Here is a 144,179-nt window from a genome sequence, read left to right as displayed (position 1 = left end):
TGGTTTTTGGCTTTGCCCCAGTAAAATCATCAAGGCTGATTATGTAAGTAGTAAATGAGCACGTCAAAACACACTAATGAAAAATTCCCCCAACAACGCTGCCAAAGTCACCAAAACACTGCAGAAATCTAAACCCTCAGGGTGCAAAAAAAGCACTGTGCAAACAAAGATCGTTAAACCGTCTCGGCCAATAAGCAAACCCCCTACCTTGCGAAAAGTGGTGTGTTCCTCCAGTGAAATGGAGTGGTGTGAGAATTAAGGCCAGCTCACTTTAATGTTCCCCTGGAGGGAGGTGGTGTGGGTAGGACTGGTGAACCAGGACCTTTTACCCTCATTTCACTGGAGTAAATATAGAAGATAATTACCATAATGACTCTAATACAGACCTGATGACTCAACTTGGCCGTTGCACTAAATGAACGAGAGTTTGGCTTTGTTCGAGTGAACAGGACGTTCGAGGGACTGGCTAGGAACAGTTGTGTTTACTTTAGATAATTTTTGAGCTAGTTCATATGTCTTAGCACGTCATGACTTGGCAGAAAAGATAGTTGCACGTGAGTTTCCTTGCAATTTAACCGCCTTTAGCAAACAAACGGTGACAATAATAGTAGCAAAACGTGATCGATAATTTCATGCCCCAAGCCAAAACACAATGGAGTGCTCGATCAATGCTTTCTAATGCCCAGTAAGTTACACACAAACAACTAGAAGCTAGAACATGCATCAAGCAGATTGGTGATCTTTTCAAAAAGTTTTACGTAACACATTGTCAATTACAGACATTTTTTTTTATTTGTCACATGGCATTTAGCTGATATCACGAAAATAACAAAATAAATAAAATATCCTAATTTATATCCCAAACTATTTATTTATTTGTAAAATTGTACAATAATATAATTTCAACTCCAAATTTTCTTTTTCATGCAGGTATTTTTAATTTTTATTATTAAAGTATTCATAATAATATTTTATTACAAAAAAGGTTTGTGATGTATAAAAATGTGATTATATTAGTGAGGTGATGAAGGGAAATGTGCTTAAATGTTATGAAAACAATACAAAACAGACTTAATTTTCATTAAGCAAAACAATTTCTAATTTATTTCTATTGAATTTGGGGTGAATATGACCTGGACATGTTCTTGACTAGTTTTGTGAGATTAAACTGCCAATTAACAACATATTTAACAATTCTGGAACAAAAATACAGAAACGTCAATGAGACAAACAGCAGCTCATGACAATGCAATGACAAAAACAAATGCAACAGATTTATTTGTAGATGCAAAATGATCTCAAGCAAGTGCATGAGATTAAAATCAACTTTAAATCTGGTGGTTTGAACGCTGACACTCTGGAAACTCCCACCTGGGGGGCTGATTTTATAGTGACACATATATTGACTGTGTTACAGTGGTCATGCCGTGTTTCACTTTGCATTTGACCAATCAATAAAAGCCTGGAACGAGACAGAAAAAGAGTGTTGTCTCATTTTAGTGGTGGTATGATGTTAGCATTAGTTATCCCTCCCTTTTCCTCAGCACTGTGAACCAGTAATCGCCCACATTTAGGTCGACAACACCAGCAAAAAAAAACCCCGCCCACCAACCACCTAACAAACACAGCCCAGCCAACATGGCAACCTCAAAGACTCTAATCATACATCGCAGGCTTTTCCTTTAACACCTTTAAACCACACTAGCATTTCTGAGCATTTGCACAAATCTGCGCTTAGTTTTGTTGTGTTCAAATGCTGTAGGCATAGACAGAATAAGACTTGTGGCCAAAAACTGGCAAACTTTCAACATCATTACCGAAAACAGGACTCAGATTGTTGTAGGTGGGGCATAATGACACAATGACGTATATAATCAGTGCAATAAAATGCTAATTTTACATCTTAACTGCTTATTAAATAAACCACAGGCAGTCTTATTTGGCTTTTTTTGTTATATCATTGCAAGCCTTGTTGTAACTTGTAACTAGAAAGTTTTGTACCTTCAGCTTGAAGCTTGTCTTCAGCTTTGCATTTCAAAACAAAACAAAATTTAAACAAATTAATGAATATATGAGAAATATAGTGGCTCTTGTATTGACCATGTCCATATAAAATGCCTTGTTGATATCAGAATTATATCAGTATTTTATGTTTTTTTTCTCAGATTTTTCCAAAACAAAAAAAATCTCATTTCCATTTAGACTTAGTGTACAAAAATAATTTATTAAAAAGTAGACATTAAATAATTTATGAATAATTAAAAGAACTATAGTATCTTTAAAATGATCAAAAAAACACATCAATATTTCTAAAACTGTAAATTAAAAAAATAAAAGCAAAAAATGTGTAAAAATAAAAAACAATTTAACAAACTCTTAATAAAAACTATTCCAGTATAACAGTGACACTAAAATTTCACTGGATGAAATGTTACTTAATCATTAGCTGCTGGCAGTAAAAATTGCACAATGCTGCATTTGTAAGTAGTGGTTGCTTATTGTGCAAGAACAGAATATATTTTACACCAGCAGGCCTCCAAATACTGAAGGAGGCAGTGTAATTGAACAGAGAGGTAATCGAGTTCATATATCCTGTGGGAGATAGTTTAAGACATAATTCCCCCCAAACCAGCTAGCAACTCGGATGTGTGATGGATTTATGATGTCACAGCAGGGCGTCTCTTCAAGAGCGGGAAATGTCATCTCAATTTCACACTTCTTGTGAAAGTCTGTAGCGGTCCGGCGCAGATAAGCTGTGCATGAGCTTGCTGTAAATTACTTTCAAAGGATTTTGGGTCAATAGGGCAAGCCTGTTTCGCTCTGACATGTCTAAACGAAGCAGAAAAACATATGTCTTCAGAAACCGCTGTGTGTCACAAGACTAACAGCACCTGTTATTTATTCAGTGAAGCTAAAAAAGCTAAAAAATGGACATTTTAAAAATGTTTTAAATTTAGTTTGATGTCTGTCTGTGTGTGTGTGTGTGTGTGTGTGTATATATATTTGTCTCGATTAGGACAAAAGAGGACAAAATATCTTAGGAAAAATATAAATACGCATTATATTTTTCAGCTATTTTTAAATACAAATAAATAAATAATAAAATAAATAAAAATACATTTATAAAAATATTTTATAGTGAAAAAGTGATTGAAAATTAACAACGAATGACAAATCCATTCAAAAATTTCCAGAAGAATAAGGTCAGTCTTTTAATAGTGATTACTACGAGTGAAGAGAAGTCACAAAGTTCAAGGGAAACAGTCCCACACAATCACGTCAACCTCATTTTGCTTCCCTCATTTGCAGCTGTCAAAGTTCCTCTTATCTGACAGTTCACCATCCCACCTTTGACTGTAGATAATCGCTCTAAATCACCACAAAAGGCACTGATCTGAATATTGGGGATGTGTGCTCTATAACATCTACTGTTCTTAAAGGTTCGCAGTTGCTTATTTGAAGCATCTTTGCAACCCCCAACCACGTCTGTATATGCAGGAGGGATCTCAGCTCCTTCAGAATCGTCTCTTTTCTTTGTCCGTGTCTTTCAAACAGGGCAGAGCTGTGCTGTGGAGCGCTGGTTGAGACCTGCTCTCTGAATAGCCCTTGTTCTTACCCTGGGGAATGTGGAATGCCTGCTGAGAAGTGTTCTTTATGCACAATACCACCCCGATGTGGCCTACACACACACACACACATGAATATATAGACACACACACATTGACTCACACAAAAGTCTTCATGCTCCAGTGTTCCCCAACAGATGGAAACGAGAAGTGATTTTAAATTGAAAGACCTTTAGTGAGTTCCCCCATTTAATAACTTCCTACAGATAAATGTTATTGCTCAGCTATCAATCTCAGCCTCGGCTGAAATTCTTCTAGAGAATCAACGCAAACAAGATTGTGGTGATAGTAAAAATACAGAGCTATACAGTTAATATGGATTGCATGGTTTAGATAATTAGGTTATCTATATAATTGTGTCTTCTGTGAAATTAGGACAAATCTGATGAGAAATGTTTTCTATCGAGTTCATATCGAGCACCTTTGACTATTTTAGAAAATGTTTCTGAAACAGATTGGAATCAACAAAACAAAACAATAAATAAATACATAAAATAATAATATTAATACTAAATAATAAATAAATTACAAGTTTAAATCTCACATTTCTGATTGCTTTCTTGCAATTTAGAGAAAACAATTATTGTAAGATATAAACATATTGCATGACAAAAAGTTACAATTATGAGATGTTTACTCGCAAAACAATTTGAGAGATAAACAGTATCATAAAACAAAAATATATAGATGTCATTTTAAGTCATAAGCCTTTGACCAATAAAAAGTTTAAACTACATTTTTTAATTCTTTATTTTGTTTTCCATGTTGAAAATAAGCTACCATACGTGATTACTAGGGTCATTTTAAATTCTGAGAGTCAGGAGACTTCAGCAAAATTTCAGTGCATGGGGCAACCCCCTATTTTTCCCCTCAGACCCATCGAGGACAATGTACATTTCCAAACAAAACCCTCGACTTGGATTACAGCCTAGAGAGAAAAGAGAAAAAAATAAAAAAAATCCCAGAACGTTTACTTCACCTAATCAGTTCTTTGTGCCTGTCAGGCTATTTGTGCCACAGTTACATAAGAGTGAAAAGAAAGCAGGAAAGCAGGGTGCAGACGCTTGAGTGTGGCTGGGTGTTCAGAAGGAGGGGTCGGCTCTCATTTCGATGCTCTCCTGAAGGGAAAATCTGTGGCGTAACAGTCTCAAACTGTTCCCAGATCCCAGTGTCTGTTAAAAACAGGCTACATGAGCTCTGAAATCCAATAAGAGGCCATACAGGTCTGCTTGTTTGAGGATTATTTGTGTCTTATGTATCTTCTCACACCTGCTCACCTGCTGGAAAACATAAGTGACGTCGACAGGCCTGGGTTCTGACTGACCTTTGTGATGCGTGACGTCAAGATGTGGAGCATGTGACTGAAAGATGAGGTCTGTTTAGTGTCTTCATTGCTCCAAAGGTAGAAGACTGGCTCTGGTGCGAACGTAATGTTTAACTAACGACAGTACTTCACCTCATGGACTGTGTGAGGGGTGTCTTTGATGCTCCAATGGAACCAGTTGAGAAAACTTTGGTTTTTAAGAGCGCTTCTGGTAGTAAACAGGTTAAACTGAGGAAGTACGGGCTTAGTTATTCCGTCAGCTGTCCACTCTTTTGGCTTTGGCAGATTAGTTATGAGACCGTGAACCGAGAACAGCCTGTGTGTCACTCAGGGTGATGTACATCAGTTGTTCTGCGTCAGAAACAACAACAGCGTGACCAGTTCGCCCCTGCAGCCCTGACCCTCTAATACCCTGCGGTAAAAGTCCCCCATAAAGTAAACCGGTCTCTGAGGCAAAGATGTTTTAGAAGTTTCAGAAATGCCAGCAAAACAAAGGATCTCTCTGTGTCAACAGGAGATAAAAGGAAATTGGATCTGTTTTGATGTAACTTCCTCTGAAGTTATGGGGTGAGCCTCACAAAAACTGCCAAGAAAAAAATAGGTCATATTTCACTCCAAAATCAAAGGGAATAAATGCATAATGTTTTTCTATAATGACTTTATATTAGCATAAAAAAAATATTAACTATTTTTATTTATATATTTTAAGAAATGCCAAATATTTTAAAATAATTATTAATAATAAAATAATAATAGAATAATTTCTTTAAAAAGAAATATTAGGCATTTATATATATATATATATATATATATATATATATATATATATATTTTTTTTTTTTTTTTTTTACAAATATTTTATAATTTTTTTCTTATTTAAACAATGCTGTCAAGATGTATTATTATAACTAATAAAACCATTTTTTATATAGATATGTCAATGAGAATCATTTCTGTAATAAGAAATATTAGGCATTTATTTTACGTTTTCTTTTTTATTTCAAATAAATATTTTTTTTCAATAAAGTATCCACGAAAAAAATCAGCATATGATTGAAGCATTTATGATCATGCGACTCTGAAGGCAGAAGTAATGCCGTCTGACATTTTTAAATGTCTTAAAGTGTTAACTATTTATTTGAATTCATTTCGATTTCATATTATTACATTATTTTTTGCAAATAAATCAAAGCTTTGTTTAGCATATTTGAAAGAGATCGCAATGGAGGCTCGTTGCCATACTGTAGAGGAATCCAAACAGTCTGATATGTGCTAACAGCCCGTGTCTTGCCAAGTACTCCACATTCCCCAGATAGTGTGAAGCAGACAAAAGCATTCCATTCAGGAAGAGCCGCTCGATCCTCCTACCAAAGTAGGAAGCAAATCTTCCCAAAGGGCTGAAAGCCTCAAAGACTATGCAAATGGGGAGGGAATTGCACACAAGAGCCAAGTTTCTCCTGAATGAAAAGCTGCCCCCACGCTGTGTGCACTTGGATTGGAAGAACAGATCTGGCCAAAGTTTAGGCATACTTTTGAGTGCCCCAAAAACAGCTGGGAAAACTTTTTAAAGGATGACAGCTAAAGTCACTGTCTGTTTTACCCCAAACGTAGGCTAATTTTGCCTAAAAAGTCCACTGCGTTGTATATAATGAATGCGAACGGGGTCTGAGGCAATCAAGCTATAAAATTATTAAGTAAGCGCCATAAAAGTATCATTTATGGGTGATAAGACTCATGCACTATATTCCAAAGTCATATTTTCAATCTGTCACACAAAGAACTATCAAATCAAAACAAAACTTAAATTTCTAGGTGAATGATTCCTCTAATACTGGATGTTAATAACAATCAAGTAAGTAAAAGCATAAAGATATAGCGTTCATTAATGATTCTATTCATCATTTTCGAATGATGTCTGTAAAACCACCCTCAGAAAACAGTTCCAGCAGTGTGAAGGGCAATCTACGCACAAATCAAACATGGACATGCACATAAAATCCTGGGGTGGTTTTATTTTCTGTCTCCACCAGGAACACTCTGTATAACAGCAACCCTGTTACTCTGAACAAAATGCACGCTGTTTGCTTTAAAACATCACATTACACAATCGCAGTGAGGCTCAAATTGGAAAAGGGGCTGGGACCTGGGCTAATGAATGGCCCCATATATCCTCAAGTGGCTCAGAGTAACTCGAGTTGAAAATGCAGAGTGTAAATCACATCGTTTATTACAAGTCTCGCTACAATAGAGCTCAAAGAGTGCTTTTGTGCCATGGTTGTAATAAATGATGTGATTTGCACTTTGCTATTGGATCATACCAGCCACCAGATAAATGAATGGTTGGTTAGGCACACAAATTACTGCTGTTCAGAGCTGGAGCCAGCTGGTTGTCAAGTTAAGGAGTATTTAACCAGTAAAATAGCATTGGTTTTAAAAGGGTAGGATGTCCAAGCACATACTTCATTGAATTTACATAATGCCCCTGTATAATAAACATTCACACGATAATGGCCACAAAAATAAAGGTGGTATAATGCACAGTGTGCAGTTTATACCTCTTTGCATATTCTGTCTATCTATATATCCATCTATATCTGTCTATACATGTCTGTCTGTCACAGTTGAAGAACAGTTGCGCAAAAAAAGTCATAGAAATCCATTCTAAGTTCGATAAGCATTTAAACTCTATACATTTTCATTTAATAAACTGATAGGTAGTTTACGGAAATAGCGCGCTTGAGAGTCACTTACTTTGTACTTCATCTTCACGCGTCCTCCGCTCTTCAGTAGCTCCAGTGAGAAACAAAATCCGCGTTAAAGGTCAGAAGAAGCTCTCCTTTTAGCGTTCAAACGAGGCTAGACGCGCATTTTGCCCATTGTGACTCTGTGTATCGCAGGAACGGAAGGATAACGGTAAACGCACCGCGCGCTCGAGGGGCTGTAGCGAATCTGAGCGCGAGCGGGAGGAGCGAGCGCTACTCCGCGAACCTGCGCGAGCTCTTTTGCATACCGCGCGCCTATTGGCCAGCGACTGCGCGCACTGTCCGCTCGCGGATCGTGACGTCACCGCAGCCAGCGGACCAGACGCTGCGGAATTCAAAGAGTGAGAACTTTTTATAAGCCATAAAAGGCGGCGTCGACATTTCCTAGGAAATAACACAACGCAGTTAATCACAGACTGTAGTATGAGCTCACCGTCCTAGATATTAGGGGATAAATGGGTATATATGCTGAATGGCGATTGGACACGCCTACCTTGGCAAAACATTCTCTTCTGACTTCTCTTTAACAATATGCTTCCAGGAAACATAAACGTAAACCATAGGAAAACCTCGATTCTAGGGGTCTGGACAAACACGAATCTTGCCCTTTGCTTTTTTTTTTTTTAGTTTGTAAACAACTTATCTGGTTATCAACTTATTTTGGATGAAGATTAAAAAAAAAGATCCAACATAACTTTTTTTTTTTTTTTTAGATATTCTTACCAAGAAGCGGTATATTTAAAATTCCCATTATTATTTTTTATAATGTTTTAAAGTAAATTAATAAGATTAAAATTGATGTTTGTTCTTGTTGATATATAAATTTATATATCTTTATATAAACGTTTCATTTCCTATTTTTTTTTCGGTTTTCCATGACTGTAGGAATTCCGAATAATTTGATGTGGATAATACATGGCATTCGTTAAAAATAGCTTGATCAAAAAGAAAATGGATACACGTTTATTGGCTGAGGTTACCTTAATGTGGGATTTTGATCAAGATCTTTTATCCAGATGTCAAACAGCTTTAATTAGTTTATTTGTCAAACCTTTAGTCATGCATCACTGTAGGCAGGCATTACATGAGTGGTGACTGTACCACCGTGACCACAGGCACTAGAATAATGAAACAAGTCTTACATAAGCTCCAAGATGATGATTTAAATGTGGCCGTGGCTGGGATTGATGACGGATTTTGGTTTATTTTTTTCCAGTCATTCTTGAATTTATTCACAATCCCAAATACCAATATGGTTCCAGATAACTTTATTTTTAAATTTATTGTTTAAATTCTCACTTATAAAAATTTTTTTTGCTGCTTTTTAATTTGTCGTGTCATTGTCATGCCACAAAAAAATAAAAATAAGAGTACGAACTACATTCATATTGTGGTTTCCTGTTATGAAATGAGCATTGAGGTTGATCATAAGACATAAACAGTGTAGCTTGTTTGCTTGCTCATTTGTCAGAAGATATGCCACCAATATATATTTAAATATATACTGTACTGTACAGGTTTCATATCAATCCCAAACAGAAAACAAAGTTTGCTGCAAACAGTTAGTTGTTGAAAATGATAACAATGCATGTTTTATTTATATTAATATCTAATGATAATATGTCTGATTATACAACTTGGATGTCTAAACAACCCTTGTATGCTGAATTTTTTTAAAGTGTTGCTAACAAACCTCTTTAAATAAAACAACTAGGAGATGTCTGAAAGTTCAGATTCCTTTTTAACTCAAGTGAAATGTGCTGGTTTTGGTAAAAGCACTGTATTTCTGCACTGCCCTGCACAAGTTTCTGTTGGGACAACTGACACAATTGACAAAAAAAATAATTCAATTGAGCCGAAATTTAGATGCAAGGTGTCTAAAATATTTACAGCGAGGTCATCTGAAATCAAATGCACGAAGATGCTCTGTTTCCAGAAATTGCCACTACGGCCCTCACACAACCCTATGCACAAAACAGGTAATGTACAAATAAAAGCGGTAATGTACTCACCAGTAGGCTGAGTGTCAGTGTGTTTGAAAGAGCTCTTGACAGTAAAGAAAAGATGACAGAAAAGAGGTGAGAGGAAACGCCCTGGATGGCCTGATCTAGAAGTAGGCCGGGGTGTGATTGCCTGTTTATGTGAGTTTGAGCTTGCATGAAGGGGCTTTGATGCAATTCAGTTATGATTGCTGGCTTTTAAAAAAAACGTGCAAAAGCGAAGGCCTGCCGGTTTATACTTAACGAAGATCGGATACTCCACCAAAGCTTTACTACAAATGCAAAACCAATCTCTTTTGTTGTATTTACTTTCAATTTCAGTTAAAAGGTTGTGAAGATTTCCGTTACTATGTCATCTGGCTTCATGTTACATGTTTAATTGGGCAAACTGCATCCAGTAAGGAAATAAAAAAAAAAGTTGTTTTGCTTGGAAAACAGGCCATTTTTGTGGATCGTCCAAACAAAAGTTGAAGTTGAAAATGAGATATTAAAATAGCTGCTAGTATTATTTTCAGTTTAAGTTGCATTGCATTTTAAATGTACCAAAGATATTTGGCAATATCTACACATCCTCTTTTTTTCCTGGACTTGTCTCCTTGGCCAGGATTTCTTAGTTGCCTAAAATGTCTGGAATTTGGCTTAATTTTCCTATTGTTTTCTTACTTCCTGAAGTAAGACTGAAAAGTGGTTTGACCAAAAGCGTCCAGCCATTGTGCAAAATTGATCGATGGTGCCCTGAGAGAAAGTGAGATTTTATGAATGTCAATAGGAAAACAAAACCAAAACTTTTTAGGCAGTTTAGAAAGCCCGATCACATGTTCATAGAAACAGGACGTGTGTAGTCATCATGCGTCAAACGTGATAGTCATTAATACGTCATCCGCTGTCTTTTGGTTAGTTAGCATAACTTTGTTAACCCCTGCTGGTAGATTATTACATTATGGAAATATAGTGTTTATTATTGCACATTTTGAGAAATGTAGCTGATTATCTGGGTATTCCATGCACGCCGAACATTTGGATATGCATACTACGCTCTGCCAAAATAGCAGTTTAGTAGCATGCTATTAGCAGCAAGCACATGCCTCATGTTTGCCTGCCCCAGTTCTACAGGTCTCATGAGTAGTTCCTGCAGACTCAGAGCGCCGCTCTTTGTTCCAGGACCACAATCATATCTGTAATCATACATCTCAAAACAGGCATTTGTCATACATTAATGGCAGCTGGGTTAGAAGGAGCTTTCTGCAACACACAGTGTTTTTGTGCACCTGTTTCCTTCACAAACATCCTTTAAATGACTTCCTCATTTTACTCACTATAACAAGGCTCAGCTAGAACACCACAGATATATATATTTTTTAAATTCTTTAATTACTTTAGAAATTATTTGGTCAATTAGTGTTATATATAAGCACTTTAACTTCATTATACAGATGTATTGTGAGAACTATGACTAGTTTTATATTCCATGTTTTGATGGGAACCTTAACTTTGTTGTTTTATAACTTGTACCTTGACTGTTAGAAATGTATACAACACTAGATTAACAGACTGCTTATAGCCAGAGAGCCCTTTCTCTAGGGTTGTATAACAAAAGATGTGAAATAACAGGAAAAGAAAGTTTTTGCTAATTCTGAGCGGCACAATGTTCTTAGCAGCTGTTGCCTTAAGGTTGGTATCCAAGGCTGAGAGATTTGTGGTTGTTCTGTGCTGAAGGTTTTAGGTGGCTGCATTGGTGGTGGGTGATGCTTGGAACTATTTTTGTGTTTAACAGCTGGGCTCAACAATAAAAACTCACAATACACATGGTTTAGCATAATGGGATCATTCTTTTTGAGTCTAGAGGCACCACCATGTGTGTAACAAACGTATACTAGGAGGAGTGAACTGCACTTGGTCTTGTGAGTTGTCTAAAATATTTACAGCGTGTGCATCTGAAATATCTCATTAATTTCTATTTGATCAAATCTATTGTATCATATTTAATACAGAAGTTTCTAATGCCTCTAAATTATCAACATGATCAAAATTTGACTCAGAATCCTGTGCTTTGGTATTTCCCCCTCCCAAGCGTCTCTTATCTGTACTTTTATAAAATAAACATGGCAGAAAATTTATAATATTTCAACTTTTCTTAGAATGAAGTAAATTAGGCTTTTAAGCTTGATCTTGAACTTTAGGTTCACATATGATTGATCAAGCTTTTGAGGAATATGAGCCACAAAAGCTTGATGCTATGATACATCTATGAACTTATTTTATTTAATTTTGTTTAAAGGCTATAAAAAGTCCATTAAGTGTGCAGCATAAGAGCAGCCTCTGAGCAATGAAACTTTAATTTGGGGGCATTTCTTAGGGGTAAATTTAGGCTCCCTGCTTTGTTCAAGGTCACAATGATAATTTAACTTGGTTCTCAGTCACTTTTCTACTTGAGATTGAACCTGAAGGCATTGTGTTAGTATTCCAGGTCCTTCAGGATACCGCCCATCTAATCCATCACCACCAGTAATCAGCAGAGCTTCCTGTGGCATCAGCAAAGTCTTGACAGCCCCTCTCATTCTCTCTCTGTATGTCTCTCCAGGTCCTTTATAATCACACTGACCTTTGGTGACCCTGTAACTGTGGAGCATTGTGTCAGAATCCAGGGCATGTGAAGGCCAAGGAAACGAAATAAAGAGCTATGAAACTTTTGCTGTTCAGAGATGGGGGGGACTTTTCTTAAGAGTTATCACCTCAGCAAAAAAAACAAAAACACACAGCGTAAGACTCCACCAAAAAAATCAGCATGTTGTCTTTGAAGATCGTACTTTTATTAGGACTTCAGTTGTTTTCTTAAATTTTACAGATGGATCGGTCATTTGCTTCTCTCATGCGATTTGATTTCTGATCAGACTCTTCAGGTAATATTTATTATACACAGATTTTAGGTTTGTTTAGGTTTATATGAATGCATAAAGAAAAGGAAATATTTGTAGTTACCATTTCACCCATTTTGATCTCCTTTAAGCTTTTTGTTCCTTGATAAATGCACCAATACAATAGAATAGAATAGCTTTTATTGTCATTGTACAGCACACATACATACAGGGATGTACACTTAATGAATTAATCAGTGAATCACAGAAGAAAACAATGCTAATGTAAACAGGTGTATATCTGGTGCAAATGTAAACAGGTGTACAGTAGTCAGTGCAAGAGTATCAGGTATGTATACCAATGTGCAAAAAATGTGCACTAGCGATTTTCTGCAAGTTAGTGAATCTCTGCAAGGCTTTTTTTCTCAGCCATAGTGCATAGTGCATAGTGCATAATGCCTTGGGAAAGTATGATTCCTATTGAGCAATGGTTAAAGGACACAAGCAGCTGCTGAGACAGGTTGGTTTCTTTAGCATCCTCAGAAAGTACAACTGTTGTTGTGCCTTCTTGACCAGGGACATTGTGTTAACAGTCCAAGTGAGGTCCTGGGTGTGTAGAGGGGTTGGTTCCTCTTTCTGTTTCTGGAAATTGATGATGAGCTCCTTTGTTTTGGAGGTACTGAGTGCCAGGTTGTTACTGATGCACCATTCTGACCTATTCGGCCTATTTAAGTTCAGCCACCTCCTTCCTGTGTTGAAATGAACTCCATCACCGTGGTGTCGTCTACACATTTAATGATTGTGTTTGTGCTGTGGGTCAGTGTGCAGTCAGTGTTAATGGTTGTTTCTTTTTCCCCTGAGGTCGATGTGTCTGTCTGCTTATTCGTTAAAATTTTAACACTGAATTTTTAATATTTAATAAAAAAATGCAGACTTGCCTAAAAGTCATATTAAAAACCTTAACATGAATCTCCTTCTCTCTGTTGAATCGTGGTTTTTGCCATGTAAAGGTTTGCATGTTTCTAATAGATAGTGGTAAAGTTGAAAAAATTGAGAAAATGGTCATTGATGGGCTTTGACCTCTTTCTGTGTGTTTCTGTGTTTATGACTGCTGGGTTGGTTTGACCCCGATTTCTAAACCTCGTAATTCATAAGAGTTTCTACCCCTGTCTTCTTTTGAGAGCTACAACCGAATCAAATGCTGTACCAGATAGAACCTTTGAAGTCTACATGAAATGAAATCGACCTTGTTTATTTTCTTTTACCAATGAAGCAACTTGAATTTTCATCTTATGTTACCAGTCCCTCCTTCAGCCATTCTGCACCTGCCCAGTTTTTATGATCTAATCAATCCCCAATGGCTAAAATCAAAAACTGAACAATAAATGTTTAGAGAGCTGGTTAGACACAGCACCACACATGCCCCTCTCTGTCCCTATTTTTTTCTCTAGAAGTTTAATTGCATTGCAATGAAGACAAAAGTGTGTGTGTGTGTGTGTGTGTGTGTGATGTGAGTGATGATGCGTGGTGGGGTGTTGACAGTTCCATTTCCAGTGTGAGACACCCTACATGTCTGGGATACAGGTTGCACACACACAGCTCTTCCTTTTCTTTCGCGCTCTGTTCTTCAGGCTTTCTTTCATCACTATACATCTTCTACGATGAGCCCTGAGCTGATTTGATCTCTCTCTGTTTGGTTCTTTTTTTAAAAGCCTTGCTCGTACTTGTCTTCCCATAGTGAAATCAGTGGAAAAACACCAGTGTGTGTTTAGTGTCCTGAAAACAGATACACCAACTACTCATATGGATATTGTACCTGTTTTGTTGAGAAAAATTCAAACATGGGAAAGCACATACTGCATTTGTGATCGCACACCTACAGAAATGATCCATTTTTTATAATGTTCTATTTTGCCTATTTGCTAATAACTTTTTAACAGATTTTGCAATTTCTTATGATTTCAAAATGTTAAGTGCCTTCTAAATAATGCAAAATTCAACAGATTTCCGTTTAGTGCAGAAAACATTGAAGAGTCTTCAGATTCCACTTGGATACGTATATAGATGTCAGTCCGGTATTTACTTCAAAATGTCTTTTGTCTGTGTTTTTGTTTTTTGTTTTTGATAACATTTTATTTTCTAAACACATATAGCTTATTTTTAGCATGCAAATATTACCCATTTATTAGTGCTAATTAAACACAAATTAATGCCTTATTCTACATGATCTTATTCTACATCCCTAATCTTACCCAATACCTAAACTTAACAACTACCCTAATAATATTAAGGAATTAAGAAATATTTTAAATAGAATAAAAAAGTCATATATTGATTAAGTATTCCTTATTATAAAGTTTTAACCATTTTGTTTCTTCATGCAGTGAATCTATTTTATTTTATTTTATTTTGTCCTACTAAAAATAATAATTTAGTTTCTCATTAATATTCTCCACCATCTCTTGGACATTTAGAAGTGAACCAGGGATGCAATGCTTGGAGAGAACTTGGAGACAATGTATTTCCAATGTTATGATCCTTCAGAAGGCTATTCAGAGTGGCAGGCTTCACTCACTCAAGGTTTGTCAAAATTTTAAATTAAAATTAAATTTAAGCATAATTGTCAGTTTTTTTTTTTATGAATAATATAGTTCTGTCCTAGTTCTTCCTTAATTCACTGTGAGTAGGCAGGTTGTGTTCCTTAACATCAATTGGTGTCATTGTTAAATGAACAATCAGTTGTTTTTATCAGAAGATTGCGGAAGTTTATAATGAGTCATGTTTGCAGCTTGTTTTACATAGATTCCAAGCGGAAAGTATACAAAGTACAGCTCTTTTATCTCAAAACATCAGGGAAGATGAGTTTCCTCAGTATTTGACCCCTTTAATAGAAGCAGATTTTGCTCTGCGTCTAGTCTGCTTTTCACATTTGTGAGCAGAACTTGTGGACGGAGCTGAAGATTCCTGAGGGAAATGTCTAGTACAGAGATGTTAGGCCTGAGATGGAGAAGTGCGGTTTTGGTCTGGTTATTCATGGAGAGGATCCATTGAGCTTTTGGGCCATCTGGTTGTGGTGTACTTTGGGGTATTTTAAAGAAAGACAGTGAATATTTCAGTGTGTGTTAGGGTAAACGACATGGACTTTGTATACATTGAATATACAGGACACTCAAACACATCGAAACTCCTAAACCTAGTACTCCATGTAATTGAATACTTCCCACGATACTGAATTTGTGCCGTATACACCATAACAAAACAGTTCCTTACCGCTGGAAAGGTCTTTTCTTTCATTAGGCCCCCTTATTATGTGAAGACAAACACAATGCTGTGGTGGGTTGTGCTGTGGCTTGTTCATTGACCTACTTTTAGCTCTTTGGCACCAGCTGTGTACATGGTTGAAGTTATTACCCCTTTTTAGGGTACTGGATATTCAATATGGCCTCAACACAAAGTAAAATCCCATCGAAAGCAGCAGCACAATGTGTCCTGTGAAACAATCTACGGGCCCAGATGTGCATAAAAGAAGATTTAAAATGAAAAAAAGAGCTCATGTCAGCTTTGAAAATCAGTTTTGTATGGCAAGCATGCAAGTTGTAACGGGACAGTTTACACAAAAAATGAAAAGCTGCTGTCAGTTTACTCACCCTCGGGCTGTCCAAGATGAAGTTTACTTTTCAGTAAAGCAGCAAAGAAGATTATTAGCTAAAAATCACGGTCTTTAGTGAGTCATGAAATGCAAGTCAGTGGCTTTGAGAGGGAAGGAAATACAAAATGAAAATCTTGGGCTCCTAACAATATACTGAAGTCTTATGAAGTGAAACGATCAGCCAGTGCAACAAACTGAACATTATTTACAACATTATTGGCCGTGATCCATAGCCTCAGGCAAACAGTGTCCAGTTTGCAACGAATTGTTTTGAACAGGTTCTTTTTAGCAAATTTAACGATCCCGTTCACTGAAGCAGAAACGGTTCGAGCGGGAAAGACTGACCCATGCTTATTGATTTAAGGCTTAGACCCTTTTTAGCTGCGTATCAAAGACGTGGACATCATTGAACATGGTCAGATAAGCTGAAGGCCTCTCGTCTGTATCAGAGTTCAGAATATTTCAGCCGTTGGGTGTGACACTGTAATGACAATCCTGTTGCCTGGAAACACACACACAATGCTGTATCAACACTCTGGAAACAAACAGGTGACCTCAACATTTCCAGTCACTAGTGACCTCCCAGGGAAGACACACACACACACACGCACACAGATAGATCAGGGCTACACTGCAATCTACATCTTTTTCTTTAAAGTTGCTCTCAGCCTGAACTCTGGCTTGAGAAACAGACACAGTACATGCTATCTGTCTTTCTGTTTTGTAAATCTGAAGGCCATAAAATGATAACACTAAATCTATTTTGTCTCCTTTTCAAAGCACATCTTGTTACGGAAAAACTATTTCCCAAAACAAAATCAGGCTACTCTTTTGTTAGAATAACTTCCCTACAAATGTATAGAATTAGGTGTATGGAGTTAGGTCTTTACCGATATAAAAAACCTGGAATATTGCACTTGAGTCACATAAGAGCTAGGTTATTCATTATTTTAGATGTCAAATTTAACTCATCAAATTAATTTCACGAAAGTAAAACTTATTTTTTTTAAGTTGAACTTAAAATTGAAACCAGTTTAATGTAATTTAATATAATTATAAATTAAGAAGCAACTGATTAAAAAACATTTCTAACAATGTTGTTTAATTGTTTAAATGTACGTTTTAATTAGGTTTTATTTTAATGCCCTGATAGTTCTTCAATTAAGCGTCCCGCTTTTATAGATTTTGAACAAAATAACACCAAATTATTACAAATTAGTTTGTTTATAGGTGAAATAATCTTTTACAGAATTGATAAGTGCTTGAGTTTTTAAAGTGTATTTAAATCTGACCACCTGCCATCTCAAACCATCTGAGCAAACAAATCAATCCTGACCTGCACTCCAATCTTGTGAAAACCTCACAAACCCTCTCGTTCGACCCCTCATCTATTATTTCTCGCTCACTGCCTCAACAACCATTCATTCATAGAGGTCCACATTTAAAAATAAGTACAAAAACAAATCCTCAGACAATTCGGTCTGAAACATAACTCAGCTGTCTTAGCGTTTCCAAAAGGAGAGGAGAACTATACAAAACCTTTCCGCGGATGAAAAAATCATCATCTCTGGAATTCAGATCTGTCTTTTTTCATCCAAATCCTGTGTTTTATTGAATGTATGTGGACAGTAGGGAAACATATTCATAGTATGTGTGCGTGATTTTGGTTTGGCAGTGGAATAATTCCCCATCTGTTCCCTTTTCATTAATTCTTGTGCCATTATCACCACATTCTACAACACTGTGCCAAAGCCAGATAATTTGATTTTCAAGTCTGTTTTAACGATATGGCTGCAGTAAGAATAGATAGTATGTACTGTGCTCCTGCTATCTACATATACACCATATCCAGTCCGTATCAAGTGACTTTTTGACTATTGTTTGGTTTCTATTTTTGCATGCACAGTTCCACCCTCGTTCACCCGCTGCTCAAGAAACATTTCTTATTATTTACCATGTTGAAAGCAGTTTTTGCTGTATATTTTTATGGAGAGCATAATACAGTGTTTTTACACTCTTTTTTTATTCAGCAAGTATTAAAATAATCAAAAGTGTTGGTGCATAATGTTATTTAAATTAAATGCTGCATTGTAACATGATTCCCACTAAACATTGTCCAACATTGGAAACAATTGAAACCATTATTACCAGTAGTACCAGTGATAAATGATGATAATTAAGAACATATTAAAATGGTTTCTGAATGATTATGTGACCCGGAAGACTGTAGTAATGATGCCTTTAAATTCAGCTTCAATGCCAGAGGAAAAAATCTAACATATATTCAAAAAGAAAACAGTTTTTTAAAATGCATTACAACATTTCACTATTTTACTGTTTTTACTGTATTTCTAGTCAAATAATTTTTCTAAAAACATTTTTTTATTGAAATGTTTCAAACTGTTGACTGGTGTAGGCTTAGTGCATATTAAACTGATAGTTGATACCTTAATGAAATATGAATGACAACTTCAGTAGCACTTCAGTAGATATATAGATTGTAGAAATTATTTTTGGTTACAGTATGCTACAGTGTTGCACCAGTTGCACACTGTATTGTGATGCTGAGTTGCTTAAGGATTCACAGCTCACTATCTCTATCTCACTAGTATGGTGACATACATTCACATGCAATGCATGTTTAAGAGTCTAGTTTAGGGAGCATAAAAACAGGACAAAGGCGTCTGTCGTTGAATTTCATTATTTCTTATACAGCTATAGTTCAAAAGCGCCGATTTCCAGGTTAGTGGCAGCAAATCTTTGACTTTGAAGTATACTCAATTTTGTTGAAAACATTTAGTACCTGGTATCTCTTTTATTGTGCTATATTCTGTCATAAATAAGCAAAAGCAGTTGATTCTTGTTTGTACATGTTGGCCAGACAGCCTCTTACGTAGGTGTTTCTTGACGGTTTTAGTTAAGCCGTTAAAAGTCTGGCTAAACGAGACAATAGTCAGTGAGGACAGGCATATTAAATGACATTGGAAAGCTATTGCAGTTTACCTGCTAAGACATGGAGTTGCTACTGGATTGATCCCTTGACGTCAGTGATAAAATGTACTACTTTTCTGTTGTTTTCATTACCTTACATTGCCAACTGACATGCGCAGATGGCATATTTTTTCAACCTAAACTTTAAAATATAACTTTTGAAATATTTCAATCAATTCAATTAAAGAAAAATGTCAAATTAAGAAAATGAAACACATTTTTTCTTCTACAGAGTGACTTCACAGCCGCTATTTCTTAGTTTACAGAGGAGTTTTCCATCAGACAAAAGCGGAACAGACGCTTGCAAATCTTCAGTGGGATCTGAGCCACATTTCCCCCTCTACCCAAATACAAACTCCCAGAATGCTCTCTGCTTGCGGCTCGTTTGAGCTTCTGTGCTCCAGTGCCCCCTTCACCTGCCTGCAAGGACACCCAGTTTCCCGGTCAGTATGTAGATATATTATGCCATTTGTGTATTCCACTATAACCCTCAAACCGAAATAGCACGTATCACATCAATAGAAGCTTGTCTGTATGTTGCGCGCCTGCAGCAGATGGAAATTCTCAGAGGAACGCTGTGGATTTATAAAACCGCATTTCATTGTTCATTCATGTCTGCCGAGGGGGAGATACAGACGCTCATCCATATTTGGTCTCCAGGGTAAAGTTGGACTAAGTGTAGTGCTCTGGCTCATCGTGAATTCCAGCCCTGCTTGTTTATAGTATTTGCTGCTGTGTTGTCTGTTGCAGTCTGGACATCGTTTGCAGGGAATAACAGAACAATAGAGCTGTCTGGGAATGAAATATTCTCATTATGTAATGCTGGAGAGAGTCCAGAGAGAATAAGAGGTCATCTAAATAGGTCAGGGGTGTCAAATAAGTCTTCGCTGTCCCCGCTCTCACCTCAGCCTCGGACTTTGGGGAAACAGTAGTTACAGTCGTGACAAAAGATTTACAGCCACAATGAACATAATTTTACCATAACCTAGTATTGCTTTACATATACTGCAATTTGTCAAATAAAATATGTACAATATTGATATCAATACATTTTGTACATATCGTTTATTTTAAATACTATTTTTTTTTGTATAGATTTTTTAAACGTTTTGATAAATGTTTTAGAAACACAGATGATAGAGAGATAGGTATATAGATAAATAGAACAAATTATAATTTGTAATTGTACTACTTACATATCATAAATAAATGTACTGTATATTAATATAGAATATAGAATTTCCACACATATAATGTAATATAATGTATAATATAACATTTATGAATTAATTAATATAATATATATATATATATATATATATATATATATATATATATATATATATACACACACACACATACATGTCTTATCTTAATATAAATATTTAGTTGTAATAACTAAATCATAAATCACATATTTAATAATAAAAATATAATAATTATACAGTGTATATATATATATATATATATATATATATATACACACACACACACACACATATGATTGTTATTTGTTAGCGTTTTGTGCATTTATGTAAATTGTAACTACAAAATTATGTAATATATAAAACCCGCTTAGATGTCCATGTATTATATAAGAGACCTGAGCACTCGAAAAAGACAGTAATCATAAATGTACATTAGCATAAAAACATGAAAAAGATTCACTGTATGACGTATTGTGTTGTTGTTTGTGTCGTAGTGACTGTATGCGCTTTTATGATTGCTGTCTCTCAGGAGTGCTCAGAATTAGGTCACTCACAGATGGATATATCAGCACCTGGAGTTTTCGAACAAAGCTAGTCTGCCTTTTGAAATGTATCATGGGAGAAAATGTCTGAATCGCGCCGAATTTCCCATGTAACACACTCACAGCGAAGATTTAGAGAGACAGAGCAGAACTAATTCCTTTGTTATACAGGACATGCTGATTATAACACACACAACCCCAGCAATGCATCCATTAATTCACAGACATGACTAGATTCTCACCATCAGTGAAAGTAGTTATTCTCTTTCCTCTCCTAAATCTGCTAACTTTATTCCAATATAGCAGATATATACAAAATGAACACTCCTTGTATTACTTTGTGCACCGTCCTGTAGCATAAGTGTGGCCCGCCACTATGAAACTGCTCTCAGAACTGATTCGGGACCAGTGAGGACGGCGGCGAATCATTATGTAGGTGTTTATGCATCAGATGAGGCCAGTCCAAAAACAGACAGATCTACAATACACCATAGATGCTCTCCAGAATGTCCAGATATATTTGATTGATTAACCAGAGCAGCCAGGAAAATAAAGTTAATTTTGACAATCCGATTTTTCAAAATGGCTGTAGAGTGAACTTCCCTTGACCGTCTCAGTTCCATCCTGTAATGGGTTTTGCATTAGTTAGCGTTATGACTAATAAAACTGTCTAAAGGATCAGGCTATTAAACAGACGGGTCAGGTTTAACTCTCTATATTTTATGTATATGCTATGAATGAATTGTATTGATTTTCTATACCTTAACAAACCCTAAAAAAACATGTTTTAAGGTTTGAGCGAATCTAGAATGATATGACGCTGAAGACTTGAGTAACGATGCTGAAAATTCGGATTTGCAACACAGAAATAAATTACATTTTAAAATGCATTAACGCAGATATTGGAGTAATATTTCACAGTTTTTACTGTATTTTTGATCAAACAAATGCAGCCTTGATGAACATAAGAGACTTATTACAAAAACATTAGAAGTATACGTTCCAGCAAATTTCATATTTGAGAGTAATTCGAATTTTGGTAAGCAATATTTCAAGCCGTATTCGTTAATTAATATAATGTTTTCAGATTAGTGAGTGCACAGAGGCTGTTTAGTTCTCAATGTCATGTTATGAATATAAATTGACAGGCACGTCCTATAGCGAGGAAGCAACAGGAACAAAAGACGTTTCTTTACTTCCTCTATCACATAGGAAGCAGCATGCAGAGATCATTTCAGACTGTTTTCTGTGTGTGTGTGTCTGTGTTTAAGCGAACTGACTGCTTTTAAGATACTCCTCCAGGCCTATAGAGGTTTAAGCATAGACAAAACATATGTGTAAAGCTGCCTTAATGTCTGGATCTGCTCCCCTCATCGAACAGATCAAAAAAAGCAAGAACCCGAGGAACTGTCTGTGAGGGACATGAAATCTGGGTCAGACTGGCCATGTTGACTTTGCCCCTCGCTGCGAGTTCGATCGGATCCGCGGTCTCCCCGGTGACGGACGCTCTCCGGTCTTTCAGCCCGTTCCGTTTGGCAGACAAACTCTCTTTGAATTGAATCCCCTCACTCTAAGAAAACAGCCAAGATCTGCTCAAGGCCAATCGCCACCTATCAGACGTCACACATGATTTCCTATTTTAAGAACGCTGTGTTTCCACAGTTTGACATCCCGCTTAGTTTTAGTTCGACTGGACGCGTCCCACGCCAAACCTCGGGACCTTGAATTGGGAATATTTTACTCTCCCCAAACCATGCGAATAATCCATATATAGTTGATGGCTGTTTGTCAGACATACTTTGTGTTGTGGGGAAAATACAGAACTCCTCAGGAATTTCACAAGGACTTTTAACTTCCAGAGCAAACGTGTGTTGCGTGCCTGGATCACTGACAAAATATCAAAAGTACCACACAACGCCATCTGCTTTATTCTTAATAAAAGCTAGGCATGTTTATTTTAAAAATGGCAGATGTTAAAGTGCATCAGTTTGCATGTTAAATCTGTGGTCTTGGCATTGCTGTATTTACCCGGGTGAGATGAGTGTTGATAAAACAGGGTGAAGATAAATGTTATATTTTATCTAATGTTCTGTCTGCCTTATCGTTAGTTGTTTTGGCAGCACTTTTAAGCCGCTTGGTAAAAACATGCATCGTATAATCATGTGGAATGAAAAAATAGCTAGAAAGTGGTTGTAAGCTGACCCTGAAAATCAATAGTGCAGAGATGCAAAAGGATTGATTTTTATCATGTTAGGTTAGATTTAGGATAAAAAAGAGATCATTTATTCAACGAGGATGCATTAATTGAACAAAACTGACCTTTTCATTTAAAATAAATGCTGTTCTTTAGACCTTTTTGTTTATCAATGAATCTTGAAACATAAAATATTTAGCAGCACAACTGTTTTCAACACTGGTAATATACAAAAAATGTTTCTTGAGCAGCAAATAAGCATATTAAAATGATTTCGAAAAAATCATGTGACACCAAAAAGTGGAGCAAGGATGCTGATTAAAAAAATTATGAAAACATCACACTTTTTGCATGTTGTTTTGGGTGGCTGCAAGGACTTGCTAGGTTGTTTCTAGGTTGCTAGGTGAAAACTGGCAAAATGGGTAAACTAATCTTTCAGTTAAAGACTAATGAATGGAAAACTGAAAACCACTGAATTTAATCTTGGAAATGACTTAAACGCAACATGATACCACAGGTATTTTCTTCACCTTAACTGAGACGTATTTCCTGACTCCTGCCTTTTGTTAATCACAAACACCGAAGAATAAAATGACTTTCCAGATATCATTTATTGCATAACATCTCAAAACAGATATTGTTTTTGTTTTCAGCATTGGGTTTATTTTTGAAAAGAAAAGAAAAAGGTCGGATGTCAAGTACTTTTTTTTACTTGTTTTGAATTTAAGGTGAATGTAATATCATAGCGTACAGTGGCATGCGAATCCTCTCATTCCTGCTCACTCTTTCCCTTGCGTTTCTTGTACAACACCGAGACGTTACTTGCAGAAACTTTGGCTAAAGTTTGACAGACAGCTGGAATTTCGCATCCGTGTGGTGGAGTGACACTGAGTACGCCGCTCTGTTTAACTCCAAACCAAAAATATGCCTCTCTCCTGGAAACTGACAGCCGCTGACGTCCTGCCAGCACAAAAACTCCTCTTTTTGTTGTTTTTAAAGCCCTTTAAATATGTGACCCGTTTCTACGCTCTCGCACAGGTGGTGAATCACTGAATACTCTCGACAGCCATGTTCAGCTTTGTTTGGATAGAAAAAAGGAGGAGGAGGAAAAGGAGGGAGAAGAGTTGAAAAAGAAACAAAACACCCTATTGTGCTTTACTTCAAGACTTCCTGCTGATAATCAAGCTTACAATGCGGCCTGTGCCAGGTGCTGTTTGTCAGTCCTTCATACGCCGGGAGAACTCATGCCATCTGATACAATGAAGTTTTGTCTACAAACATATAACACTGATTAGTTTAAGAAATCCCCCAGTTACTGGCATAGAAAGTTACTTCAAATCTATCTAAAAAGGCACTTTTTAAACATCTCAATCTCTGATAACACATTGAATTAAATGTGTGTCAGCGACAAGACACATTTTTATATTTTATATTTATGTTTCAGACGAGTCACATCTTCTATCTAGATTATTTTTTTCTTATGAGACATCGCTTGCTCACAAAGGGATCCTCTGCAGTGAATGGGTGCCGTCAGAACGAGACTCCAAACAGCTGATAAAAACATCGCAATAATCCAGGCCATCCCATGAAGCAAAAAGCTATGCGTTCATAATTCATAAAAATGCTTTCTCCAGTGAGAAAAGTCCATCCCCGGTTGTCCTCTCACATCAAAATCCACCGCCATATTTGTTTAGAAATGTTTAGAAATCTTGCCTGTAATGAAATGACTTTTCACTGGAGAAAGCAATAATGCAGATAAAGGATTAATATTTTAATCAGAAGCGAGTTAATGATGGATTCGTTTCTTAGAAATGTGCAGCTTTTTAGTTAACAAAACATTAGTTAATGGACAGGAGTGGTGTCCATTTGCTGTCTCATTCTGACGGCACCCATTCACTACAGAGGATCAATTGGTGAGCAAGTGAAGTAATGCTAAATGTCTCAAAATGTTTTTATTGTCAGGTATTACTTTTCAGTAATGCTTTTAATTCTCTATTATTGTTCACCACTAACAAAAGTTTTTATAGTTAGGTCAACATACGATATTAATTTCTACCGTGAAGCAAAGATTGCTTACAGTAGTGAATATAGCATGTGTGGCTTCTGCAGCATGTGCAGTTTCCTTGGAGCAGCTTTTGGATCCTCATAAATAATGCTGACATGCGCTATGAGAGGTGTGTGTTGTGTGTCTGACAGCACATGGTCTGCAGTTAGAGTGCGTTTTGGTCATCATGTGTAATGATGTCTATACAGGGCCAGGATGTCTGCTCGTGCCATTAGTCCAAGTGAAAACTTGATCACATACTCACACTTGAATGCACACAAAACACACACACACACACAAAGACATACAGCATATAACATTGTCAGAGATCAGCTGAGATGACAGAAACACCTGGTGTAGTTGGTCGTGAGTCCCAAAAGAATTTTATATTGGATTTTTTTTTTTTGTATATGTAGGCCAGGAAATATAGCCTACCTTCATGTTCCAGATGAGGGAAACATTTTAAGATCTTTAAATAACACCACAAAAATCTGATAAAATAAAACCAATTATATCTAACAACTTAAGCTAAAAAACATGACCAGACTTTAACCGCAATCCATCTGCATTACACAAATCAGTCTTGTAAAATCAGATCTGTTTCATTTTCCTCATCAAATTCCCGTTCCACGTGATTTTTGAGTGACTTCACGGGCAGCGGTAATTTTAGCTCTTTCACTTTCTGTCACTGATGTAATGAAGTATTTCCCCCATCAGCTGTGTGGTAGCACTCGTGACCTCTTTTGGTGTGGCTTCCTGTGAAATCGTGATTTACAGAAAATATAATGTATGTGCTTACACTGTTACTGACAATAGAGTCCTGACCTATGGGCACTTATGGATGGAAACTTTTTTTCCCTTGGTCAGTGGCCTAATCTTCGCTATCCAATGCATAATATAACCACTGATAAATTCTGAATGATATACAATTGCACTATTTTTCCACTCCATGTTCAATAAAAAAAGATCTCAACTTCACCTAGTGCAATGTGTAAAATGGAAGAATTTCTCTGACCCCTGAATAAGAAGATAATTGTCAAATGATAAAAATATCAATGTATTGCATTTATTATATTGTTTTAAGTAAGGTACTAAAGAAAAAAATATACAGTGGCTATTAAATATTAATTGTTGCTTTAAATTTAGCAGATGTTTTATCCAAAGTGGTTCAGGAATTTGTATTATTATTATGTTTCTTTAATTATTTTTAATAATGTTTAATTCGATTGAACATAATTGAATTTTTTTCTATATATATATATATATATATATATATATATATATATATATATATATATATATATATATATATATATATATATATATATATATATATATATATATATTATATTTTTAGCAACAATAAATAACAATCCTAAAAAAAAATAGTTTAAAATAATAAATGATGCAATTATTTAATTACATTAAAGTTTAATTCATATATATATATATATATATATATATATATATATATATATATATATATATATATATATATATATATATATATAGTAAATATAGAATTTAAGTATTAAATTAATATAGCCTATCACATCACATCAAGAAAACTGGGTTCATTTTAACTTCCTGTTGACTGCATGCACCTTGTTCAAATTGAAACTTGGTTAAAGCTGTAACCTTTTACCTACAAAGCCAGATCTTTAACTGCTGAGGGATAGAAAATGTGAAAGCATCACAACTGTGAGTGCTTGTGAGCGCACATTCAGTGTGATAATGCGGTCAGCGTGTGAATGTGTTTGTCACGTATTGTCTGTCTTGACCTCGACCAGTGAGTTGCAGTTCTTAACCAAAATGTTCCACAATGCTGGCTCTATCCTGGATTTGCGCGGGTTCGTAAGGCCTCTGGGACTGTGGAAACAGGTGACACAGGACACCTTTGTTGCTGTAGTGTGCGTGAGGAGCCTCTCTGAGAGCTTTCCAGTTACCTCAGGGGCAGGTTTGGCTTTCGGAAAGTGAGTTTAGACGCCTATGTGATGCCGTTCCGTGAAATTCACACCGCAGTGCAGAATGCGGCCTCCGCCTTGCCCCGTGGTCCTCAACAAACACGTGCACAAGAGCCCTTTTTCTGCCTGGATTTACTTCTAGATCATCCCGAAGGAACGGAGAGATGGGATGAGTGACGGCACGTCTTATTGGAGAAGATCCTGAGACGTTCAGGGAAAGTCCTGCTGGTGTGTGTCTCAATGATTTACTGCACCGTGAAGTTCTGAATGATGATGTCGTCGCAGGTGCTACCAAAAATACGAGCGCCAGATCTTCATTCATCAGAGGAGATGGTGAGGAATGGAAACATAAAGTAACCGCCGCAGATGTCCTGCTATTTTCCATTTTCTTTTAGTTGAAAATCGTGGTTTGTTTCCAATCAGCAGCTGCTGGTGTCATGTGAAATATGACCACCGTTTCTCGTCTGCAGCGAAATAACAGTGATATAACTTTGGATGATTTGCAGGATATGGTATATACTACACGTGCATATGACAGTATATGCATGTGAGCACACGTGTGACTGTTTAACACCCCCAGACAGATAAACCGAAGTAGTGACACTGTGTGATGTGCTTCACGAATGTGAAATCCCTGTTTCTCTTCTTTTGCAGCTTTTGAGCTGCGAGCGAAACCAGCACTGGCTCAGACTCACCGGAGCTGCCGCTGCTGCTGCTTTTGTGAAAGATTTTCCGCAAGTTCTGTTCAGCCGAATGACCTGGAGAAGATGCTGTGGTATTAATGCGGAAGTATAGCTTTACAGATATGTTGTTTTGTTTGTTTTTGGAATGAGTTTAAGCTGAAATTAATGAGAAAAGAATCACCAACCGCTAAAGCTGCTGAACAAATGCTAATTAATCTCACACTAATTACAAAGACCACCTGATCCTGTCTAATCCGCTCATTATTGAATTAGAGTGTGTGTGTGTGTGTGTGTGTGTGTGTGTGTGCGTGTTGTATATGTGCATGTACTTTGTGTCTAGTTCTCAAATGTCTTTGATTATTTCTTTCAGTTATTTTTTTATTAAGATCTAATAAAAAAAAAAAAATATATATATTATCCCTTAACACAATTATAATATTGTTATGAATAAAAAATTGCATGTTTATCAAAATATTTCTACTTATTATTGAATATTTAAGTATTTTTATCAAGTTTGTGTCCATTGTTCATATATTAGGATTGTTCTTAGAATGTTTCAATACAGTTTCTTGATTTGACGTGAACATCTGGTGCGGTGGATGTGTGTGTCCGTGTTCGTCTCATTATTGTGTGGAGTAATCAATGCTCTCAATGAGCATCTGTAATTAACAGTCAACCAAAGACTCCTCGTTCTGTTGTTTAAATAATGTTTTTCATTCAAGTCTCTGCCTTTGCCTCCTCTGCAAAACCAATAAAACAACCACCTCATTTGTCTCTGTCAGGTGAGTCTCATCTATCAAGCCGTGAAACAATAGCTCGTCAAATCGCAGACGACTTCTAAACATCTAAAGCAAAATCAGATTGTCGTCTAGCATGGGTTTTGAATTCGGTTCCGATGTGTTTGCTTTCTCCAGTCGTTTAAAAGGAGCACATTCGGTCCTCTGGCAGAGGTGTGGAGCGACCAGAGAAGCCCACTTGAAAGGGTTTGGTTAGACCCAAACAGTCCAAGTCCAGATGATTCTGCTTTGAGAAGGGCTCATTGCCCCTCCTCTTCCTCACCGCACGGATTGTTCCGGAACAGCTAAATCCAAAGATGGCTTGTAAAAGGCCACAAATAGTACTCTGAGCTCCTCTCCCAAGGATTGGTGAAATTTGTCTTGAAATGTTTGTCTGAATGTGATGAATGACCTCACGATGTTGCTTTCTTCGGCCGAGCCAAATTGACACGGCAAAAACTAATCACATTCACTGCTGTTCGACGTTTTTTTTTTTTTTTTTTTTTACAGGATGACTAAATACATGCTGAACCCCCCAAAATTGAGACATAGTTGAGTGTAAGTGATCCTCTGTGGCGGGCTGCTAAAAGCCTTCATATTTCACTGGCTGAGTCATTGGGCTGCTCGACTCGTTTTAGGTGCCAGCGAGAAACGGCCCACACCGTCCAGCACACATGCCCGAGAGTTTAAGAGTTTAGTGTGTGTTTGATTTCTGACAGCTTTGTTACTTACTTGGAAGTCAACGCTGAAGCATCTTGAACGTATGAAAATGTGTTTTTCCAAAATTCTTCTTATGCACACTTGCATGCAAGTGCCATGTTTGGCGTCCGTGAAGGCACGTTTTATTTTATGTTCATGCAATTTATTCCCAAGATGCAAAGCTGAATTTTCATAAGCATTAGTCTTTAGTGTCACACGATCTTTCAAAGATCACTATAATATGCTGATTTGCAAGAAACATTTCTTATCATTAGTAATGTTAAAAGCTTATTGTATTAAATTTTTTTGGAAACTGCAAACTTTATTAATGTTTTTACTGCCGCTTCTGAAAATGCATGCATTCTTTGTAAATTAATAATTAATAATCTTACTGTACTCAATGTGTTCTTCTTTTGAAAACTGATATATTCTGTGGCAAAGAGCAGCTTGGACTTTGTGCAAAATATGTGATGGTGAGTACATGGTGACAGTGACGGAAGTTTATTTTTGGTGAGCTATTGCTTTAAATCTTTAAATCTTTCTTTTTAAGATCTTTCTTTATATGAGGAGCAGCAGTTTGGAGCTCAGAGCTGAGGACTCCTGTAAAATCAATCAAGCCAGAATGAGAGCTACTGTTCCAAAGCACACACCATGACGTTTTCCAACACACACACACACACACACACACAGACACACACACCCAGACACAGACAGAGTGCTGTTCTGTTTCAGTATTCCAGCGCTGCACATTTCAGGCTTTGCTGATGAATCCTCTTTTACACCTGGTATGAACATCCGTTTTAGATATTCTGATCGCAAGTGCAGTGTTTCTCAGTGCAAAAACGTTGGGATTTGGAAAGGTGCTTTTGCTTTCCAAAACTTTAAAAACATTTGTACACAAATATAAATGCATGCATATCAACTATTATTCAAATGTTCAAATATTATTCAAATTCTATCTGCATTTATCTGATTAGAAATAAAACCGTAATATTGTCAAACATTATTAAAATAGTTGTTTTGCTATTGTGGAAATTTTTTGATACATAGAAAGAACGGTATTTATTAGAAATGTAATATTTACTGTGACTTTTGATCAGTTGCATCCTTGCTGAATAGACATATTCATTTCTTTTAAAAACAATTGCTTACACTTCACTTTTGAATTTCTAACCAAATTACTTAAAAACATTTTGTGGCACTTGTGGTTGTAAAATTTTTGCATGATGATGTGTGCATCCACATGCTTGAAACTTTATGGAATATGCCTGAAATCACTTGACACATATTCACGTTAAATATAAGCGTCTGCTGAATGAAGAAATGTTGACTATTTGTTTTTGATCATGCAAAGTATCAGTTCACCCAGTAATCTCTGCACCTCTGCACTGTGCTTTTTATCGATATTCTCTAGGATGCAATCGAAGCAGCACAAGGACAAACAGAGGCAAAGAGAGAAAGGCAGAGAACATTCGACAGAACCGTGACTCCAGACCCCTGGGATGCCCTCCCGCTGAAGATGTGAGACTGCAAGGTTATTTTAAGCAGCACATCGGACCTCGTTCTGAATGCAAAGAGAGCCCAGGGGTAAAGAGATGAGGTGAGAGGACAAAGACAGCAGGTGAGGAGAATAACATTTCAGAAGGGAGTTTAAAAGCTGAGTTTTTCTAGCTCTGTTTGCCACCGAGGGCCCACTGACCAGAATAATTCCCATCCTTTTTGACATTCAGAATTAAACAGCCTGTTTTTGCTACTATGGAAGCCAACAGTTTCCACCAGGAAATAAAAAAGGTATAGCGGCGATGTTTAATCTCAACTGTTCTTTTGCCTTTTTCATTATTGGAAATTTGCAATTCAGGCTTTTTTCCGAAGCTGAATTTTTGTGAATCTGAAGTAGTAAGATACAAAGTTGCAATTAGCTTTTTAATTTTGTTCCATGACAGTTCTTAAGACAAAAGGTCAAAATTGTGTAAAAAAAACAAACCCCTCACAAATCTAAAAGAAAAAAGGCAATTGCCTTTTAATTTTTTTTCTTACAGAAACAGAAAAACCAAATTGCAAGATGCAAACAAGATGCAAAATTCCGAGATAAATGTCAAAACGTGTTAAAAAAATGACCTTTTTAATAAGAGTCCATATGCTACCGTGCCTTTAAGACTTCCACGTAACCGTTTGAAAGAATACATTGTGAAAAGCGCTGCGCACAGTAGATAAACAGAAAACCATTCCCGGGTTTTCAAATAAAATGAAACGGCAGCACGGTCTACATTAGGACACGTCTCATTAGAGAAAATCATTCATATTTTAAAGACTACTTCAAAGGGACCTGACATCAGATACGGATTGTTTGAGCTGCCTGCTGTGACATATATCTAGACTCCAGCATAACTGTCGTGCACTAGCGTAGCATGCTTCTGTGCACCTCTATGTTGGACGCCTAGCAAAAGGTTTCATTCCTGGCTCGCACTTCTGGAGCACAAAAGGAAAAGAGGAATCTTGCCCTCATCCGTCATGCCAAGCGCTGCCACAAAAGAGCTTCGTTTAGGAGGCTTCGGGCCCTGCCAGCTTGAGCTCTGGTTGCTGCGGCCTGTAATTTGCAGCCATGCAGATACTGGAGCGCTTTTTCTGGCCCGTGACGTCAGCGCGAGCGCCCAGACTGAGCCTTGTTTTTCTCAGGCGTGGAATAATTGTGTTTACTGGAACATTTAGCATGTGGCACAGATGGATTGTTACATTAGCCGTAGACAAGACGTTGAATAATCAAATGACCTTTGTTTTGCAGAAGCAAACAGAGAGAAACTGGAACAAACACATGCACACGTTAACACACGGGAATGAGATTTTTAGTTAGGTTATAAAATTGAGAACTATATGTATAAAATTGTAGCCATAAGGGTCAAATGGTTGGAATGTTTACAATCTTTGTGTTGTGATCTTTAAAATTACAGAAAAATATTAATATCTTAAAACATTCTTAAAGTTAAAATAGCTCATTTCTGTTTGGTGTAGAAATTTATATTTAAAATAGAAATAATTTGTAACATTATAAATTATTTTGCTGCCACTTTTGATAGTTTTAATGCATCATTCTTGAGTAAAATGTATTTATTCTTTTTTTTTTTTTATATATATATTTCTGACACCAAACACTCAGACATAATAAAATAAAAGGCTTTGTTATAATAAATCTATGTGTACATATGTGTACAAATGTATGTGTACTGTGTGTATATATATATATATATATATATATATATATATATATATATATATATATATATATATATATATTATTGTTTGCATATATTATGTAAAAATATATATATATATATATATATATATATATATATATATATATATATATATATATTATATATATTATATATATATTATACATATACATATATTATATTATGTGTATATTATGTATATTATGTAAACAAACTTTGGATGTGATGAATTGCGATTAATCGTTTGACTGCACTAAATATATATGAATATGAATGATCATATCTATATTAATTGTGCATGAATAGAAGCATTGTGCACAGTACCCAGGTGCCAAGGTGCGTTTTTAGTTTCCCGAACTAATAAACAGAAAGATGAAAATGATACAAGCTCAATGCAGATTAAGCTTTATATCCAATAATGACCGTTTCAAAGTCAGCAGGCAGGCTGTGGCTGTATCCCGGCTTATAGCATTTTCATAGATGCAATAAACGAACATGATATTTAGGGCTGTGTTCTTTATAAATGAATAATTCACATAGACTTCTAAGGCAAATTTACTAAACAGCGTAGCAGAACTTCAAAGTCTCCCAATTCAGTTTAAGCAACCTCAAAACGAGCTGGAGCAGTATGAGTAATTCAATTAAACTCTTTTTTTTTTTTTGGCTTTGCCGTAAACATTCCTCTTTTCTATGTAATTTAAGCTTATTATAGAAATATAGAAACCATGAAAGCAGTCCATACAATATTTCAAGTACAAAAGCTTAATGCGAGTAAAAAAGTATTTGTTCCCATCAAAAAACCGCCCATATCAACCATCATAGAGAAATAGCTTAGTTATTTGTAGATAAGACCGGCTAGAGTTAGTTATGTCTTTGAGCAGTCTGAATATGTTCACTGAGCTGAAGTGTTTTTACAGGTGTGTTTGTTTGCTGAGGAAAACCCACACGCGAGCGTGAGCAGACCTGTTTACTCAGCGTGACTTCATACTCTTGAGATTCAAATATACAGTGAGTTCTGCCCCGGGTTTATTCACAAGAAAGGTTCAGGTTTGTCCCGTGTGCTGATAAGCACTGATCTCAGATAGAAGCACTAGACTGGTCTTTGTCTGGTGGAGAGAGTCGCGAGGAAGACATCAAGCTGTGAGCACAGCAGGGGTGAGAGACGCGAGCTGATAAGGAAAGCCAGACAGTATCATCCCGGCTGACCTTGTTTGTGTCCCGGCAGACCTTTTTACACCGTCTGAGAGGATGTGCTTGGCTGAAACGGTGGTTTGAGATGTATTATTCAACGAACAAACATTTTTTAAAATGAAATGAAATTTTATTAATGCTTTTATTGAGCAAGGGGGCAGTCTTTTGATCAAATGTGCAGTCAAGATATTTATAATATTAAATTAAATTTAACAATAAATTATATAATATAATATAATGTAAAAATATATATATAAAATATATATATATATATATATATATATATATATATATATATATATATATATATATATATATATATATATATATATATATTATTAAATTCAGTTAATCATACAATGCTAAAAAAATGTATAATGGTTTTGGCTTCCAAAAATATATATTTGAATATTACAGTATATTATAATGATCATGTGACAATAAAGACTGGAGTAAAGATGCTGTAAATTCAGCGTTGCATTACTGGAATAAAGTACATTTTAATATATAATACATCCATCCATCATTATCTTCCTGACCACAATCTTTTGAACAGTAGTCCAGGTAACTATTCTAATATTATAACTATTTTATTAGAACTTTTTGGAAAGTAGTTCCATTATATTTATTACTTTATACTTTACTTTTTTAAAGAGAAATGTGGGGAACTCAACGTAAAAAAAATAAATTTTAATAAAACACCACTCCGTCTCTTATGGTCAGTGAATGAATGCTTTGCAGTTTAACGTTTCATCAAACTCTTTATCAGCTTTGCCTGTGTGTTCTCGCGATCATCGGCATCGCTGGGTTTGCAGCAATTTCTGATGCAGTGTCTTAATATCCTGTGTGACTGGTGCCCTGAAAGATTGTTGTTTATTTGCTAATAGTTTCTTCGCGGTATCTTGCACAGATTCGGCGTCTTCAATGATTAACCCAGTGTGCTAATTGTTGCAACTAGGTTTCTTGTAAACGTGAACATTTCTTGTGTACTCTGACTCCTGGATGTTGCAAAACACCAAGTGAGCTCTTGCCATTTTTATGCATTTCGGTGTCTGAGATTAAGACCAACCGCTACATTTGTTCTATAATAATTGATTAATTATGGTTTTAGAGTGTTTGTTCTGTTTTCGTAATAATTTCCCTAGAAGTTGAATCAGTGCCATTACCTTAGGCAATGATGCAATACAAAGCAATTGAAAAAGCTGTAAATATAGCATGTGTGAGCATAGCAGGGTTGTGACTCATCATGAGCAGATCATTCTGTCATAAACCTAAATGTGATCTCAGTATGAGAGTCATTTCTTTGTGGTTTATTTATTTCTCCTCACCCATGTGAGGAACACACGCTACACTGGAACTTCTTCTTAAGTTAAGTGCTTTGTTTAAGTTCTAGGATCAAACACACAATATTCATGACATCATCACAACGGCTGAACCACTAAAACTAGCATTGCATTGTGGGTGAAGACACCATGTGATACCTCAAAGACAAAATGATTATGTTGTTTATTATTATCTAACACTGACCTCCTGACCACAAACTTTTGAACTTCTATTTATTGTTCTATTTAATCATTATTTGATTTTTATTTGTTTAGAATTATTTATTTATTTGTTTGCCATGTATTTATTTATTTACTTTTTAATCAGTACTTTTTGAATAGTTTTGTATTTTTGCTATTATTTGTATTTTTCTTTATTTTTACTTTATGTATTTTTATTGCTATTTATTTATTTGATTGCTTTGTAATCTCTGCTGTTTATTTATTTGGTTTTTAAATTGTGTGTTTTTAATTTTATTTAATTTTTTTTTTGCTGTTTATTTATTTGTGCATTCAATAATTAATTAATTAACTTAAGTAAATACTTTAGGCCCTTCTTTATGTTTATTTATTTATTTGCTTTGTATTATTTTATTTTCAGGGGCACCTGAAAAGGAACATGAATGCGATGTTTAATATAAACAAATAAGATGTTTCGTATCTCTTTAATTTCTCAGTGACTGCAATGAGCTGCATTGAGGGCAAATTGAGATGTTTGGTGTCACCTTTAGATGTTTCTTCTGGGAAACAGAGGCCAAAAACCCTGTCTCTTTGGTTTCAGAAGAGGTCTCAACATTGCCTCATATTGTGCTTAAATATTCCAAGATAACGGGAGTCAAAGTTCAGAGACCTCAGTGTAATATGTTGATCATGATGAAGATACCTAAATGAAACAAGACTAAAAAAATCTACTTTTCTACCAGTTTCTACTAACTACTCTTTTTGCCAATTGCTCTTTTGGAAGGTTTCACAGCCTCTTTTGTGGCTCTGATCATCTGTGGTTTGCTAAATTTCAGAAGAACCTTGTTCAGATCTCTAGAAGCCAAAACACTCGAAACCCTTGAAACAAACACGTTAAATGACCTGCCGATGTGTAATTCTGGCAGGACATCTGTCCTTATATTGAGACTAACAGGTTCTGTTATTCTATGTGAAATAAATACACCCCAATTTTACCCTCCAGTCGACAGAATCAGATGAACTCGGTTTGCACGAATGTCTTTGAAACCTGCCTTTGTAATTCTTCACTCTTTATCTGAGCTGAGATGAGAGGAACCTGAGCTGACGGTATTTCAGTCAGCCGTGTCTGTGTTTCTGTATGATCCTCACAGCTGCTGACTGGAGAACCTCCATCTGAAGGACACGGTCTGTGTTTGGTAAATCAAGCATCACTGTTACTGCTCAGACTTACGATCAGCGATTTGAACAAGCCCCTAACACCAAGTATTAAACACTGATGTGTAATCTTGCACACTTCATGCCTCATAAAAGATTATCTGACTTGTTAAGAAGAGATGTGTTCATTTTATCAGCAACTTTGTCTAGCGAGAAAAAATACTCTAACAACCGCACAGTAATATGATATAAATACTCTTATATAATCACCTTATAAAGCGTAAGCACATGCCAAGAACCACACAGAACAACTTAGTCATCTTATAGTGACAGGCTAAAAACCCTTAAAACACCATAGCAGCTTCATAGGAATGTGTTAAAAACCACTCAAAACACCTCAGTATCCACATAGCAAGGTGTAAAAAACCATTCAAATAGCTTAGTAACAACCTAGAAAGCAATGACTTAACCAATCAGAGCACAGTATGGATTGCATAGCACTTAGAAACACTCAGAATATCTAGCAACCACCTACAATGTAATCACAACTCAGTACACCCTAGCAACCACCTAGCAACGAGGAGCACAATACTGGTTGCGTAGCAATGCAATAATGGATGCTTAGAGCATTTGGCATCCACAGACGGTCTAGTATCCACCCAAAGTCATTGTCAAGCATCCACACACAACACCTTCGCAACCACCTAGTAATATCAGCAGCTTACTGAACGCTGAGAATGTCTGGCAACCACAAACTGCTTAGTAACAGCACATAACACCCTATGAACCACCTAGCAATGCCTTAACTAATCTGAGCTCAATACTAATAATATATAGTATTGCAATATAATAATATAATATAATAGTAATATAATACTAATAGCAACATACTGAATTCACTCAGAACATCTAAGAACCATCAACTCAAGCCACAACCCAAAACGCCTTAGCAACCACCTAGCAATGCTTTAACAACCAATCAGAACAGAAAACAAATTGCCTAGCAATGCACAACAGACACCCAGAATGTCTAGCAACCACCAAAAAGCCTAGTAACAACCAAAAACACCCTCGTAACCACGTAGCAATTCCTTAACCAATCTGAGCACAATACTAATTGCATAGCAACATACTAAAATACACCAACAGCCTAGTCACAACCCAAAACACCTTTGAAACCCCCTAGCAATGCTTTAACAACTAAACTGAATGCAATACTAATTACACCACAACATACTTAAACATCTAGCAACCACCTACAACCTAGTAACAACTCAAAAAACATCCTAGCAACCACCTAGCAATGACTTAACCAATCAGGATACAATACTAATTGTATAGCCATACAATAACAAACTCTCAGAATGTTTAGCAACCACCAAGACCAAAACACCCTAGCGACCAGCTAATAATTCCCAAACAATCACACAGAACACCCTAGCAACCACCTTAAAACTAGTAAAAGTTCTAAATGCACGTTTCAGCTGCGATCATAGTAGGCGTCTGAATTTAATCATTAAACGGCGTTGGAAATGCCTCAAAGGCAGAGGTGCTTTAGATAGAGCTTTTGATGTTTGGAACAGGTCTTTGAGATTGACGTCATACGTGCAGATCACGTCTTACACTTCTGCCATTACGGCAACTACGTAATTCTGGATAAGCTGTCAAAACATATAAAGTCAGACATAATTGTGATTTAAATTTAAAAGTGGATGTCTGTGTCATCCCTCGATGATGAAATCTACCGTGTGTGGATCTTAGTCATGTCTGATTGAATGAGGGAAATTCTGAGTTCGAAAATCCACCCCCTCAGGGGCCGTTCATCAAAGCCAGGAGGACTTACACCTTCACGTTGTGACAAGAATATGATAGGCCTTGCTCAAACGCTATGTGTCATTCTAATTAATGCGATATTCTCGGAACCAGGAAGAAATGCCAGAGATACGCCTCCGTTTTTAACTTTTGTAGGTTGCCTGGAGCGAATTCTAGACCGCCGCTTCCCATGGAGGCTCATTTTGATTGACATGAGGGTCTGTTTGATGTCACAGACCCTTTGTCAAACGGACAGATCATTGTCGAAGAAACACAGGCTAACAAAAACACTGTAGTCATTCAGTTGTCTTTATGATATGTGTAATTATGAGATTCCATAACAGTGAACTGTAATTAAGGCAGTTCGGATTCAGTATGTTTTTTTTTCTTTTTTTGTTTTTCTTTCTTAAAAATACAAATGCACACACACACACGTATGTATATATGTTTGTGATATATATATATATATATATATATATATATATATATATATATATATATATATATATATATATATATATACTGTATATGTGTGTGTATATGTGTGTGTATATGTGTGTGTGTATACGTATGTGTGTGTATATATATGTCTGTATATATATATGTATGTATATATATATATATATATATATATATATATATATATATATATATATATATATATATATATGTGTGTGTGTATACATATATACGTGTATATATATGCATGTATGTAAAATACAAATACATTATTTTTAATTGAAGCAATATTTCACAATATTAGTGTTTATACTGTATTCTATCAAAAATCTACCATTCAAAAAACTTTTGATTGCTGTACATGATTTGAATTGTTAGCATCTGTCTGAATGAATAACAGACTGCAAGCGGTAAGCTGTTCTTGCTTATTTTGAAAGCAAAAGCGAATGTACAAGTTCCTTGAAAAATTAGATATAAAGGATGGTTTCTATTAAGTGTGTGATTTGATATGTCTTGCAACGTCAGAAAAGAAATTCCCTTCATTAAGATCAGAGCAGGTTTAAGTGTAAAAGAGTAATCTGTGAAAAATCATGCTTAAAGTCGTAGAGTTTGGTTTCCATAGCCTTAGGGCTGTGTTTTAAGTCTCAGACAGGTATGGGCAGGTCTCCCACAGGTGTCTGTACTACAACCAATTTCATCTGAAATGATCTTACCACTGATAAGCTAACAGGTCAAGCAAGGTCAACGCTTTAAAGTCCCACATCAGTAGTGTTTTCAGTCTGTTATTTGTTAAACAACTTCAGGAAAGATTCATGTGAACGCCACTTATCAGTGAGTAACTGAGCGAGCTGTTTTCTGTTTGAACTTTGCTGAACGAACTTTTGAATCCTTCTGTCTTTGGCAGAGAGAGTGATTTCTTTGAAGTCTCACTTGTGGAAACAGGTGAGTTTTTGAAGAATATGCTGGGTTCAAATATTAAAGGCTGCAATTTAATAGCTAATGCACTGGACATTTTAGAGTTAAATATGCGACTCATTTACTATAATTATTAAATATTATTATTTTGTAAGCTACAACAATTCTATCTTTTGTTATATATTGTTTTCATTTTTAGAATTAGAGATCAAATATACTAGCTGCTGGTTTTAACTATATATATATATACTTGGTAAATGCTAAAATAAGAAAGGCTGTGAAACTTAAGGACATTAAGAATTAAGAATTAAGACAGAGAAGTGTCTATAAAGCACTCTTGCTGTGTGCTTAGGCTCATTGTCCTGTTGGAAGGTGAACCTTCCGTCCAATCTGAGTTTCTGAATGCTCTGGAATGGGTTTCCTTTAAAGCTATCTCTATATTGTGCTGTACTGAGCGTTCCTTCTACTCTGATGAGTCCTTCAGTAACTGCCGCTGAAAAAAGCCCCACAGCATGATGCTGACACCAGCACACTTTACTTTTGAGATGGTACTCTGCAGGTCATGAGCAAAGCTGGTTTCCTTCAAACATGTTGCTTAGAATCGCAGTTAATCAGAACAGAGAATCTTGGGCCTTGGAGCCTCAGGGTCTTTTAGGTGCTTTTTTGCTAATCCTAAGTGTCTTACCAGTCTTACCACACTGCCATAAAGCCCAAATAGTAATAAAATGTTGCAGTGATGTTTGTCCTTCTGATCATGAAGCTCTACTAGAGTGACCAAAAGGTTCTTGGTCACCCCTCCAACCAAAGTCCTTCTCCATTAGTTGCTCAGTTTGAGCGATGAGGCTAGACCGGGGAAGAGTCCAGGTTGTTTCATACTTCTTCTAATAAGGTTTACAAAGACTATGTGTTTCTGTGACCCTTCAGTGAAGCACAGATGTGTGGCTTGGTGCAAACCTGTTTCTAAGTTTTTCAGGCAGTTTCTATTCACCGTAATGTAATGTGTGCTTTAATATGCATTATGAGCTGTTCGACCTTTTATTAAGACATGTGCGCCTTTCCAAATCATACCCATTCAATTGAAAGCTAAATTTCAACTGTCCCAGATAAGGTTATGAATACCCGTGCAATGGAATCATTTCAGTTTTTATTTTTGATATATTTTCAAAGATGTTCATTCTTTTTGCGGTACAGTTATGGTATATGGACTGTAGATTGTTAAAAAACAAACAAAAAAACATAAGTTTAACATAAGGCAGTAACATAAAATGTAAATAAAAAAACCTTAAGGGGTATGAATACTTTCACAAAGCACTGTGTTTATTATGTATATATAAATAAACACACACATATGCATTTTGGCACTTCTGTACCATGCTTCTTTTTTGCAGCTTCCGTTGGCACCTGCAGATGAAACAGCCGATTGTGTTTACTGACAGTGGTTTCTGGAAGTATTTCTGGGCCCATGTCAATGACAAAGACCACAGGCATCCAACGAAGGTCTCCGGCCTTGTCCCTTACGTGCAGAGATTTCTTGAGTTTCTTTGAAACTTGGTGTTGTTATGCACTGTAGATGGTGAGATTTACAAAGCCTTTGCAGTTTGACTTTAAGGAGCATTGTTTTTAAAGTATTCCACTTTTTCAGAACGCTCTCACAGATTGGAGAGCCTGTGCCCCTCTTTAATTCTAGAGACTCTGCCTCTACAAAACATCCCTTTTACAGCTAATCATGTTACAGACCTGATGTCAATTAACTTAATTAGTTGATAGATGTTCTCCCAGATGTCCCTAGATGTTTTTTAAAATGTATTGCCTTTTCAGCCCTTTGTTGCCCCCGTGCCAACTTTTATTTTGAACGTGAATAATCGCAATTAATCATTTGATATATATATATATATATATATATATATATATATATATATATATATAATCAATTCATTTTGATTGTGTATGTTTTTAGCATTCTAAATTAACTAATTATATACATGCATGTTAAAATATAATTTTAATATTATTTAAAAATTAACGTAACTTAAAAACGACAACTTCAACGCGGACGTTTTCTGAAGCCCTTTGATCCAACGTATATGACACTGAACCACCAGAACCAAAAAAAAAAAAAAAAGAAAGAAAGTAAATTCAATGGGGAAATTTAGGTGATGAATAGGCCTGGTGTCGTGTTGCATTTGTTCATTGAGGTGTGTGGTTGTGACTCAGGCTGGGACTTGATTGTTCTAGTGATTCGGTCGCTCTGACAGCTCTAAGATTCAGATTCGCCCGAAGAGATCAAGAAACAGACAATGTGAAGATCCAGAAAAAAAAGTATGAATAGATAGATATTGCACACTTCCAGCCATGTGACTCCCTTAGATTCAGTTACACACACTAACATCATCCCATACACCTGTACGGATTTAAATGCAGTGGCAGCAAGAATCTTTCACATTTACACACACACACACACACACACATTATATATATATATATATATATATATATATATATATATATATATATATATATATATATATATATATATATATATATATATATATATATATGTGTGTGTGTGTGTGTATATGACTATTTGTGTAGTTATTATTTTATTTTTATCGTGTGAGATCTACAAAACATAATAGTAATCAGATAATAAATAGAACAAGAGGACACTGGAAAACTACTAGGTCAATCAGTACATGTAAGTTGACAGCGCCATCTGCCGAATACGGTGAGAAAGAACAACTTATATTGCTACATGGAATTTTCCATAAGCAGTTTTCATTGTATCAGAAAAGACACATGGAATATCACAGCAAAGTACGTTTCTGTTTATTTATTTAGCCTTTCAGCATACCTCATTAAATTCAGAGCTGAAGGAACCACGCGGGAAAAGCGTGTTTGTGATATGCAAATCACTATTGTTTGTTATGATAATGTGCAGCCCTATCCTGACCAAGACCAAATTACGGTCTGTGCCATTAAAGAATTATTACGAATACATTATGCAAGTAATAAAATGCATTACTTTATTATTAAGCACTTTTTGTTCTTCATTTGCACAAAACTGGGTGATTGATACTCGTTACTCGGTGAGGCTGTGCGTGAACGAGTCCTTCTGCCTTTGGAAAAACACACCCTTCGGCCCTTTAGAGGAGCTGGGATTTCTTCACAAAAGGTCCAGTGTCAGGTGTTTGCCTTTGGACTATTTCATCCAGTCCTTTGGTGTGGTGTCCTCACGTGACCTGCTATACTGCATTATTTGATATCGTTCCTACAATGGAGAGTTTACAATGAGAAAGCAGAAGCCGAGAGGTTTGGGTTTGTAAGGCAATACAACATGCGTAGGCTTAAATGTCAGGCTGATAAATAGTGGAAAAATGATCAGGGTGTGTGTTTGAGGAACAGAAGCTGCTCTGCTTATGTCACTGTTCCATTGAAAATCCTATTAGTTCGTGCTCAGATGTTCTAGGAACCTGCTTCATTGTCCTAAAAAAAACCATAGGATGGCTCTTTTGACTTATGTTGAATATTACAGATGAATTAATAGTCATTTTTCATCTTTTCTGATAGTTGGCATATTCTTGCTTGATACATTTCAGTGCTTTGGCTCATGCATTATTATGTATTTGAACATATAAGCTTATAATCTCTTCCACAAAGTGCAGGAGCTTAGGAAAGCTTCTTCAGTTTTTTTTTTTTTAGGAAATGCTCAGACATTAATATTACTTCTTAATGTCTACGCTTCCTAGACGACATTTAAATTTAAACCCTGTCAGATCCCTGTCCTAAAATGGATCTGTTTTATTTCACGGGAATTTTCCAGAACAGCAGCACCTTATCTCGTTCAGCAGGGTAACAGCGAGAAAAGATGAGACTAGCAGAAAATATTCTAGTGCAGTTTCAACAGTGACTGTAAAAAAAAACACCTAATTATGGTGATCAATTATTCTGTGGTTAAGTTATGTGGTGTTATTTCTTAAATAATAATAATAACAATTATCTGCATTATTAATAATGCATGTTTAATTGATATTTAATGATATTCATATTCTATATAGCATATGAATTCATTAAAACCATGCATAATCAAAACATCATAATCTATGAGATTAATAACAATAAAGATTTATTAAAATATTTGTATTATTAAATTATTTAATATTGCATGTATTGCATACATGAACACATTTTAAATTATTATTTAGTATTAAACAGTTCATTGCTGTTTAAATATACAAATGTATAGTTTCTGTATAATCAGGTAAAATTTTAACTGCATAAAACACTACTATCAATAATATTAATATCAGTGCATTATAGTTTTTATACTAGGAAATTATTCAATAAATTACAAAAAATCTTATTATTATTTAAATACACGCATTCATATTTTTTTCGCATAATGTCTGATTTAATATAAACTGTGCATAATCAGAGCATTATTATTAATAGCATTATTAACAATATATTTATTAACGTGATTCATTCAATATAACAAATATTTATTAATACTATTTAATTTATTATCATTATTATTATCATTATTTTTTATTTAATACTAAATCTGTAATTCACATTAAAATATACAAACTGATATTTTTGTAGCATCTGGTTTAGCAACCTATAGCAGCATGCTATTCAATTTAATTTAGAATTCTACTCTCTCTCTCTCTCTCTCTCTCTCTCTCTCTCTCATTCTAAATTCAATTCAGAATAATTTCAATATATGTAATTCATTCATAAACTGCTGTATTCGGTCGTAATGTGAATGTGCTGTTCACCTCCCTTTAAGAGCGCTGCGCCTTTAAGAGCCATGCAGAAGCGCTCGCGAGTGTGTGTGTGTGCGTGCGTGCGTGCGTGCGTGTATGTGTGTGATTGAGAGAGAGCGAGAGAGAGAGAGAGAGAGTGTGTGTGTATGTGTGAGTGTATGTGTGTGTCAGCCGTACCCATCATGGCCCCTGAGCAGCAGCTGATCAGACGGACCGCCGCTCCGCCATCCTCCTCCAGCGAGCAGCGGCACCGGTGAAGAGGCTCCATGTGTCCCCCATCCTCGGTCAGATATCTGAGCAAGAGGGCCGCGCTCCAGCCGCCCAGCGCGAACATGAACAAGGATTATTCCATTAATCTATCGGTGCAGCAAGTGCTCAGCCTGTGGGTCCAGGGCACGGTACCGACCCTACAGCACTTCACAGGTACGTTCGCACGAGGAGAAAGACCCGGTGAAACGGGCTCTTGTGTCTCATCCAGCCGCGCGCACACGCCTCTCCACGCCGGCAGACGCACGAGCATCCCATCTGAACAAGGTCACACTTCACATTACACTAACTGTTTGCTTACATGCCAAATGAATAATACACAACGCTTAGCATCGCGTGCGTTACTTAATACTTATTATATTATATATTAAGTGTGTATTGCCAGTCCCTTGCGTTATATCAATACCATGGCACTTTGTTATATTGCCTACTATCTCTTGTGCTACTAACATCATAGCATTGTAAAAGATGTAGCAGATGCCTATTATTATGGTAAAAATATGATTTTACTTTGGAACATGTTCATAAAACATGGCAACATTACACACATTATACACTTTTGTAAGGGTGGCAATATTTGTAAATAATAATTTGGCACTAAGGTATAGTATTGCATGCCTTACTTAATATCTATTATATTTTAAGTGTGTATTTCCAGCGAACTACATCTCGTATGTGGCACCACGGTACTATGATATATACCTTATTATTTAAATGAACGATTATTGTATTCATCGCTCGAGTATTACCATGGTAAATGTGGAAAAAACAGGATTTTGCCTCGGAACATATTTATAAAAACACGTTAAGACTATGGTACTGCAATAAGGACGTTTTGTATTTGGTTTATCTCAGCAACGATTAATGTGGTATAATTCAGAATCAAGATATGCATAAAGTGTATCTTTTCGAAATACTGTAATAATTATAGTACTCCAAAGGATAAGTATATTCAGCGAATACTATAGTGACATAGCTGAGTCCAAACTAACAATGGTTTCTCGTACACCTGACTCTGAACTGTTGACTTTTGTGCACTTTAAAGTAAAAGCTGTGCACGTCTAGACCGTAGTGCACTAATGCCTGCAGCCAGTCTGATGCGAACCTTTGAAAAGCATCCTGCCACTCATTAATCTTTACTTAATCTTGAGTCATTGCATCGTTTCTGGCGGCTCTCTGCTTGTGTAGTGGAGTAATCGTTAGTAATTACCGTCACCATATTGGTCTCCACATGATACCGTGCTCGTGGGCTTTTTTTGTGCAGCATTATACAGGCTTTTGCCTTGTGGATTGTGTGCTTCCTCTGATTGGTGGCAATACAGTCGTATTTGAATTGGAGCAGACTGTGTTAGTCAACACCAACACTGTGTAAAAACATCTATTCAAAGGCGAGGGTGTAACCTGCTGTGAAAAACTCCCACATATCGCCCAAAGTATAGATCATTTCCTTTTTAAGGGTCTAGATAAGGTAGTCACACCCATAATTGTACAAACATCTACAGCGACCGTATTTTCTTTTCTTTTAATGTGTTACAACCAGCGGTGCATCTATGAAACGGATGTTATTTGGTGTAAAATTGTTCGGATAATTCTCTTTCTCTCTATAATATATAAGTGTATAAGCTCTATCTATATAGCTCTTTCTCTGTGCGACATATAGTATACATACAAATATATAGTAACACACTAACACACACACACATACTGTATGTATATAACGTATTATATACACATACTGTATATAATCTATGTTTTTTCCACATATTGTCTGTTAAAAAAAATCTGTTAAACATAAAACCATATAATTAATTTTTTTGTTATACTATATATATATATATATAGTGCTGTTAAATGATTAATCGCGATTCATCTTATTCAAAATAAAAGTTTTTGTTTATGTACAGTATATCTGTACTGTATATATAAATACACACATATGAATGCATATAGGTTATGTTTATATATTAAATTAGTTATCACGACAGCTCTATATTTATACACCCACACACACACCCACACACGCACAATATATATGGAATATTATGTTTAATGTGACATATTTTATGTAATTTTGATGGTCTTTTGCAGTTCTCGATAGTATTTACAAATATTTTGATATTGCAAAATTTTAAATCTGAGTCAAAACTGTTTTACGATCACTGAAATACTGGCTACACACAGCAGAGAACAATGCGATACAATATACAAACCGGACCATAAGTAAACGGACGTTTGAAGTCAGCACTAAGCATTTCTAGGGAACAAGTGCAGGCCGGTTTTGCTGTGCGTGAGGCACATGACACGCCCGTTCACTTCCGAGATTTGGCCAGATTATAATTTCTGCAATCTAGCGGACATCTGGCATGACGCAACACACGATGCAACTTTTTGAGAGAGCTGCGGGACAGGTAGCATGATTGATGAAGGAAGAATCCCCCAAAGCCCTCAGTCATTATTACTCACCCTCATGGCATTCCAAAGCAATATGCAATTTTATTTGTGTTGAGAGGTTCCTTGCAGCTCTTTTCTAAATAACACCAGGTCAGAGTGACCACGACAGGCAATCGCCGATAAAAGCGCCACACATCTATTTGTGCAAGTAAACGATGACGGAATATACATTTTTGGCAGAGCAACTTGATAGGATGAGGTTGAACATCGGTGGTAGCATCAAATTCCCCATCCACCTCTAAAGCTGACAGACACAGCTGTGTTCAGATGGCCCTGATGCAGTGGATGTCTCTCTTTGTGCTGATGTGAAGGAACAACACAGGTGCAGAAACGCAGAGACCCAAAGAGAATGCACGAGATGATGAAAACTCACACTCGGAAGAAAAGTTAATGGCGTTTCCTGTTTTGGTCAGTGCAACAAGCCTATTTAGTCATTTCATTTCCTTCTGCTGTTTAGGGAGGAGACAGACTACTGCCTACTTAGCAGTTGTTTGTGCTTTTGGGTGAACAGTGCGTTCTTAGAAACTTGGGTTTGTCTGGGGTCGTAAATGGGTTGCTTTTGCATGCAGTTTACAACAAAGCCGTGAAATATTATTACTATTACTATTAATATATCTATATAATAAATAATTTCTCATGTCTTCAGTGTCACATGATTCTTCAGAAATCATTCCAGTATGCTGAGTCACTGCTCAAAATTATTATTATTTTTTTTATTATCGGTTAACATTTTTTGTATTGTATTGTAGTGTTATGCTGCTTCATATTTTTTGTAGAGATCATGATGCTTTTTTCAGGATCATAGAAGGTTCTGAAAGGCAGTACTTATATAAAAAATTAATATTTTGTGACATTATAAATATTTTGATTGTCACATTTGATCGATTTTTAATGCAATCTTGATGAACAAAGCCGTTTTTTATTGTAGTGTATATTAGAAGAACGTATATTTCTGATGTAAATTTGATTTGTGCTTTCCTGTGAAAGTCTGTGGGTGTTTAAATGGGTTCTCTGTCAAATTCTTCTCTAGTGTAATGTTTTAGCATCTGCCAGACACTTGTACATCGTGTCTCAATAATCAGTGGTTTCCTGTGCAGAAGTACATTAGAAAGTTCAAACGAAGTTTTAACTACAGTTTATTATTGGTAAAGATCCGCGATGTCTCAATTAGCATCTGGTTTTTAAAATTTGGTCCTGTATATTGTGGTTCGCCACAGAGATAGACAGTGCCTAATGATGGTAGGCTTGTTTATTTGTTCGTTTGCTTAATTGGAAGAAGAGGTTTGGTTGTTTGTATTTGCCGTACATCATTATATGCTGATGCTGGTGAACATTGTTCCTCGCGGTGACCGTTGACAGCCTGACAAAAGAGGTTTTTTGTCACCTCGGAAACTGCTTTGTTGACACGACCAGCGCCCAGCCTGTTTAAAGAGGCCTTTCAAGCACTGAATGCTTTAATTTGAACCCTCTTTTTTTCCCTTGTAACAATATGACCTTCTATGTTGTTGTATAGCTGTTAAAAGTTGATTCTGCGCTAATTAGATCTATGTATTTTATATATATTTTTTAAATGTGTAGAATTGTGTAGCACGAGAAGCCATAAAATCATGACTTTCCGTTTGATGTCATGCCATAGCTAGACTCAGATAGTTAATATCATCTATTGTTTAGCTTATTGTTCACCATAATTGTGAACCATCGTTTTTAAAATGTTATATGCAAACATGCATATTAGCATGCAAAATATTACTTTAGGTTTAAAATAATATACAATAGCTGTGACTGTTCTGTGCTATTACTAAATAATTAATACTGGGCGCATTTTCTCCCAGACTTTTAATGTTTGAAAAAAAGCTATTGTTCCATCATATATAATTTTATTTTATTTTATTTAATTGAGTAAAATGTGTTGAAGTAATGAGTAAGTGTCTCTGTACTTGGTAATGTGGGTCAGTAGTACTTTGAAGGAATGCTGTCCATCAACGTCATCGCCTGTGTTCCTGGATCTCTGTGCTTTAATTTTACTCCACTGTGGGTCTTTCACGGTTTCTCTCTTCCAGTCCATTTGTTCTAAAATGTCTCTCATCCCGCATCTCAGTGCTGAAGTGTGTGTTGTCCATTATTTGTGTGTTATCTGTTCTTTTTGTTTGACTGAGGCAGTAGGCAGTGCCACCTCATTCCTGGCACAGCATGGCTCTGAGGCTTTTGTGTCCGTCTGCCTCAGTTTACTGATAACGCAGTTTGATGGAGGACTCTGTGTTGCTATTGTTGATCTGTTATAGTGATGTGTGTGTTCATGTGTGCCTGTGCATGTACGGTTTACAGATTCCCAGCACAAAGGCCTTTCTGACTGAATGTTATGTCTCATTTATCATGTGACTGGCGGCTTATAGCTTAATCAATACGTTGTGTTTGTGTGTCAGTGTTTAGGATTACTGATACATAAGTGACTGAGACAAAGGTTGCTTAAAACTTAAAACAATATATTATTATTACAATTTTACATAGCTGTTTTACATTTAAAATATGATAACGATAAACTTCAGCATCATTACTCTAATCGTCAGTGTCCTTCAGAAATCATTCTAATATGCTGATCTGCTACTTTTACACAATTACTAAAAATGACTTGTTATTATCAGAAATATTTCTTGAGCAGCAAATCGGCATGTTAGAGTGTACTCTAAAGAAATAAATTACGTTTTAAAATATACTGAAATACAAAACAGCCATTTTAATTGTTAATTATATTTCACAATTTTCCTTTTCCAGTATGTCGTTAGGCGATGTATTAACTAACATGAACAAACAATGGCCAATACACTCATTACAGTATTTATTAATCTCTGTTAACATGAATAAAAATACAACCCTTCATTGTTAGTTAACTAATGTTAACAAACACAACTTGCGATTTTAGTAAATGCTGAAATTAGCATTAATTATAACGAGTTGTAATCATGCTGTTGAAATATTGTTCATTCTTAGTTCATTTGAACTAATATTGTTAACTAATGAACATTGTTCATACACTTATACGCTTTTTATATATTACTGTTTGCAGCCTTTGTGCACTTCAGAGTCTTCTTATATGGGTAGTATATATAGTATGTAGTATATAGGACTATTTCCTGTGGTGACATAGCAAAAATGTAGAAAAAAATGAAGTTTACACACAGATGACATGAGAAAAATGTATCTTCATTCTTAGAGTTACAAATAGCATGAGAGAGGTTTATCTATCTTATAATTTTTTTGTCACACCATAGAACACGTTGATCAACTACCCCTATATTTGATGTAATGTAATATAAATGTGTTGAAATGATAAATGTATAGAGCCTAATGGCATAGCATCTCTTTATGCTTTAGGGTAAACAATCAGTACTGTATAGCGTTGCATGTGCAAATATACAGTTTGTTACATGACACGTTTGCTTTGACATGTTAAGTTATGGCTGTCAGCAATATTTCCGCCTGAGCGTGTGGTTTCTCAAGCGTTTCTCATTTATGTGGAGCTGCATTTCCCAGAGTTCATGACAACGGCAGTCCGACAATCAGTTTGGTTGTTGAGCTCCGATGTTCGCCCATGTCCTGGAATCTTCCGGAAAGCTCCAGAGACGACTCGTTCTTATCAGCGGAGCCAAACTGCCCATTTACTCCCTTCAGAGCCGTGTGAACAAGACACTTAAATAATAACAGTCTCCAAGCTCATGGTAGACGGAGAGAGGTATATGGAGTGCGAAGTAGAGAGAGAGAGAGAGAGAGAGAGAGAGAGAGAGAGAGAGTAAATGAAAGTAGAATGGACAGTTTATGAGAAAGTGAGGTTGGAGACGGTGAGTATTTATTGAGCTTCGCTGTTATAAGTACGGTGTGTTCTTCTCTGGTATGATGTGTTCTGACTCGGGACTCTCCTTCAAATACAGGCATATTCGGCTATTTTGACTTTAATGCAACTTTCATTTATTTCATCAGATTTGTTCCAAGAGAGCGTGCAGAATTATGTCGTTTTGGTAACGTTTAGCCAACATACTGTATGTCATGTGCACCGAATTGCGTAATAGAATTATGAGGTGGAAATGACATTTTAGACATTTTTGGACTGACTGGTTCTTTTGTCTCGCCAAAGCTAAACGTTCTGTGTATCCTAAACAGGCACAATGACACAGATTTTTATGCTTTTGCATAATTGGACTAAGTTATAGTTTGCTTGTTGTTCAAATGTTTTTGAAAGTCTCTTATGCTCACCAAGGCTTTACTATTCTATTATAAGTAGTCTAAACAGTAATATTGCGTCATGTAATTTTTCTGTTAATACATTGTATGTTTATGTAATATATTTTTATGCCTGGGACGACAACCGCTATTTTAGTCTTTAGCGTCACATGATCATTCAGAAATCACTAATATTTTTCAGAATGTATGGTATTAATAGCTGTGATGCATATTAGTGGTCTGTGGCGGTTATAATTTGTGCCTTTTTGTATTATGAGTTTAAAAGGCACTTGAAAAGTAATAAATGACAGATTAATATAATGTAAGACAAAGATTGCAGTCTCTTAATTGTAATCAATTACTGTATGAAGTGCGCAAGTACTGTAGGTTTAAATTTTAGTTTGTTAGTGTTCCTTTAGCAGCAGTTCCGCGCAAAACAGTTCCTCTTCACTCAACGAAAGCAGAACTTTTTTTAAGAAATAAGAACAAAACCCAGTATGTGCCTTGTATTTTGTTATTAGCTGATCTGACCAGCGGCACAGAAAATGGCTATGCATGATTTGGTTCAGAATTATATTTATTGCACCATACTACATTCACAGCGTGCTGCATGTTGCATCCGATGTCAGCGTGAATCATCCGTATTAACTGTTTTATACAACATAAATTCAGTAAAATGCACTGACATAACTGGTTGCCACTTGCTAAATGAAGCTGACGTTCACGCATATGCTTCCCGAAAGATATGCTGTTTATGTGCATATTTGGAAACCAGCTAACTTTCTGACCGGTTTGTTCTCTCTCTCTCTCTCTCTCTCTCTCTTTGTGTCTGCAGAGATGTGGTACTGGGTGTTCCTGTGGTGTCTATTCTCGTCTCTGTTCGTTCACAGTGCCGTGGGTCTGCTGATGTGTGTGACGCTGCAGCGTCATAAGAGAGGACGGATCATCACACTGGTGCTCATCAGCGTGGGGTTCCTGGCCTCTCTCACCGGCGGGGTCATCACTAGTCAGTACTTGCTCACTTCTGCTTTTCTTATCAGCCTTTGTGGTCTAAGCAATTTTAGAAATAAGTGTTATGGTGAAGAAATAATGTCACATTATTAAATGTCCCTGGTTGTTTTGTGCTTGATTCAGTAATGCTAGTTTTTAAAAACGTGCTTGATTGAATTTCTTCTTTTTTTTCCTCAATTCTGAAAAAAAAATCTGCCGGCAAAAAAAGATATATTTATTATATAACCAGAGTTATATATTTATATATATTTTATATATATATTTATATATATTTTTATATATTTTCTGAAGTAAAACTGAGTTGTGTTTGCTTGTGCATGCTGTATTTCTAATTGATTTGAATTGAAAATCTTGTAAATATTTTTTAAGTAATTATTAAAATGCATTATAATTAATGATGCACCAGAATATTATTTTTTTTAATGCATCACTAAGAGTTTAATATAATTAATAGAGTGCATATAATAATCTACGCTAAAATAAAATACATTTGCATATAAAATTTTAAACGGCACATACAGTATACGACTTTTTAATGATATACTGTTAACATTTAAATGATGCGTGATTAAAAACTTGCTTTGACCATAAGTGCAATAAAATATAACATGTATCATAGTGCATATGTTTAGCAAAATGCTGTTCTCTAGAGTTATTTGTCTTAGCTGTTATTGAGGTCAGTTTCAGAACTATTTTGGCTGATACTGAAGACATATTTCTGAATGCATTTTATTTATCTATTTATTTTTGTATAAATGTATAATGTAATATGTTAAAGATGTTGTAAGGACAATGAGCAGGGTGTCAGTTCATTAGCTGTTAGCTGTTCTCAAGTCAGACACAAATGGAGTTTGACACTATTTATATATAGCCGTACACTGTAGTGGCCATTCCCAGTGGCCTGCTTTATTATTAATATAGATTCTGCAGAGAGAGAGAGAGAGAGAGAGAGAGAGAGAGAGAGAGAGAGAGAGACATTAACCGAGAGCCACATCACAGACACATCTGTCACACACAGCAGCTTACATATGCATTAACTTACACACAGGCTTTTAGACAAGCACACTGAATCATGTCACTAAAACGTTTAATAACAGTCAGATCTCTACTTGGAGAACATGAATAACTGAACCAGGCTAATGTGTTATCCAGTTTAGAGATCTTTGCCATAAGTCTTTTATTTTAGATTAGTAAGACTCCCAAACAGGACCCTGAGAGCACATTAATTTGCCTTAAACTGATCAAATTTCATTTTCTTTAATGTTGCAGATCAACTTCTATATCCAGTATTCAGCTGAATTTTCAGCCGAAATGACATAATGTTTTACTATTTTTTTAAAGTAGAAATTTAGTGGAAAATATTTGGTGTCTTAATTCAACTTTTAATCAGACAGTCACAAAAACATTTCAGATGTGTGATTTACCTGAAGCGGGGTTTTATCATTTTCGTGGCTCACTTGATGCCTCACTGATGTTGTCTCCAATGCTTCTTTTTAAATCTTTATGCTTAACATTTCAGACTAGGCTTTTTCAAGCCAGCATAAATGTTTGCCTGCAATCTTTGCTATGAAGTTACATGCGAAGGTTGACGCGTTCTGTCTCAGGTGCAGCGGTGGCAGGTGTGTATCGTGTGGCAGGGAAGGACATGGCTCCTCTCGAAGCTCTGGTGTTCGGGGTGGGCCAGACCGCTTTCACCGTCATCATCTCATTCTCACGGATCTTGGCCACTCTTTAAACGGGCTAAAAGCGTTATTGATCGACACACCTAGCAGCCAATCGGCCGGCGGAGGAGCCAAGGTTGAGGTGAGTGGGGTTAAACCGCAGAAGTTTTGTCTGCGGTGCAAAGCGATGAGCTTTAGGAGTCACCGATGGCCGACGGACCACTATATGACACCCTCTTGGAGATTTTAACATTTCAAGAAGCAAAAACAGCATTATAGGCCAACGACTAAACTCTCTCAACGTGCCAACCGCCTCGATGGAGGATTGAGACGACTCTCCGGATGTCTGTTTGTCTTCGTTAAACGTTTGTTTCGTTTTTTTGCACACGGATCGCTTCAGCTTTACGTAAACTGGCTGGTTTTGGAGCCGTAGCTGGGCTGTCAGGCCGAGATGGATGCATCGAAATCATCCTCTAATAATTTGACTGTCTGTCCGTCATCAAACATTTGATCAATTCTGCTCTGCTGAACGGCCCAAAAAGCGTTCCTGTTTTGTATTATTATAGACTTTCCCTTTGGTCCAGCGGTATTACCATGTCCAGTTTTCTTTTTCCACTTTGCACTTTCTGCATTTTGAAAACCGTCCAAAAGGTGTAAGATCTATACGCTGGGATGCAATATGGACATTAATTTAAGGAGTTTTAAGTGTAATCTGGTCTCTTTTAATGAATATCAATTTATCCATAATGGAAAAATGCCTTATTATAATATGGTAACGCATCAGTATCAATATTTAACTGTGGTATTTAATCAGTTGTCAGTTTTAAAACGAAGACAAGTATTCGAAAAGTCACTATGGACTACAACGTCTTGTTCTGTGTCAGGATGTGATGTAATCCACCAACTGCGATTATATCTTGGAAACATTCAAATCTGATCTTGTCCTTGTACGCAGTATTTAACATCTTCATGTATAATCCGTTCTTATCCAGCATTACTGTGGCAATACTCTCCCTGCTCAAATATGGGGACTTAAACCTCAGGCCTTAAAAGACAAGAGAGACAGTTTTGTCCTGGACTCATCCTAACCAGTTTGAGAGTAAATCAAAGGCTGATTTTCTCCTTCGGCATCACAAGTTCAACCTACTTGAAAGTAGTCACTCGTGGGTCTTTGCCAACAGATGTGTGAATTGCACTGGTAATTATTTGCCTTCCGTATGTTTCCCTTTTCCCGATAGACTTCACCAAAACGGTATGAACTACAGTTCTGTAGAGAACAGGAGGAAGAGTCCTCTGTTAAAGTAAAAGGTCGGGTCATCCAAGATGTAGACGAGTTTGCAGATTTCGAGAAATCTAGCATTACATCACTCGCTCACCAATGGATCTTTGGCACCGAATGGGTGGCATCAGAATGAGAGCCGCTAAAATCATCACAATAATCCACAATAATCCACACAAATCCAGTCCATCAATTAACATGGTATAAAGCAAAAAGCTGTGTGTTTGCAGAAAAGCGTCTCGGGTTACGAATGTAACCATGGAAAGCAGACGCGGCGCTGCGTCACAAGCGCTTTGGGAACGCCAGCGTGGCGCCGTTCTGAACACATGTAAAGTCTGTCCAATGGAGGGGAGCGACGTCATGGACGAGATGACGCCGCCGACCAGGAAGTATAAAGTGACGCTCTGCGATGCCGCACCAGCCTCGTAGTGAAGTAAGCGCCGGCAAATCTGTTCCTAGAGGAACCATGGTTACATTGTAATTCTTCAGGAACTCGAGCTGCGTCACAAACGCTTTGGGAACAGATGCCCACGCCGCCATAATTGTGAAAAGGGGTCCTCAGACCACCCATCAAAAGGACAGAGGAGCCAGGAGCAGCCCTCATGTCCAAGTTGTAAAACCGGGCAAAAGTGGAGGGCGTGGACCACCCCGCAGCGCTGCAGATGTCCCCGAGGGGGACGCTAAGATAAGCCTTAGAGGCCGCCATACCCCTTGTAGAGTGCGCTCTGTTCGAGAGGGCATGGGAGTGCAGAGGCTTTATAGGCCAGGTGGATAGCCTCAACTATCCACCTGCTAACAGTCCATTTAGCGGCAGCGCCACCCTATTCTCGGAAATTGGTCCCTCCGCAGAGACGCAGTCTGATGGCACTGGACACATGCAGTTGAACTTCCGCTGGTCTAGATCCTGGAAGGGGGGAGGACAGAAGGCCTGCAGTACGATCGGCTGTGGTGTAACAGAGGGCACTTTAGGTGTATAACCCACTCGTGGGTAAAAAAAGCCTTGACATGCCTGGGGCAAAGACCAGGTGAGTAGGGGCCACTGAGAGGGCCTGCAGATCTCCCACCCTCCGCAGAGAGGTGATGGCGAGGAGAAATGCTGTCTTAAAAGATAAGACCTGTATGGAACCTCTTGAGGCTCGAAGGGTGCCTTACACAGAGCCTCTAACACACAACCAAATCCCAGGGGAATTCTGGTCCGCACTGGAGGTCTCAGCCTCAGCACACCGTGGAGGAATCGTGTAACTAATGGGTGTTTACCCACTGAGTGGCCACCAATAGGGTCATGATATGCAGATATAGCTGCCAAGACCTTTAGGGTGGAGGATAACCCGTGGAGAATCTCGCCTGAAGGAACTCCAGCACTGAACCTACTGCAGTTAACTGGGTTTAATGGCGATCTCCACACCAGGAAGTGAACATTTCCCACCTCCTGGTATACACGCTCCTCGTAGAGGATCTTGGAGGATGGTCTCAACAACCTTTGAAAGACCAGAGGCGCCACACCACAGCTTCAACAACTCCGGCGAGGGTGAACTATTGTTCCTGCCTGAGAGTAGATCCGGCCTCAGGGGATCTCCCACGGATGACCGTCTACTAGCCGATGAGGTCCGCAAACCATACTCGGCCCGGCCAGAACGGGGCTACCAACAGTAGTCTGAGGCCCTGGCGACTCTCGCCAGAACCCCGGGAGCAGGGTTAACAGGCGACGCCCTGGTCTGTGACATGGCATCCAGTCCCAGGGGAGCTGGATGAACTAGAGAGAACCAGAGGACATTGTGCATTGAAGCAAAGAGGTCCACCTCTGCCTGGTAAAATCTCGACCAGATCTGCTTCACCATGCCGGTGAAGCATCCATTCCCGGCCTCAACCCCTGTCTCGACAGTTTGTCGACTGGTATTGAGATGCCCAGGATGTTGCAGCGAGCAGATTTTGTCCTGGGACCACACAAGGATCTGGTGCGCCAGCTTGTTCGAGGGCGCGAACGCAGACCTCCCTGGTGGTTGATGTAAGAGACCACCGCTGTGTTGTCGGTGTGCACCAACACATGGTGACCTCTCAGGTCTGGGAGAAAGTGCTTCAAAGCACACGAAATACCGCTTAACATCTCTAGCAGATTGATATGCCACCCTGGTGGTTTCAATACTGCGCCCCAAGAGGGATGCATCTGTCGCAAGGAGGTCCGCGACATAGAGCTCCTAACCTTGGGCCCTGATTCAGGAAAAGGCTTCCTCCACAAGTCTAAGGCCCGAATCGTGACACTTTGAGAGTGGGTTTCTCGGGAGAACCCCTTGGTCCTGAGCCACCACTGTAGGGGTCTCATGTACAGCAGGCCAAAGGGTATTTGGACGCAGCTGCCATCAGGAACATCTGATAGACACTGGCCTTCCTGACTACTGACATGAGGATTGACTGCACACAAGCGTGCCCACATTGTGGTCGAATCCCACACCACGCCTAGGTATGTGGTCCTCTGAGCGGGACGCAATACACTCTTCTTGCTGTTTCAGTCTCAAACCCAGCTTTGAGACAGAACAACATCTCGATGTTGAACTGCCATCTGCTCTGATTGAGCTAATATCAACCAATCGTCGAATTGAGATGCGGATGCCCTGGAGTCTCAGTGGAGCCAGAGCTGCATCCACACACTTCACAATGTGCGGGGTGAGAGTGCTAGATCGAACGGAAGTACTCGATATTGGTATGCTACTCAAAGCTTAACCTCAGAAACTTCCTGTGTTGAGGAAGGATGGATATATGGAAGTATGCGTCTTTCAGATCTATGTTGACAAACCAGTCCTCGGATCTGATTTGAGTCACCACAAATGGTAAGCATTTTGAACTTCAGTCTGCTGACAGCGGTTCAAACCCTCAATAGGACATAACCCCGTCCTTCTTTGGAACAATGAAGAGCGGCTGTAAAATGTCCACAGCATGAGGAGGGACCACCTCAAGCCTCCTTCCTGAGCAGGGATCTTACTTCCTGTTCCATCACCAGAGCCTGCTGGGGCCGACTACTGTCGGTGTGACTTAAATTCGAATGAATTCGATATATCGTTAGTATGACCCATTGAGATACATTTGGCAGAAAAGGGAATCAGCCTCTCGGGCTGACCTCTGGTGTGTGAGATACAGGTAACCCGGTGGCCTGAAAATGACCGGCAGGCAGACAACGGGCTATTGTAGAAACGGGACTCGCAGGGGAAGCGCCCCCGCCGTTTCCCGGGTGAATCCGGCTGGGGAACGAAAGCCTGCACTCTGGCACGCAGGGCAATGAGTTACTCCCTGATGAGGAGGAACAGGTGCCGTCTGACCCGGCATAAGCTGATCCTCCCCAGAGGGCAGCCCTCAGAAGCCCTGAGCCACTCATAAAGGCCCTCAGGTCTTTAGGACCGGGAATGCCCAGAGCGCCGCTTCGCCCCTGCTGTTTTTAGGGGAACGATTTTTTGCACATGCCTATATGATGACGCCGTGGGGCATCTTGCCCCTGAGAATGGGAGGAAACTCTTGAACGCCGCCGCCTGTTTACGGGCCTCCTGGTACCTATCGACGACCTAGTCGCCGAATAGGCCAGAACAACAGGCAGAGACCCTGTCCCGCTCTTTCATGTCGGACAGGGTCAGCCAGAGATGCCTCTCGCGCCACAAAGGGATGACATAGACCGCCCTACAGCACGGGCGGTCTCTTTATATGAGGCAGAGGTATAGTTCTATGTATCGGACCTGACCCCCCTCCCTCATCAATAGGTCGGCTTGGTATGCCTGCAACACCGCCATAGTGTGCATGCAAGCCCCAGCCAACATACAGACTTTCTTAGCCATCAAAACGTTGTTCTCAGCGGCCTTGATGGTAAGGTCGGAGCCTTCAAAGACGATGCCGCACCGGGGACAGATAGGTAGCCAGAGATGCTTACCGGGCATTATAAGTTCCGCCACATTACCGTAATGACTAGCATTACGTTTTGACCTCGACATCAATGGAGGTCTGGGAAGAATGGAAGGCTCCGTCTCAGAGGTGGCTTGCCTCAGAAACCTTTCATCCAATTTAGATTTCTGAGGCTCATATATGTTTGACGCTCGGGCGGGCCAATCGATGTTTATGGCAACCGAGTTACCACAGCTCCCTCATATTGTGGCGTGTGCAATGGCGCATCGCCCACCACGCCAACATCAACCTCCTCGGAGGAAGAGTGACAGTGGACGTCTCCCCGTTTCGGACCCACGGGATTGAGCGCCCGAGGCGGAGTTTGTACATTTTCATTCCTGATCGAGTTGCGGGAGCAATGAAAAAGAGACCTCCGGGAGCGGAGTGTTCGCAGCGGTAGCTGCAAACAATGCGACAATCAGTCCTCGAGGGCTGACGCGTGCTCCGCTCCCAGGCACGCCACGCACAAGCTGTGTTGTCCCCACCCGTGATATAACGAGGGCAGGGATCAGCACACCGCTTGAAACGCGACGGAACACCAGCGTGTTTCGATTTAGATTTCTCTTTACACTCTGATCATCAGCCATAATATTTCTTTTAAGCTAGACAAACAGACAGCAAATAGACAAACAATAACACGTAAGCGCTTACTGAAATCTGAAAGCTGGTGCCGGCATTCACTTTATACTGGTCGGCGACGCAGTCCATGACGCCGCTCCCCTCCATTGGACAGCGTGGTTCAGAACGGCGCACGCTTTCAAAGCGTTTTTGTTCCTGAAGAGGAACTAATCCATCATGAAGACATGTATAATGTCAGATCACAGCTTCTAGTTAAAATACAAGTCCTCTATTCATAAATGTAAAGTCATCTTGTCCGAAAAGGAAAGAAAGAAGTGCGGGTCAAGCACTGTTTACGTTAATGAATATGTAAATGAATTTTGAAGCAGAGATAACAGGGCATTGATTTTTCACTGGAGAATGTGTTATGGATTATGGACCCAGAAAACTGCAGTTTAAAGTTAAATGACAGATTTAATGACACCTTAATGACGGATATGTTTCTCACACACACACACACACACACACACACACACACATACATATACATATATATATATATATATATATATATATATAACATTTCAATTCAATTCAGATGTTGATTAAAGTTGTGTGGATTACTTGTGAATAATGTTGATGTTTTTTTGAACTTTATTGGTGAGCAAGTTTGCTATATTTGTCCTGCTAAAACTGTTATGTTGAAGAAACAAATTCATCTACATTTTGGATTGAAGGTTTGTACATTTTCATTTGTGGGGGAGCAATTCCTTAAACTGGAAAATTTGAATGTATAGCGGTGTGTTTTTATACCTCTCTGCTTGGCAGAACACTTTGCTCTTTTAAACCCCTTAAATCTAAATGCAAATAATAACCTAATGGTTCAAGACCATGCGACTTTTGAATTGAAAATTCAATTTATTTTCATTCTTTTGCAAAGAATTCAACTATTTATATATTTAATTTGGTAGCACTTTTTTATATTTATATATATATATATATATATATATATATATATATATATATATATATATATATACATGCACACACACACACACACACACACACACACACACATATATATATATATATATATATATATATATATATATATATATATATATAATGCATCATAAAGGTATTCATAAATATGCAGAATACTCAAGGCAAAAATCTAAAAATTATCTAAAAAAATCTAAAAATCTAAAAATAATTACCAAGGCAAAAATCTTTATTGGTATACAAATGGTTATGAATTTGAACAAACTAGTATTAAATTGTTGAATTACATATGGTATGATGGGTGCACTGATTTTTGTTAAAAAATGTAATGTTTTGTTAAATTTAATGCATTATATGACGTTTTGCTGCTGATTTATGTTTAAAACCATAAATAGGACTAATATAATGTATTAAAGTTATTTAAGAATCAATTACCGAGGCATTTGTAAGGCATTATAAAAACATTCTGATACCTTTAATATGCATTATATAAAGGCTTCGCTTTTCAAACAAGAACAAACTCAGTTGCATTTGCTATGCATCTGATTTAATTATCATTTTGAAGTATTATTTACCTTTTTAGTATGCGAGCCATTTCAAAAACTCAAAAACTGATGCCAAATTATTTTATAATTATTTTATCAATTATTACAAAACATCATGTTCCTAATAATTGTCTATTAACAGTTCGTTCACGCGCGGCTCAAAGCGAATAATGTCTGACTGTTGATTTAAAGCACTGCATTGTATGACACAAGTGAAACACAGGATCATGGGATTCTTTTTGCTTTATTGTTCTGTTGTCATTGAAACAATGTTTATTTAAGCCAAAGTATTCCTTATCTCTTCAGCTTTAGGACTTTTTTAATTGAGTATGATTTTTATGACTTTTTTTACATGACATGTTTTTGCTTGTCGGATTTCTCAGCACTGATTCACGAAGTCTGAACGAGGCTACTCCTGAAAGGCTGATTTTCATTTGTTGATACTGTGAAAGAATTTCAGATGTTATTAAGGTGTTACGGTACTGATGAGGGTGTTGGATGTAATGGCTATTTACTTTTTTCCAATTTTATGCAACTAAAAGTTCACTTTCAGTACCAGACCAGCACTGCAGAGGGCGTCAGTGGACTGTGAATGAGTGTGAAAGGCATGGAAACTGATTGTATCTGGTCTGATGTGTTGATGCATACTGTATGGAGGGATTCTGAGAGGCTCACTTCTTTATTGATTATTGATATCATGTATTTGCTTTGTAAATTCATTTCTGAACTATTCAGTACTGTAGTGCTGCTATTCAGAATGACATACTACCATGCTATTTAGATTATTTTTGTGTTATATATATATATATATATATATATATATATATATATATATATATATATATATATATATAATTGTTTTTTTTCCAGAACAAATTGTTAAACTTTTGAACCTCAGCATTTTAAAACCAGACATTGCCTTACAATCAAAACGCTACTTAAAAGTCTTGTGTGTGTGTGTATATATATATATATATATATATATATATATATATATATATATATATATATATATATATATATATATATATATAAACTGTAGTTCATGAATTGTAACAATTATTGTTTGGATATTGCACTTTAATGTCTGTGTTCAAAAATGGGGGTGACAGCTAAGGGTTTAAATTAATATTGGCTGCGTAATATATTAAGTCTTGTTTAATGAAAAATATATCACAATTAAGTGAGATTAAGCTTAAAACTAGACAAATAGTCTGTATAAATAAAATAAAATAAAAACTTTCAAATTCAAATGCAAAACAAGTCAAAACTGTTTTACAGACAACAGACAAATGCTGTTTTAAGCATTAAAGTCTTTTATTATTATTATTATTATATTTATTGATTTATTATTGTTATTCCAGAAAAAAAATATTAGTTAATTTAGTTAATGTATCTTAATTTAAGAAAGTTTGGATACTTTTACTAAATACTTTTTCACTTACCTCGACCACAAAACTGCATTAATAAATTCTGAAACTTGCAACTTGATGTCATGTAACTATCGCCACACACTGCATTTGTTCGCACTGCATATTGCTCACAAAAACAAAAATAATAAATAAATACTATCTACACCGAGTGCGTATACGGTAGGCGATGCTAGTATTCCATTCTGAATGCAGCCATGCACGTTTTATATTGTTTTGACGAAACGCTTTGGGTTTGAGTATATGAGCTGATTTAATTTTACCTGTGTATGCGATTTATTCAGTCCACGTTTATAGAGAACGAAAAAGACATTAAAGCAACTGTGTGCGGTTTTATGTATTTTGGCGACTTCGGAGCCCCCTACAGTTTAAAAAAAAAGTGAAAACCACTGTCGTAATTACTGTCTTAATGCAATCTGTTTTCGCGGGATTTCGTACCCGCTCACCAAAGAACTTCCGGAAAAGACGTTTGAGGAGAGCGCGGGAAAGAAACGGAAGCCGTTCACCTCCTTTAAAGTCAGCGTACCGTCAGGATTATTCTCTGACGAATATTTCAAAGTGAAAAAAAAACTGACATGCAGTTGCTTTAAAACGGACGAAAAAGAAAAGATGGTTGTCTTTTTAATGGCATATCTGAACATACGGTGTGTTTAACATGATTAGCATGATGGGTGTCTGAAACACAGGCTGTAGGTGTAGACGTGTTTAGCGTGCTGTCTGTGTATGTAGGTGTGTTTGAGTGTTGACCGATTCGTGATGGAGTGTTTTTGCCTTCCATGGAACTTTGCTTCAGATTTTTTGACTGAGCAGAATCGTTTTGAAATACTTTTATAGCTGCCTTTAAGATTATGGGTTCATATAGCTCTGCAAAAAACCCCATAATGTCTTTATTTGTTTTTGTTGAAGTAATACTTTTGCTTTGTGTTGTTTGCACAGTTTTGAGGGTCATAAAACCAGTCTAGCAGCTGGACTATAAAGTGGGTGTTTTTATGACCCAGTCGTATTCGGAGCTGCTGACCGGTCGGTTGGTATCAATGAGATATACGTGTCTGAAAAGTCTTATTTGGAGTCGAAGACGTGCCACGAATGGCCGGTAAGATTTCAGACCTCGGATATACTTGAGATGGAGAATATCGCAATACAGAGAGGGACATAATACGACACATCCCCGACAGAAGCTGTTTGATCTGTTAACCTACAGCGTTCAGCCCGGTCAAAGGTTTGCCTGTCATGTGTCTGCACCTCAGTGATCGCATGCAAAAATGCAACTCCTCTCAGACTTTAAAGTGCGTGAACGGATTTCTGACAATCCTTGTTAAATGCCACTCTGCGAGAAGTGGCGTGTGTAGATAGTGTATCATATGTTCTTTTTTAAATTTTGTATGAGCAAACAGCTGTGCTTTCCAGCACCTCTATTTATGTACAAATGCTCCTCTGTAAAACACTCTGCGGTCAGTTGAAATAAAAATGTTTTGCAGTAGTTGCCTTGTGGTCCTCACTTACTGAAATGAAAACATCTTCAGCAATATGTAATAAGTAAATAAAGTTTGGGGTCAGATAAGAAACAACAACAACTTATGATCACCAAGATTGCATTTATTTGATAAAGATGCCATAAACAGTAGTACTGTAAAATATTACACTTTAAAAAGACTGTTTTCTGTTTGTGCAGTATCTATCTTATTATTATCAAAATGTCAAAAATATTTTTTTTTCAAGATTCAATGATAAATAGAAAATGTAATTATACATTTTTTTTAGTTTTATAGTTTTTATATAACACTAATATTTTTATTTTTTTTTTTATATAATTGCTACTATTCATCCTTTAATGCAACCTTGCTGAATAAAAGTATGAATTTATTTCAAAGAAAAAAAAACAGACTTTCAGTGGAAGTGTGTGTCATGTAAATTCAATTATTATTTAAAATTAATGTATTCGATTTTCATTTATTTCAATTTATAATTTTCTTTTTTTTTTTTTTTTTACTACATATGCAATTTAGTCCTTTTTAAAATTCCTATTTCATTGTTAAATGATTAAAGCTGGGGGGAAAACTTTGGTCTGTTTTGACTGATTGTCATCAACCCTTGACTCAGTGTCTGGACATAGTCTGGTTTTAATATAGTCTTGGCAGACATTTTTATCTTATTGGCTCCTTTTTGCTGAATGCAGGGTGAATGGCACAATGTCACGAATTGTATTACCACCCAAAAATTACAATAGGGGTCAGGCTGACTCGTTTACTCTCCATAAGTCAGTGGTTGCAGAAATATAATGTGACAAGAAGCTGGTTCATTGCTGCATGGGTCATTTAGCCTCTACAGAGGCCTTTCATCTCTCTCAGCCATCTTCCCGCAGTGTACCAAGCGCAGGCGCTGGCGTGGACGTGCAGAAGCTGTGCACCCTTACCACCTGCCGACGAGAAAACACCCTCTTGGAGACACTCGGAGGGCGCCAAGGTACTATTTCCAGAGCCGCTGTTTTAATCTGAGCACTAAATATGTTAGAAATCCTTTAAAACAGGCACGAAGACGGATGTACAGGGCCTGCCAGAGCATATAGGAAGTGAGGTTGTGCCACACGGCCCGACTCTGGCTCTGTTCCAAAATCAACAAGCTCCTTTGCTGTACAAATAAGCAGCTACCTTTTAAGGCAGAAAATGGAAAGCTGTAGGCAGCAGCTCTGTGCCATACAAATAATACACAAGAGACTGATGAGTTTGCAATTAGACGTTTATGTTTGCAAGGCAGTTTTGTCCAAAGTGGTTTTGTGAATCGAAAGACTAAACTACTTAATTTTATCAAAATGGGTGATTTAATATTTGTATAATTATGTGTGCATGTATGTGTATGTATGTATGTGTGTGTGTGTGTGTGTGTATATATATATATATATATATATATATATATATATATATATATGTGTGTGTGTGTGTTTTAATGGGTGATGATGAAAATATGTATTAAAAATAAAATGATAGTCATCCTTGATGATTTTGATTATTTTAGTATCTGGAATCAAAGGAATCAAAATTTAAAGCGGTATTACACTTTTATTGTTTTAAAGCCCTTTTCATCCTTGACCCATGTACCATATATACTTTATATAGTGCTTCTATTTTTACGTGCTAGCCTGCAATTTTAATGCAATAAAAATAAGAAAATCATAAAGCAGGAAATAGCTCTGCTAAGTTGTGTGATGCAACAAATAAAATACTGTCTATGTAGTCATTTTATTGAAAGAGCCACTGTTCAGTAATACTTAATTATGACTCTGAACAATCACAACCGTTCCCTGACAATCTCCAAAACTCTAATATGTGAGCCTAATGCCCAACAATTGTGTCGCCTGCCAGCCACATCACTCCCTATTTTGTCTGCTCGAGCACATCAAAGCCCCCCAAAATGAATATCCACTAGAATTGGCCAAAGGCAAAGTATCCTGTGTTGAAGCCTCAACCCCATTTGGATGCTTGCGTCTCCGAGGAGCTTTTTAAGTGAGCACAATGCTCATTACTTTTAACGGCACAGCTGCGGAAGTTCAACAAGATGGTACAATAGAGTCACAGCGGAGGAATTTAATCAGTCGCTCCGGGAGTCAGAGTTCCCTGCTGATTATCGCTCGGTTTTGTTATTGTGTTGTTTTATTCCAGGATATTGGGTGCATTGTGCTGTCCAGTTCTGCCGTGCTCCAGCTGGCCTCGTGTAAAGTGTGTTTTAACATTTCTAGTTGAGTTCAATGGAGATTGGTACGGTATTTCTACCGTATGCACAGGAAATGAGTTATGTCTCATATTTTACGCCCTGTTTTATTGCTCAGATGTTGCTTTTTAATTTTGTGCATGTTAGTTGTTTTATCTATGATTATCTCATGTGTTTCTTTTAAAGGTGACTTTTTTCAGATTTTAAGTGCTACGATCAGGTCCCCAGTGCATCTACCAACCGAGGAAACATGAAAAAGAGTGACCCAGTCATTTTGTTTTAGTGAGACTTTTTCTGCACCGGTGTGCACCAAAGTGTACCGGTTCTAATGCACTGACAAAAGTTTGAGCAAAACACGCTAACCGTCTTTGCGTGCACAGACCCAGAGCACTATTTATCAGAACAAAAAATGATGTTTTTAGCAGGTGAGAGTTGTAACGGTGCAGTCCTATTCTGGAAAAATGGGGCAGGGAGCAAAAGCTCATTTGCTTTTAAAGAAACAGGGCAAACAGGCATTTTCAAAATGATATAATAAATTATATGTAGGGTATTTGGAGCTGAATCTTCACAGACACGATCTGTGGTCATCAGAGACTTATTACATTTTGTAAAAAGGGACATATGTCTTCTTTAAAGAAACGGTTCACCCAGAAACAGAAATGTGATAAAATGTACTCACCCTCAAGTACGACTGTAGTCCATCTTGTGTGGCGAGAAGCTGCTTTTTGTTTGTAGTGATCGAATACATCTTTTTTTAATATCAGGCACAAAAGTAGCAATAGCCAATATAGCTGTATGTCGGCCGAATATTATCCAGTCATAATCAGTGAATGCCTTATTTATTGGAATTTAGGGAAACAACCGAGAGCGCTTTTGCGGCGTCTCTTTCTTCTGAATGTGCTTCTGTGTGTTATTGTGATCAAATGAAGTTGATCGTGAGTTCATTTGTCACCCGTATCATCATACAGGGACATAGGAAAGCACCTTTTCATCAATATCCTGTTTTGTGTCTTTGGTTTGTGATCAAATTCCCGTCTCCTCGGACGAACCAGCGGCCCTTCTTTATTGTGAATGTGTTTGACCTGGAAATGTTGGGAACACAGCAGGAAACTGCTGTAATGCGATCCACTTAAGAAAAGACGTATCCTTCAACCTTTCTGGAATTTAAAGAATTGAACAGTGGGTCAGAAAAACAGATTCATTATCAAGGGGCAACAGTACAGTGAATGATTTGGTATCAAAACAAAAACAAGAAGTGACTTTCTCCGGACCGCTTCTTACTGCTGAACCAGTATGTTCTGGTTCGTCACAGAGATAGGGCACGGAGGACATTTATCCAGTTTAAACCAGTTCTGCTTTTTCGGTCGTAAGTGATAGCATTTCACTTTAAAAAGAAAACATCTGCATATTTCAGATATTGAATCGTTCACCCAAAAATAAAAATGTACTCACCCTCAAGTAAATCACATGACTCCTGTCCATCGATTAACAACTTATGTAGTGAGAAGCTGCTTTTTGTTTGTAGTAAGCAAATACATCAGGTTTTTTTGTTAATATTAGGCACAAATGCAACCTTGGACCACAAAACCATTCAGAAGTTATACACATGTGTATATGTAGCAATAGGCAAAAATATGTATGGTTCAAAATTATTATGACAAAACTTATTAGGATATTGAGTAAATGAGTATATTTGGTAAATTTACTCATTTAAATATATCAAAACTTAATTTTTAATTAGTAATATGCATTGCTAAGGACAACTTTTGGACAACTTTAATTTTCTCAATAGTTCGATAAAAAAATTGTTTTTTTTTGCTCATTTAATTTTTTTTATTTTATTGTTATTTTAAATAATTTGTATAAAATTTACAGAAATTATTTGTTTTATATAAAATAGTTGCGTTAAATACGACAATGAAATAAATGTGATGCTACATTTTTATTTATTATTATTAGTATTATTATATTTTATTATTATTATTATTAAATATATTATTATATTTTCAGAAGCTTTTTATAGATGAAATCTATTTTATATAATCTATTTTATGTGATTGTAAATTAAGCCATGGATTTAATTCCCGACTCCCAAATATTGTTGTTCTACTCTGCAAGTCTGATTTATGAGCACTCGGATTGGCCTTTTTTATTGGTAAGACGTGCTCTCGTGTCTAGAAGGCATTCAGACTATAGACCTTCCTGCATTCTTGAACTTGGAGGGGGACAAAAATGAGGAAAGGATGTCTGCAAGCAAACCTGACCCCTCAACCTATAAACTGATCTTCAATGATGAATTCCTCCCAGAAAGCTTTGAGCTCCACAACACGCTCCGGCAGACCTCCAGAGTCCACAGAAGTGTCTGAATCTGCCCCTCCTGAGCGCAGAAAGGCTCTGGGGATTTATGACGGTCAGTGAATCGCACTATTTTTAGAAAATGGACTTGGTCTTCAGCTCCATTGTTTCATAGCGTGCTCTCGTCGGCCTTTGCAGCCAAACGCAAACAATGGCGTATCCTCACCCCTCGGCAGGCGCCGAACAAGGTGCCTGTCCTTTGTCCCGCTCCTCAGGGGAGTGAACGGTGGAGGGCTCTGTCGGGACAGCAGCGGGCGGTCGCGTGCGATGACAGGCCAGCTGTCACCTGCTGTCCCGGCGCCAGCCACCGACCCCTAACACACGTGTCGCTGACTAAAAAAAGTCACTCCCTTTGACTTTCACCCGCGTATTTGTTTTTGGTCCAGAAACTCCAAGGTCGGTCCTCGACTTTAAGGATTTTATTAGACTCAGAAACGTCAGTTGCATAATCAGTCTCTAATCAGTTGCATAAAAGGGCTGCTGGTTTTTATTTTTGGATGTGGCTAGATGAAATTCAGACATTTGTCGCAAAGTGTGACTCAGTGTTATTTTAACTGATATTAAATTATTTATTTTGTTAAATGTGTTTCACTTTTATTTTAAATTTAGTTTTGTAGTTTTTGTTCAATTTAGTTAATAAAAATAGTCGTTCCTTGTTAGTTTACGGTGCATTAACTAATGTTAACAGACACAAATTATGGTTTTAATAATGCATTAATAAATGTTAAAAATGAACATTAACTAATATTAACAAATGCTGTTGAAGTATTTTTCATTCTTACACTGTTTATAATTTTATTATAATTTTCTATATTTTTCATTTTCTTTCTGTTCATTTTTATTTTTAATTCAAGTAATATGTTTTTATGCTTTTAGTTTTATTTAACTGTAATAAACCCTGCTTAGTTGTCCAACACTATCCACAAGGTGGCTCTCACTTTCTATCCAGGCACACATGTTTACTGCAATCACTGATCTGAAGGAAGACCATTACCAGACTCCTTTTGTTTGGATCCTCGTAGTTATTGAGACTGCATTGTTTGATACAAAGGGAAGTGTTGGATAACCGTTTGGATACAAAGAGCCACATTTTGGCTGATTAAATTACTTGGGATGCTTTTAGGTTCTGGATTCCTGTAGCTTATACAGTAGATCACGGTGTAGAGATGCCAAGGTCATGGGTTTGGTTCCCAGGGACTGCTGTATGGCTTCATTGCAGTGTTGTAGCTTCGGATAAAAGCATTTGCTAAATGCATAAATGTTTGATGGAAGCCAGCCTTAAACCTTCTTGCATGCTCGTGCCATGTCTCCAGCGTATCCATTTAATCAGATACTTTCAAATGGAAAATTATATTTTAAGAAAATGTGACTGTGTGATATTGCTGCCTACCAAACATCCTCTATTTGATATATATATATATATATATATATATATATATATATATATATATATATATATATATATATATATATTTATTTATTTATTTATTAGTAAGTTTGTAGTTTTGTATTGTGTTTTGTCATCCATGTTTATTTATTTATTTTTATGTTAACATAGTGTTTAAAATATATTTTAGTATTTATTTTAGTTATTTAAAAATATTATTTAAAATATTTATTTTTGGAAACTCATGGAAATAAGATGTTTTTTTTACTGATATGTTATTTTTACATCCTGACATCAATACTAAAACCCTTCAGTCTTAAAGGACTGATCGTGAGCACATTATCAGCTTGATCTCCACATCCTCATCAATTCTTACAACAGCAATCAGCCCTGACTTTTCCCAGATTTTCTCCATCAGTTATGCAACCTTTCTTCTTCTCTGTGAGCGTGTGAAATGCCAAGCGCGTGTCTGCCTTAGCGGCGGTGTGCAAGGTGCAGGTCCCCAATCCTTCACAATGGCTTCAGCTCTATCAGACCTCCCCAGACGTCAGCTTGTGGGTCTCACCTTCCGGTCTGACCCGGGCCTGACATTTTGATGAAGCGTCCAGGCCGTGTTAATGAGCCATCAGCAATGTTTCTCTGCAGATTTGGCGTCTCTCTGCTACCCTTCACTCGGTGCTGTTTTTATCCAAGACATTCCAAGCAGTTCCATTGACCTTTCCATTGCCAAGCCCTTGAAAAGCCATGATTAGCTGTGTTTTCTTAAAGAAGAATGGTCAGGATATCATACGATTGCTTAAGGAAAGTGTCAAAATTGAACTAACTTGCTTTAGTTTTTTCTTAAACTAAAAGTACACTGTTCTATAAAATTAATGTCAGTGTTGTCAGTGGGTATTATTTTAAATTGAATTTATATATTAATAATAATTGGCATCTAAAACTGAAGTTTCACAAATATTTAGAAAGAAATGGCAAGAACACTTTGAGCATCAAATGTTCAAGTAGAAAATGTAAAAGTAGATTTTCTTGTAAAATGTATTCCAATAATCTTTATCCCAATTACAACTTCAGCAATAAATAAATAAAAAGATAGAGCATAAAAGAACATTTTGCACTTACACTAACCATAGTAACCCCTGAGGCAATGTTATGCATATTGCGTTGCATTATGAATTGTGCATAGTCACGTTTTAAAATTCACAAAGCTTGTGTAGCTTAAAGCATTTGTAGTATGTTTTAGGGGTTTTAATCTCTGTAAATACATACGTATATATGTAAATTTGTAAAAACACCCCACTATATATTATTTGGCCTTAATTACTGTGCACATTTAAATGAATCATTTGGTACAATGCACGTTTTGCACTTTGCACGTATTTTTACATTGCACTTATAGTTTAAAAAATGCCTATATATGTAATTACATTAGTTATTAATTTATGCAATTAAATGTATACTGTCACGGTTGCGCTTTCGCGGGACGAAGCTCACGAGACGTAAATAAACTTAAATGGGTTTAATCTCAAAATGGTAAAATAAAGGTACAAAAAGGCAGGCAGGTAGAACAGGCAGGCAGGCTAAACACAGGTGTAGACATCGGGTAAAGACATAGGGTATAGACCTTGACGCTCGGACAAACAGAACTCAAAACACAGGACTTAAATACACAGGGTAATTGACAAGACACAGCTGATGACAATAAATAACATAATTAACACAGAGGGAAGGCAGGGCACAGGGAGCACATGGCATGAAACAAAAACAAACACAGAGTCCAGAGATGTGACATTACCCCCCCCTCCCGGAAGGTGCGTCCTCGCACCTAAAGGGTAACATCAAATGAAAACAAACAAAACCAAAATGACTAGGATTTGGGGATACCGGGTCTTGGGAGGAGGACGGATCGCCAGGATGGGGCAGGCAGAAGGCAGAAGGGTCCAAGGAGGAGTAGATGGAGGGAGGAGCCAGGAAGGAGACAGGAGGAGTCCGGAGCAGGAGGAGATCCAGAGCCCAGCTATGGTGGTCCCAGGTGGAGCCGACGGAGGGAGGAGCCATGGAAGAGGAGCAGCCATCGACTCCATGGGGCCGACCGACGGCGGCGGAGCAGGTGGAGGAGGAGACAGAGGTGGAGACGGAGAGCCGAAGAGCCAGGGTGACGTCGAGGCGCTGGAGGTCCAAGGCGACGCCGCAGGCTTCGGCGACTGACACGGAGACGGGGGACGGGAAGGACGCGGCGGAGCCAGAGCGACTGAGGACTGAGGTGAAGCCGGAGGGAAGGAGGAGCCTGACAGAGCCGGTGGGATGGAGGGACGAGGCGAAGCCGGAGGAGAGGAATCCCGAGGCGACGGATGGTCGACGACAGACCAAGGCGGAGCCGGAGGGACGATGGAGCCTGGTGGAGCTGGTGGACTGACGGACCACGGTGTAGAGGAGGGAGCTAGGAGCCCAGGGGAGCCAGCGGGTCACGAGCCGAGGAGGAGTCTGGGTCTCGGAGGCAGGACGGTGAGGCGAGGGATCCTCCAACCTCGATGGCGATGGAGACCGGCAGACCCGTGGCGAGCTCCAGATGGTTTGCTGAGGATGAGCGCAGGGGCTGCTGGGATCCATCGACGTGGTGTGGCATGGGTGGGAGGGTGGGAAAACTTGAGGCGGCACTGGAGGAGCGCACGGGCGCGGGCACAGGAGGCGTGACGGAGCGCGCGCGGCACGGGCACTGGAACAGGGACGGAGCGCACGTGGCGCGGGCACTGAACAGGACAGAGCGCACGTGGCGCGGGCACTGGAACGGGACAGAGCGCACGTGGCGCGGGCACTGGAACGGGACAGAGCGCACGTGGCGCGGGCACTGGAACGGGACAGAGCGCACGTGGCGCGGGCACTGGAACGGGACAGAGCGCACGTGGCGCGGGCACTGGAACGGGACAGAGCGCACGTGGCGCGGGCACTGGAACGGGACAGAGCGCACGTGGCGCGGGCACTGGAACGGGACAGAGCGCACGTGGCGCGGGCACTGGAACGGGACAGAGCGCACGTGGCGCGGGCACTGGAACGGGACGGCTGGGCGGAACCAGCGGGCTAACGGGACGGCTGGGCGGAACCAGCGGGCTAACGGGACGGCTGGGCGGAACCAGCGGGCTAACGGGACGGCTGGGCGGAACCAGCGGGCTACGGGGCGGCTGGGGCGGAACCAGCGGGCTAACGGGACGGCTGGGCGGAACCAGCGGGCTAACGGGACGGCTGGGCGGAACCAGCGGGCTAACGGGACGGCTGGGCGGAACCAGCGGGCTAACGGGGTAGCTGAACGGGAACAGGAACTCAGGATACAGGGGAGGTGCCCAGTCTAAGTCCAAGTCCAAGTCTACATCATCCAGCTCCCTTTGCAGATCCAGCAGCCCCAGGTGGATGATCAGCTCATCCTCAGCCGATGTGCAGTAGGCGGAGCTCCACTCCGCGCTCTCATCGCAGTCGGCTGTCTCCACCGCGGGAGCTCCGTTGCTGGCTCGCGCACCTGGTCTGGACGATATACGGCTCGGGTCCTGTTACGCTCCACGGCTCTGTCGCTCTCTCTGGCGATGGGTCCGTGGTCGCGCTCGACTCCGCCCCCGTGTCAGCGGTGGGCTCAGGCTGGGGCTCGACCATGCGGTGAAGGGCTGAGCTAGGCTCTGGATCTGGAGTGGGGCTGGTGTCGTTGTCCTCAGGCGCAACCATCATGGTTGATTTGCAGGACACCAGCACCCACTCGACGTATGCGGCGAGGCTCTCTCGAGGACCGCTCCCGGACAGCTGCGCTTGGCTGGAGGTGTTAAGTCCGCGGAAATAGATTTCGAGCAGAGAGCAGTCCGGGTAGCGGGAGTCGTTGGCCAGTTCGAGGAATAGTTCTGTATAGTCCTCGAGAGAGCAATCCCCCTGCTCCAGCAGGCGGATGAGGAAGTTTGGATCTTTAAACTGGGCAAACATGGCAAACAAAACAAGAAAAAATAAGGGGGAAAATACGCCGCTATTTACACTTTGTAGGTCCGAGCGTTCTGTCACGGTTGCGCTTTCACGGGACGAAGCTCACGAGACATAAATAAACTTAAATGGGTTTAATCTCAAAATGGTAAAATAAAGGTACAAAAAGGCAGGCAGGTAGAACAGGCAGGCAGGCTAAACACAGGTGTAGACATCGGGTAAAGACATAGGGTATAGACCTTGACGCTCGGACAAACAGAACTCAAAACACAGGACTTAAATACACAGGGTAATTGACAAGACACAGCTGATGACAATAACATAATTAACACAGAGGGAAGGCAGGGCACAGGGAGCACATGGCATGAAACAAAAACAAACACAGAGTCCAGAGATGTGACATATACACTGTTGACCCATCTCTTAACCAAGGTTAACTACCTCTTAAACCTACCCAAACCTGTCCCTAACCTTACACGCGTCCCACCCGAAGTGTTTTACAGTACAATATGAACACAATAAGTACTTATTTTTTTGATGCAGATAGTTAAGGCCACCTAATATAATGCGTGACCGAAAATACTATTGCGCTCTTGCTCTTATTTGTATATACTTGGGAAATTTAATAGCTATTTTTCAAAAACACTGCATGGTCTTAGCAATCCTATCTATCCCAATCTATCGACTCGTACACGTTACTATAAAAGAATGAAGCCATCGGCATGCACCAGCGGTAAATAAAATGAGCATGATAAATCACACTTCTGAAGATGTCTTCTTTTATCTGTGGTGAAAATCTGTGTATCGGATAGTCAGAAAACGTGGGCCGTAGCAGCAAACACCTTGTGCGATGACCATGCTGATTTTCTGACACTGTTCGAAAATTATCGTCGCAAACTGTTAGCAAAACAATATCTGCTCAATTTGAGAGTACACCGTTTCTCGGTGTAATTGCGAACACCCCCAATTATGTCAAGAACTTTCGCTTTTGTAGCAGTCAGAGCTATTGAAACAACATCAAACGCAAGGTGGATATAAAGGAACATGATGCAGACATGAAAAGGATTCGCGCTTGACTAAAAATAAATTCGCTACATGGAGGTGCCTAATCCAACATTTCTTACAGGCTGGATTCTTAGTATCGAGGGGGGTTAAAAACAAAGCGAAAGGGAGTGAGTCATCACCGCATACCCCCCCTAGTCTGAGTAAAAATACACACATACACACGCTCTCAGGAGCATATGGTCTCTGCGCGCCACTGGTATTACCTAACTCCAGGAGTGGGTGGCAGCCGCCGCCATGTTTAATTCATCAACACTGGATTAAATCAAGCGAAAAACTTTGAAAACCGTTATTACACCTTCTCTTCTCCGCACTTTCATCTAATTTCTTTGCCAGATTCTGTCTGCTCTGCGGGTTCTCAATAAAGAATGAATCATGCGTCTCATCAGTTATCAACAAGAGAGAATCAAGTTCGGCGACACTGCGAGCAAACTTTCCGAAATTCATTTATTACAGCTGCAACTGATTTTGCACGGCGTTAAACCGGTGGCTCTCGACTGGCTTTACTTCGAGATGCATTGGGCATCAAATGGTGACCGAAGTTGTTATCTTAAAGCGTCGCATTTCAAGGGTAGCCAGTAATTCAACGGCAAGATGCAAGTTAGCAATTGTGACTAAAATACTGTTGGATTGAATCTGTTCGATTTCAATATATGCATAGTAGTTTATTTTATTCAGCAAACCTAAGACCTATTTTGGAACCCACCAGTTGAGAACCAATGTGCAGCAAGTTTATTTAACATAAATAATTGCTAAACACAGTTGCATGAAGGCGACATTAAAACAGAATTGAAATATTAAATAGTATAAATATGCTAAACCTGCTGGCATAAATATTGGATTGTAAGGAATAAGCGATTAGGAACGGTCCTTGCGCTTGAAACGGCTAGAATATCTCAAGCTATTTACTAGGTATTGTACTGTTTTGTTTTAAAGACCGACCTTAGAGACCATTAATGTACATGATGCAAGAATCTAAAACAGGGCTGTAATCTCATGTGACTCATTACACAAGCAGAACCTTCAGGTTCGTGGGATAAAAACAAACGCTTTCTGGCTTCAGCCCACAGGAGGCGCCCGAGCACAGACTGGAAACAGAGAACCCTTATTTCGCCAGCTCTCCTTTAGTTTCCAACGTAAATGCAGTTATTTTTACTTCTGTTGAACAAAGCCTATGTTCTTTTCCCGAACAACAATAGTTGAATGTCAGAACGAAAGAAGAAGATGAACAGCAACTTATATTTGAGTTTTGTCTCTCTCTTTTACACACAGACAAAACAATCTTAAAAAGATGCACACAATTCATATGGACTGCTTTTTATAATATTTTTAGTTTTATAGTATTACTGAAGAGTCGTGGTCCTTCTCCTGTGGAGAAGATTATTTGTGTTTCACAGAAAAATAATCATAATAATCATATGCAATCATAGTTTAAATTTTAGGACAGTCTGAGATAGAGTTTTGATTTTATGACTGTCTTGGTTTCCCTTTTAAGTCATGACAAGATTTAATCAAGAAATCTAGATATAAGCATATATTATAACATTCTTTTTTGATTTAGAGTACACTGTTAAGATGCAAAGAATATATTAACATAATGTTTCGCACAAATGTATAAATGCGCTTTAAACGGCACTGATCTAAATTTCAATGAATTAATATTATCTAGCCTAATGGTGATGCTTTCAGGATATTTGGAAATTGTATGAAGAATATAGTGCTTTAAATCACAAATTTCTGGGGGTATGAGAGCAGGTTAGGGACGAATCTGAAAAGCATGAATATGTAATGTGAGTAATGTATAATTTCCTTTCTTCTCACTCCCATTAGCTTTTGGGATTCCCGAACTTTCCTGCTCAGCGGTCAAGCACCCTTATCGATTGGTGTTGTGCTTCCAGTGGGGGGCGTTTCACAGACCGTTACCCAGAGATGATGCCCTCTCTGCGGGCATGTGGCAGCGCTCTGGTCTCTTGAGCTGTGGAGCTAGAGGAGGATTATTAGACATGGTGTGTGGACCATAAATTAGCTGATGTATGATCCAGCAGAAGTCTCCTCAGAGCAATAGGATTCACCCACTAAAGCCGAGGATGGTTAATGTTCAGTTGCCAGGGTTTCGGCACGAGTCCAGATCCGTTCGGATGATTTACGAGAATAAAATGAATAATGGCTAAACTGATTGCTTCATGGGTTGCCTAGAATTGAAGCAATATTAAGGACGTTTTGCTTAAGAGAGACTTGGATTACGTTTAAAGACATGCTGTGGGTTTTATCATCAGCATCAAAGGCATGCTGCCAGTTACCACAGACAATCATTTCAACTCCTTCCTCGGTTTGCAAAACAAACGGCAATTAACGTTTACAGTAAGGGCAAGACGTTTCACTGGAATAATTGTTCAAATAGACACAGCGTAACACATTTAACATCGTTTTAGCAAATATTTGAGCTTAACGCTTCTGTTTTTTAAAACCAGAATGCATTAGTCCAATGTCTCAATGATAGATATTCCCTGGGTTTCATAGGCTAGACTTAGGCCTAGTACTAGACTAAAGTTATATCTGAGCTGTTACCTATATGTCCTAATTCTAATTTAGGCTATGCCCTGTCCATGAAACTGGGCCTCAAACTTGTGGATTATTGGGATGTTTCTCTGACGGCACCCATTCACTGCAGTCGATGAGCTTGGTGAACAAGTGTTCATTTTCTACAATTCGTTTTCAATGACGTAACAAACATATCTGCATTTTGGATGGCACGGGGTGCGTACATTTACAGCAAATTAGTGTAACATGCTTTTGCGTGTTTTTACAAACTTAGGCCACTGATGCTGTCCACCGAGTTCAACTTGTTTGGGAACAATTCATTCGACTGTAGTTGGAATTTTGCAAGCCACGAACCTGAACCAAGCTCCAGTGTGGCGTGATTTTATTTATATTCATTTGGGAGTCACTGGAAAAGCTCAGGCTGATATTTTTCCTCACTCTCTGAGTTATCTGCGCAGGTCTTTATTTAGCACGTTCCATTGAGACATAACCCCGGCCAACAATCTTCCTGCTGGTTCTTCTGGAAAATTTGACTGTGCTCCGTATTCGGTAAGGACAACATTGTTGAATCTGTATAGTCTTAAAATGGACATTTGAAAAAGTCATGGCCATGATTTGGAAGCATAGACAAACACATTTTCAATAGTTTTTGAACTTAAATAAGTGAACTTCTAACGACATTCTAGTCACTTACAGATGCAAATGAATATAGGGTTTTTGTTTTTTTTGGATGGGTGGTTTGGTGAGACTTTTTTTTTTTTTGCAATGATATTTAGGCTAAAGATTTTCCAGTCTGCCATGCTGGATCAACATTTCCATAGGAATGCAGATCCTAAGTACTTCAACAGTGACAACAGATTTAGTCCAGTTTTGTGTTCAAACTTTAACTCATATTGAATTGTTATCCCACTTCCACTTTCAACCCTAGAATAACTTTTATTACCTTTACAGAAATAATGATTAAAACTTTACGGGCAGAAGATTTTTGGACACTGTTCCCTGACCTACGTTTTTCCCCAGTATGTTAAGCATTTACATATAGACCATCTATCTGTCAGGTTTAGTATAGAGGTGCATTTTAAACTTGATCAAGTGTTATTCTTTTACGCCAAAACCGAAAGAAGAATATCCGTAAGCCTCTTAAAGGTGTCTGCTAAATAAAAAAAACATAAACGTAACATGATATAAATTAGCTACCATAATAAACTGTGGCCACAGCCACATTCATCTGATTTGGAGATCATAAAGTCACTTACAGCGTCACTCTGGGTTGCCAAGTCTGTGGTTTTCTCGTGGAATTGAGCTGCTTTTAAACTGTTTCTGTGGGTTAATTTTTTCCTTGCTGGTTAAAGGTTTGATATATTGCGCAAACCGTATTTGACTTAAATGCTTGTACTGAAATATTTTACCCATTTGATATTGGAAGTAGTGACAAAACTCTGCTATGTGATAAGTTTTGTGCTTGGAAGGATTTGAGCCCCTTTATGAAAACGGATTATGTATTTGTAAAACCACTGGTGTTTTAAGGCCTTTATTTTAAAGCCAGTTGTGAGTACATTTTAAATACTCTCACATCACAAACACACAGGAAATATATTTATATTTTATATATCCTGAACACTTATGAACTGCAAACATCTCATACCAGCGGGCCGTGAGTCATTGCCTGAATCATATCGACAGAGCCACCTGTGGGCTTCTTCTGCAAACACACTATAAGCATGGACCGATTTCCGTAAAAGGTGAGGCGAGAGGAATGAAGAGCGTTTAAAAAAAAAAGGTGAAGGAATAAATCAAGAGAGGCAGATTAAATGGGACCTAATTGATTGAGTCCATACGGGAAGCAGAATGCATTAGGAACACCTGCACTGATGTCCGGAGTGAAATCACACGAAAGGCAACGGTCTAGCAGATGGCCGGGAACACGGGTCAAATGCCAGATGAATGAAGTACGGAGGAAATACTGCTGTCTGAAAAAGCACTTAGCACTGTTGCTTTAGGTCAGATCACTGAGCGAAGACAGATGAGGAAGGACCCCAGAGAGGACAAGACAGGGAAGTGAAGGGAACCGGAAAGTAAATTACCTTGGTGCAGTAATAAAACGAGGATCACACAGCCACGAGCTCGTAAAAAGATTCACAATATTGCTATTGATATCACTTGTGTGTGTGTTTGTGTGTGTGTGTGTGTGTACAGCCATGCTTTTCTCATTAGGACTGTTTGGGATACTCCGAGGTTTTCTAAAATACAGAAGTGTTGTTTGTTGATCCCACAGGCATGTTTGCGTGAATACATTTCACGGTACTAAAATGTAAGCAGATTTTAACAGCAGGAATATAATGGTAATATTGTGGTCTTGGTTTCCAATAGAGGGCTTTTATTCAATTTTGACCTTTCTTTTGCTATAAATAACTTGGGAAAGAAAGTTAAGATAAACGAAGCCAGTTTTGGATTTTATTTACGTTTCTTACAAATAATGTATTTAATGTATTTATTTTGGGCAGCCAACCATACCATGTTTTTTTTTTTTATTATTATTACTTTTGACAATTAAATGTATTACAATAAAATAGCAATGCAGTAATGCATGTGGCACGAATAAATATTAAATAAATTCTTAATAATATAAATAATATACATTTTTATTATAGCAGTAAATAGCATGGTTTTCTTTGAAGTTCATTGGCGTAAATGCTATGATAACATGAAACTCTTAACTATTTGTTCATTAGCATGCATATTACTTCAATATTAGCCATTTATGAGTACTAATTAAGCACATATTAATGCCTTATTCCACATTGCCTTATTCTACATCCCTAATCATATCTAATACCTAAACAAGTACCTCAATAATTATTAATAACAAGCAAATTAGGAATTTATTGAGGGAAAAGTTAATAGTGAACAGGTGTCACCAAAAATTGCTAGTAAATTTACCCAAAAAGCTTCGAAGAAACGAGAAATAACACGCTCACGTAAAATCAGTATTCAAAGTGAAAAACTGAAATTGCATTTTCTTGTAAAACGTATTCCAGTAATCATTGAGAACTTTCAAAATAAATTTATTTACAGTGTACAGTCTCACAGTGTTTCATCACTCAAGAAGTACGGATCGCCAGTATCCAGAGCCTGAAACCGAGCTCGGATCTCTCAGATGCAGGGCAGATGAGTGTGGACCCTTTTGTTTGAACGTGGCGTGGGGCAGAGGGACGTTTGAAGCGGGATGGGAGTCAGGCAGTTGCCGTGGCAACAGTCTCGGTTACGTAACATCATATGGCGGTGTGTAAACAAAGAAGCGAGTGCAGTGATGAGAGACTGGGCTTCCCCCTCCCTCCACCGCTTAAAACCATTACAGCACATCACATCGCATCCACATTACATAAAGCTGCTCTGCAGAGCTCGCTGGACAGTTCAACACTTGACTACAGATTGTGTTGATTGACCGTGTTAAAAATAGACTGTACATTAAAAACCGTCGTGGTTTCAATGCCTATAACAGAATGATAAATGGTTCGGATTTGTTTGAGGTTTTTTCGAGCAACTGTTTCCTCTTAAATATATATTTTTTGGCAGTTTCAGAAGAAAGGAATGTGGAGAAAGCAAGGGAAATGAAAAACGATCGAAAGAAAATGCGAAGGAAAAGAGCGACGCGGAACAGAGTTTAAAAGAATGAGTGAAACTGGGAAAAGTTTAAAAGAAAGAGGACGATTTTAGACGGATAGATAGATAGATCTATGTGATTTGAGGAAGATGAACTCGGGTCTTCTGCTCGCTGTACAAGTGGCTCATTGTTCCTAACAGTGAAACGGGGAGATGTTGTTCTGCTCTCAGCTCCCTCCAAGATATTAATAGCTTAATATTTCCTTCAGTTTACTGTGTATTATTTATTCACCTCGATTTTGTTATTTGATTTACTTTTCCCTGCAGACGTTATTTTAACTTTCTTCTGTGGAAAATAAGGGAAGATGTTTTGAAAGAATGTTGGTAACCGGCATGTTTTGGTTCCCATTGATTTTCATCGTCTGGATAAAATATTACGTTAATGGGACCCGAGAGAGGTTTGCTTACCAACATTCTTCAAACTGTCTTTTCTTATCCTTGTTTAATTTATTAGCTTACGTGCAACAGTTTTCGATTGAACACTTTTTCATTCATTAATATGTGACTCAACATAACTTAAGTCTTGTTTTCTGAAAACTGCATAAAAATGAAGTGCTTATGCTTAAAACAAGTCCAGATATTTTCCAATAAAACATTTTTTTCTAATCATACCGGCAGCTTTTTTGATTGTTTTCAGCTTTTTAACTCTGTTTTCAAATCTCTTATGTTTTGTATTATTTAATAGCTTATGAGCAACAATCCTTGAATGAATACTTTTTTGACCGTTAGCTGAAACTGGGCAAACATTTCTATTTCCCAACATGGGAGTAAATTTGAAATAAACTTATTTTAGAAACAAAGAAGACTTGTTAATGTTCAGTGTTCTGGTGTTTTGGGGATTTAGTTTCTGTTATATTTAGGCGGGCTTGTCTCGTTTTCCAGTACAAAGTTTTATTCAAAGATTTTATACAATTTAGGGTTACTTTTTTAATGTACAAAAAGAAGCGCTACAATGGAGTTCTCATGCATAAATACATATTTCAGAGATTTGGGAATTGCGAAGTTTCAGCACCCTGTGATTTAACATAGGATGTTACGTTACGTAGCCCTGCTAGCTTCTCATGCTAACAGCTAATTTGTTTATCTTGAAATAGCCTCTAATTACAGAGTGAACGTAAAGGAGGTCCAAAGCTGACACACAATAATATGTTCAGTGAGCATTCAATATCTTCAACGGTGTGTAATATGATTTCTATCTGCACTGGATGAAGTGCTAGCTAGGGTATGCAAATAGCTTATTATTTTTGATGTGGCACGGCTGAAACACGATTGCTCCCAAAGGACGTCTGTTCAGACTCCAGAATGCACTCAGGATCAGACTGCATGTCGCGAAAGCGGCGGCGCACACGTCTCTCGGGGGATGATGCAACACGCCTCATTCATTGAATGTTGACAAACTATAGCTAGAATTACATGCAATTACAGATATCCATATGCTGATGTGACAGGAGCTGGTGTATTACAGTGATTTTACCATCATTAATGTGACACGCAGCATTTTAGCAGGTTTTTATGAAATGGCAATAGCAGCATTGTTTGAAATAACCGCTTTATAATACATGTTTATTCAGTAGATTCAGTTTTGTGTTCTGAAAATAGGATATTCGGCATGAACAAGAGGTAGTCCCCTCCAAAAAAAATTTTTTAATTCTGTAAGAATTTACTTAAACTTGTCCTTTTTTTCTGGGGATCTCTTTGACGTTCATAGTATGGACAAAAATATACAATGGGAACCAAACCGATATTCTCCAAATACATATTTTGGGTTCAAATGGGTATAAAAAATATATGTTGGTCACCAAACAGTTTCAGCTCTGATTGACTTTCATTGTAGGGGGTTGAAGGGGATGCTATGGAAGTCAATGGGACCTGAAATGTTTGGCACGTGGCTTTCGTTTTGGTTTGCACTGATGAGGGATTCACAAAATACAACCATGAGCGTCTATGTAAAATGAAACGAAAACATAATAAACAGGAATGTCGCGTTTGCTTTAAGGGTAAAACAACGCAGCTTAGCTAACTAATATCGCTCTATTAATTTAACAAAAGTTTGCAAACATTTTCAAGCAAACTTAAGAAAGACACAGCAGAGGCATAAAATGCAGGATGCCATTTTATAATCTGTGGTGGTTGAAAGCGAGTGAGTCACCGTGTCAGAATATGGAGAGTGTGCGGGCGGCTGGTTGTCACCGAGGCATCTCTGAATGGAACATCATCACCCCCTCAAACTCAGACGGGTGCTCTGCACAGGGACCTCAGGACCGCGCGCGATACGACGTGCTCCTGCTCCGCAACAACAGTTCTATGCACCAGCTCAAATTAAAAACACGCAGCTGGGTCCGAAAGTCAGAAAAGGCCGTTTGCATATCTTTAATTTAACTTTTAATGACAAATATTACTGACTAAATTGAATCAAATATAGGCTATATAGAAATATGATTTTCATAACGTTTGAATACTAGACTCGTATGACGACAGAGGTGGAGCCTGACATGAACAAAACATTTCGAAATCAAGATACATTGTGTGACTCAACATGACTTGGGATGTTAAGTCTTGTTTTCTGAAAAATGCATAAAAATGAAGTGTCTGTGCTTAAAACAAGTCAGAATATTTTCCAATGAGACGTTTCTAACCATACTGCCAGCTTTTGTGCTTGATTTCAGCTCAAACTCACTTAATTTCGATGCAATTTTTTTTAGAAAACAAGACTTCATATCCAATATTGTTTGTATTTTGATTCAAGAATCAGATATTTATACCAAGTCAAAAATTCTTTCTTTTTTTGATGTAAAATAAGCTTTGATTTGTTATTATTATATTCATGCAGCACATCAATATTAATTACATCAGTCTAACTGACAATTAAACTATTTCAGCAACTAAAAACACTATTCAATGAATCCGAGTTAACATGAACTAAAACTTTTTATTAACAAAGTTGAATGAATACTTTCTCAAATGCGTTGCTCATAGCTGTTTAATGTCAGCTGTTGCATTAACAGAGGCGAGCTAATTGTAAAGTGTTGAATAAAAACTGCACGATCAAGATCTCCGAGTTCTTTGTCCCTCAATGGAAGCTGGAACAAACCTGGGCTGAGCAGCGAATGAGAAATAGCGCAGAAACTTCTCATTTATTCCCAGGTTTAGATGAAAGAAATCCCGGATTGTCAGTTTGCCAGTGATCCCACTGTATGCGTGTGCTTGTTTGGGCATTTAAATATAGAACGCAGAGAGAGAGGCAGAGAGGGGGAGAACGCGTATATCTAGCGTGATGCTGTTCGCCCCCTATTCCTCGTCACCAGCACACGTATACGCACGAGTCCCTGCGGGCTTGTTGCTGGAGGAAGGATAGAACAGATAGTCACCTCTTCCACCTTCATTAAAGAGCTATTTATAGTCTCAGGGCTGAAATACCCTGACCTTTCTCATTAAGCGATGTGTCATTTGTGAACACAAACACCAGTGGACATATTGTGAGACGCTTTGGACGTGGGTTAAAAATAGCCCGAGCGGCGTTATTTGTGCTATCTGGTGATATCTCAGGGTGGCTTAGTATGGTTTTTTTGGCAGATATGTGGTGTCCTGCGGTTCTGCACACACGTCCGACTCTCGAGGTCAGCATTCGGTGAACTGCTTACTGCACCGTGAGGCAACTGTTTACATAATGATAGCATTATTGCGAGAACGTGCAAAACGTCCATCGATAAAATCTGTTTTAGTTTTTATGCACCGTGACTGCGATAAAGACTGGTTTTTATTCGATTTTTAATTGGCATTTGAACGCGTTAGGGTTCGGAAATGTATTGATTAGTAGTTTTGCCGTGGGCTGTGATTGTCACTCGCTCCGAACAAGGGTCACCGCTCAGCTCCAGATGGTTTTTGACAGGCCCAACTGCAAACCTAAATGACCAGGCAAACATTTCTTCGTGCTTTTGGGACTGTCATCCGAACTTTATTTTTTTTGTTTGTTTGAAAAATTATTCTTATGGGTATCACAAGGTCATTATGCAGTCTGTAAAACAGCTTTGCAGTCTTCTGTGTTGCGGAAAGAGCTATGCAGTTTTTTTTTTAAGAAACATAAACAAATATTAATATAACATTACATTTTAAGATGTTTACGTTTGAGATGTTTCCTTTAATCACCTGATTAGTCATTGGCGGTTGTATAAACTGGGTGGATTAATTACAGTTTGTTTATAGTTTATTCAGTAATTACAGATTGCATGATGAAAATTCTAGTTACGCAATATAACATACTGGCTGCTTTGCAGTTTACTTTTAGATTACTTATTACCTAACTTGTTTTAACTTACCATTAAATGTACCCTATTAATATAAAAAAACAAATTAAAACATATTCTATGAAATGCATTAAACTTTACATTCCCCTATGGTTTTTCAAAACGCTTTTTATTCTCTTACACTGATTGTCTGTTTAAACATAAATAAAGTGTAATTGTCCCTAAGCTCCTCCTTTCTCTGTACCGCTGCGACGAACCGCAACGAACAGCAAGGAATAATAGAAAACCTAAAAGTGGACATCTGTAGTTTTACTCATTTTAAATGCACATACATCCATAAACTCAGCCCTGGCTGTAACGTTAACGCTTTTTCCTTTTTAGGAAACACCAGTCCTAAAACGAGCACACTCGGTGCTTTCAGTTTTGCACGACTGTCAAACGTTGCGGTTGTAGCGTTTGCACTTCCGATATGATTTTGCGTATATAATTACACCGCAGTCACACTCTGTGCTGCATTCTCCATTGTTTGCCTGGATCTGTGCGGGAAAGCCCAGCGCTGGTTGAGGGGCACAACGTGACCTAACAAACAAGGAACCTCCGGGAACACCGTCAGTCCTGAACTATGCGCACATGGGGCCCGCCTGAGGGGTCCCGCGACAAGCGACGCCGTAAAAACGACTCTTAAAATGCGCCTTTGCAAATGCCGCTCGGCAAATCGCGTTGATTTCGCGTTCTCTCTACGTTTACGAAGAACGCTTATAATATTAGTCGTTTAGATGAGGTTTAACGCGTTTTATTCATGCGTCCCGTCGGCCGTCAGGACACTCCCTGAGCGCGTTTGCTTCGTTTGGGAGGCGGAGACGGGACCCCCGTTGACGTCAGTGGGCCTGTCGGTTTCCTGCAATAGAAAGTGAGAGAAGATAGAGCGAGAGAAGGGAAAAAAACAGACCTCTGACCGTTGAAACCCTTGACAACAGTTCAGACTGCACCTGTAAGTACCGAAAGTTAAGAAATACACGCGACTTAATAAGCGTTTGGACGCATGGTCCGGTGCGTAGCGAACGCGTGCGGTGCGTAAACGCACCTCCAAGAGCTGCTGTTTTGGAACACGTTTCCAGAAAGATTTTATGGGTTGTTTAAACTTGCGAGCATGTTTGTGTGAGTTTTCCGCGGATTTTGCCTGGTGTCGGTCGGTCTGTACCGAGCCGGCCCGTGTTTTGTATCTCACCGAGAGCGCACGTCTCCAGAATCCTAATACGCGGGGTGTAAATGTTTATCAAGCCCGCAACGCTGCTGGGAGAGTCTCCGAAGCACCGACCGCGACGGCAGGTAAGCGCCGAAACACCTTCCCTTGACCGTGGGATGCAAACGAACGCGTTTCGAATGCGCTTTGCACGTCTTCGGCTGGTTTAAAGGGCATTTTGTTGTCGATTTAGGGAAGTGTTTCTTGTTCATGTCCTGTTGCAGAGGGGTTTTCCCCGGCTCCGCCCTCTTCATGTGTTTCTTAAAGGCAGTAATGCGCCATTCATCCAGTGCGCACCTGGATTTGGCACTGAACGGTGGCATGTAAGCGCAGCGGCTTTTATTGAAAAACGTGGTGGTTTTGTGTAAGGCTTGGACACATGGTGACTCACCGCATGCGGGTCTCACGGGCTGTAAGCATGTCAGTTTGTCACTGGCACGGTTTGCCTTACAGGAGCAACCCCTGTTTAGTGCCATCTTTTTGCCATTGCATGCATGCCAAGTAGGCTACGTATGTGTCCCATGTGCAGCAGTTTCTGTTGGCTCTGTTAGACTGGTTTCAGGGTGGTTCCTAATAGCTTGATTTTATTATTTTAACATTTTTAATCATGCATTTAGCAGATGGAGCTTTTTGGTATGCCTGTTCTTTGGAAATCAAAAGCCCTGACCTTGGCGTTGCCGTTCCAGTTACATTAGTTCTGAAATAACACGGTATTGAAATGCTGCAGCGATATAGAAACATTTTCATTCTGATGTCAGCAATATCAAAACTATGCCGTAACATAGCAAGCCTGCGATAATGTCAATGTTCAAATTCTGCAGCAACATTGTAAAATTTCATTTCTGCAGTGTCCTGTTCAAATGCCACAGCAACATTTGAAGCCGCAAAGTATTAAGTACGATCATTCAGTAACAATTTTGAAATGACTAAATGCATTTCAATTCTCCAGTAGCATTGTAACATTTCAATTCCAAAATGATTTGATATTCAGATTCTGCAGTAACATTGCACAGTTGAAATCACGAATGTTGGAATGTTACAATGTTAAAATATTAATTCTTCACCAACATCGAAGCATTCCAGTTCTAAAATGAGTTTGTATTCAAATTATTCACTAACATCGTGACATTCCATTTCTGAAATATCGTATTTAAATTCTGCTCTAACACTTTAACGTTCCAACTCCAAAATAATAAAAAGGTATGCGGGCAGTGTAGCGTTCATAAACATGAATTTGTTGATTGTTTTGTACTTATTAAAATTTAGAAGCTATAGGTTATATTTCTACTTTTAAATAATTTGGAAAAAAAAAGTGTTGGGAAAATAAAAAACGTCTTACAGGATGAAAGGTGCAAGTTTACACTCAATGATGCGCATTCTTATAAATGTCTTTGTTGATAAAAAAATTGACTTGCACGTTATGCATAAACATATTTTTATATTTTTATTTTAGCCCACTCTGATTGTTCTATTACAGTATTTCTCAATGCTGGTGCTGAGGAAAAAAAAAGTTCTCTCTAATCCATGCCATGATAGGGACGCGTCAAATAATCCAAAATGTGCAGGGCAGGAGGGCTGTCCAGATGTGTGTGTATGCGTGTGAAACCTTGTGCATGCGCTGTGCGTGAGCGAGCGTGTGTTTGCTCGAATCCTCGGGGAGGTGATGTCATTGCCGTAGAGCTGCACACGGAGGGAAATCATACACACTCGTAGTAAGCGTTATGTAATGCGATGAGACGGAACATTCGCGTGGAATCTGGCACACGCCGTGACGGGGCGCGCGCGGGAACGCACGGGCGAGGCATGTCAGATGTTTGCTTCATGCTACAACAGAGCTGAGGAACATATAGAAACAAAAACCTCTTAAACGCCGAAACAAAGAGGAGCTTGTGTAGAAAGTGGGGCGTATTTGCATCTATTCCTGCAGAGCCAAAACAATGCGTTTGCCGTTTTTTTGAGAGCTGCAGTTTTAAAATGTTTTGGTGGTTTTCACCTGTCGACATTATTGTAGAGGATATATATCATTAATTGGCTGTTTATCAGCATTGATGCAGTTTTTGCATAATGCACAATTGCTATTTTTAATGCATATCGTTGAAACAAATTTAGAGGGAGCTCTATCAGCCAACAGCAAGTTGATTTCCTCTACTGTTTTGGATTTAATTGTTTTTAATGCATATTTCATTTTTATGTAGTTTTTTTAAAATCCCAATTCATGCAACTTTGCGTTTTAATGTTTAGGAGGTGTTTGCTGCCTATTTAAATAAATGCAATTTATGTTTTAAAGACTAAATATCGTTGTATCTTCGAATGAATGTGTTTTTTATAGCGATTTGGAACTTTTTTCATCGCGCCGTTTGGCTTTAAATTGTGGGTAGTTGTAGAAATATATTTCTAATAATAAAATTGCTGTGAAATTTTGCTTGTGAGACCCGAATAACATTTTTAAAAATCCCCAGAGAGTTCGCAGCACAGCGGAGACGACGGTGTCATTTCTCTGTGTTTGCTGTCAGATAGACTCGGGTGTGTGTATAAGTGCAGTTAGTCAACGCATCGAAGGCAACAGACCATTAAGATCAGAAATCCGATTACCGCTCGCACTTTTATATCCGTGTCCGTCCAGCTAAAACATCACTTCTTACTGACAACCCTGGTGATCTGTCACAGAGAAAGAGGAAGCAACGCTAGGGTTGTTTCCAGAAGCAAGAGCATGCGGCCTGTTTTGTTTTTGCTTCAGTTTGCTTGTCTCTCATCTGTCCCAGATGTGCAGAGGGTGTCTTTCCTGTGCGGAATAGGAGATCGTCTTTTCTCCCAGCGACCGGCCGCATTCCATCCAGCATCTTTCCGTACGATGTGTCACTGAGCCAGCTGAAGAACCCCGAAAATGCCACGTACAAAGCAAAACAACCCTAAAAACCTGAAAGGTAAGTGTAGCCCTCCATTTGACCGGCTTTCAGTTTGCTCGGGTTGTTTTCGTTGGGTCGTGCCTTTTCCTTTCACAGGAGGTCTCTTTGAGGTTAAAATGTCTGTGAAGTTTCTTCACGGAAGGGATCTGTTTGGCTGGTTAATAGAAAAGCGTAGGTTTCCCAGTCAAACTGGTACATTTAATTACGTGGCTCGGGCTATTTTTGTATATTTTTGTTCTGCGCGAAATGACACATTCATTTACCACAAATTAGTCAGTCATTAAGAGACTGGCGTGAGTGAGAACTGTATGGTTTCAGTTGTTTGTGTTTTAAAAGGAGTTTCTAATAATCCTATTTTGACGATTCTGTGAAGTCAGTTGAATGGCAGAGTTTTAATTCTGGGTTGTTTTATTTCCTGTTAAACAGGAAGTATTTGCTGGCAGGTGGATTTTGAGGGAGGGGCGTTCTTTTGCTATGAAATGTTCAATATGTGACCTGGACCACAAAAGTCTATTTATATGTATATTTGGAGCAATAGAAAAAAATAGATTGTATGGGTCAAAAATATGAAGGATTTTTCTTTTATGCCAAACACCGTAAGGTTATTAAGTAAAGATCACGTTCAGCGAAGATATTTAGTAAATTTCCTACCATAAATGTATTAAAACTTAATTTTTGATTTGAATTATGCATTGCCAAGAACTTAATTTGGACAGCTTTAAAGGCGATTTTCTCAATATTGAGATTTTTATGTTTTTTTGATTCATACCTATGATTCCAGATTAAATGGTTGTATCTCAGCCAAATAATGTCCCATCCTAACAAAAAGTATATATAAAACTTATTTATTTATAGTTTATAACTTTCATATGATGCTTTATTTGTTTTTAATTGACAGTTATGACTGGATTTGTGATACAGGGTCACACATGTATTGGCATTTTCTGGAAGAGATGTATCCGCTTACTGTGACTTGTAGTCAAGGTTTGATAGCATCATTATTTTATATAAGAATTCATCTGTATATTTTAATTTATGTCATTATCATAGAATTAAAAATATACTCTGCTGTAGCAGAGTGTGTAACAAGCCAGCTTTTGGAGCGTTTGGATAGTTATTGCTTTGAGCTTGCATGGCCAAACAACATGAATAATTTAGTTTGATTACTGAACAGCATCCACCAGAGACGACTGTGACTTTTCCCAATATTAGTATTATTAAGTGAAGAGAGGTTCAGAAAGTTTTTGAGAAGGTTATAAAGGTGTCATTACATATTAACATTAAAGCTCTGGATTTTATTAGTAACACTTTGGTCTTGTAAAAATGATTGATATTTAACATCACAAATGACAAGCATGTTTTCAATAGATTCATCTGTGTCTATTAAATCTTTGACTAAGTCGTAGCGGAGCACAGTCTCTTCAACCATATTTTTGCCTTACAATCATTCATATTATTACAGAAGGGCTGGGAGAAAGGTTTATAGTTTGGATATAAACACTGATGTCTATGCTAGCGATCAAAACGGAGCGTATCTTTTATGTTCACTTCAAATAGAATGAGGCGATGAATATTTTTGTCACCGCCTCTAAAAAAAAAAATTACATAACTTGTAATGGTTTCCTGTTTCTGTTTGAAACAAAAAAAAATTGTTTATCCGAAATCATGCGTCTCTGTTATTTATATTAAATATAATTGTTTTGGATTTCACATAGAACTTCTGGGAATGTCTCTCTTTCAAATTATTCAGTTATTCATAGTTTTTACACTATTTCACACAAAATGGCATATAATATTGTTTAACCTTATGTTGAGGCACCTTACTGAATAAAATGGAATAATAGAAGCAAATTTCACACAGAAATTGCTAGTAAATTTCACAGCGTAGCTATAAAGTAGCAATAAGTATTGAATTATGCATGAAATTATGAGCTTAATTAGTATTTTCTTGTCAAATGGACTTAAATGTAATTTTTTTTACAGTGCATTTACCCAATTAACAAGTTTTTACTTTAGCTGGGGTTTTTTTTTTAACAGATTTTTTAGCGTGTTAATAACCAAGTACCAAGCAGTTTTGGAGGCAGACAAATAATTCAAGTTTTAGATGTGTATTTCTCAAAGCCGAGGTTGTTTAAAATGTTTCTGTGATCACAGCAAGGAAATGCAAGGAAATGCACCAAGCATGTGGATACACGCAGAAATTGCGCTTCCATGCTTGACGTTTCTGTGGAATCCCAGACATTTCCTTTTTACCAAGAAAGCCCCCACCTCAAAGTCCAGCCACTATTCATGCCATTTCATGTTCAAAAACCAAGTACCTTTTTCGTTTATGATATTGAAATTCGGTATTTTTATATAGATTCAAATCGCAAATTAGAATGTTAAAATGCAATAAAAGTGACATAAATGAAAAAGTTTATTCTTGAACTCAATAATAGCGTGGCATTGGGCCTGCGAATGGAAACCGCTGTGCAGTAGTGTTTTGAAAGAACAGAAAGTATGACAGAGACAGAAAAACACCAGAACAAGGAACTAGAGGATTCCCTCCTTTGTGTTGGGCCGGCTGTGTTATTGGTGTCATGGATACAGAGGTGACCTCTGTCTATCAGCAGAACACACCCATTCTAAAGCATGTCATAATGGAGTCAGACGGTCAAAGCTTAAAAGCATAAAGCTTTCATTGTCCTTTGAGGGTGCCGCGTTTCCAGGCTGTGTTTACTGTGAGGAAGAGTGTTGAAATCATTGCTAGGCGCAGACTCAGCCAACATGTCAGTCTGTGTTTTGTTTTGAGCGCGTGCATCTCGTGACTTCAGAGCAGAGCAGGAATGCTTCAGTGACGCAGTTTGCGGGTAAACGGGCAGGAAGTAAGGAACCTCTTCCCCTCCATTGGACTGTGTGTTTACTTTTTTGAAACAGCTGGTCTCTAAGCTAACCCTAACCTGAGCTGCCGTTCACGTTACATCACCGTTGTCCCTAAAGTCACGTGTTTTACAATAATATAAACCATTGAGGGACAATGAAAGGGCCAAAAATTAGAAAAATTTGAGGTACATTTCATTTATTTGTTGTTACAAACTCGTATGCTTTTTTTTTTTTCTACAGTAGAACAAAACTTCATAAAGGTCTTATTTGGTTAATTACACTTCACGTTAACCAATGTTTTTGGCTTCAAGACAAGCTTTTAAATTTCATTTTTGCCTCTGTATTAGTGAATTATTTCTTTACGGAACACTATATCAAGACATGAAATGCGCAATATTAGACCGCTTTGTTTATCAGGCGTATCTCTTGTCTGTTGTTATGTAGAGTAAAGCTGTGTGAAGACTTTTGAAAAATTCCCTTTTCCCTCATGCGAAACAAATTACGGTTTGCAGGTTTGAACAGGCGCAAGGGCGAATAAATAATAACTGACTTTTAATTTTTGGCTGAATGATTGCTTTCAAAGGGAATTCAGAAAGGTTAAAAGCAGCCTTCTTTTTTGTTAGAATGTTGTTCCTTTTTATGAGTGTTTTGTTAAATATAATGGAAGGGTCAGAGCGCTTGAAAAACCCGTACAGTAGTGAGTTTTCCGCTTGTAAACGTACCGTGAAAGGAGCACAAGGTGTTGAAAAGCTGGAAAAAACCTTTCTGGTGGAAAGTCTTGAAGTCATGAAATTCCGAAGTCAGTTTATTGTTAATTTAGCCGTTAAGGTTTTTTCTGAGTGCATGACTTTATATACATAATAGTCTAACGGTGAAAGCAGTAAAAATATGAAATAGTATTGCCATTTAAAATATTGTTTCAAAATGCTGAATTACTCCAGGCCTCGGTGTCACATGATCTTTTGGAAATCATTTGAATTTGCTGATATCCTGTTATAAAGAATGCTGAAAAGATGATATTTTAGTGGAACAAGCACCTTTTTTTAAATGCTAAATATCATAAATGTACTGTCCTTGCTGTCCTCGTTTTTTTTAACAGTTTGTAGAAGTCCAATTTGTATGTGTGCAAATCATGTTGTCGGGATTGCCTAGGAAAAAACAATGCTGTGGTTACTGAAACAATGTAAATTAGTCACGTCCTGGTGTCTGTCTGCAGAATACATTAGTTGTGTATTTGCATGAAGCACGCTCTTTAGAGAAATGGGAGTATGTTGAATGTTACCTATAACCGTCCTCATAATATTTTTAGAGTGGTATTGTTGGCACGGTGGCCGTAGGTGGGGGGGGGGGAATTGCGGCATGCCAATGCAGGAAGTTTCTCCTGCGGGCCTTCCTTTTACTTCCCATTTCTAAAGCGCCCATTAAAAGCCGTTCTCTGTCTGAGACGTTGAATCAACCTGCTCTCGGTCTAACACACTTCGCCCACGCGCAGGTGGTGCGGCTCGCAGACTGTTGCAGCTTGTGTTGGTGGTAGATGACCGCAGAACGCTGGAACGGAAAAGCCCTTTTTAGCGCAGTACAACGTTCAGTAGTCGTACCAGACAGACTCTAGAACGTCCCTTTGAAACAGCAAAGGGTAAATGTTTTACCCAGGATGCCCTTCTTGACTGCGTGACCCCGGCAAACATGTTAATAATCGACTCTCGGGTTAGTTCGCTGACCTCTGTGGAGCCGTACCGGCTCCGATAATCTCGGGCGCCACGTGCATCGGGCTCCTCACGGCCGTGATGGATGGGTCCGCGGATTCAGAGTTGTCACTTTAAATTGTTTTTGTGGCAGATGCCGCTGTTTCTGTCTCGATTCAGTCTGACTTCTCCGCCGGCGCAGGATGAGACTAACCTCCTTGAGGAGTAACGCGGAGGAGAGACACGCATAGTAACGCTGTCGAGTGTTTCTAGTGGTTTATGAGGCGGGGGAGTTGATTTGATGTCCTCCTGCATGCCCGAGCCAAGTTTGACGTCACAAAAAAAAAAAAAAAACTCTGTAGGAGTCTATATCTATAGACGCACCGTATACGATTTTGGGTTTGACATTTCAGGTGGGCTCAAGCTTAAAAAAAGCTTCAAGATCCACCTATGCGGGCTGCTTTTGTTGACGCATTTAAACACCCTCTTTGCATATGAAATAATTAACAGCATTTTGCTACACTCGTGTGTGGTTAGCTGTGAGGTTTATTGTTAGTGTTGGCAGAATCACGTAGTTGATGTCATTTATTATTAACTATTTGCCTATAAATGAACATTCCCAATCTATTCAAAGGAATAAAATGGTCTATTTGCAGAAATTTGGCAAAGTTGTAGCCCTTGTGGGATTTAGGAAGTGATGATTGGTGATATTGCTCTGTTTGGATGAGATTTTCTATAAATCACATGACTTGTTGAGGCAGTGTCACATGACTTTTTAACACGCATCTAGGAAACTCTGGTTTCATGGTAGTTTGTTTATGCCTTTTTACCTAATTAAAATGACTCAACCTTTTTCCGTGTTTTTGAAAGAAGTGTCTTATGATCATCAAGGCTGCATTTATTTGATCAAAAGTACAGCAAAAAAAAAGTATGCTTTAAATTAAAGGCATTCTGTTTAAAAATATTTAAATTTAATATTTGCTTAGTTCCTGTGATGCAAAGCTGAATTTGTTATGCTGATTTCCTGAACATTTTTTGTTTATAAATGTTGAAAACTGTTTTTTATGTGTGTGTGTGTGTGTGTGCACCTGGTATTTATCACGTTATGGGGACCAAATGTACCCTCAAGGATAGGAATGCCAGTAAATTTTGACATTGTGGGGACGTTTTTAGATCCAAGCTTATAAAACATACAGAATATTTGAAAATCTAAAAATTTCTAAGGGGTAGGTTTAGGTGTAGGGCAATAACATGTACAGTTTGTACAGTATAAAAACCATTACCCCTATGGAGAGTCTCCATGAAGCATGGAAACACAACACGTGTGTTTGTTTGTGTGTGTAAACCATGATACATTTGATTTTCAGGATTGTCTGATGAATTGAACGGCTTGGGACTTTCAAACAGTTTAAAGCATAAATTCTCATATCGGGACCTGTCGAATGAGCCTCAGTGTGGTGAATATGTATTCTGTAATTCACATTAGTTGTAGATTTGGGTTTAGATGAAGAGATGAAGCAGTAGAAAGGCGGTATGAATGCAGAGTGTTGTTTTTCTCATGCGTTACCCCAGGGTGCACATTTGTTTCAGTGCTGTAGCGGTCTGACCCTTCTGTCTCCCCCTAAGCAACAGAGGTCAAGAGGTCAGGTTTGGGGTTAAGAAGGGGTCTTGAACTCAGTGTAGAGCCTGAATTCTACTCTGTCTGTCTAATCCCAGAGACAGACCCCATGAATATCCCCGAGTTGTTTCTGGCTAAAGTCGAATGGTTATGGCATCTCCGTTCTTTTTATAGCATTTCCAACGTAAAGCTGCAGCGGCAGATGATGTGAATCAGCATAGTTAGGCTGTCCTTTCACGGTCATGTATAAATCAGTCAGTTATTCCAGGAGAATAAGGGTCATGTTTTTATATCATGTTTGAAAGTCTGATCTCAAACAAAGAAAGTGAATATTTCTGTACAAAACTGTAATATGGAAATCAAAGCACTGCATTCTTATAGATGTTCATGCCAACATTTGCTAACAGAACAGAACAAGGGTTTTCCCTTTTTTTCTTTTGCTTCCTCCTTTTTGTTGTTTCGTTGTTTTGCTAACAACTTGGTAGCTAAGCTGTTGCGCTTATTGTAAGTGCTTTCGTTTTATGATCATTTGATAACTTTTGTCTAGTCTTCGGTTGTCACGTTCTTTGTGATTTGCGTTATTGCATTGTGCCACCTATAATACCAAAACAAATTTATCTTATCTTTATCTTCATGAAATATTAGTTTTGGCTTTGGTACGGAAAGAACTTTAAATGTGGTAATGACAGTATTTTATTAGTAATGACAGTATTAGAAATGTTTATTGTTTATATAATTTAAAAAAATGTTTTATTATGAATGGAAGGAAATTTCCGCAAAACAGAATTAAATAAATAAATAAATCATTTTGATTCTGACTTCATCTAACAAAGGAATTTTTATCGCAGCATTGCAAGCTTACGTCTCACTGTTTTTTATTTACAACAGCTTTTCTTGTTTGCCACAGGGGGAAAGAAATGCATTGTGACTTTTTATGTTTTTTGCAATTGCAATTCTGAGTTTATCATTTGCAGTAGCGAGAAAAATTGTGAATTGTAATATAACCCCGGAACTGCAAGTAGAAGAAAGAATTGTAAGATAAGAAGTTGCAATTAGGTTTCTTGTGGCAAACAAAGATTTTCCACATGACTCCGTTTTGAAAATGACTTCAATTTCTAAAAAGCAACTATGTAAACACTGTAGGTGCACACAATATAATGCATTAAAATATTTATTTTATTGGGTTTTCTTACCGCACTACATTAATTTTAGGGTTAAATGTGATTTAATGAATGAAGCCATTGCGCAAGACGTTCATGAGTTGACTCAGTTTTGCGAAGATGTAGATTAAATTAAATCCAGACCCTGATGGTGTAAATGAACTCTGGTAACCTTTCAGATAATCTCAATAGAAACGCGGTGCTAGAGTTTTGCCCTGGCCTCAGATGGCTGTATTTTTTTACCTGTTGTGTCATGCTTATGAGGGCAAACCAGTATTTCCGCACTTTACTGTACAGTTTGAGTAAGTGAAACCCTCTCTCTTTCTTGCGCTCCTTGTTCCCTGCGGCTGGGATCACCCTTCGTTTTAGCAACAGTAACTAAAACAGATGCGCAGCAACAGGTTTGGCCATGTCTGTTTGGCTCCATGCAAACCTTACAGAGAAATTTAAGAGTGTGCGAGAGAACAAAAACTGAATGTGAGAGACTGTTTTTCATTGCGAGGTACGGAACAATTGCGCATGTTATCAAAACCAGTTTTACTTCGGTCAGCAAAGATTTTAAAAACAGCTTCAGAACGTGGACGTATAATGAGGGAAAAAAGTTATAATTCAGCTTTTTATTCCTTCAAGGAATAATTCTTTTTCCTCCCATCCACGGAAACCCTGACTCTTTCCAGTAATTAAGCTATAAATTTAACAGCTTAGCTTTTAAAAAGTGTATTTTTACTGCCTGAAAAGAAACCGGGTCCAGCAGTCATGCGCCGTGTTTCTTTGTTTGCTCATCGTGGGCCTTTCCTGGCATTAGTGGAGAAATTCAGGCCGTTAATTTAGGCTCATCGGTCAGAAATAAATTGCTTCCGTTCTAATCAGTCAAATAAAAAAAAAAAAAAAAGAAGTATTTTTTTTAATTACACATTTTTATGTGTAAATAGTTTATATTACTGCATTATGTCAATTATTGCATTCAAAATAACTGTTAATCCCTATTCTTTCCTAGAATGGATAAAATGCATGTTATGTGACAACTGTCACTACTATTCAAAGGTTTATCGGCAGTAAGATTTTTTAATTTGATGATTTTTTTAGGCTTACCAATGGAGCATTTGTATGAATAAAAATACAATAAAAGCTGAAATATTATTACAATTTAAAATGAGTGTCTTCTGTTTGAGTATGTTATGAATGAAATTTATTCCTGTGATGCTATGCTGATTTTTTTTTTTTTTTTTTTTTTTTTTTTCAGCCTTTAGTTTTTAGTGTCACATGATCCATGAGAAATCATTAAAAAAAATTATTTCATGTTTAAGAAACGTTTCCGCTAGGCTACTTTAATATTTTTTCTGAAAATAACAAAGTTCTTTTTGAAATAGAATTCTTGTGAAACATTTTAAATGGCTTAACCGTCACTTTTGATAAGTTTAATGTTTGCTTGCTGAATAAAGTCAAAACAAAAAATAATTGTTACTCAAAAATTTTAACCACATTTAAAATGTTTTTCTGAAGAATCCTTTTCTAATTTAACCTTACTTTTGAACAACTCACATAAGAAATGTTCATACAGTGCAAAAAAGGAAGGTTAATGATTTAACAGTTTACACATAAAATCGTGCTTTATCGTAACTTATCGTTTTATAAGTGAGCCTATGATTTGTATGCACTGATTCCTATTGTCACATACTATTTATAGGGACAGAGTGTTAATCAGGATGCTGTTTTTCTGGTATATGATGTTTGTTTCGTCATATATAAAAAAAAGCATTTTAAATCCATGACAGCAATAAATGACTCAAAACTGGTTCAATTCTGTTACAAAATCAAGATGTCATGTTTGAGTTTGTGTAACAAGCCAAATCTGTCGTCAAGGATGCGTCTAAATATATTTACACAGTTCTTTGATTGGCTCCTGTTATAAAAGAAAAATGTACCATGGTAACAGTAGTTTTTGCTAAAAGCTGCAACAAAAAGGACTGCGGGAACTCGATATCAGCCTGCATTGTCTTTGCTATTGGCTTTTACACTAGCACCGGTAACTGTAGTATCAGTGTTTTGGTGGAAACTATGGTTACCATGGTAAAAATGACCCTCGCTCTTAAGTTCTTGTCCTCTTCCGTGAAGCTTTCAGATGTTCTGCAAACCCTCAAATTGCTTCCTCTCATAGGGTTTACAATACAGCCGGAGTAAAATTGCAGCTCACTGCTTCCCTCTTACTGCACACAAGGTCTTTTTTGGCTATTGTTCGTCTTGCATTTTTTTTTCCTCGTTCATTCCACCCCCTCACCATGCCCGAACACCATTCAGACTTTCATTCTGAGTGTCTGTCAAGCTCTGACTGTGTATCGGACCGAAGTGACTAATGCTGGACTGAAGCCACCCACCTGCTATAAGCTGAAAAGGTTGCTCGCGAGTGTGTGTGTGTGTGTGTGTGTTCTCACACTTCAGGCCTGCGTGTTGCCTTATTTTCTCCACAGAGCTGATTCACAGAGGTATTTCTGTGCTAGCCCTGCATGTCGGTTTAATGTTTAGAAGAGATTGTGTATTTACACGAGCTTTTTCAGGGGAGACGCCCACTTAAGCCTGTACACAGGAGTTTAGGCCTTCGGGTTTCGTGTTTAAAACGGCTCTGTTTGGCACGACAGATTAAGATAGCGCGCAAACGGTGCGTTTTGTTTGTCTCTCCGTGTTTTCACGCAGGCAGTGCACCACATGCTCATTGCCGCCGTGTCTGTCAGCATGCCGTAATGCTCTTTTTGTGTCTCTGTTTAAACGCATTGCAGTTCAAACACTACGTCACACTAGTGGACAGAATATTCCGGCGTGTTTTGTTTTCTGCGGTTGCAAAAACAGCTGCTTGTGAATGAAAAAACGCCAAACTTGTTAAATTTTACTACGTAGCTTTCAAGTTCGTAGAACGGCAAGGATTAATCAAATCCCACGAGCAAATCCCAGAAATGTATCCCAGATCCAGTGAACATTCTTGCTGGTCTTAAATGTGTAACCCTGCAGCGTTTGTTCTTTTTAAGCTTGAGCTTGTTCTTTTGAGTCTTGAAGGCTTTTGTCCTGAAAGTCATAAAACTGCATTTGTCACCCATTTTGCTTTCATAATGTGATTTTTATTTCGAAAGGAAACAATGTTCAAGAAGAAAAAAAGAATGAAGGCTAAATTGATTCATCATGTGAAGTGTGCGTTTCATAAAGTAAATGTGCACTGTGGCGATCCATGTAAGATTGTTATATTAGTTTATTTATATTCTTTTATAGTATATTTTGAAGCTTTTTAATTTCTAGTTTTGGGAGATTTTTATTTAATTTGTACCAATTAAACTTTTATTATTGTTTGTATTTACTTATATTATTAACTTATTTTTGTTGATTTCCGTTTTAGTACACTTTCTGCAGAAAATAAATAACCGTTTGAATTGTACAGTAAAAAGGCAGCGGTGGTACTTTACCCATAAAAAATATTGCAGAATTATTTTAGTGTTACGCACATAAATACAAAACACCATCACCTTAACCCTTGACAGTAAAATAATGCAATAACCTTTAATTTAACAACATAACAACATAAGACATCTAGCATGAAACAAAATGATTTAAACAACACACCATCATATAATGTCTACAGATACAGAGAATCGCAGGAATGGCAGTTTTGACTGTAAATAATTAAACGATTCTTCGTTTTTAATCCGAATGTTTATACAGCTTTTGACCGTCATCAGAACAGTCAGATTTGCAAAACAGTATTTTTCTGTAAAATTACTTGAAATGTATCATTTGTCATTGTATATAGTTAAGAAACTTGCCCATCAACAGGTTTTTACGTTTGCACTTTTGCAACAGCTTACAGTTAATACTGTGTAGTTTATTTTAAGACACAATTTAAGTTTTATTTTGTATTTATACATTAAATATGAATTTTTTTATTTCAGCTTTTAGAAAATGAAATGATTCGATTTAGATTTAAAAACATCACCAGCAAACATTTTCGTGATCAGGACGTGGAGACTGAAGGTCTAGTCCGCGTATCCCAGTGGTTACGTTTCTTTTCTAAATCTATCATTATTAGCTTTAATTGCCATAATGTTTACGCCATTGATGTTAAATGCCATTAAATTACTGGGCTTAACTGTTTTAGAAAGGCCGCATTACAACAGCAGCCTAAAACAATGAGCGTACGTTAATCAAGCGTCGCATTTCCTAACAGGTGACATCGGTCAAAATAAAAAGTTATTTTTCAAGTTGATATGCTTTAAATATCATGCATTGATGGATTGTGCACAGTAAGTCTAGAGAGCCTGCATTAGGAAACCAATAGGCACAATTTCGACCTTAAAGCAAAGATGGCATCTAAAGATGCACACTTCTTTTTGTTTTGTGAATGCGGCTTTGTATAAAAGAGGAATTGCTCTACAGATATCATACCCTGACTGCAGACCACCGGAAACCCTTATAAGGGTGTTGTGTGGGGCTTGCCTGTGTGTGTGTGTGTGTGTGAGACAACACTGGCAAAGCCTAACGGTTTACACAAGCGAAGCTCGATCTAGCTGTTGCTAGGGCAACAGGATCAGCATGAGTCTGTGTGTGCAGGTGCCGTTCCTGCGTCTGACTGCGGGAGGAAGCGGGGAGAGAAAGAGAGGGGTTTTTTTAAGGAAGGAGGATTGACTGGGTGAGCGATTGATTATCTGTGGGAGAGACCCCGATGGGAACGGGAGGATGACGAAAGAGAAAAAGAAAGGATTGAGAGAGAGAGAGAAAGAAGGGTAGATTGATCAAGAGGCAGCCCTGAACGGGAGCCCAAGGACCCAGCGGGAGTCCAGTAACCCGAGTGACTTTCATACAGAGAGGAAAGGAAGGAAAAAAAAAAATGCAATACAGAGAAAAGCATGATACAATGCAGTACGTTCAGATACAACAACTAATAAATTGATGCTCCAAAATAAAATAAAAAGACGTGTATGCTAAATCTCAGGTCTATTTGCTGGCCAGTAGTATTTTTGGGAGGTCGTTATATTTTGGGTGAGCTATTCCTTTAAGGATTTGTTTATGTGTGCGTGTGTACTTAGATCTCACAGCCAGAAAAATCTGCTGCCTGCGCTGCGTTCTCTCTTGTGTGTGTTGTGTGTGTTTTCAGAGGCGCACAAAAGCAGATTTCCCCAGCACAATGCCAGATTCACCCGGTCCGTTCTGGAAATTCCTCCAGTTCTGACGGGGAATCTGGGCTTCTCCGGCAGCTGTGCCGACCGCTCTCCTCCTCCATTCACACATCCCCAGTCCCTCGTGCCTTTTCTGAGGTCACTATCATAACAGACCGTACATACACTCTGTATCATGAGACTCAAAACAATGCGAGCAAGTGTTTGCGGCAGATATCACAGAGTTCAGTGAATGTTTTTAAACCCAGCTGATGCAGTATATGAATGTAATGATAGCAAAAGAGATAATAATTTAACAAATTTGTGTGTGTTTATTTAAATTAGTGCTGTCAAATGATTAATCATGATTAATCACATACAAGTTTTTGTGTACATAAAATGTTTTTGTCTTGCGTATAATTATTACTTATCTAAATTATAAAATGCATAATTTTTTTTATATTATGTATATTCATATTATTTATAAATATATTTATTACAACATTTATTTAAATATCCTGTGTGTGTGTGTGTGTGTGTGTGTGTGTATATATATATATATATATATTATACATTTATTTATTTATTTATTTTATTTAATATGTGTATTAGATGCAGCCTTGGTGAGCATATAACACTTCTTTCAAATACATGAAAAATGGTAGATGTCAAAATAACAAATGTTATGTATCAGATTTATGTAGCATATTAGTAAGGTAGATAATTTAATAATTGTAAAGAAATTGTGGTTGTGGTGCATCTTAAACATACAGGTGAAATCCCTCCATCACGTGGCCAAAAACGGAGAAAAAGAAAGTAAATTTGCTATATTCCTGCTTGATTTTGACACTTTTAAAATAGATATTGTGCATTCCCATCTGCCTATCGCTTTCTGTCATCTTCTGTTCATCACAAGTGTTGCCGTCGCACCCTTTCTCTTGCCCTTTGACCTTATGTTGCGGTCTGTCCCTTAAAGGAAATGTTTGTCTCTTTGTACAAGTGTAAGTGTGTACAATATGACTGTTCCCCTTTAAAACTGATTCACACTCTCAGTGGAAAAGAGCCAGAGTGAGTTTTGACCCTCGCCACAATCTGTCCACCAGCAGGACGCCCCTCTCTCTCTCTCTCTCTCTCTCTCTCTCTTTCTCTCTGTCTCTCTCTCTCTCTTTCTCTCTCTTTTTCTCTCTCTCTCTCTGCTTTCAGCCCTGGCTTTGTCCTTGTCCTTCAAAGCTGAGTAAATTTATTTTTTTTATTTTTGTCTCAGAAATGTCATATATGACATACAAATAATGGACTCCGAAGCATCCAGCTCTATTCAGCTTTCATATTAAGTGCAACCTTTAATTAATAAATGGTATTTTTGACCATTTTTCTGTTTTACACATGCATACCATATACCTGTATTTTATATTTACACTTATATTTCACTTTTTACTAATTACACTGTACAAAAATTATGGTATTTAATACTTTATTAATCATTCAATACACCCCCTTAAGTATTTGCCTGCTTCAATATTTAACATTCAGCTCAGTGTGTCTAGGTATTTCTGAGGGAAAATTGCTTCTACACCCACTGCCGTTTTGCGTGTTAAAATGTATTAGTTATCATTAATGATAATCAATGAATTTGCATTTTACATATCATGCTAATAAATGATCATTTACATTTTTTATTAAAACATGCATACATTTTTTTTTTAGTATTGCAGGTTGATTCCAAATTATTTCAGGTCATTGCGATCACTTTAGATCCACCTGATGGTTTTGGAAGAAGAAATCACAGAACAATTAGAGTTAAAGCTCGGAAAGGCAAATAACCATACAAGGGAGCGCTGAATGAACCATTGCATTTGTGAAGTGCTTTTCAGACAAGTGAAGTGTTTTCCATGCTAATGAGATTCAGCAGATTATTATGAAAGTGAAGCACCTTGCGGATGAGGCTGCCAGACAGATCTTGTCCAATCAAACGGCGTCAGCGAAGATGATAAATGTCGGTCCATGGGTGGTGCATTTGAAGCATGCTTCAGATCAGCGGTGCTGTGGGAAACTCGTGCTGCCCACCGCGGGGTCAGGAGTTTATGGGGGTGACGTTAGTATTGATTGTGTAGGCAGACTGTAAACTGCATGTCCACAACACCTTTGAACATTAAACCACATTCACAGTGCATTTAGCAGTGAAACTGAACGTTCAAAGGGAAAAAACGTAGGGCAGGGCTTCATTTTGCCACTTGGAATTTGATTGGATCATAAAAATTAGGTGCTGATGTTACTGGTTAATAATATTTTATTATCTTTTTTTCTCCACCCATATATACACACAAAACACACTGCTATTTATGTACTATTATACATGTATTTTAAATTAGCTTTTATATTTACATTATTAGCATTTATTTTTTTGCATTTTGAGGTGTTCTTTTTTTATTAGGTTTTCATTTTATTCTTTGAAATACATTTACTATTGTTAAGACAGTAAACAGTTAGTTGTTTGATGCAGTGTTCTTTCAATGCTACTTTAAATCTAATTCACAAAATAAATGCTTACAATAGTATATATTTATTACATTATACCATCAGCCTTTATTTATTTATTTATTTTCGGTATTTTTTGTGTTCATTTGTGTGCATTTCATTAGTTCTTTTAAATTCATCTATTAGGTTTATTAACTTGTATCTCAATTTTATTTTCAGTTTTAGTTACTTATTTCCAATTCATTCCCAGGTCATCCCCAACTAATTGACTTATTTCAGATATACAGTGGAAAAGACTATACATTGATATGTGATTTTATCTATAGGTTTTCTTTGTTATGCAGAAAATGTTTAGGAACTCTGATATTCCTTTTAACCCAGAATAGAGAGAAAAATCCATTGAAAGCCCGAGGAAGAGTGAGTGATGACATCATAATTATATTTCTGGTTTATTATGATAAAAGGAGTGAGCTAAATGAGTTGAGAGGCACAGATGACTTAAATCAAACAGGTTGTGAAATACAATAATGCTCCGTATTGATTCCTGCAGAGAAATGACCGTCAGGGCGTGCTTGTGAATGAGTCGAAGGAGCCGAGATTGATTACTGAACGAGAGCTAAAGAGGCACGTGAAAATGTGAATGCAAAAACCAGATGAATGGGCAGAGATTATGAGCAGGAAAGGGTTAAACCAACCATTCCGCTATGAACATACGGAGATAGTGAGCTGAGATGAATGGACGTATGAAAAAAATGAGAGTCAGGCGAAGGAAATGATTGGCAAAGAGAGATGAATGGGGAAGAGGTGGACCGATGTGAAGCAGGAGATGGTTGTGGTTCGTGCTCTCATTTGCCCTCTGGCAGAGCTCATCTCGTTGCGTAACGGGGGCCGTTCCTTCAGCAGCTGTTGCCATGGGAATTCTGCAAACGAAGGGGGGGTGGAGTTCGAGCATTCCTGTGAATCTCCTCCGAGTCTTCTCTCTTCTTTCCCTTTCACAAATCCACAAATTAGAAACAAATTAGTTGGAAACCAAGCATTTTCCTGTTGGGAGAACAAATGGTCGGCTCCCAGACAGATCTGTGAGCCTCTGACATAATGAGGATTTCTTTCGCGTTTGCAGTGGAATACTAGCATCGCCCAGTTTATTTACACTTTCATATACCTGCTTTCTGAGGGATCACAGGTCACCGAAGACTAATGATGCTCAAAATTCAATAGGAATAAAATACATTATAAATTTTAAAACGGTTACTTTAAATCTTAATACTGTTTCACAATGTATTTACTGTATTTATTAATTAAGTGTAGCTCCTGTAAGCGTAAAGACTTCCTCTGAAACTATGAATTTGAATGAAGCGTTATGCAAAGATTAACATTTTAATATAAATTAAACTATTTGCATGTTTAATTTAGTCCTCCAGTTATCAACTAACAAAAAATGGTCTGATCTCATGTTTACAGTTCATTGGAACACCTGGAAATTTGCTGTCAGGTCTAGTGCATTGCATTGTGGGTTCATTGGATACACTGGACAGCACAAAATGTATTGTCATTTGCATAAAGCACACTTCCAGACAAGCAGTGTGATGGCATGCTATTCACAGCCTAGCCTTTGTTTTTATTTCTATCTTTCAGTCAGCATTTTAGGGTTTTTAACATTTGTGAGTCTGTTTGTGAATGTGTGAGGGCTTGTTTATAGGATATAGGTTGCGAAAGTGTGTGTTTGCGCTCTGAGCGTGAGAACCGCCGGGCTCTGACTAAACTGCGCCTGAGGTCTGTAAGTGTGTGTAAGTCAAGGTGTATGATGACTAAATCTATGTCCGTGTGTGTCTGTATGAGTGTGAGATCAGAGCTCGTACACCCATAACGCACAGATCTAGCAAGTGTTAACCAGAGATTCACAGACAGCTGTGTAAGTAAGCGTGATTTCCGGTGTGTTAGTATCTAGTACACAGGTGTGGGACCGTGGTCCTCTATTTCTATGTGTGTGGGCATAGTTTTAGTCACTTTTAGTCATTTTTCATATACTTAATATGAGTTTGTCATTGCCCAACACTGATATACAACTCACAGTTTTTATATAACATGCCATGTAATCTTAGAAAGTGAGACAAATTAGCTTTATGTGAGCTGATTTCTGTAAAAGTCAGTATAATTGTATTACGTTGTTAATCTCAGCATATTTGAATGAAGTTGGTAGCTATCAGTATCAGTTTATGATTTAACGTAACACATTTCTACAGCGTAATTATTGGTTATTGGCTGATGTTGATGATCTAAAAACTCTTGTGCTGTAAATCGAAATGTATATTGCAGTGTTTCGTGGTTACCGATATTGTCTGAATGCAAAATAATTATAATTTGGTAATCTAATTGTTAATGTAAATATGACCGCTACTCTTGTTAATTGACCGTTTCAAATGTCGTAAGCCTTAATGTACATCTTAGTGTTTTGTGGTTACTGGTTTTAGCTGGATAACAAATAATCAGCCAATTTATTGATAATGTCAAAATATTAATTTGAAATTAATATTTGAAATTGAAATGTTAATTTAGTGGGTTAACAGCTTGTTACTTCTAAATATTGTCATTTTAACATTATAATATAGCAAAAATGTTTATATACATCCTAGGTTTTCATTTCAGCGTCTGAATAGCAAATATTTCAGTAATCTTAGAATATTATTGTTTAATAGCCTGTAACATTTTAATATTGTTAGTATATTAACAATAGAACGAAGAAATTCATACAGATTTGCAACTACTCGAGGGTGAGTAAATTTTCACTTTTGGGTGAACCTTTTCTTCAATTTTGATCATCTTAAGGCATTGCAACATTATATACATGCTATATATTAATAATATACATTCAATTTACAAGTTTTCTATCTCGACAGTATCAAAATGTTGTTTGTCTCAATGTTGTGATTGTTGACATCAGTTGACAACCAAATAATCTGCCCCATAACAATATCTCTGTGCTTTGTTGTCCAAAATATTGACATTTTAATTTCAAAATGAAGCATCAATCCTGATACAGTTCTCAGATAACTGTCAACATGCGTGGATTAACAAAAATTTAGGTAATCTAAAAACGCTGTACTACTATATGAACGTTAACCTGCATTTTGAAATATTAGCCAATTTTTGTTAATAATATCAACATGGATAATCATGTAATTGCACATTTTGAACGAGTTTTGGTAATATTGCAATAAAAATCCGAAAATTTAGTTCTGAAAATCTGACTGTAAATCTCCAAACACTGACTGATTTGCTGTAATTGGCCTGGCGGATTCAGGTGTGCATCTGTGCATGTTTGTTTTGTTTTTTTCGAGTGGGCGGCCATGCCGCGCGGAGTATGTGGGCCCGAGTCGTGTATTAATAGGAGTGTGTGGCGGTAACGTGGGCGGCGACTCTCTGCAAGTGGGTTAGAAGCTAATCTGATGCTGACAAACTCTCGGCTTCCACCGCTGTGTGCGTGGCTTGAAGCGTTCAGCCAAAGGAATTAGGCAGCCAGCTTTTTATAGACCTTCCGTCCTGCTTTGTGTCTCTCTCTCTCTTTCTCATTCGCAGAGAGAGGAAGTCAGCGTGGTGGTAGTCAGGGCTTTCCCTGATTTAGCGCAGGGATTAAAAACACTGAAAAAAGTAGTTGGCAAAAAAAGAGCGCAGGAGGAGGAGACACAGATACAGGGAAGGAGGGAACAAGGGAGGGTTGGTAAACGGTAGCTATAGAGCGAGCGAGTGAGTGAGTGAGCTATCAACACCCAGCCGGCTTTTCAGACGAAAGCGAAAGAAACAGAAAGAGAGAGTTTCTAGGCGAGGTCTGTCCGCTGTGTTGTGGTCGGAGGTGGTTATGCGGTGTGTGTATGTGTGTTTGAGAGAGAGGACACACTCTGAGGGGAGGTCCAGGTGTTCCCCAGCGGCGTTCCTCTGCGATTCAGGGAAATCCAGCTTGTCCTGATACAGACAATAAACTGAAGCAGCCCTGCCGTCAGTGTATCAGCACTGCTCAGGTACTCGATCTGGAGGTGTGTAATCATACATTGACTTCTTTTTATAGTCTTGTTGACTAGGTGTGTTTTTTTTAATATTGCATGATTGGCTATATGTTTGTCTTAAATGATTGGCATTAGTATTTCTGAAATTGACCGGCGTAATGTTTTATTTATTTATTTATTTTTTTAATATTGTATGATTGGTCCACTTTATATTTAAATTTTATGAATGGGTTTGGCAATTGGTCAGCTTTGCATTTGTATACATTTTTAGTTTAAGATTTTGTTATTTCTTATTGAATTGCTTTATTGATATTAAAAAAATGGTTGAATGATTTGGACAGTTTTTTAATGTATTTAATATTATTATTAATTTATATATATATATATATATATATATATATATATATATATATATATATATATATATATATATATATTTTATTTATTTTTATAATTATTATTTATTTTTTTAAGTAGTTAGGTGAGCTTTGTGGTTGCAGTGTTGAAAGTGTGCAATTGGTTGGCTAAATCTGCCAGATGTTTTTGATTGTTTGTTTCTGTTGAAAGATTTGCAGCTCTTTGTTGCATGTTGTGTTGCATGATTGGTTTATATTTGCATTTTATGAAAGTGTTGCACAGTTGGGCAGCTTTGAAAACATATTTATTTATTTATTTAGTTTAAAACTATTTTAATTGTTGCATAACTATGGAAGTTCTTTTTTCTAGTTCTGCTTTTTTGCATGTTGCCTAATTAGTCACCTTTACAGTAAGTGTAGAAGTTTGTGTTTGTCAATTTTTTTTTTTTTTTTTTTTTTTATAAACTGCTGAACGATTGGCCGGTCCGTTTGTGAGAGTTGCACGATTGGTCAGCTTAATATATTTATTTTATGCGCATGTTGTACATTGGACAGACTTGCAGTCGTTCTGTTAAATTTATTTGTTGTTTTTATAGGCCAACTTACATTTGTATTTTTGTATTGATAACGAATTTGCCAGAAATTAAATTGTATTTCTTCTACTGTTGTATGATATTTGTTTGTTTGTTATTTAAATGCTTGGTCTGATTTGTTTTGTTATTTGGCATTTTATTTTTTTTTTTCTTTTAATGATTTTTTTTTTTTTTTTCTTGTGAATGTCAGTTGGTATGTCAAGATTACTGCAGGTAATCTTATCTTCGATTAGTGCAGCAAGGTCATAAAACTCTCTGTCTGGTCCTAGGGTTAATAGTATTAATAAGGCGGCCTACTTTAACACTGACTATTGCCAGAGCAACATTATACATGCTCTTCATTTTATTCTTTGCGTGACTGTTCTGTTATGAGATTCCTGCTAACCTTAAGGAGTCGTGATTTGAGGTTCTGCGGTGTCGCGGGGGATATTTCCCCTCCTCTACCCCGAGGGCTGACTGACTGATGGGTAGGGTGGAGAGGATCAGCCCAGAATGGATGAGCCCACAGCGGTTACGTAACTCAGTCAGAGATGGACGTAGCGCTATAAACACACAGTACAGACCCGGCTCGAGAGTTCTGCTTTACATTAACACCAGAAAGACAAATGACCCCCATTATCGGGCAAGAGTACCATTAATACAGTCACAGGACGTTTCAAGCAACCACACGTGTGTTTGCTCAAGTAAAAAAGTTTGTTTACGGATTGCGAGTTTGAAGTTTGAAATTGTAACCCATCACATGGATGAATCGGACAGAGAGAAAGACAGGGAGCTGTGAGCATGAATCATGTTAGCAAAGTAATGTTTGATTAAGCAGAGCTCAGCAATAAGGATGACCAGCTGTCCCGAGGCTAGTGAAAGGGTAATGGAAACGTCGCTTTCAGCTAGTGTTGTGACACTATATCTCAATAGGATTGATCTTTTTTATGGCAGCTTTTAAAAGATATTGGCCATATAGATGGGGTAAACTGTGCCAGAGTAATGGTAAGCCTTCAATTTAAAGGCAGGAAAAAATAAGTAAAAAAAAAAAAATCATTATAATTACATTTATATAATATAAAATGTACCCTATATATTTTTTTAATTACTTGAGAAATAAATACAAATGTAAATGTGTATATTTCTTCTTTTATAGTTATAGTGACACAAAATGTTGTGTTAATAATTGATATATAAAGAGGAGAGAATAATTTAGTGAAATTGAGGTGCAGGGCATAAGAGATAAAGATGAAGGGAGAGGTGGATAATTGTTATTTGTGGATTCTCTGTTTCGCTCATCTCATCGTGTTAGATTACATAATTCCGCCTCTAGCCAGGCTCTAATCGGAGTGGGAAAACACGGAAAACAACTCTGAAACGGACACACACACACACACACACACACACACACACACACACACACACGGCTGTTCTGACGATCTGTAACTCATCATGTTGCTTTGGCTGACACTCTGAAGCGCCAGGCAGCCTGACATACACACAATCACACACATGCTGCTCCAAAAGAGCCAACAGAAATCAAATCATATTCTCACAATATTTTCTGTAATCTAGTGCCACAGATTTTGTGTATTGGCTGCATCCTAATTCAAATAGATCCTGAGCAGACTAGGATCAGTGCAGTGTTTTCAGTGGATTTAAAAAAAAATATGCAATGGTGCTTGATGTTCCAGGCTAATATCACCCACATTCCCTTGTGATTTGAAGGAGGAGGAGTCTCTGACAGTAGTCTATAACCACAGTCTAATATTAACACTTTCTAAGAGCCATATAAGAGTACAAATGGGGTTTGTTTAGTTAAGTGTGTAAAATGTCATTTTGTTGGTGACCTATTAGGAGCTTCAGCATTAGACTAGGTTCATGTTGAATTGTACAAACAGTAGACTTTCCTCTATGATGCAAGCTGAGATGATCTCATTTTATTGTAAGAAAGAAAAACGTCTTTTGTTGCAACTTGAAAGGTTCATAGGTGTTTTTGTTCTCCAGAATTCCATTTCGGAACTTATAGAATCCTCCATGTGTCACATAAGGCCCCAATCAGACGAACATGTAAAACATGAACCGAAAAAGGCAGCGCGTTTTCAGACCTAAAAAACATGAGGTGCGCTGCACTGCCTTTTTTGGTGACTTTTAAAAAATGAACAGTGCGCTGTGGTTTTTACGTTGCTAGGCAACCACTAAATCAGCTATCCTGTCAGTCTAATCAATGGATTATAATGTAAGCGCTATTAAAATCTTTGCGTTTTGCTGTTCCAAACACTGCAAAAAACATGTCCTGTCAGATTGGGGTTCAAGAACAACAAAATCAATATGGCAGCACATGCATTGCAAACTGACAACTGCATTTAAATTAAAGTTATAATGTTCTGGAGCAGAAATCATTCTTGAAATTGCAATGAGTTGCAATGATTGCAATGTTATATAAAAAAACCACACCATTTACAGTTTTGTTTATGTTTCACAGTGCATGTTATTAAAGTGTTGCCGTGTCCACTTATTTTAAGTTATGCTTATTAAGCATCTTTAGGCTTAGCTCATAATGCAATCCAGTTTATGGAGTTAAGTATAAAGTAAGCAGATGCGGTTTGTGATATTTTGTTATGTGGCTTATTTCCAAGATAAAGTTAGATTTGGAATTATGCCTGTTATGGGGTTGTTATTATTTGCTGGCAACACTGTTGAGTCGAGACATACTTCATTTTTGCACGGTACATAAAATAGTGAGACACAAACTATACATATTTAAATCTGTCATTATCAACCAGTCGAGTTCTGTTGTTCACACTACATAGCATTCAAGTCACTAACTGAATTTTTCAGGAATCAGTCCAGTTTTAGCATGCTGTTTTCACTTCCTCAAAATTCCAAGTGCGGAGCAGGATTAAGCACTAAAGGATGAATTAACAATAGAATAACTGTGTGTATGTGGCCATTGCGTCATGTGGTTTTACATCACGGTCCAACCACAAATCATGCTCATACTTCAGAGTAAAAATGATTGTGACCGGAAAAAAAACAGCTTTTGCTGTGTTTTTATCAGGTGAGCACTACAGAATACAGATCCCAGGCCAGGTATGAAGGTGTCGAAGGCTTGGGATTTTCTGGCATGGGCTGCTCTTAGTCAGTCTGTATAAGACAGGAAGCATAAACTTCAGTTGAACCAGCCAGAGGGACTCTCAGTTATTCCCAAACAGACAGAAAGAGCCCAGAGGGGCAGAGAAACACCTGTCACCTTTCTCCTGAGACTCTCTCACACACATTTATATACAGGAAGTCAGATGATTAGTGTGCTGTACTATTGACACCGTAACATGACTAGTACTATTACTCATCCTTGGGTTTAATAAACTTTTTGTTATATAGCTCCAGACGTGAATGTTTCTCAAAGCATGTGCCTTGTTGGGGGAAGGTGTGATTTTACTTAGCAAATGAATGTACCGTTTTTACCTGGAAGATGATAAAACAAAAACATACCAATAGACTTGCATTGCAGGAGGTCATATCTAGAAACCTTATTAATATTAATATCACTGAGATTTCAACCAACCAGAACATCTTGGCAACAGCACAGCAATGCCATAGAAACCACTGCTCATATACATCTTAATTATTCCAATTAATTATTTAAATTTTTTGACTTGTGGCGTATGTCTTAATATCTATTTCTGTTAAAAATGTAAAAAAAAAAAAAAAGCTTAAACAGTCTTAAGTTTTCTGGTCTTTTTAAGCTGGTTTTGTCCTCTATTTCAGATTGTCATACACCGAAATCACAGGAAAATTATTCCTTTCTGTTTCTTACACTTTTTGTACTTTGTAATTTTGTAATATACGTAATCCAGTGTTACCCATAAGCACCAAGTCAGTGAGACAATTACATGAATGAATGCTAAACATCCCTGTCCTAATGAGCTCGCAGGGATTAGCATGTTCTCTCTAAACATGACCCGTGCGAATCTGCTGGGCTGCCCCGTAACACACAGCGTTTCCTGCCGTTTAAGCACTCGTCATAATTCCACTGCTGTTAACTTGGCTAAATCCATTTAGCGGGGGGGAACTCACAAATTCTCTTTCACATTAGCGGTAGCCAGTGCGGGCTGTCGATGTTCGGCTGCGTAGAGAGATTAATGTTCGAGAGGGAGGAGGTGGAGAGTGACATGAGAGCTTCTGCTAATTTAATGCGTTTGCATAAGGCCAGAGAAATCCTGCCCTCGATCCTATCAAAGAAATGCTTGGGATTTTTCAAATGGCCTCGTTAAAGTAATAATGTCATGTAACAACCATCTAGTATTGGAGCAGTTTTCACAGTTTTCAGTGTCTTATGGCATATATTTTAGAAACATTTACATGCATATAGATTTTTATACATTTATAATCTTCTATTTAATATGCATAAATATATTTTATATATGAACATAACATTTTTATTAAATATATACGTGCATGTGTACACACACACACACACACACACACACACACACACACACACACACACACACATGCATGCATGTATGGTGCTTATGTGTGTCGTTTTTGCCGATACAAAGTAAGAAAATCCCAGAAAATAAATCAAAACATAATCTGAAAAGGATTCTCCACTGAAAGCCAGTCTTTACTGCGTTAAACAGTCCGTCGACAAGGCGTTGTGTAATTACCGTAAATGGCACGCCAGCTTTCAAAAAAATGCGTTGCCCTTTTCTTCTTTTCATACGGTAATATTAATTTTTGATGAGAGCTGGATTCTTTTGCTTCGCTGGAAGTAGGGATGAAAAACCTCAGCGGCAGAAAGGATGGGAGTGAATGTGCTTTTGTGTCGGTGCGATACAGTCGCGATGACAGCTGCATTCGACACGAACTCCGCAATTCTCTCACAGAGCGCCTCTGAAAGGAAACGGTGATGGAAGAGAGTTTTCTGCCTCCACTGTGAGGCCTTTTCTCTTTCTTATTATTCAAACTGTCCTTTTGTCACATTCAGATCAGTTTCAGATTCATATGCAAAGAGACTCTTATTGCAAAGCTGGATTGAGTCTGAGGGAGTGAGAGAGAGAGAGAGAGAGAGAGAGAGAGAGAGAGAGAGAGAGAGAGAGATTTCCTCTTTCAAATTATGTGTAAAACAGGTACGTTAAAGCACAGGTATGTTAATTTCTAGCCTCTTTTGCTCTGTACGTTTTTAAACATCCAACTTAATGTACTGCCCTCTTTAAAGGTTCGCTTTAGTGACATTGAGGGTGTTGGTTTACCATGTCTGTAACAGTCATCTCTGACCGTTTAACAGTCTCTTAACTAACCAATGAGGGGCTTTGGTTAATCTGCCAGAATTTCCCTTATATAAAAGTATTTACATGCTATAAAAGTAGAATATGGGGATTTCCTACGTGTTTGTTTTAGCACTTACGTTTACGTTTCGTTCATATGTAGCCTAAATGTGATAAACTTTTTTGGTTCGTTGCAAATATCGTTTGTAGATCAAAAGTTCTTGCTCGATCTATGTAAGTGTTTTAATTTTGGGGGTTTTTAAATCACAAGAACGTTGATGAAATTAGAAAAAAAACATTCTACAGGCTGGTGCTGATTGGAAGCTATTTTTTAGGGCGTTGCAAAAATGCACACACTCACACAAATGTTTCCAGAACAATCAGGCCCGTCTTTTTTTCCAAAAACAAATTACAAACTGCAATCTTGTTATCCTGACTATTTAGATCTCAGATTAGGCCCGTGTCCGTTTCCAAACCGAGCACTGATTGGAAGTGACACTAATTTCCTTTGCCAAGCGTCATGGAGTTTTTGCTGTGCTGTCCAGTGAAAAATATCGGAAAAGCGGTCAGGAAGGACTTTATGAAGAGCAGAGGCATTGTCGGCCAAAGTGGTTTCCCTTTTTTTTTCTTTTTTTTTTTTTACATTTTTTAAAAACAAACTATTTTTCATGTGAATCTCATTAAACCTGTCCAGTATATCTGTTTAGTTAATATTAGATAATTACCTTAGTTAATATAAACAGTTCCTCTAAAGCATTTATTAATCTTAGTTTATGTTAAGTTCAACATTTTATGACAGTATGTATTTTTTTTAATTCTTTGTAATTTTATTAACTAACAACTAACAAAGATCGATGAATACGGTTTAAAAAATGTTGTTCAATAGTTGCAACTAATGAGACTTTATGGTAAAGTGCCACTGAATTGAATGTCATAAAATCCAAAATACAACAGTTTATTTTACAGTATATATAATTGAACATGATCATGCTTGCTATAATTGTGCATAATTTTAAAGCAAATAAACATAAAATCTTAACCCTAAACATGTTTTTTTTTCCTTTTTTATTCAAAACGTTCAATTTTATTGTATTGTTTTTATTAGGATTTTGACAAAGTTTATCCTGTGGAATCCCATTTATTGTATTGTCCACAGTGGTTAGAGGGTTAAGCCTGCCAGAGAGAAAGAGAAAGCAAAAGAGAAGTCCAAGAGAGAGCGTCTCTCATAAAGGAGGGATTGTGTGGGATTGTGAGAGGCAGGATAGAACAGGATCGCCCACGCTGAGCTCCAGCTAATGATGACATCATCTGTTTGTTTGGTCAGGAACGGCTCGGCCTGCCCTGACAGGGATTCCCCGTCCACTCCACAGGGACACCTCGTGACTGTGTGTGTGTGTGTGTGTGTGTGTGAGGTTGAATGCCTGTGGTGCACGGTCACATTTACACAAGTGCCTCCTATTTTGTGGAGTTAGGGTGTGGTTGCTTGCAAGCAGGACTCTTCTTAGAGGAAGATGACACACACTTTTGTTTCATGCTTTCACAGGCCAGTTGGATGACTCCTAGAAAATCTGTAGAGAATATTGCTAGGTCATATTTCACCCCAGAAATGTTTAGAAATAGTATTTTACATAAAAAAAAATAAAAATTGTTTTATTTTTTACAGATTTTTTTTCCCATGACAAACAGACTCATCGTCCTTTTCATTTGATTTTAAGTAATGCAAGAAATTGTGATTTATTAATATTACATTTATTGATTGATCATTTTTATTTTCTGTTTTTTTTTTTGTAAGTAGATTAATGCCTATTTTTATGAGTTTTTAGTTAACGCTTTATTATTTTTCATTTATTTTTCATTTATTTCATTTATTATTTTTCATTTATTTCATTTATTATTATTTAGTTGTTTATCATTAAACATCTTTGTTTTCCGGTTTTCATTTTAAGGTATTTATTGCCTCAAGTTGACCTAAAAAAAAAATCAAAAGGCAGCCTTTTAAAATAAAATGTTTTTACATTCTGTTTTGTTTGTTAAAATTAATATATTTTTTAAGTAACAATCTTTTAGTTTTCGCTAACAATGTAATAACCCTGGTCAGGAGAGTCAGAAAGAGTGAGTACTGTGTCTTTATGTCTTTACTGAATGAACACATGGCTCTGTGTGTGTGTGTGTGTGTGTGTGTGTGTGTGTGTGTGTGTGTGTGTGTGTGTGTGTGTGTGTGTATTTGCACGCACTGTCCACTGTTAAGTGCCAAAGTGCAATAAGAGAAACTGATGTTATGGGAGGCGACAGGGAGCAGCTATTCTGCTGTCATTCAGACAGACGGCTGTAAACGGACAGCCACAAACACACACACACACACACACACACACTGCTGCACTCTGTTCCAGATCACTCTGGATGTGATTTATTATCCCGACACAATGAGGAAATGAAAACTCTGAAGTGTCACAGATTCAAACATGTCAGCCCAAAGAAAACAGGTTTGCCAATCTTTAATTTTTAGTTAAATATACTAAAATATAGTTCTATTCTGTATTTAGGGTTTCAGTTGTTGATGTTGTTATTACTAATCATTTTAATGTTTGGGGTCAGTTTTTAATTCATAGATCTCTTTATTTCTTTTGAATACTGTTAAAAGGGTGAAAAGGTTAATGCTGCTAATTTCAGAATTCTAAGCTTAAGTTGGTTTTGATTTTGGTGTGTGTGTGTGTGTTTGGGTGAATGTCATGTTTGACAACCGATTATCCAGTTTCTTTACAGTTTGATTCAATTCAACAAAATATAAACACCGAAATCTGAAAATATCAATCATTTGAAAAATCATTCTAAAAAAACTAAACTTGTAACCTGTTGATTTTCACATCTTGGTTGCAAATATATGGTTGAGAAAATGTGAAACATTGGCAAATGGCCTAATTTTTGAGTCAGGGGAAGCTTCGTGTCATTGTCAGTTCACACTTGTGTTTCCCAGTTTTAAGCAGATTCTTGAGCTTTAACTTCCACATCTCAAATGTTAAAAAAGTTTCTAATTAATTAGCAGCCTTTTATAATAAATTTTCTTAAATTGGTAGACACGGTAATTTCCAAATGTAAGTTTGCATTAACAACTATGAAGTCATATGGCTCTGTTTTATGTAAATATGAAAGGTCTTTTGCAGTATGAGTAACTTCTGTCAGTGTTAGTTTTTCATTTCGTTTTTGGTTAATCATGAAATATTTTTAGTCAAATTATAAAACTACCACACTGTAATGATTGAAACTCATTCAATCTGTTTTAATATTTCAATTTTTCAGTTATGCTTCTTGGTAGTGTTTAAATTAAGCTAATTAATTGTATTATGGAGTGGCCAATACAGTTTTTTTTCAATTTAATTTCTTGAAGTTTGATGTTTGTCTACTCTTTATTTTAACTGGTTGGGTGCTGTCGTGTCAGACTGTAATGCACTGGGTTTGTTTCATTTCCTCTTTATGGGAGGTAAAAACAGGAGCATGCTATTTTGCGCAAAGGCTCATATTCGACCGCCGAATCTTCCCATTTCCAGTGGCGTGATGTCTTTAGCAAGAACAGCCGTGAACATTGCAGCCTCAATATATGAGACATGCAGCGCATTTTTTGTTTATCCTCATTCGCTCTTGAGCGAATCCACAGTGCAACAGAGCGAGTTTAATCATTGGCGTGTGTGTTTGTGTGTGTGTAAAGATGCGCAATGCGTAAAAGTGACTCCCACTTCCGAGTGCAGGTAAACAGCAACGGGAAACACATCTACCATGTGGGTTCTCTTTGTTAGTCTGTTTAGCATTAGTGTTCATTAATTATTTAACACAACAAGTGGTAGTCTCAGGTAGAGCAGCCATTGATGAATAATTAAAGCTGTGAATGAGGTGTGTGTGTGTGTGTGAGAGAAAGACAGTGCAGATGAATCACCCACCCAGCTGGATCCAGCGGGAACCTTCATTGAGCGGCACGGGGTAATTTATGAAGGGAGTCGTGTGAAAAATCTCGGCATGAACCGCAGGCGTTACTTGACTGTCCTTTTAACAAAATAGAGATTAATCCATTATTAACCATCCAGAACACACTAGCCAACTGCATAGAAAACACACTGACAACCATCTATAAAATCACTCCTGGCAAACAGTCCAGAACATACTAGCAACCACTTAGCAACACACTTAAATTCATGTGGAACAACCTAACTATCATGTAGCAACCTCCCAGAGCAACCCAGCAACTGCATAGCAACACCCTGACAACCATCTCAAGCACCCTATATATAAAATCACCCTGGCATCAATCCAGTACAACCTAGCACCACGTAGCTACTCCATGACAACCACCCTGAACACCACTGGAATCATCAGCCATCTCAAATACTCTAGATATAAAATCACCCTGACAATCATCCAGAACAATTTATATATATTTTACCCTGACTACAATCTAGAACAACTGAGCAACCGCAAAGCAACACCCTGACAACCACCCCAAACACCCATCATATCAATAGGTCCAGAATGCCTGAGCAGCCAAATAGCAACAATAACAACCTAACCATCACGTAGTTACTCTCTGACAACCACCCTGAACACAATAGCAACGCCCTGACAACCATCTAGAAAAGCCTAGCAATGCCCTGGCAACCATCCACAACACCCTAGCAACTGCATAGCAATACCCTGACAACCATACAGGACAACACAGATATAACATCACACTGACAACCTTCCAGAACACCTTAACATCTGCATAACAACCAACCTGAACCACCAAGCAACTGCATAGCAACCACATAGGAGCACCCTAACTAATTTACCTAAAACCAAGAAAGAAAATGATAAATGGAGTTTGAAATTATGCGCTCAGTAGTCTCACACTCTTTTGTGTGTTTGCATTATGGGATATAAATATAACTGTAGTCTAGGAGGTGTATGTTTGTACTGAAGATCTGCACTGGATCAATTTTTCACCAGCGTGCCCACGCAGACTTCACTATCAGCTCCGTCTACTTCTGTATCCACCCACCACTTCCTGCGGGGGCAGTCTCGTCGCACACGTGTGTGTGTGTGTGTGTGTGTGTGTGTGTGTGTGTGTGTGTTTGAGAGTAGCTGACAACAAATGTTACTGATTTGTAAGCATTCTCAGTGGGTAAGGCATGCGATTCAATGCACACAGAGATGTTAGTGCACAGGATGTCATTGACAGATGCGTGTGGCGTGTGTGGGTGGGATGTGGAGGTCATGATCTAGGAGTGTGGTGTGAAATAGGAAAGTAGATTAATCTTATTTTGCATCTGTAGAGGTGCCATAAGCATTCATAAGTAAATGAAATACTTGTGATACTGAACGTGATATTGTGTAGCTTGTCTATTTATAGCATTTTCTATTTTTTGATTTTGTGATGCAAATCTGAATTTTCAGCATCATTACTCAAGCCTTCAGTATCACAGGATCCTTCAGAAATGATTTCTGCTCAAGAAACATTTGTTATAATTTTATGTACTGTTATATATATCTGTGTTATAAGAACTGCTGCTAATTTCTGTGAAATGCTTTTTTGTTGGGGTTCTTTGATGAATAAAAAGTTCAAAAGAACATAATTTATATGTAATGGAAATCTTGTGTAACTTCATAAACGCCTTTGCTGATCAATTTTCTGTGGTAAACTCAGCTTCTATTCACCCAGGTAAAAAACAAGTACACTTTCATAATGTAATTAAAGTGCTCTATATCAATGCACAAATTTTGTACTTAATATACTAAAAATGAATCTATAGTACTTCTTAAGATAAACTTAAGATCATCTAAGTGTACACAACTGTGCTTTTTGAGACACCATGAATATGAACTAAAATGCACTTTTAACATTCTACTTTTGTTTTTAAATATGTATTTAGTTACCCACTGTAGCACACCATCTTTTATACAGTAGTACACTCAAGTGTAATATAATTGGTAACTAAATACATTTTTTGAGGAAATTGTAGGAAGCTCGATACGGCTCTGTATTCACGTCGCTCTCATTCTTTGTGATTCCGGCCGTCTTCTTTATTGTCATGCATTATTAAGAGCGGCCGCTGGCTCACAGTAGTGCGCCTTATCAGTAATGCCGTTCTTCGTCGCTGCCTCTAGAAACATCTAACAAAAACTCTCCAGACGTTCCTAAAAGTGCTGCTGTTCTTAGACGAGAAACACCTAGAAAGACGGATCTTGAGGGGGGTTATTGGAGCATCCTCAGAACACTTGCGGTTTTCAGGATCTTTGCTTGATTTCTTTGAGGATTTTGTGTAGATGAAGCTATTGGGAGCACTACAGAACCTGATGTTGTATGTCTTGTGCTCATGCTCATCTTATCTTAACTCTCAACAGGGGAGTCAGGGAATTAGAGAAGGAGAGATTACTCATTTCAGGAGTAAGATAAGAGGAAGTTTGGACAGCAAGTGATGATGCAGCTAATGAAGACAGAGTGTTGTGTAATGCAGTCTGAGATGCTGTAGACCTGCAGTGAAGTCTGTGTATATTTGTTTGTGCAGGGGTGTGTGTGTGGGCTCTGACAGTAATGAGGAGGGGAAGGTTACTGACTCTGCTTCTGGTAAGCAGCTCCCTTGTTTGTCTCCTGCGTGCTGATTGGTAGCTTCAGGCTCATCTGAGCTTCTTGTAAAGAAACCTTGGGAACCCTGTGAACTCTTAAAGATGATCTTTTCTCAAGCAGAGGATGGTCTATACACCATTTTCCACCAAACTGTGTTTTGTATCGTCTTCCAGAGTTCCTTGTACTCTCTGGTCAATGCGCTGCAAGTGAACCTCATATTGTTTCATCTTCAGGTCATGAAAATTTTCAAAAACTCTACCTCCTGAATAAAAAATAAATAAATTTATTGTTATTGTTAGCTTAAAATTCTATATTTTTTCCAGAATTGCTCCAATACAGAATGGCACAAAGCGCCCATGCGCATCCCGTGCAGCCCTCCAAGTCTCATCTGATACCTAATCCACAGAAAATATACCAGATACTGATCCTGAGAATCGGATCGATGCATCCGTAATACAAAGTCAGACATAAACTTACGATTGAAAAAAAAAAAAAGTCAGAATTGTGTGATATAAACTGGCAATTGCAAGTTATAAAATCCAAATTGCAATTACCTTTTTTCTTTTTTATTCACTGGCAGAAACAAGCTTCCACAGAAAACAGTCAACATGAAGAATAAACATTTGCTTACTTTCACTTCACAATCAGTTATTTAAAAACGTGATATGACCCTTTTAAATGTTGCAATAGGTCACTGTACATGTAATCAAAAGGCCTTCCCAAGTAGAGATTTGACATGACAAATAACTCAAATGTTCTATGCGGATGTTATTTCAGCCCCGCTGCAACATTCAAGGGTTTAAATCTCAAAACTGATCCAGTGTGGTTTTGTGTGGAAATCCTTGAGCAATCAGTTGAGGTTTTTGGCTTTATTCTCCCAGCATAACAGCGTAGGATTTCTGGATTCGGGGGAATCCTGGAGTGAATTCCACGGAAGAGTGTGTGTTGAGTACTTGCATGCTCAGATCTTAGTTTCTGAAGAAGAGAAGTATTTATGTGTGTGCAAAGAGGCAATATAAAAGACATGTAAAGGAAGTGCTAGGTTCATTACATTCTTGCAGATATTTCCTCCTGAACGGCATGGTTCTTTTTGTTCTTTCTGTGTTTGTGTGGATGTGGTGGTGTACTGCATGCATGACAGGAGACATATAGGTTGCATAAGATGCTTTAGTCATTTGATTCCCACAGATTGACATAAAAGCAGAGATGCTGTCTGCTTTAATCAGATCTGGGATGGAAGTACGAATGCTCTGTTTGGACATTTCACCCCGATTTGTGATCTACTGTTCTCTGAATTAGATTGCCTAGTATTAGATTGTATGCTGTTTTTTTCTTTAGTGTGTTTGCGTGTGTGAAAGACAGGCTGGTTTATGGCAATCAACCTCTGTATGCCATAACAAGTCCTACGCTATCAGGCAAATTACTTTAACCTTTTGACACCTACTCTGTTATTTGTCAAAACACGTGGTGTGGAAAAGTAACAGCAGTGTTACACCATGACTCTGATGATTTACATGCTTCATACTGAAGAGCAGGATGTTGAAAACTGAAAAGTTGAGTCAGTTTTGTCACTGTAGAATAGAAAAAGTGGATATATGTATGCACAGGTTTATTAAAGGTTTATATATTTAAACCTGTGTATCCTGTTTGTTACATATGTATATATGTTCTTTCTCTTTGTTTTTTTTTTCAGTTAAATTAAATTCAAATTGTGTTTTGCAATAGTGGATTTTGACAGCTCTTGCTATTTCTGTTGCATTATGTGTCAGAAGGCCAATGAACAGTCTGAGACTTAAACTATTTTTTAATGACCCTGCTCTTTAGGACAGGTACACGCAGTCCAGCTCCCATTTAAATTTGTTTGTGAATAAGGGCTACCCACTCATTTACTGATATTCATACCCACATACTGCTCGTGCTACCACAGCCATTAAAACCAGAGCTCTGATCACATTAAATTTCCATTAACCCTATGTCGTTAGCACACATACGCTAACATCTAATAAAGTCTCCCGAACCAATTGAGATGACCAATGCTTGTTCCTTTGAGGAAGAAAGCCGATTCAGAATTCGTTGTTGTCATGGCAGCATTAACCAGGGGAAATTTCAGCCTGTTTTATTGTGTCATTTGCTAGCCCTATGCAGCATCTCTGTTTTCCAATTTTCCTTCCACTGAATCTTAGGTTTGAATTTGGTGTGGTTGCTAGTTTGGAAGGAAAATCTTGTGTGTTAGAGGAAAGAAGGTGTGTCGGAGAGAATGAAGGATTAAGAGAACAAAATGTGGAGAAGAACTGAAAGTGGACCAACTGCTGTCCATCTACTGCCATTCAATAGCAGCTCATAGTCATTTCATTTGATTGGGAGCAATTGGTCTACATTCCAGAGAATTCCTCACAAAACACTACAGTAGATCCACAACATCTATAGATCTGTTATGATTTGAGAACATTATCAGAGATGAAAAGAGGAAGGGAAAATCACTAGAGGAGATTCTTTTCATTGTGTTCATGACTAGCAAATTTCTGAAGTGTTTCTGTTCTTCTTTCACTCTTAATTTTGTCACAAGGTTCCTTTCCTGTCAGGTCATCAGACTGCAGTTTGTTTGACATTATTTTCATTGCTTGGTATACATTTTGGTATTGTGTTGCGTAGCCTCACCTACAATGGAGTCTGATTGGTCCAAAACCTCACTCCACTTTGCTTTATTAAACACCACAACAGTTCTTATTGGCTCTGATTGTGATGTGTCATGCAGCATTTGCTTTTTTAGTGAGAACAGATAGATTACTTGTCACTGGAAGGTTTTGCTGGTTTTAACATAGTGTTAATCACATGTAGAAGTTGAAACCAGGCATAAATATCTTTTGGTAATGATTTTCCTTCCGCATGCAAAGAAGCTGAACAATGCTCTTGTGTTTGAAGCCACTTTGCATTCACTTAGTCTACGTTTAAGGAAGAGACACTCTCAACCACTCTCTTTTGCTTCAACCAGAATATTTTGATTTCTGATTCACAGGCTTTGAGTTCTTCCATCTCTGTTTGAGTTCTTGTATATTATTTTGAAATTCTGGAATAGGGTTAACAGAGGAGATTCTATTGGTGCTTCATTGAGTTAAATTGTTATCTGATCCCTCATATACTGGCATGAATATGATCCATTGATTGCTCTAAATGATTGAGGGTAGGACTGGTAAATATGGATGAGTGGTTAGACCAAGCAGTTCAAGACTTAAGTATCTGTGGTGACTCGGCATCCAGAAATCCCCCAGATGATCGTGCAGAATTTGATGGTGTTAGAATTGGTGATTAATGAGATGCAGTAATGCTTGAGGCAGTTGAGAATTACACAAACGATTAAGGAACAATGTGATGCAGTGGAAAAGACTAAAGTGGGAATGAGCATTTGAGGGTTTTGATGAGCCCTCCAGAGATATGGAGGAAGGTCAGGCTCTCGTGGACACAAAGATCAGGCTGATCTTGGAAATTGTTGTTTTTGTATGTTTACACACAGTAACAGGTAACTGATGTGCATTACATGGACAAAAGTTAGTTTGTTTTCAACAGGGTTTATGTGGTGAGTGATGCTGGATGTGGGTTGAAGGGAAAGATTTGCTAAGATTGGGTTATGTATATAAATACATTGGGTTATATAACAAATTGAGTTTGCTGAGAGAGAAAGAGAGGGGTGGGGGAGTTAATCAAGGGTTTGCCTTCAGGCCACTCATCGTGACAAAACATGCTGTGACCTCGGTCACTGGGCACCCCCTTGCCACTCCATCTTGTTTTGCTTGCAGTGAAGAGAGTCTTTCCCATTACAGTGTCCGGGGTCTCTTAGTGACCAGGCCATTTTTCCAAACAGCAAGCAAGGATTCTTTCGGAAACTGCTTTGGTTCTGGCTTGACAGTAAGGCGTTGTTTTCAAAGCAAACTAGTGTTTGCTCATGCCTTGTAATGGGTTTTTGTGGTTGAAACGCACCACACCAATCTCTTCTGCTTTCAATGCTTTTTTTGTATTTGGGTATGCAGTGGGCGGGTGTGTATAAGGTAGTGAAAGGAAATTATTGCTTCTCATTCTTCACATCTTAGAGCACATGTACATGCATACAGTTGATACAAACACACACACACACTCCTGACTGCTCTTATATAATAATCAGTAATTGCATTCTAATATTGGGTATGTTCTTAGAGTGCATATCCCTCCTACACATACAGAGCAGATGATATGAAATTTGTAATATCTGTTGTACATGTGAAATATGGGAAAGAATGGTCAAGTGTCTATTTATTTTTTATTATGCCATTATTATTATATTACCATCTTGCTGTTGTAAATTTAAGCTTTGAGATATTGGTAGGTATAGTAACCAGTATTTTTAGTATTGGTAATACCGTGTATATATTAAGAAAAATGTCTTATTCCATATTTAACATGATTTTGATGTTCTGTTTTAAAAGCTGCGTTTTGAAATGCCACATCACTGTGCCTTTATTATTCACTGTTTGATTTGGCTAAAATTAAATTTATTTTTCTCTTTATTTTTCAGATAAAATAGAGGAAGCACAGAAGGAGCTCAAAGACCCCAAAGTTGCACACAAAGGTAAGATTCATCATATAAAACAACATTTCTTTCAAATGCAACATCAACAGGAAGATTCTCTCTCCCCCTCCTTAATATCAGAGATCAGACAAGCTCATCTGCTGGTTTAAAGGGGAATAGCTGGGTTTCTTTGTTTGGCAGTTGAATTGCTCTGTTTATTACAGCAATCACGTTCCAAGGTATATAACTTTCTGATGTTGAATTCAGTGCAAATTCCACAATATTGTTTTAAACATACCTTTACTCGGCTTCCCAAGTCCAACACCATTTGCTTGTACTAAAATTGCATCTGTGACCAGGTTCTCTGGTCTGTCAGCTTTCTGCTTTCGAAGGTGTACTGGATGTCCTGGGGGTTTTCAGAACTTCCAGGACCTCTGCTGGTCACTGTATTTAGATCTGCTGGACTTGCACTGTGTGAATGGATCAGAATGGATCCTTGGCTTGATCCCAAAATGCAGGAGCAGCTATTTAAAAGCCACGTTTCACCAATATACATGGAAAAACAGCATAGATGTTGCATAATAGCCTGGAATAGGAACATGTTATAGATTATGTAAAAGCAAAAATGAAAACTCTGAAGTGAATAAGCTGTTACGGTCTTTGTTTATATGAGAACATGGCTCCATGAAACAGCACCTTGCACAGTTAATTAATGTAATCCTTTGTTACTATAATACAATGATATGACCATACTTATCTACAAGGGTAGATTCTGGCCCTATTTTTCTTAGTGGTGATGTTACAGGTTACATCAGAATGCAACTGGTTTAAGAATGCGTAAACCACTTCTCAAAATACAGCAGCTAGTGATGTCACCAGTCATCTCCACAGTAATCCTGAATCCGTTAAAGACGGTTAATTAGCTCAGTGCTCACGGATGTCCTCACATCCTCTTTCTACGTTCTCTAGAAACATGTAAGGAAGTTTAACTGTTGATCACTGACTTACTAAGGTTACAAACAAAATAAGGTTAGATTGAAGTATTGGTGAAATCCTAAGAGGCCTTTTGAATTTCTGGGGAATTCCTGAGGCATCCAGGAAATGATGACTTTGTAATTCTAACACCTAACCACTTCTCTCCACCAACCGTGCCAAGCAAAGTAAAGTAGGGAAACCCTAATAAGTGCAGGGTTGCCACAGATGTTCAGGCTTGGTTACGTGTTTTGTAACTACTTGGCATCAGGCATACAAAGAGCCTTCAGTATAACTTTAAGACCACAGGGAGTCCAAACACAGCAAATGCGGTAAGCTCTGCCCATCAATGAGTAATTGTGGACAGTATTCAGTTGTGTATGCGCTTCACCATGTTTCCTTTTCCAAATTAAGAGTGATTTGTTTTCTGGCAGATGTTGACTTAGCTGCTTGGGTCTTACTGTTTGGCGTATCTGGACCACATTCAATCTAAGGACAGGTTTAATTAATTTACACAAGCTTGTTCATCCACAAAAACACCTCCACGCAACTTATTTCATATTGTCTTTCTCTGCCAATTGACTAAGAGAGAATAGATATAATAGAAGAAGGAAGGTAAGGCTCATCCCAACTAGCACAATTGCAGTAGTGAATGAGATGTAGGAGAGCAAGTTAGGGAGGGTTGGGAGAGGGAGAGCGAGAGAGGGATGGTGACAGAGGGTTGAGAAACGGAGAGTGGGTTTTGTACATAATGATGCGTGGGCCTCAGTAGCAGCTCAGGAGATCTTCTAGATTCCAAAACAGTCTTGTCTATGTGCTAGCTGTCAGAGGCACTGGTGCAGCTTATGGAAAACTGGGTTTGTTAAGAAAAGGATTTTTTTTTTTTTTTCATTGTAAATTGAAATGGTTCGTCCATCCTACAATTCATCAATACTCACTGCTTAGGTATGTTTTGTTTGTCTTATATTAGTAAGATTTTTATTGTTGTTTTCTTGTCTGTATATCTTTTTGGGTAATCTGTGCTGTTAATGAGTAAAGAGTCTATGGTTTGATTTTGTTTTGCCTACGAACTTTTGCATGATGAAAGGTATTCTGCTAGGAAATGAAAGCAGAAAATAACAGACGTGTTTCCTTTGAAGATTGTTAGGAAAATGCATGGGCGATTTGTGTTGAAAGATGACAAATGTTTGCTATAATGTGTATTCGATCACACAAACAGAGATTTGTCTAATTTTTGATTTTTAGGCTTTATGTCTAAATATACATTTTATGTTTTTGTGCACTAAATTGCACTGTGACAAATAAAACATCATATAATTATTGTAATATGTCATTAATTCATTGCTTAAGATGCCAGATGTTTCAGTTAACATTCAGTTAACTTAATAACTTTTGCAAATCTCTTGTTTGTTGTGTAACCTTGATTTTTTTTCTTTAAGGGCTACATAACCTTGCAATAATACAATAAGAAATAAGTTGTGTGTTGCGTGTAGGTATTTATGTGAATGTTTAAGGGTTAACCTTGTGGTTGTTTGTAAAAAATGTATTTTAACTTATTTTCTTTAAATTTAATTAATGAAATTACAAAATGTGTTGGCCATAATGATTATATATATATTATATACAATTTTGTGTTGCTTTGTTTTGTTTTTCCTACAGACATAAATGAAAGTACTGGCAGAAACACTGAAAGCATCAAAGGACTGAAGAGGAAAAAAGTGGCACAAAACCAGCTAAAGAAAATTCCCAAATCTCCTGTTAAAAAGCAATCACAGACCAAGAAATCCATTTCTCCAAGCATCTCTGCTTCATCCAAGGAGGTCACACCCTCCTCTTCTTTTTCAAACAGTCCATCACATGAATTGCCTGAACCTCAAGATACTGAAGATGCACCACAGGATGCATCTGGATCTAGAGCAGTAAAAGTGGAGCACAAAGAGTCATTAACCTTAGAGCCACAGGTTCTCAGTCACAAAAGTACTGCAGAGGAACCTTGTGTTTCAGGGCCTGTGCAGGCAGATAGCTGGTGTGGCAACGGCACCAACAAAAGCGCATCTCCTTCTCACACAAGTGCTCCTCTTGAGGTACTGCTCAAGGCTATGGAGCCAGATTTCAATACACTGACAGAAAGGAAAAACAGCAATCCAATAGGGCATCTTGGAAAATCAGTTTCTATTCCTGTCACTTATTCAGACTATGCTATGACTATGCCTGCCGTAAATTTCAATGTCCAGTCACAACCCTCATTTGTACCATTCAATGCAGCCAAACAGTTCTACAGCAGTGTGGCATCTACAGGGCAACACACAACACAGCAGTATGTGAACATGTCAGGAAATCGTCAGCAGGACAAACCAGGATTCCAGAAAAGCTATAGTGTGGGTCCTTCACTTACCTTGACACATGCACCTGTTCCATCTGGATCAGGTGGCTTTCCTCAGAGCCAGCCCCCTGTTGTTCAAACATGCCAGTCTTTGTCAGCCACAGTCCCAAACTCAATTCAAGTCCCTGTCACACCAGGTTTCAACCCTGTTCAGATGACAACGGTGGTCAATTTTGGTGCAAGCCAAGTATCTGATATCTCTGCAAAAGATCAAAAACCAAAAAAGCAAGGGAAGTATGTCTGCGAATACTGTAAAAGAGCTTGTGCCAAGCCAAGTGTGCTTCTAAAACACATAAGGTCTCACACAGGAGAAAGACCTTACCCATGTGTGACGTGTGGTTTTTCATTTAAAACAAAGAGCAACTTATACAAGCATAAGAAGTCTCATGCACATGCTATCAAACTGGGTTTGGTAAAAGACTCCGGAAGTGGATCCCTCTCTCAAGAGTCGGACAAAGGCCTGGCCACACATTCTGATGTGGAGGAAAGCGGGGACAGTGATGAGGAAGGTAGTGCAGCAGACCTAGACCCAGATTCTTCACAAAGCAGCCTAACGGCACTGTCTGAGAGCAGTCTGCATAGTGCAGGCATGGTACCAGTAAGCCAAGGAGATTCCGAGCCTTCACTAGTGTTTGAAACTCTGAAACCATTGGTTTCTCAGAAAGGATGTGAGCCAAAGGTCCCTGCTGCTCTCCCTAAAGTGGTTGTTCACCCTGTAAATGTTTCACCCTTGCGTGCAGACAGCCCAAGAGTTACAGATTTGGCACCTGAACATGCCACAGCTCAGAGGCAAAGGGATTTTCAGTCAACAAACTTGCGGTCCAATGTAATGGTTCTGTCCTCACTGAAAGAAGTGGATTGCACAAGTCCTCTACAAGATTCAGTTAGCGAGGATGAAGATCAGCATTGTAAATCACCACTAGGAGGCAGCCATGCCCAGCTACAAAGGCAACAAGCAACTGATTACTCTCAACAACCACAAGGCAAATGTCTGCTTAGTCCTCGAAGTCTTGGAAGCACTGACTCTGGCTACTTTTCACGTTCTGAGAGTGCAGATCAAGCTATGAGTCCCCCAAGTCCTTTTGTTAAGATAACTCCACCTTCAGAAACTGAAATTACAAAAGCCCCACAAATTCCCCCATCCCCTGTTGTGGCAACTGTCATGCATGTAGCACCTGTTGAGAAGACTCGAATTCCTTCAGGACAAATGCGTCCTCCATTAGAAACCAAAACTCTTTCGCTTGAGGAGCGAATCTCAAAGCTGATCTCAGACAATGAGGCTGTTGTGGATGACAAACAACTAGACAGTGTCAAACCCAGGAGGACTTCCCTTTCACGAAGGGGGAGCATTGACTCCCCTAAATCCTACATATTTAAAGACTCTTTTCAATTTGATCTAAAACCGCCAGTAAGAAGATCTAGCTCCAACTCGGACATACCAAAATCGCCATTTACTCCGACAGACAAATCCAAGCCAGTATTTCTTCTTTCTGTACCACCTCAGTATCCAGCTATGGACTGTTTACCAATTACAAGAAGTAATTCAATGCCTACAACACCTGGTCAGTCAGCTCTCTTCCCCAATGTAACACCTCAGCCTCACCCACTAAGGATCTGTCATTCATTTGATGACAAGATTAGTTCACTAAATGATGATGTGTTCTCTTCAGCTCCTTCTACTCCCAATCCTGCTGTGCATCCTCGTACACTAGTGAGACAGATAGCAGTTGAGGATTTGTCCACAAATGATGGTCATGTTCTTATCTCTGTTCATTCTATGGATGAGAGCCATCACGGACCAATTATTACACATGAACTGCGAAGCAAGTCTTTTGAGCATGCAACAGAAAGAAACCGAAAACCCCAGCAAAATAAAGGGACAATGTATGAATGTGAGACTTGCCGTAACCGTTACAGAAAACTGGAAAATTTTGAAAATCACAAGAAGTTTTATTGTTCTGAACTGCATGGTCCAAAAAACAAGCCTATGCATGCCAGAGAGATTGAGACAGAAGTTTTCGGACGTGGAATTCAGCAGCCCCTTTTAAACAGAAATGCTGTAAATACTGGCATTGTAGAGCAACCCATTATGGTAAGAAAAAGAAGGAAAATTAAAAGTGTTGGAGATGATGATGACCAGTCTCCAACTGAAACCACTCCTCCATGTTCAAGAAGTTTTGACTCATGCCAGACCTCTACAGGTTTGATAGGGAGACCTTATTCTCAGCATACCCAGTCCTTAAGTAACACTGCTGTTTTAGGACAAATACAGATAATTGGAAGAGCTGCAGAATCACAGGAGTCAAGACTATCTCCAATAAGAGAGGCTCAGATCAGCACACCAAATAAAGAAAGAGGAGACCTCCAGAGACAAGGAAGTGGAACTTCAGTCATTCGACATACCAACTCCCTCAGCCGACCAAATTCTTTTGAAACATCTGAGTCCATTGACAGGTCATCTCCAGTGGATCCAGTGGAAAAGGAAGTAGTAAAGAGCTCTGTAAAAGGTCATAAAGAGGCTGCAGTGAATTTATCTTCACAGAGTTACCATGACAGAATGTCTATACCCAAATGTTCCAGCCAAGGAATGGAACCTCATGGTAAGCAAACCTTTGCCATTGCTAGTCATGGTATACCTGTACAGCAATCACGGCTTGTGCGGCAGAACAACATTCAGGTCCCTGAAATCTTAGTAACAGAGGAACCAGACAGAGATCATGAAACTCCAGTTGTAGAATCAACAGAGAAACCTTCAGAAACATTCAACTGGCCTCAGAGGAGTGAGAGCTTGTCTAAACTGCCAACAGAAAAACTCCCTCCAAAGAAAAAGCGCATACGACTTGCGCAAATGGAACACTCTTCTGGTGAATCTAGCTTTGAGTCAAGTCTCTCTCGTAGCCTTAGTAGAGATAGTAGCTTGTCAAGGTGCTCTAGTATTTCAGCCTCTTTTGACAGAGATGATCCACCAAGATCTGACAGCCCATCAAGGGTTGATAGTGTTGGGAAGCCACCTGAAGCTCAAGGGATCCCTGTAGCAAACAACACTCTTGGAGTGCCAGGCATGATGAGACGTGCTACCTCAGAACAAATTAGCTGCACTCAGTCATCATTGGAAATTTCATGTGACTACCGTAGCAAATCCTTTGATTGCAGCAGCATGTCACCCAGCAGGCCTTTGTCACCAATGCAGACTGCCCTGCCAAAAATGTCACATTGTCCTCCAACTACCCAGGTGCCTCTCATTGAAAGAAGAAGGGGTCCTCTGGTACGTCAGATGTCCTTAAAGATTGCACCAGAACCTCAATTACCAGTGAAACAGACTCCCCCCATCCAAAGAGTCTCCTTTACTAATGAATGCTCTGGGTCCCAACCTAGATCAGTAAATATGAACACATCTACACTTGTTCATTCTGTTGCTTTACATTCTGGAGAGGCCCCACTACCGAAAAATGAGCAAGTGGTTCAAAGCATCAATCTTGGAAGCCAAACTCAACAGCCCCAAGTTCATGGTCTTCCACATCCATGGCATCAGACCTCAAGGGTTGTGGCATGCCATGTACAACCTCTTGTCCAAATGGTGGCTGGTCAAACAGATGTTCAGAAGAGCTCTGAGGAAAAAAATAAGAAGAGCTTTGTACCAAAATACCAAATGAATTGCTCTGTACTGAAAACAGGCCAGACATACCCTTTAGCAGGTGTACAAGGCACACAGATCACTTTGCCAGTGATAACTATACCAATTGCTAATGAAATTAAAGTCTCTCAGTCAAATGATGGAATGCAAAATGTCTATGTAGCACAACCAGGTTATCAGGCTGTAATCAGTAAGCCCCCAATTGTACTGCCTGCTGGTCCGCAAGTTGATACAGCATCTCATATAACACCAGTATCTACACCTGTACCACAGATTCTAATCACCCATGAGCACACCCTAGCACCTGCTTCTGTGGCTTCTAAGGTTAGCTTCCCTACGGTACATGTTGCAAACAGTGATTCAAAGACTGGACCAGAAATTCAAGCTCACAGGCAACCTGGGTCTGTTGCTATACAGATGAAAAACAATATGAAATCTACTGAGCAAAACCAAACCACTGAGCAAAGCATCCTGTCTCTGGGTTCACTGCATTGTACACAAAAACTGGCATCTGCAAATTTATGTCCCCAAGAGTCTACTGCCTCAAGCAAGCGTATGCTTTCTCCTGCCAATAGCCTGGACATTGCAATGGAAAAAACACAGAAACGGGCTAAAGATGAGCATGGAGCTGCGTGCCTCACAGATGGTAGATCTCTAAACTACTTGAACTCAAAGATGTCAGAAATGACCAGGCAGAGGAAGTTAATGCTGGTTAGACAGGTCTGTACCACAGAGCCAGTGGATAGCCCAATTGAGACTGATGCCCCAGAACAATTGCCAGAGACTTCAGAAGCTGACAAGAACACTCACACACCAGTATCTCAGACAACAACTGAGGTCAGTGAACAGGAAATGGAGAGCAGAACTCCCACAACACCTGCAACATGTTCTTCACCCAGAGTTCAAAACTATACCATGCCTGAAAATTCCACTCTGAAGCCACTAGAAAAACCTGAGGAGCAGAGATGGTCTCCATCCAAATCTCCTCTGAGGCCTCCAACGTTTCAGGGACAAGTGAAGTTAGCTTCTTCTGTGTCTGTTGTCAACACCAGAGACAGTCATCGCTTGTCTTTCCCTAGTCTGAAAACAGCTACAACCTTCACCTGGTGTTTTCTCATGAAAAGGAAACCCCTTCACATTCAACAGGCAGACCAGAGGATCTCTGCCTACTCTGCATGGGTAGTAAACCCCAATAATCCCAATCCATTGGGGCTTCCCACAAAAGTAGTGATGTCACTGTTTGACTCCAAACAGACATCCAAGAAAATACACTACACCCAGGCAAAAACAACAACTTTAAAATCTGACATCTTGACCTACTCTGGGAAGCTAAAGGACATATTGCCAAAAGTAAGATCATTTTGAACATACAGTTTGCTATTACAATGGAATGGTATGCATTGTTAATTAACACATTCTTCTTGTATTTTTCATTGATTTAGGTTTTGATTCAGCAAAGATCTGTGCCAACTGAGAATAGTGGAAAAACAAAACCAGAGACTCAACCAATTAATCAGACAGAGTCTGACAGAGATTCTTCCAAATCTGAACCCCAGCGAGTGAAGATTTTTGATGGAGGGTTTGTAAATCTAATTTATTTTACCCAACTTCACAAAAACTTGACAAGTTCTAAAATTTGTTACATGTGTTATGTTTTCAGTTACAAGTCGAATGAGGAGTATGTGTATGTTAGAGGGCGTGGAAGAGGAAAATACATCTGTGAAGAATGTGGAATCCGCTGCAAAAAACCTAGCATGCTGCGGAAACACATCCGTACTCATTCGGACATCCGGCCATTTCACTGCACCCACTGCAACTTCTCTTTCAAGACCAAAGGTGGGTTGTTTGAAAAAACTGAGTTAAGTTATCCTTAAAGTTTGCTTTCCTACTCAAATTATAATTATTAATTATCACAAGTAGTAATGAACAGATCTTGTGCAAACTATTACAAATATATATATATATATATATATATATATATATATATATATATATAGGCTAATCCAGAAAAAAATTGCCTTCTATCATGAATGGTCAACTCATACACGTGCATAAGGACAAATCTAAACATGTTTGTTCACTTGAAAGGTTTCATTTTAAAATTAAAGTTGTCAGGATTAAGAACAGTTAGGTAATTTAGATAATTCTTAGGGATAGTTGGGTATTATTTCTGTACAAAGTGTTTTTTTCTTACCTGCTTTTTTGAAGACTGCCTGTTCTCTTAAAAAAGCCAGTATGATTCATCACAGTTGAACTTCCCACGCGGCACTGCAGAACAGCACACAGTGTCAGACCAGCCCACGTTCCTTTAAGAACTTCTTTATCAGTTACTCACCCATTACATAGTGCTAGTGCTTGGGAACATTTCATGCTTATGTAAACCACTCCCATGCCCTGCATCCGCCTCCCACCTGAGTGACCTCTTTGTTCCCTTTAACCACACAGGGAACCTAACTAAGCACATGAAGTCCAAAGCCCACAGCAAGAAGTGCATGGAAATGGGAATTGCTGTGGGTATTATTGAAGACCAGGACACAGAAGACTCAGGTAGAAGTCTCTTATGTGCTTTTGGAAATATCAATCTTAATCAGACCATCATATAGGAGAGTTTATTTAAAGGCCGACCCTTAACCAACCAACTTCAGAAAGCAGAAACTAAAGTTTTGTTTACACCGTTACATATTCATTTTTAACAACATAATCAACCTGACCATTAATAGACTTGCTAATAATAGCACCATCTGTTAAAAGTGGATTGTCCCTGGCTATGTTCTGTTGCAGTGATGATCAATGGCAATGCCATGGTCTAATTAGAGATTCTAAACGCAGTCTTTTTCCTTGTTAACTCTTGGTGCATGTGGGCGGCATACACAGCGTTTACTGTGAGGAAATTGCTGTCTAATTTTAGCAGGAAAGAGAGAGAGAAGCTGTGAGCTTTCTCTGGTCTCAGTTACTGAGAGCATATTTGTTTTCCTCTCACACAGTTACACACAAGCTGTCAAGCACAGGCTGCATTTGTGGTCTGAGGTGTTAATGTCTTCCCTATATAATGTGATGAGTATTTCTAGACCTATCATCTCTTTTTTGCTATGTGGTACATGTGAAAGCTATAACTCTGGAAAGAGAAAGATGTTGAAAAACACAACATTACTTCAAGATTCAGTTAAATTCTGTCATCTGTAGGTCACAATAGTATTGTAAAAAGTCCTTCTGAGAATTTTTGAAGTAGCCTTTTTTTTATAGATGTATCCACTTAAATTAGCTATAGTATACCGTTTTTCCTGCTCTTTTGTTCATTAAGTTGTTTTCCCTTAAAGGTGATCGAGGTAGAGCAGGAAGTGCTGAGAGACAAGACTCAGATGGTGATGACTCTGATGGCCCAGACGATGAAGACAATGATGGGGAAGAGGAAGACGAGGAGGACAGTCAGGCAGAGTCTGGCCTTTCTGCAACACCTTCTGTTTCTGCAAGCCCACAGCATCTTCCTGCTAACCAGGCTGACATGGCTCCTAGCTCTCTGCTGGCGAAGATGTCCATCAGCCCGAATAGAAGCCCAGCTCCCCAATCTCAGCCTCCTCAAGCTTCAGACTCCCAGACTTCAGACACAGAGTCTGTGGCTATGACAAGTCCAGTTTTGTTGGTCAGACAGATGTCAATTTCTGCGTCCTGCTCAAGCCCTGGCTCTTGTCCCACCTCTTTCACATCCCACCCTGCCCTTGCCTCAGAATCCCACACCTCTGATACGGACTCTGTGCACATGATGAGCCCAGTGTCACCTTGCAGGCAGATGTCCATCGACTACCCTGACTTTGATGTTCCCCCTAGTCCCCCAGTGCCAGGCAAGGGTGGCAAGCTCGGCCAGGTGAGACCCGTGTCCTCGCAGTCATTGTCTTTCCCGTCATGCATCCCTCCCTCTCTACATGTACACCTCACCCCATACCAGTACCCGACCCCATATGCATTCCAATGTCTTGAGTCTCGCATGCCTGGCACGTCAGCAAAACTGCTTTGAATGCATGAAAAGGTGAATAGAATTTTAATGTAGTCACTGACTGCTATTGTTGTGTTGCTTGGCTGTGTTGATAAAAGCATTCATAAAGTTGTTCTTTAACAGGAAGGAGTATCCCAGCCTGCAAGTGAGTGCAATGCCAACGTCGACCGTGGTACTCAGACCTCTTCTGACCCTCTTCAGGGACACTTGCACTTTCCGAATGCAGATCTAATCCACGAACCCAGAGTGGAGGCCACTACTCATCTCTTCAGCCACCTGCCCTTGCACTCCCAACAGCCCCCTCGTTCCCCATACAGCATGGTACCTGTGGGTGGCATTCAACTTGTTCCCGCCGGCTTGGCTGCTTACTCCACATTTGTACCTATTCAGGCCGGCCCAGTTCAGTTAACTATCCCTGCACTCAGTGTGATCCACAGGCAGACTGGAAGCCCTCTCCCAGCCCCCAGCACCTCGCCCAGGCCAGAGGGTTCCCCAACCCAGCCGCTGGTAGTTCAGGAACCAGTCAGCAGTGTACTGCCTTGTTTCCCTCTGGGCCAAGTGGCAGGGCTTCAGACACTAGGTGCTCCCCAAACTGCCCTGCAGCCAGTGGGTTTGGAGACCTTGAGTGTGGTGGGTTTGACCAACTCCACCCAGCTGTTGCCTCAACAGAGTCTGCCATTAAATGCCACCCTAGGCGTACAAGTGTTGGCAGCTAGCCCTGCCCCTCAGTGCAGCACTGCTTCCCCAGCACAAATCCCTGGCCTACAGATCCTCAACATTGCCCTGCCAGCTCTTATACCATCCCTCAGCCCCCTTTCTGCTCTCAGCCCACTTCCTGCAGCCCAGGACAAGCCATGTAGCCCTGAGGGTGTAGCATCTGTAACTCCACCAGCACAGGTTGCAGATTCGCCACCAGCCACTTCTTCAGCCAGTCCTCCAACAGCCAATCCAGGAGATGTTCCTACAAATGCAAAGCCATCCGCAGAGCCAAAGCAGGTCTCTCAAAACAGCCCTAGTGCTGGATCTAAGGACACAGGTGGTGTTGAGAAGACTACAGCCATGATAAACAAAGTGAAACCACCACCACTACAACCTCTTTCACCCTCCTCATTCTCTAATGAGAGAGGATGTGAGGTTGCACACAAGGCAACAGCAGGTGGGGCTACTGAAATGAAACCACAGCAACCACTCTCTAGACAGCCAGTGACTGATGACTACAATGAAGCCTCCAGTGATGACGAGGATAGACTTGTCATCGCTACCTGAGAGTCCCAATAAAAGCTCTTTCTTTTCTGCCTATGAATTTCTCTCTCTCTTTCCACCTCTTTCTCCTTCTTTTTTGTAAAACTTTGTCACTTTGTAAAACTGAAACACTTCAGGAGGTTTGCGGCTCTGCAAGCCTTCTCTAAAAGCACATTTTCTGACAGTCATATTGTATGTGCAATCATAAAATGATGACCAATTATTTTATTTTATACTTTTTTGTCAGCACCAGACAGTTTTTCTTTTCTTTTTGTACATGTTGTATAGACAATTGTGCCTTTTGGAGTTTCTCGTTTAGAAACCTGTATATAATATCTTATAAATCTAGTAGTTACCTATTTGGAAGTTAAGTTCATATGGAAGTTAAAGAAGAATGGAGGAAATTTGTTTTATTTTTTAAATGTTTTCTTTTTGAAAAGTTTTATGTCTATCGTACATTGATGGGGAAATTAATGTTGTACTGATATATAAACATTTCTATGGCTTTTGGGGGGCAGTGTTCTTGTGCACAGATGTTGTGGTCAAGTATTTATTATATTCCACCTGGTGCCCATTTTGAACTCCATAAGTCCATAGGTATGAGTAAAATGGTGGCTTTACATTTGCTGTATCTATACTATCGACAGTATCAGTAAAACCTTGTTTACAAGTGCAGAAATGCCTCTGAAGTCTTCTTTTTTAAGTGCTGTAATTAGCTATCCGATTTATCTTTTTTTCCTCCTTTAAACAACCCTGTAGAAAGGGTTATTCCCGGGACTCTCCAAGACGCTACAATTATTCAGCAGTTCAAATCACTAATGAGGAGCTTGGAGAGGCCGGCAAATTACGTCACCAATCAGTTCCTTCACAAGGCTTTATTGACTACGACACTGTCCTTGTCTCAAGAGGCTTGGAGCAAAAGCTCTCATTACAGCTCCAGAATGACTCATTCAGTTGATAGTATTGCTGTTGCTGCCGCTGCAGTCCAACAAGACTGTGACTCAATAACGCTACCTGCTGTTATTGTCGTGTTATTGCATACAGAGGAGTGCAGGAAGGTGGGGTGGGGGAGGATGTTGCTTAGTTACCCAGCCCACAGAAGAGCATAAGAGTGGGTGAGACTCTCTGGAAACAACTCTGAACATTCAGTCCATCCAAACCTGATGAATTAATCCAAAGTGAGAGTAGAACATTAAAACTCACTAGTGAACACTGAGCTATTCTGCAACGGAAACAACGTTCCTAGATTTAACCATAATGTAGATGTGTGTGAATTTCAAACTTTCCACCTCACTCCAAACTAATCCTCATTGACAAATATCACTGCATGTTTGCATCAGTTCTAATCTGTAAAAGGGAAAAAATAAGTTTCACCATTAGAACCTGTATGCACAGGTGGGGCTTAGCTTTGTCTATAAGTACGATGTCAGAATATTTGAAAAATATTAATGCAGTCATGCCACCCTTGCCTGAGGAGAGCAAGACTGAAAAACAACTGCATATTTCCATAATTGTCCTTAATGCAGCATCCATATTCAGCTGATCTTAATAGATTGGTTTCATTGTTGTCCTAATTCTCTGTCTTAGACTCAACAAGCGGGAACAGGCTACAGATATGGAATCTTCGTGCTGCAATATTTAATACATTTTTGAAGTGGGTGGAGGGTAGAAAATTGTGAGCATAAACTGGCCTGAGTTTCCATTAACCGGGTTTTCCATTGGGCAGGGACAGAGCTAGAGGCTAAAGTTTCTAAACCGCTGCTAGTATTGCTTAATATACTAAAGTCTGTAATGATGAATACACACCAAATTATTTTAAATTACTCTCTGAAACGGATTTAATTACAATTACAAACCAATCCATTAACAAATAAAATTGTGCTAAAAAGCCTATTCTGTTTAGTAGCAGGTTAATCTGTGACGATTTATTGTAACTTCAATGAACTTTACTGGGCAGCATGGACGAATAGTTTTTTCATAGCCAAAATTTAAATTACTTCATTACATTTTCAACTGATAATAATTTTCAAACCTTTAAATTCGATAGGGTTAACTTTACAGTATCACTCAACACTGATTATTAAAGAGCTGCCAATACAAACTCAGACTTAAGCAACACTTTTTGCTCTCAGATCATTCTTAAATCATTTTAAATACAGATTTAAAATCGTAAGGAATAATTAAATGGCTATGAAACTGTTTAAAGTAAAAAAAAATCTTTGCACACTGTACCTATGACAGGAAATAAATTAAAATAAAGCATATTGGCCTTCGCGATCCTAGACAGGAACTAAAACACATAAACGTGTCCTACTCCGTTTCCTAAACTTTCTAAACTGTCTCATATTTTACAGCAGTCAATGATATTTGGAAAAGAAATGTGTGAAAATATTCAGATGTAATCATTCATATTAGTAATCAACATATGAAGTGGATCAAAACAGTTCATCAAAGTAGTCCTAAAACCAAAACGCATTTTGATTTTAGGTTTTAGGGCAAATTTATGAAAGGTTTTCCCATTTTAAATGCTGGTGTAATTTAATTACACTATTTTTTTCCTATAACTGTAACTGACTGCAGTTACATTCATTTCGTAATTAAATTACGTAATGTTACTGGTTATTATAATAGACAGGAAATGTGTAATACAATAAACAACACATTTATTACTCACAGTAATCCTGAAGAGAAGCCTCCTTTATTTTTTCAGGTCTGTATTCGCGCGCCCTCTACTGCCCCTTACAAAAACTACTCAGTGGAGACTTGCTTGCCATGAAAAAACTTGGCACCGATCGGCCGCCCGGCGTCTCCATCCCGCTGGAATCTCAGGAATACAAAGTTCTTATCTCGCTCCACACGTTGCTTGTCGGTGACTATTAACAAACAGCATTGTGTTCGCGCGCGCGAGCGAGCGGGCGGGAGGCGGAGAAGGCGCGTATATAAACGCTCCTGTACAGGAGCGTGCTCTGGATTACCGAAAGATGCACGAGTGCATTGAGGAGACCGCAGCTCAATAGTGCAAAACAGAAACTTTTGAACAGTTTGCGAATTTTTTGGATTATCACTTTTTTTTTTGCCGAATCAGGGACTTAAATAAAATGGATTTGAGGATTGTTTTCCCAGTGTTGTCCATGCTGTCATCTGGGATTTTTGACTTGGGTATGTACTTTACATCCATTGTTTGCGTTAAAGGTTATTTGACGTAGTTTTCTTAATTACTTAAAAAAAGTAAATAATTAAAGTTTACGTTCAGTGCAATGCGTCCAAATTGCGGACCTAAGAGCGCAGGTGTGATTAAGTAAACAGCATTGCTTTATGACCTTGCCTTAAAAAACGCAAGAAAGAGATAGTTTTAATATCCTTGCAGACTGCATAACTGTCATTTTTAATTGAGCGTGACGAATTCCAGCTTTTCCAGTCCATCGAACACAGTTTTGCATCTTAAGAGTGTAAAACCTTTATTTATTTAGGTTGCTGTTTTATGATTTTAGCTGCTGCAGCATCTTTGGGTCAAGGCGCGCCGACCTCCGTGCGTCACTCCAGGACCAAGAGGTGCTCCTGCGCAAGTTTTATGGATAAAGAGTGCGTCTACTTTTGCCACCTGGACATAATATGGGTCAACACGCCAGAGTAAGCGATTACATCTCATGAATTAAAAAGAAAATGGAAAAAGTCATTATACGACTAAGGTTGTTTGCTAATTATTTTGTCTTTTCCCCCAGGCGAACCGTGTCGTACGGACTTGGAAACGCTCCACGTAAGAAGCGCTCGGTTACAGAACCTGTCGTGCCCAGGGCGCGCTGCAAGTGTGCAGATGGCCAAGACAAAACATGCTCTTCATTCTGTCGGCCGAACAATGCGTAAGTACATGCTGAAAGCTCATAACATGAACGTCATCGTAGTTCAAAGCCAGATAGTTTTAATCTGAAGACCGATTTCGAGGTCACGAGACTTACTGGTTAAAAAAAAGTAATAATAAAAAAATTGGGACACTTGTTTTCACGAGCCGTGTGTGTGGGAACCTCAGCAGTGCTCTAAGGCATGATAGCTGTCGTTGCATGACTTGACGAACTTGCGGAAACAGGTTTTAGTTCTATTTGTGGACTTTTATCAAACTTGTTCATAATTGAATGCTGATGTCTCTTATGAACGTTCTTTTTTTAGGCATGAAGCAGCGTCGGACGAGGCGATCCGTGCCAACCAGGGCCGAGATTGTGCCGAGAAGCAGTGCAAGCACAAGCTGGCAGACAAACAGACGAATCTTAAACGGTAAGACGAACCGCATACACTAAAAAAAAACCGAAATATATATTTATATATATAGAGAGAGAGAGAGAGAGAAAAAGAGAGATAAGCACATTCGCATTCTCACATACATTTAAGATATAATTGGGCGATTTAATTACAAGCCTCTGTAAGATTGATGTCTCTTGGGGCTGTGACAAATTACCTGTCATTAATGTTCATAGCAGATATAAGCACATTAAGTAAATACCTTTTTAAGACTGCGGTATAAAGTTAATGAACTAGTGCTAGACGGGTAAATCTGGTCAAGGGTTCTGCTTGTGTCTGCTGCGATATTAACCTTGTTGCTTTGTGTTTCCATAGAGTGAAAAACACTAAACAGATTGGTGGTATCCGCTCAAGGGCAAAGGCCATCAAGAGGATCCAACTTCTCTTGAAGAAATGGCAAGTGAAGCTGCAAAACAGGGCACGAGCGTGGACGTCCGAAAACGCCGCCTCGTAGAGGCCGAGCTCATCTTCTGCCCTTTGCTGATCCACCACAGGATTTACCTGAATAAACGGCTCGTGTCTGCTCGTTCGTCACGCCATTGGGTGCCATCAGGTGTGCGGGAACACCTGCGGATGCAAGCGTCTTGGATTGCGGTGTTTGTCGTGTGGTCTCCACCCTAGAGGAGGGTCGGCATCGGTGTGGAGGTTGTGGAGCTCAACGGGATGAAAAACTAAGAAAGATGCTGATTAAAACAAACCAAACCTCAAATTATAAACACTAACCTCTATCGGCTCTGAGCGTTTCTGAACTAGACCTTTTGGTGCATGGGATAACTGGTCGGACAAGTCAAGCGGGACGTTTAAGTTAAACCGACTGCATATAAAGACTATGCATTGAAGATATTTGTTGCACAGGAGGAATATGCCGTAACTAAACGTAACTGTGGAATCGGGGATTCCAGGAGCACATGTGTGTGACGCACATCAGGGGACACTGAACATCAGACAAAGACTTTTTCATGGATCTTGTTACTGGACTCACTCACTTTAATCACTGCAAAACAATGAAGCTCTGCAAATGCGTCAATGCATCAATCAAATTGCTATTTTTCACATTTATGTTAAATAATTATCTTTAGCCATATTGGCTGATAAGATTTTTTTCCTCAATGTTATTTCTATGAAATGAGACCAACTGCCATTAATGTGGTAAGCATTGTTAGGTAATAATAAATATTTTGCATTATTTAAACTTATTAAACTTCAGTTGCTTGTGAATTTTTCTGTTTATTATTTTACATTGCGCTGGAATGCATAATTGAATTTGTTCCAACATTAACATTTAATAGAACAGAATTATGTTCCACAACTGCAGTATATATGTTAAACAAAAATATGTGTGTCTGTATGTATATATATATATATATATATATATATATATATATATATATATATAAAACACTTTCAATAATAGTATTTTTTTTATATTGTTAAGAGGTCAAGAATGCTTCACAAAGCATACACAAGCCTTTTCAAACACATAAACAATCATGCATGAGCGGGACACAAGAAGAGCAGGTAACGTTCACAGGCATTGCAGGGATTAGTCAGCTGAAGAACAGCGCATTCATTTTCATATGGTCTTAAAGCTCTAGAAAGACATACTTCACTGAAAGCCTTACTACCTATAATAGAGTTTAACCAGGTGCAG

At 38.3% G+C, this 144,179-nt stretch overlaps 4 protein-coding genes across 9 annotated transcripts in view; 3 read left to right on the top strand and 1 right to left on the bottom strand.

Annotated features, from left to right (window-relative positions):
• The window catches only part of nedd9 (neural precursor cell expressed, developmentally down-regulated 9), a 24,080-nt gene extending 16,149 nt beyond the window's left edge, over window positions 1-7,931 (bottom strand). The window contains exon 1 of one of the 2 annotated variants that reach the window (XM_043218090.1): window positions 7,702-7,931. In XM_043218090.1, the coding sequence (XP_043074025.1) occupies window positions 7,702-7,713 (12 nt within the window). In that variant the 5' untranslated portion in view covers window positions 7,714-7,931. Of the gene's footprint in view, window positions 1-207; window positions 424-7,701 lie in introns of those variants that run through there. The other variant, XM_043218091.1, reaches the window with a different exon arrangement.
• A 36,506-nt stretch (window positions 7,932-44,437) lies between these two features.
• tmem170b (transmembrane protein 170B) lies at window positions 44,438-54,889 on the top strand. Of its 2 annotated transcripts, none has more exons than XM_043217004.1 (3): window positions 44,438-44,881; window positions 52,116-52,286; window positions 53,896-54,889. In XM_043217004.1, exons 1-3 carry the CDS (start codon window positions 44,614-44,616, stop codon window positions 54,024-54,026), a joined length of 570 nt encoding a protein of 189 aa, XP_043072939.1. In that variant the 5' UTR covers window positions 44,438-44,613; the 3' UTR covers window positions 54,027-54,889. The 2 variants fall into 2 exon arrangements, with proteins under 2 accessions (XP_043072939.1, XP_043072940.1); XM_043217005.1 differs by having other exon boundaries at window positions 44,439-44,770.
• A 31,548-nt stretch (window positions 54,890-86,437) lies between these two features.
• Window positions 86,438-138,910, top strand: hivep1 (HIVEP zinc finger 1). 4 transcript variants are annotated; one of them, XM_043218469.1, is made up of 9 exons: window positions 86,438-86,586; window positions 89,601-89,762; window positions 126,020-126,073; window positions 128,645-134,352; window positions 134,445-134,581; window positions 134,663-134,838; window positions 135,448-135,549; window positions 136,320-136,864; window positions 137,117-138,910. In XM_043218469.1, exons 2-9 carry the CDS (start codon window positions 89,723-89,725, stop codon window positions 138,257-138,259), a joined length of 7,905 nt encoding a protein of 2,634 aa, XP_043074404.1. In that variant the 5' UTR covers window positions 86,438-86,586; window positions 89,601-89,722; the 3' UTR covers window positions 138,260-138,910. The 4 variants fall into 4 exon arrangements, with proteins under 4 accessions (XP_043074404.1, XP_043074405.1, XP_043074403.1 ...); XM_043218470.1 differs by lacking the exon at window positions 86,438-86,586 and adding an exon at window positions 86,593-86,924; XM_043218468.1 differs by lacking the exons at window positions 86,438-86,586; window positions 89,601-89,762 and adding an exon at window positions 117,298-117,364.
• A 152-nt stretch (window positions 138,911-139,062) lies between these two features.
• On the top strand, window positions 139,063-143,746 carry edn1 (endothelin 1). The gene is made up of 5 exons (XM_043218472.1): window positions 139,063-141,394; window positions 141,727-141,865; window positions 141,958-142,095; window positions 142,400-142,504; window positions 142,844-143,746. The coding sequence occupies exons 1-5, from the start codon at window positions 141,334-141,336 to the stop codon at window positions 142,980-142,982; spliced, it is 582 nt and encodes a 193-aa protein (XP_043074407.1). The 5' UTR covers window positions 139,063-141,333; the 3' UTR covers window positions 142,983-143,746.
• The last annotated feature ends 433 nt before the right edge of the window (window positions 143,747-144,179 follow it).

Source organism: Puntigrus tetrazona, chromosome 19, assembly GCF_018831695.1.
Source record: "Puntigrus tetrazona isolate hp1 chromosome 19, ASM1883169v1, whole genome shotgun sequence".
NCBI classification, from domain to species: Eukaryota; Metazoa; Chordata; class Actinopteri; order Cypriniformes; family Cyprinidae; genus Puntigrus; species Puntigrus tetrazona.
The sequence above is the reverse complement of the archived record's forward strand: the minus strand, read 5'-3'. Positions and strand labels throughout refer to the sequence as shown.

What these genes read in the sequence shown, in the direction of transcription:
- hivep1 (XM_043218468.1), top strand. Translation starts at nt 117,313, where the DNA reads ATGAAAACTCTGAAGTGTCACAGATTCAAACATGTCAGCCCAAAGAAA. An exon ending in TGTCAGCCCAAAGAAAACAG is followed by an intron (nt 117,365 to 126,019) that starts GTTTGCCAATCT and finishes TTTATTTTTCAG; the next exon opens with ATAAAATAGAGGAAGCACAG. An exon ending in CCCCAAAGTTGCACACAAAG is followed by an intron (nt 126,074 to 128,644) that starts GTAAGATTCATC and finishes TTTTTCCTACAG; the next exon opens with ACATAAATGAAAGTACTGGC.
- tmem170b (XM_043217004.1), top strand. Translation starts at nt 44,614, where the DNA reads ATGTGTCCCCCATCCTCGGTCAGATATCTGAGCAAGAGGGCCGCGCTC. An exon ending in GAGCATCCCATCTGAACAAG is followed by an intron (nt 44,882 to 52,115) that starts GTCACACTTCAC and finishes TTGTGTCTGCAG; the next exon opens with AGATGTGGTACTGGGTGTTC. An exon ending in CACCGGCGGGGTCATCACTA is followed by an intron (nt 52,287 to 53,895) that starts GTCAGTACTTGC and finishes GTTCTGTCTCAG; the next exon opens with GTGCAGCGGTGGCAGGTGTG.
- edn1 (XM_043218472.1), top strand. Translation starts at nt 141,334, where the DNA reads ATGGATTTGAGGATTGTTTTCCCAGTGTTGTCCATGCTGTCATCTGGG. An exon ending in ATATGGGTCAACACGCCAGA is followed by an intron (nt 141,866 to 141,957) that starts GTAAGCGATTAC and finishes CTTTTCCCCCAG; the next exon opens with GCGAACCGTGTCGTACGGAC. An exon ending in AAACAGACGAATCTTAAACG is followed by an intron (nt 142,505 to 142,843) that starts GTAAGACGAACC and finishes GTGTTTCCATAG; the next exon opens with AGTGAAAAACACTAAACAGA.